Source organism: Phaseolus vulgaris, chromosome 2 (genome assembly GCF_000499845.2).
Source record: "Phaseolus vulgaris cultivar G19833 chromosome 2, P. vulgaris v2.0, whole genome shotgun sequence".
Classification (NCBI taxonomy): Eukaryota; Viridiplantae; Streptophyta; class Magnoliopsida; order Fabales; family Fabaceae; genus Phaseolus; species Phaseolus vulgaris.
Window position 1 is genome coordinate 35,430,565 of NC_023758.2, and position 106,968 is coordinate 35,537,532.

The following is a 106,968-nucleotide window of genomic DNA, read 5'->3' on the forward strand; positions in this document are numbered from 1 at the left end:
AATACTGGGTTTGCTGCTATATGTAATGCCGCTTGATTGTCACAGAAAAGTTGAGCTGACAAGTTACATGGCACCTTTAAATCCTGCAACAGATATCGCAACCAAACTATCTCCAAACAAGTATTGGTCATTGCGCGGTATTCTGCTTCCGCTGATGATCTTGATACGTTTGTCTGTTTTTTTACTTCCATGAGATAATAGAGGAACCAAGAAAAATGCAATATCCAGATACTGATCTCCGAGTTGTCTGACAACCTCCCCAGTCTGAGTCGCAATAAGTCAGATTGTTTTCAGATGGCAATAGCAATCCTTGTCCTGATCCTTTGATGTACTTTAGGACTCGAATTGCGGCATCCCAATGAGGTTTCCGTGGATCCTGTATATATTGACTTAGGGTCCGAACCGAAAATGCTATGTCAGGTCGAGTAACCGTGAGGTATATCAGTCGTCCCATGAGTCGCCTGTATTGACTGGATCCTTTAATAACTCTCCATCGTCTGGTGTGAGTTTTAGGTATTGTTCCATTGGAAATTTGTCTGGACGAGCACCTGTGAGTCCCGTATCCTGCAAAATATCAAGCGCATATTTTCTTTGGGACATGTAAATACCAGCTTTGGAACGGGAAAATTCAATCCCTAGAAAATATTTTAGGTCTCCAAGATCTTTAATGCGAAATTGTTGTAATAAACAATCTTTAACATGCTGAATTTCTGTCAAATCATTTCCTGTCAAAAGAATATCATCCACATAAATCAAAAGGGCAGTAAATGATGAGTTATTCTGTCTTGTGAATAGAGAGTAATCTGTCTTGGACTGTTGAAATCCTACAGATTTAATCACATGAGAAAATGTTGAAAACCATGTTCGAGATGCTTGTTTGAGACCATAAAGGGATTTGTTGAGTCGACATACAATGTTCTCCCCCTGTCGATGATGCCCGGGTGGCAAGTCCATGTAAATAATTTCATGCAATGTGCCATGTAAGAAGACATTTTGCACATCTAGGTGGTGAGTAAACCAATTTCTGGCCGCTGCAATGGTGAGGAGACACCTCAAAGTTGTTAATTTTGCTGTTGGTGAAAAAGTTTCAGAATAGTCGACACCTTCAATCTGAGTGTACCCCTTTGCGACAAGGCGCGCCTTATATCTGTCGACGCTACCATCTGAGTTGTACTTTATTTTATAGACCCATTTGCATCCGATGGGTTTCTGCCCAGTGGGTAACGGTGTCAAGGTCCACGTTTGATTTAGCTGCAAGGCGGAAAGCTCTTCGTCCATTGCTTTTTGCCAATTTGGATCAAGGATAGCTTGAGCATAAGTGTGAGGTTCTTTGGTGGCTGTGATGTTAGCAAGATATGCACTATGTGTAGAAGAAAATCGTGAATTAGAAAGAAAATGATGCATAGGATACCTGGTTCCATTTGGTCGGTCTTGGGCAGTGGTCGAATGATTGGCTTGGGATCCCGTTACGTAGTCTTGAAGCCAGGAAGGTTGGGTTGATGTGCGACTGGATCGTCGAACAGGAAGGTCGGTTGGAGAAGGTTTGGTAATGGGTGCTAAACTTCTTGGCATGGGAGAAGAAGGTTGGTCTACTGGAGGTTCAGGTGTATTATGACGAGTAGGAGAAGAAGGTTGGTTTGATAGAGGTTCATGTGCATTGTGACGAGTAGGAGAAGAGGGTTGGTTTGATGGAGGTTCAGGTGTATTGTGACGAGTAGGAGAAGAAGGTTGATCGAGTGAATGTTGGACAGGAGTGGGTAAGTCAATGTCAATAGTGGGCAAAATACCTTGTAATGGAGGTGAGGATTGTGTCTGTGACTGTTGGCAGAATGGGAAAACACTTTCATGGAAGATGACATCCTGACTTGTAAAAAAAGTGCCTGCATCTATATCAAATAATTTGTATGCTTTTTTACTGTGAGGATAACCAATGAAGATGCATTGTCGGGCGCGCGGATCAAATTTTTGCTTAAGTGAAACAACAGTTGCGTAATAGAGGCAACCAAAAAGTTTTTAGGTGAGAAAGTGAAGGTGGTTGATTATATAGTAGCTCAAAAGGTGATTTATTTTTTAGTAAAGGTGATGGCAAGCGATTAATGATATATGTGGCGGTTAAAACGCATCCTCCCCAAAATTCTAATGGTAAATTGGACTGAAATAGGAGGGCTCGTGCTGTGTTTAAAACATGTCTATGTTTGCGTTCTACTACTCCATTTTGTTGAGGAGTGTAAACGCAAGTGCGTTGACATTCAATACCTTTTTTGAGAAAAAAAATCATACATTGAAATAAATTCCAGTCCGTTGTCAACGCGGATGGTTTTAATAGATGCCTGAAATTGATTTTGTGCAAATGTAATGAATGACTCTAAGAGATGTTGGGTTTCAGATTTGTGATTCATAAGAAATAGCCAAGTACATCTAGTATAGTCATCGACTATAGTGAGAAAAAAACGTTTTCCAAAATGAGTTGGGGTTTTATGAAGACCCGAAATGTCACAATGCAATAGATTAAATGGAGAATGAGATTTTATTGTGCTTAAAGGAAAGGGTAGTCTTGTCTGTTTAGCTTTGGGACAAATACTACAATGATTATGAATGGGAATGAGATTTTTACTGATAGGAATAGGTAGTAAGGAAGATACAAGTTGTAGACACGCCGGAGAAGGATGTCCAAGGCGCTTGTGCCATAAATCAGGATCGGTCGATATTTGGGATGCGTGGGCTTGGTTTGGAAGAGGGGACATGTAGTATAAGCCTGCGTGTTGTTTACCCGAGCCAATCATCCTCCCTGTAGCCAAGTCCTGTAAAACGCAACCATGTGGAGTAAAAACGACACAACAATTTAGTAAGCTGGTTATCTTACTAATGGACATTAGATTTAAATTAAAAGAAGGAACACAAAGAACATCTTTGAGAGTGATTTTGTCATTGAATTTAATTGTGCCAGTAGATGAGATGGGCGCAGTTGAGCCTGTGGGCAGATTAACATTGGAAATAAATGATGATGAAGTGTGTGTGAAAAATTGTGAATCGGATGCAATGTGATGGGTTGCTCCGCTATCCAAAATCCATGGTTTCGTAAAAGCAGCATTAGAAGAGGAGTTATGGGCAAGCAGACCTGCAGAGCTAACAAACGTGTCACTTTTACCGTTATTGTCGAGCGAGTAAATAGCCCTTGCCAATTGTTGAATTTTCTCGGCACTGAAGCGTTGTACGAGGTTTCTATCGGTCGACTCGTTACTGGTGCCTTCTTTGCCAGACATGATTTTTTATTTAGGGGATAAAAATGGAGAGGCTGTCAGGGCACCAAGATCGGTGCTCTGATACCATATAAGAAAATGATAAAAAATGGGGTAAGAAGAAGAGATGTTTCTTATTCTCTTATGTATATTACATCACTTCTTCATGTATAGGAAAATATATAGGGAGTTTCTCTCTCCCAAATTACAATCTAATTAGGTAGGATACTAATCATGAGATTCTATAATTATTAAATTAATTGCATATAATTGGGTACAATATCGTCAAATATTGCATACAATAATTACATATAATTTGATAATTATTATTTCCTTAATAGCTGTGATTTCAATTGTGTCCATGTCATACTCCGGTTGGAGCTTCTCAATTTTCTTTCACTATATCGTCTTTTTTATTCAGTCTTTCTATAAAAGACATGTACTCACGTTGCAAAACCATTTCTTTACTCAAAATCATATCTTTGTGGTTTTCAGCAGTTATTTTATAAAGTTTGATACTAAAGAAATAATAATGATAAAATTATACGTAATTATTATATGTAATTATTGTACTTTATTGTACGCAATTATATGCAATTATTTTAATAATGATAGAATCACATGATTAATGGATCATACAGAATTAGCTTGTAATTTGGAAAGATAAAGTCTTCATACACTTGTATATATATTCTTGTATATATTTGATAGAATCGAGTTACCTTCTTCTTATTTAGATCAACCTCGTCAATTCTCAGTTTCATCAACTTCTTATTTGTTTCCTTTATTGTTGTTACAGATTTTTTATATTTACAAATTCTATAAATATTTGTGAATATTTTTTAAAATTTTATCAATGAAATTATTTAAAATAATTTTTAAATATAAACGTAATAAAATTCCGCTATTAAAATATAATTTAAATAAAATTATATAATAAAATATTACATAAATAAATTTCGTCTTTTAAAAACATAAATTACACCATAAAATATAAATTTTAAAACTTAATACTTTTGAAAATAAATTTAATTTCATAAATTTAAATAAAAAATAAATATATAAAACCAATAAAAAATAAATATAGAAAACCAAATTCAAATTTCAATAATCTTCCATGGTTAAAAAAATATCTAAATAAAAAGGACTAACCATCACTAAAAAGTATCTGCCTATTAAATATTATTATATACTTATATAATTAAAATACTCATTAATTTTTTTTCTTCCCTAATTGGAATGTCATGTTAAAATTAAACAAACCATGGAAATTAAGCTACGTGTCATCATGAGAGAACCATAAAAGTTGAGACTTTCGTTAAAAGTCAGAGATTTTGAAGTGTTTTTATGGCCAAATTTTAATCAAATTCCATGTGGACGGTGTTGGACATTTCTTTCAGGCCAACGTGCTTTTCTTTGGAGCAAGCGTTTGTAATTATATTTTCTTTCTTATTATAAATTATAAATAACAATTTAACAAAGTCTTTTAAAAACTTATTGCTGTGTGTTTTTTAAACAAAATCACAGAATTAACTTCATAATTTATTTAACAAAAATTCATTTTAAATGTATATTAAAATAAAATAATAATATCTAGATTCAGGTGTAAACAATTAAAATTATGTAAAAAATCAACGTCTTTTTTCGAAAGCAAATATAAAAATCTGAAATATGAAGTTGAGCAGAAGAGAGACGAATCAAACGTTAGAAAAACGCCACGTATGAGTTTGGTGAACCATAGCCACTCCTTCTAAAACCACACAATAACAGCTTCCATCATCACCTTCCTCTGCACCACCAACACCTTCTAATTCTCTACTCTCACTTCTCATCCCTCACTTTCTCTATCACATTTTACTTTTAAGGTATGTGCTTCTTTCTGTTCAATTTTTTTTTTGGGATTTTTTCTGTGCCTCTTTTCTCTGCTATCTTAAAGCTTACTTGGCTGTTCATGTCTTTAATTTTGTGCTAACTGCCTTCAACTTTGTCAGTTCCTTTTAAAGCCTCATTTTTGTATCTTCCCATTAATTGAACTGGGATTTCCTTGCTCTTTCCAATTAAACAAATTGCTGGGTTGTTGCTTTTTCATTCTAGAAACTTCTGAACATTTAGAGTGTGTTTTGTTTGTTGGTTCACGTAATAAGAAATTGTTTTACAATCATAATTATAGTATTTAAGAGCCCTTGTTTTGGATTGGATGGTATTGTTGATATAGATGGCAGCATCATCTGCATGCCTTGTTGGGAATGGTTTATCTACACGGGGTAATAGAGTGGCTCTTAAGAAGGACTTCAATGGAAGATATCTCTACTCATCTTGGAGACTTTCGTCATTGAATAATAACAAGGCGTCAAAAGCATTTTCCATAAGGGCATCCTTGGAGGAAAGGCAACAAGAAGGGAGAAGGGGGTTTCTGAAATTATTGCTTGGAAATGCTGGAGTTGGTGTGCCTGCATTGTTGGGAAGTGGCAAAGCTTATGCTGATGAACAAGGGGCTTCCTCCTCCAGAATGTCTTACTCCAGGTTTCTAGAGTATTTGGACAAGGACAGAGTAAAAAAAGTGGATCTTTATGAAAACGGAACCATTGCTGTTGTTGAGGCTGTTTCTCCTGAATTGGGGAATAGGGTGCAGCGTGTTAAAGTTCAACTCCCTGGACTTAATCAGGAGCTCCTTCAGAAATTCAGGGAAAAGAATATTGACTTTGCAGCTCATAGTGCCCAAGAAGAGTCAGGTTCTCTTTTAGCTAATCTGATTGGGAATCTGGCCTTCCCTTTGCTCTTGATTGGAGGTTTGTTCCTTCTCTCGAGACGATCAGGAGGGATGGGAGGTCCTGGTGGGCCTGGATTTCCTCTTGCTTTTGGTCAATCTAAAGCCAAGTTTCAAATGGAACCAAACACTGGAGTGACATTTGATGATGTTGCTGGGGTGGATGAAGCCAAGCAGGACTTTATGGAGGTGGTGGAGTTTCTAAAGAAGCCTGAGAGGTTCACTGCTGTTGGGGCTCGCATACCTAAAGGAGTTCTTCTTGTTGGTCCTCCAGGAACTGGAAAGACCCTGTTAGCCAAGGCTATTGCTGGTGAAGCTGGTGTTCCCTTTTTTTCAATATCTGGTTCTGAGTTTGTTGAGATGTTTGTTGGTGTTGGTGCTTCTCGAGTTCGTGATTTGTTCAAGAAGGCCAAAGAGAATGCCCCTTGCATTGTCTTTGTTGATGAAATTGATGCTGTTGGAAGACAAAGAGGAACTGGAATTGGTGGAGGGAATGATGAAAGAGAGCAGACCCTGAACCAACTTTTGACAGAAATGGATGGTTTTGAGGGTAATACTGGTATCATTGTCATTGCAGCAACTAACAGGGCAGATATTCTTGACTCTGCCTTATTGAGACCAGGACGATTTGATAGACAGGTATGATTATATTATGAAATGCCTAATGCTTTTGTTAATGAGTAAATTACTGAACATCAAGGCTTCTGCAGGTAACAGTTGATGTTCCAGATATAAGGGGAAGGACTGAAATCCTAAAGGTTCATGGTAGCAATAAAAAGTTTGATGGTGATGTTTCTCTTGATGTGATTGCCATGAGAACGCCTGGTTTTAGTGGAGCTGATCTTGCAAATCTCCTGAATGAGGCTGCCATATTAGCCGGTCGACGTGGAAAGACAGCAATTTCCTCTAAAGAGATTGATGATTCTATTGATAGGATTGTTGCTGGAATGGAGGGAACAGTGATGACAGATGGGAAGAGCAAAAGTTTAGTAGCATATCATGAAGTTGGTCATGCAATTTGTGGGTGAGAATTTTGACTTTCGTTTTTGTCTTTTAAGTAAATGTTTCAAGATTGCAATCGAAGCACCGTATTTTGTCTTCATGACTTTCTATCTAACACTTAATATATTAGCTTAAGCAAGCAAAACTACCACTGTTATGCGTTAAGTGGCAACATTTAAAAACTGTTTCAGTAAAACACGGTTGTGCTTGTTTGCAGAACTTTGACTCCTGGTCATGATGCTGTGCAAAAGGTAACACTAGTTCCTCGTGGTCAAGCTCGGGGTCTTACATGGTTCATTCCTTCCGACGATCCAACTCTGATCTCCAGACAACAACTCTTCGCAAGAATTGTTGGTGGACTTGGTGGTAGGGCTGCAGAAGAAATTATTTTTGGTGAGCCTGAGGTCACAACTGGAGCTGCTGGTGATTTGCAGCAAATCACCGGTTTGGCAAAACAGGTACTTGCCAATCATATGCTCTAGTGTCGCACTATATCTCTTTTATCTTTTATATTTTATGGGTGGAAGATGCTAATATTTTATAACCCCGAATTTATTTAGAATCCTTTTTTTGATCCTTAGAAAGGAATCAAACTCGGGTACTAGGAGGATTACAACAACTCATACACTGCTCATCTAATGAACTATGACTCCTTAGTTTATTTAGTATCTGGTTTCATTTTGGCAATGTTTTGCCAGAACAATAGGAGTTATATTGTTAGCTACAATTAATTGGTGAAACCACCAATAAGATCACGTCATATGATTTCTTGAATGCCTGCAATGCAACAAAGAAACTTTTGCTTTAATTGAAAGAATGGTGATGTTCACTCTGAAGGATGAACTTTTTATTTTTCTTCTAGAAAAGTCTTTTTTTCTTCTTTTATTTACCTCTTAATTAAACCTTAAATGATACTCTTGCAGATGGTAACTACATTTGGAATGTCTGATATTGGTCCTTGGTCACTGATGGAACCATCAGCACAAAGTGGGGATATTATCATGAGGATGATGGCAAGGAACTCAATGTCAGAGAGGCTTGCAGAAGACATCGATGCTGCCATCAAGAGGATCTCAGATGAAGCATATGAAATTGCCTTAGAACATATAAGGAACAACCGTGAGGCCATTGACAAGATTGTGGAAGTCCTTCTGGAGAAGGAGACATTGAGTGGAGATGAATTCCGTGCTATACTGTCTGAATTTGCTGAAATTCCAGCTGAAAACCGGGTCCCTCCTTCAACTCCAGTACCAGCCACTGTTTAAATACCTTATATGCAACATCATTAATATGTATTATCTTTTAGAATACGGAATTCCCTCTACAGCCTGCTCCAAATTTGTGAATGATTAACGATTCTACCTTACTTTTTCATTTTTGTAGTGTTGATAAATGACAACAGAGTATATATATACATATACATATATATAATGTTAAGTGTAAAATAAGTGGTCTATACGTCTATAATACGGTGTAACTTTTGTCAACAGCAACAAAACTTTAATTTCAAGTAGAGTTGTAACTGCAATGTTTAAGTGCAAATGCAAATTCACAGTATTTGTGAGCTAGGTTGTGTTATTTTTTTCTTTGTATAATAAAACACTGTCAAGTTTTTAACCAAAGAATTTGTGCAAACTGTCTAACCTTTCACCATTAGATTAGATTGATGCTAGTGGATTTGAGTTTGGTTTAGTTTGACAAAAGAGTGTAGGTAACATGTTTGTTACTCTTATACTTTGTTTGGTTGGTGAGAAAAGTAATCTGTCAATATATAATCGATGATTATTTTTGTAAGGATACCTGTTCCTGCATTATAAATTTCTTATGATAACCTGGTGAAAGAATTGGAGGCTTGAATATGCTTGACCTTGTCTGCTGCAACCATTATCAGCCTTGGAATGAATACTGTCAAAGGCATTTCACTGTCAACCCAGGTAGTTTCTAGCCAGTGACTGTGTAATTTATTTTAAAAATTATGAATAATGAATTCTAATATCATAAATATATGAATCTATACATTTTTATATCATGAGTATGTGAGTTGGATAAATAAATAAATTTAAGAGGCATTCTTAGGAGTGGTAAATAGCATTCAGAAAGTAAAAATATACAGAGACTGATGTAATGACTCAAATTTGATTGATTTTTTTAATATTATTTTTATCTTTAAAATTCTCTTAAGTTAGTAATATATAATTGTAAATATCAAAATGTTGAGATAAAAAAATAATGTATCAACAAAGAAAATATTTTATCATTTATTTTAAGTGAGGAATGTCACAAGATCAAATAACTGATTACATATTCAAATAAAAGTTATCAATAAAGATTGATATTATTCATTAAGATAGAAGTTCGAAACTTAAGTCTCTCATCCAAATAGAAGTTATCTTGAACATGAGAGTAAATTTCATGTCCAAAATAAGAAATGACTTAGGATCTATTCTTCGATCCAATGACAAATGTGTAACCAAACATATTGTAAAAAAATTTGCTTCTACAGGTGTAAACAATTTTTTTTCACAATTTTTGATAATTCACAATTTTTTATAATCTTTTAATATCTCAAATATTATAAAAAATATTTCTTTTTAATTTTTTAATTATAATATTTAATAATTACTATTTTCTATTTAAAAAATACGAGAAGCATGCGTGTTTTTTTCTAGTATAAAGTATAAAAATTTACTTACATTTCTAAAATTTAAATTTGAATTTTTTAACATACTTTCTTGACTTCAGTCGAGTCATAAAAAAGAACATCATTAATTAGATAATTGATGAAGGGAGGTCATCCAACTATTACCTTTCCTTTCTATCGTCATGATCTCAAATTAGAATATTCAATGTTTTTGTATGAGAGTTCAATGTTACACTATTTTTTTAGTATTGGTTATCTTTGAGAAGACATCAACACGATTATTCATTGCTCTTGGTATGTGAGTAATGCAAAATTTGTATTCTTTTTGTTACGGGAGAGGGGGGACTTTAAAGAAAACAACCAAACAATTAAACATAAACATCCCTTAGCCCATGTTTCATGCATGGGCATGTTTGGTCTTTCTCGTAGAAGCTTCTTTCGTGTGTGTGTCTCTGTGCCCACCGTTGTTCAAATTGTGCTTCTCCACAAACCCACTTGCAAAATGACCACTTTTCGGATAGCAAAAGAACAATTTGCAACCTTGTGTTCAAAAGGGCACGTAAGAGAAGCTTTTGAAAGCTTTGTGTCTGAGATATGGGAAGAACCCCATTTGTTCTCAAACCTCCTCCAAGCATGCGTTCGATTAAAGTCTGTTTCTTTGGGCAAACAGATTCACTCTTTGATATTAACTTCTGGCTGTTCCTCAGACAAATTCATTTCCAACCATCTCCTCAACCTCTACTCGAAATTTGGGGAACTTAGAGCCTCTGTTGCTTTGTTTGATCGAATGCCGAGGAAGAACATCATGTCATGTAACATCATGATTAAGGCCTATCTAGAAATGGGCAACATCGAGAGCGCCAGGAACCTGTTTGATGCAATGCCTGAGAGAAATATTGCCACGTGGAACGCGATGGTAACGGGTTTGGCCAAGTTTGAAATGAATGAAGAGTCTTTAATCATATTTTCGAGAATGAATGAGTTGGGGTTAGTGCCAGATGAGTACTCGTTGGGTAGCGTGCTCAGAGGATGTGCTCATCTAGGAGCTTTGTTTGCTGGCCAACAGGTTCATGCCTATGTTATGAAATGTGGGTTTGAGTTTAATTTGGTTGTTGGATGCTCTTTAGCTCATATGTATATGAAAGCTAGAAGCATGGACGATGGGGAAAGAGTTATCAATTGCATGCCAGCTTACAATTTGGTTGCTTGGAATACACTAATGGCTGGAAAAGCTCAAAAAGGGTCCTTTGAGGGAGTTCTGGATCAATACTGTAAGATGAAAAAGGCAGGTTTTAGACCAGACAAGATTACTTTTGTGAGTGTGATCAGCTCGTGTTCGGAGTTAGCTATCCTTGGTCAAGGGAAGCAAATTCATGCTGAAGCAATAAAAGCAGGAGCTAGTTATGAAGTTTCTGTAGTTAGTTCATTGGTTAGTATGTACTCTAGATGTGGATGTTTGCAAGAGTCTTTCAAATCTTTTCTGGAATGCAAAGAGCGAGATGTTGTGTTATGGAGTTCAATGATTGCTGCTTATGGGTTTCATGGTCAAGGAGAAGAAGCCATCAAACTTTTCAATCAGATGGAACAAGAAAATCAGCCAGTAAATGAGGTCACTTTCCTGAGCTTGCTTTATGCTTGTAGTCATTGTGGATTGAAGGATAAAGGACTTGATTTCTTTGATATGATGGTGAAAAAGTATGGACTCGGGGCTAGATTAAAGCATTATACTTGTGTGGTTGACCTACTAGGCAGGTCTGGCTGTTTGGAGGAGGCAGAGGCCATGATACGATCCATGCCTGTAAAAGCAGACGCAATTATATGGAAGACATTATTATCTGCGTGTAAACTCCACAAGAATGCTGAAATTGGACGAAGAGTTGCTGCAGAAGTTCTTACGATTGATCCTCAAGATTCAGCTTCATATGTTCTACTTGCCAATATTTATTCTTCAGCTAAGAGATGGCACAATGTTTCTGAGGTAAGGACAGCCATGAAAGACAAGATGGTGAAGAAAGAACCAGGTGTAAGTTGGGTAGAAGTGAAGAATCAGGTTCACCAGTTTCATATGGGTGGTGAATGCCACCCAAAACTTGTGGAGATTAATCAGTATCTGGAACAATTAACTTCAGAAATGAAGAAGCGGGGCTATGTACCTGATACTAACTCTGTTTTGCATGACATGGACAATGAGGAAAAAGAACAGAACTTGAGGCACCATAGTGAGAAATTGGCAATTTCTTTTGCTTTAATGAGCACCCCAGTGGGAGTGCCAATAAGGGTGATGAAAAACTTGCGGGTTTGCAGTGATTGTCATGTTGCCATCAAGTACATATCAGAGATAAAAAATGTAGAAATTATTGTGCGTGATTCTAGCAGGTTTCACCACTTCAAAAATGGTACATGCTCTTGTGGAGATTATTGGTAATAGTTACCCTTGATTTCCGTTTCAGATTATTGTTCATGATGTTGCATAGCTTAAAGGTAAGAGGGAGTAAGTTCTTGGTCGCTGCTACAGCACTGGTCTTCAATTTGATTTTCATCTATCACATCACAACCTTACTGCAATGCTTGGTTAAGGCTTTGGTATCATAATTTCCATATTCATAAGTGAAACTTCAAATTAAAAGGGATTCTTTATGGTCAAATTTGAATAAAGAATACTGATTAGTGGTTGCTTCTGACCTCGGATGTTAGTTATTGTTGGTTATCAAGTGCAATTAAAAGCCAATCCTTCCGTCGACGACGTGTCTTCCGCCGCTGCCAATGAGCTCCCATTCCACCACTGCAACCGCTGTGATCCTTCATTACGTGGATCATCATCAAAGAGGTAACATTTATTAAATAATTGTTTATTATTCTTTATTAGTTACTTTTGAAGACCAACTGTCTCAGTACGGAGGAGAGAAGGGGGACCGAGCAATCTGAGCGATAAGATTAATAATACTTTGTTTAAAATAGGAGTGAATTTGAGATGGTTTACGAAAATTTTGAAGAGAATGAAGTTGTTTCTATTAAAGTAAATAGGTGGGAAGTTTGTGAATGATTTGCTAAATATAATAAATATTAAAAAAAATTATGAAATAATTTAATATAATTTTTTATAAATATAAATTAGAATAAAAAAATTAATAAAGAATACTAATAATTAAAACTTAAATTATTATTTATTTTATTATAAATGTAAATATATATATATATATTAATAATTAATAAATAAAGTATAAATGTTATATATGTATGTATATATATGTATGTATATATATGTATATATATATATGTATATATATTAAAATATAATTTTTACGTATAATTAATATGTAATTTATTAATTTTATAAAAAAATAACGTATAATTAAATTTTCTTTACAAAATTTATTTATTGCTTCACTTATAGCTAATTCAACTTGAATGTCAAATTTTCTTTGTTGACACAATCATGTGTATGTTGTAACGTCTATTGTGAACAAGATTATCAAACTTAAGAGTCTACGTAGACTTCTGGAAGTTCTGTTTACACGACTAGGAGACTTGTAAAAGTTTACTTTGTATAACAAAAGTATTTTAATTATATAATTAATTAAAAGGTACTTAAAATAAATTTCACAATATTAATAAAATAATTACATTTAGTAGTGAATGAGAATTATATAAGTTAAAAGTACCTCAAATAAATAAGTTCATACAATACAAATATTATAAACCATTATGCAGTTGGGTTGGGTTATGGATAAACATTATATCCTACAAAATTTTTACTTATTTTTAATAAATGGGGTTGTTATTGGGTTGTCCGTAGTTGAATTTGATCTACTACCAAACATATCTTAAAAAGTAAAATTTTTTGAAATTAAAATTAAAATTCAATTGAAGAAAAACCCAACGGTTTTTAATTAAAAAAAATGAGTTTGCAAGTATACTCCCAATGTTCTCTCCAGCGTAACCTTTAAAAAAACTTCGTCGTAGAGGCAAAAAAAAAATTAATATTCTCTTGGTCAAACAAACCCTAAACCCAAACTGAACAAACCCACCAAATGATCACGACCGCAACGAACGAAGCGATGCACCACCACGATCATAATATAAACTACGACAATCAAAACAGAGATGCAAGAAGAGGCAACCACGAAAGAGTGAACACGACCACCAACACCAACACGAATAGACATTACACCACGATCAAAATAGAGACACGCCACCAAAAGAACACGAGCGAACCCTAATGTTGGCAATGTGAGTTTGTCTAATTTTGGGTTCAAAAACGGGTTGTTTTGGATTTAAAGAAAAACCCTTTAAAATCGTCAACTCAATTGCAAACTAAAAGTTCAACCGAGTTCACCGAGTTCTGTGCAAGTTTATTGAGTTTACTCTAAAAACAAGTTTGTTTATGAATTAACTCATCCAATGAGTGACAATGTAAACTCAAACGAGTTAATTCGCGAGTTTGATAACCATGATTGTAAAGATAAAATAAGTAAATAAAATATTTGAATTCTTGTCATAACTTTAGGTCAAAATCTATCTATCAAACAAAGGTAAATCATATACTAACTTAGTTTATATTTAATACCATTATTCAACCAAAACCTATCAGCCTCAAATTCAAAACTTTCTTATTCTTTCTCAATAAGTTAGTCAAAAAGTTCTTAAGATATTTGTTTATAAATCCATGATTCATGCTTATTCGTGTGATAAATACTTTAGATCGAAAGTTGATGAATTTCATTTATCAATAAAAAAGAACTAGTCTCTCAAAATCTTTTTCACCTTCCAAACATCATATTTGTCTCGATTTCACCTTCCAAACAATATTTGAAATCCTTATTTTTCTTATTCTAAGAATCTCATTCATAAAATACATATTTATACTTATATACATATTTAATAAGATTCATAACCATGAACATAATTTACATATAAGTATTTACAAAATTCTACGTTGTAATTACATCATGTTTAAGAGATTTGATCTGCTAGTATATTATAAAATGGATTGAGATGCATTGTGGTTGTTGGAACAGTGAAAATGATAGTAAGTAGTCCTATAATAGAGATGTTTATGGTTCCATATGGAAGCTTTAATAAGGTTGGTTCATGTCTTTTAAATGTTATTATATTATTTTGCTCGTTTATGATGAATTCACTACAAGAAAATCATGAGATAGAAACTAATTTGTAGAAACCAAAATAATTAGTTACAATAGTAACTAAATTAGAGACCATTTTAGAAACTAAAAAGAAATTTAGTTTCTAAATTAGTTTCTATTATTTTCTATTATTGTTAAATAGTTTCTAAATTGGTATCTAATTAGCAACCAAGGTTTTTGCTACCAAATTTAGAAACTAAATAATTGGTAGTTAAAACCTTAGTTGCTAATTAGATACCAATTTAGAAACTATTTAAAAATAATAGAAACTAATTTAGAAATCAAATTTCTTTTTAGTTTCTAAAATGGTCTCTAATTTAGTTACTATTGCGACTAATTATTTTGGTTTCTACAAATTGGTTTCTATTTCATGATTTTCTTGTAGTGATTTTAGTTTTGGGAACAGAGCATTTATTATTGGAGAGAATAGCCTAACAAACGGATGCCATGCATACATATTCAAAATCTATCTAGCATTTATCATTAAGAAAAAGAGACAGTAAACATTAAAAAGAAAAGGATGTGAGAACAATTTGTATAACACTAATGTGCAATATATGTACAATCAAACTCGTTATTTGATTGGTTGTGCATCAATATACATTATCAATGTAGTAACTAGTTAGGATAAATGAACTTTAATGTAAATTACCATCTAATATGATTCAAATATCACTCTTTTAAATTTTAAAGTCAAACCTCTAGGTACATTTAATTTAAATTTCCCTCTTCTCAAAATAGTGTTAGATATAAAGTGAAACCAATAACACTTTATTCAGACCAAACAATACCAATTAGAGCATAATAATGAGGTTAAAGACACCTCACTTGACAAAAATATAGAATTAATAATACACATGCAAAATGATAAATGCCTCATTCCTTTGAATATTTTGAAGATTGAGTTGTTGATTCTGTGATATTTTCTTTCTTCTTTGAGTTTGTTGTTCTTTTTTCAAGAGTGTGTGTACACATCTTATTGTAAAATTCTTATTTATATGTAATTTGTAATGATTATATTTCTCTTAATTTGAACTCTAATTCTATAATTTGGTTCCAATTGGATTAAGATTTTAATGGTTTGTTTGTAAGAGATAATAACAAAAGGATAGATCCATGAGGTAATTGTAAAAACATAATTCAGTAAATGACACCTAAAAGGTTTCTAACGGAGAAGAAGAAGAAAATTTGATTAAGCTTGTCCACTGCATTAAATTCGTCGTGTCATAAACAATGACTAAAGAATCTTTTTATTCTTATCCGAGTAAATAATTCCATAAGAAAGAATATAAGTTTATAGTCTTTCCATTGCCTTGGTTAAGACTTTAATTAATTATATGATAATTAATTCTTGTCAAATGAGACTTTGGATGGTCTTATTACTTTTGAATATTTGGATTAAATAAACTTACTTTGTTCAAACAATTATATTTTATGTAAGTTTCATGCAAGTTTCTTTTCTTTGACGTAGATCGTTTGTCCTTGTCATAAATTTGTCATCCCAAAGTTATTTTCTCACATCCAGCTTGTCTCTCCCAAATGTTTCTCTAGATCATGTTAGATGATACCCTTTGTTGTAAAATTTGTCGGGCTTAGAGTGTGGAATGAAGTCCTAGATTTTGTTGGTTTTTTAGCATTTCATGAAATGAGAGATGAGGGTGAAAACCTCATGTTCATATGTTCCACATCTTTCATTTGATGAAGACTCAATGGACTTTTCATTAGTTGCTAATGTATCGTTATATGGATGACCTACCAATATATTGACTTAATTGTGATTATGATATAAAAATTTCACAATCTATCATTCAACATTGCTCATTGATTTTACTCATAGTTTAAAGGGATAATCACATTTTTTTCATTACAATAATAATTAGTTGTTTGTAAATATTTTTGTATTACCTATTTTTCACCTTCGTAATAACCTAACAACTCATATATGTTCTCTGTTAACTATTTGTTGTATTTGACTTCCCTATAACTAACCAAAGTAAACCATAAAGACAAACCTTGAGATTCATTCATGTAAGTGATCTAAACACCTACTAAAATACTTTTCAATACAATAATATATAACATTTTCACTTTTTGAAAAACAATTAAAAATACATGATTTTTGGTGAAGACATAATTATAATTCTCTTTAATTATTTCATCCATATTTGAATAAAAATATGGTTCTCTCCTCATCTATTGCAAAAAATATTGAACTATAATAAAAAAAAATATAACATAATGAAAACGTTTATTATATTAAAAGTGGCAAGTCTTTAAGCAATTGAAAATATTTAATATATAATGGATTTTAATTAGTATATTTAGAATACTTGCCATTAATTAAACGTTGATTCATTGGTGTATTTTCTTTCTTCACGGAAGAAGGATTTCTCATGAAATGAAATCCTCTGTCTTAAATAATAATAATAAGAAGAAGAAGATGCATGCTTATTTAATATCTGTGTTCAGAAGAAGAAAAAATAAAAATATACACAGGAGATAATCTAATTCCTTTTGACAAATTTCTTGCAATTTTAGTCAATCTAAGATGCAACTTTAATTGCAGCACCATATGCATGCCAATTATTTGAATAAACCCCACGCACCATGTCCACCAATCATATTATATTATATTATATTATATTATATTATATTATATTATATTATATTATATTATATATATATATATATATATTATTTCCTTCTCAATTATTTGACTTTTTTTTGTGCTGCTTTCTGTGCACTCTTTCTTCTTCTTCTTTTTCCCCACTAATTAAGCATTTCTCACTGCATGAAATTGGAAAATTTTTATTTCCTCTTTAGTCATAATATGTGTTCAGCACATTTAAATTAATTGTAGACAAGTCTTTATCATGAGGCACTTACGTCAATTTTAAATTGCAAGTTTTAAATTTAGAAAAGATAGATAGAGTAGCAGACACCCTATATCTTCTATGATTGCATTATGTATTGATTCCTTAATTAGAAAATAAATATATAATAAGAAGTTGACTTCCCTCTTCACGCCCTTCTTAGAAATTTGTACATTTAATGCAAAACTAATTTATTATTATTTTTTATTAATGTATCATAGACATCTCATATCCTTCATTTTTTTTTTAAATATTGTGCCCTCATATGCATTGGTGTCATTTTCATTAGAGATGAGAGTCTGGGATGGGCAATGTGGATTGATTCTCAGTTCGTTATCAAAAGGAGTAAGATGAGCTCACTAATTTAGCCCACTGATCCGCTTTGGCTCATTCTGTATAATTTGCAATCTGTGCGGGACAATAGTGGAGCGAGGCAGGTATGCCCATTGACCTGCATAAATAAAAAATAATTAATTTTTTTTGTTTAAAAAAATCATACCTCATTTATTCATTATTGCAGTATGACCTTTATTTTATTTTATTTTAAAAAAATTGAATCTAACGTACTAAAAAAATGAATGTTTTATTTTAATCCTCTAAAGAAGTTAGTATTAAGAGTGATAATGAATTTAGTTTTAAGTAAAGTCTTATATTTAAAATTTATTAATAAAAAATAATATAAAGAAGAGATTTCAATAGGATAGTTAAAAAATTAGTCATCTTCATTCAAATATTTTGTAGCAAAACTTTGATAAGATCCTCTTATACATTTACATACATATATAGGAAAAAATATATGTAAAACAAAATTTTAACTATTTTTAATCCAGCCTTCTAACAATCCACCCTCATTTATATTTTTATCTTAATTGAATGAATTAAAACACATATAAAATTTTAATTTTTTCAATAGTAAGAATAATTTTTTTTTATAATTGATAAAATTTTAATTTTTGAAAAAAACATATTTTTCTTATGCGTGACGGGTAGTGAAATGAACATACACTTCTTGTACGAGACGGACCAACCCAACTCGTATTTTGTGGGTTAAAAATAAAACGGACAAATACGAATTATCACCCCTATTTTCCATGTCCTGTATGGGCTTGATAGGGTTAGAACATAGAAAGTACTAGGTTAATGAAATGGTTTGAAGCTAATAGGATCCGATTGGAAGGTGTGGAAGTAGAATTGATAATATATAATTCTAGTATAAGGTTTACGATGCCTTTAAAAGAATAACATATATTATTCATTAACAACACTACTTATCTCAATAAATAATAACATAATAATTGTGTGGTCATAATTAAATTCATTTATTTCAATAAATAATAACATAATTGTGTCATTATTATTAAATTAATTTATAACGACGGTCTATATCATCGTTGATCTGTTAAACTTATAAAGACGTTTTCATTAATGATAAATTCAAAACTGTTCTTAAAAATAACTTCCAATCATTCTTAGAAGTTCTTTGTACAATAGTAACGAATGAGAGTTATTTTTGAATTTGAGTTATTTATATTTTTAAAAACTTAACACCGTGTTTAAATAGAGAATTTTTAATTGATAATTTATCTATACCTATATATATGAGATTTTTTTTAAATGTTATTTTGGTATACACATTTATTTTTCAATTTTATTTTTATATTAATATTTATTTTATTATGTGATTTTAAACATTTCAATTATTTTATTATTTTTCTAACGAGTTACTAAATAACCAGCCGTTTTATGATTGACCTATTTCGTTTTGGAAACTGTTTTTCTTCTTTGCTTTTAAAACTAATATTTCTTCTTTGTTTTTAAACTATTGTGAATTTTCTTTTACACATCATGTTCTTGGTTCTTTTGCTAGGTCTTCTTCTCTTTCAGTGGGTCTTTTTCTCTTTCAGTGGTGTTGTTTCATGCTCTCCGTCACCACTTTCTATATTTCGATACATAAAACAGGTATTTTTTCTTAATTCTGCACTGCATTACAATTCCAGCCTTAAATTTTATTTTATTTTTGCTATGTACTAAATTTATCAAAAATATCAAAAGTAATGAGATCACATATATGTAGCACAGACACTCACACGAATACTGATACAACGAGCACTGACACGGAAATATGTATAATATCTAAAATGTAGAGCACGGGAACACATATCCATATATTATATAATTATAAATTATATAAATTGATAATAAAGATTTATGTGCACAAATATGTTTCAAATTATTATTTGGAGCAGAAATATGTTTTTCATGATTGGTTTAAAAAAAATTGTTTAGTATTTTTATAGTTATAATAAAAATTTATACAATAAATTTTAATTTTTAAAAAATTAATATATTCTTTTTTTAAATTGTGTAAAAACCATACTAAAATGTTAGAAATCTAACAAAATAATACTTTTTGAATTAGACACGGATACGTGTTCTATAAGTGTCATATCGGTGTTCGATATAAATATCTATAAATATCCGACACGTCATTTAAGAGAACTTTCTTTATGACATTCTAAAAAAAATATGCAGATATGCGTAAAAGCGCTTTTTAAATGTTACTAAATGAAATATATTGATTAGATAAATAATTTTATAAAAAATTGAAATTTTAGAGTAATTTGTTTACTATAAATTAAACTATTTTAAATTATAATAAAAGCTCACATAAGTATCATTACGAGACTTTGACATTCCAAAGAGGCTTCTGTTCAAAGACTCAATAACCTATGACATCACATGAAATACCATAAAAAAAAGAGAGAAGAAAAGGTAGAAAGAGCACATGAGAGCATACCAAAGCCATGTAAAAATGAAAACCTAAAAAAGAGAAGAAGGTTACCCACAATTGAAAGTTTGGGAAAAACATGAAGACCTAATAAAAAATTGCATTGATAAGATTGAGTAATGATAAAAGAGACTTTACCTCTGCTATGATCTGCATATGGTCCTTCCCTGCTTTTAGTTGCAGCCTGACATTGCACATGATTCGATACCTTATTTTTATTTTTTCATTACCACTTACAAAAATTCCTATTCCTTCTATTCATGACATCTTTTAAGGTTCAAATATATCAATGGACTCTTCACCAACAACATTTTCAGACCAACAACAAAAATTAAACTTACATTCTTATATTATTAAATGCTCACAAACTAAAGTATTTTTCGTTGAGTACTATATTCACAATTACTTTTTTTAACTTTAGAGAAACTTGATTCTAAGTGTGAGAGTTACCAATTATAATTTTAATTCAATTAACACATGGTTCTTTTAGGTTGTGTTTGAATTTGAAGAGAATTTGGAGGGAAGAGATAAAGTGAATTTGTAAAAACTTGAGAAAAAATATGAGGATGTGTGATATTGTTTAGATTGAGTGATATTAAAATAAATTTGTGAGGATGATTTATTGAAGTTTGTTGAGGTGAAGGTTGAGAGAGGATATAATTTTTTTTTAAAGTGTAAAATGTAAGTTTATAAATTTATCCTAGTTATTAAAAAACATTTGAATAATGAATTATGATTTTTTTTTTAATTTAAGTTAATTAAATTATTGTAAATTATTTTCGATATCATTAAATAATTTTTTTCATAAAAAGTATGAGTTACCTAACAAAGTTAGGATTAAAAATTGGAAATTTTTACATAAAAATAAATAATTGAATATTCAAAATTCTAAATAAATATCATTCTTAAATATTTTATGTCTTATTTAAATAAAAATCTGAAATATATAAAATTCTTAATCAATTATAAGCATTTCAAACTTAATAAAAAAAATAACAAAAAAATTCATTTCAACACAAACAAAATAAGGAGAGAATCGATCCTCCCTTGAATTCAATCTGAAAATTGATTTTAACCCCCCACAGACAAGAGAATCAACTTGTTTGTGTGTAATCACATGAGAATCAATCTTGGTTTACCAACAAAGACACAAAATTGATTATGTGAAGAATACAACAATAATGAGAATGATTCTCTCTTTCAGCACAACCTAGGTCAAAATCGATTCTCGATTCATTACAACATAATAAAGAATCGATTCTCACTACATGTAACAAAGTGCAAAATCAATTCTCATTTCATTACAACGTGAATGAAAATCGATTTTGCTCAAAAACAGAATAGAGAAAATCGATTTTCCTTCTTAAAACACTGCATTCAAAATCGATTTGAGTCACATTGGGTCAATGTCTCATAGGAGATAACTATACCATCAATTTAAGGAAAATATGTGTACAATCTCTTCATATTAAGGAAGATCCAAAATAAAACTCTCTCTCTCCCATCTACGCTAATTCCTCCAAATTACTAGAACCAAACATCATTATCACTATAACCAAACACATCATTAATAACATAAAAAAAATTCTTTCCTTTTTTTTTAGCTAAAGTTGTTGTTCAATATATACAAATATTTATTGTTTATCCTGTATAGTATTGTAGCACTATCCTTTGTCTTTACCATATATACACTTTCTTTAAGAAGGTTAAAGGGATACGAGAAAGTAATACACATCAAAGTGGAAATTCATTAAAATACAGTATCCACATTAATTAAATTCTTTAAGATAAGTTATACTAAAATAACATAAAAAGTTAATGTTTTTGTTTATTAATAAATTATTTAGCATGACAGCACATAAAGTATTAACTCAGATTGTTCCTTTCTACCATTAATATAATTATTTGCAAAAATAATAGCAAACTAGTGATACAAAACAATTTGAATACTTTTATTTATTTATTTTACAATAAATGATGAGTAGTTGACGCCGTCAACCGTCATATAATTGTTCTGAGAATTGTGACACTTCCCCAAAATAATTAGTTCAAACTTTAATTAAGACCTATGTTGCAGGCAGAACATTAGAATTCACTAGCTTTAAGGACTTTTATATCTTTTACAAAATTATTATTGTCCAATTACCCATAATTAATTTCAGCAATATATGTTTTTTTCCTCTTAAAAATAATCTTTAGGCAAATAAAAAATCTCATAAAATTCAATGAAAGTATACTGTTGCGTTACAACGATTAAAAATAAACTTAATTTACTATATATTATTCTAATCGAGATTTAAATCTATATATTGTTCACTATTATATATTAGGAATAAAATAAAATAAACTTAAACTCATTTTTTATATATATTATAAATATTTTAATTTAAATAAAAATTATTTTCGTAAGGTGTAATTGTGATTCCGAAGAAAAGTAGAAGAAAAATATGACCGAAGCACCTCACCAAACCATCATTCAAAAGCCCACCTACCATAAGTAAAACAAATAATCTTAATTTGAGTTAAAAAACAATTCTTTGTAATTTTAAAAATAAAATGAACGATTAAAATTTTCTTAAAAGCAGCACCGTAGTGCATTTGATTGAAAACTGTATTCTTTGAAGTATGTAATTAACATAGGACGATCAAAGTCATATGAATAAAAAAGATGAAGTAAAGAATTTAATCTCTTAAATAATTATTCAAACTCTTGACCAATTATACATTATCCACGCAAAAGATTACTCAGAAACCTTTTGATCCAACTTGGCCAATTCTAGAACCTTTTTTTTATTTTATTTTCAATGTGCACCTGAAATCTGATTAGTATTTTGGTATTTAATAACAGCACGAATGGTAAAAAGTATAAAAATATAAAATAAAATAATAATAATAATAATACAATAACAATAAATGGAAAAAAAAAAAGTTACTCTTTGGGTCCCACATCCACGTCTCTCCCTCTCTCTCTCATCTCCCAGTTCTACATACTTTCACTCTCCCTGTATATTTTAGTTCTTCTGGGTTTCTCTCTCTCTCTCTGTGACTCTGAGGTTTTTTGTCTGCTAGCTTCCAAGAGAAAATAGTGCTCACTTACCGTATAAAGCCAATACAAGCTCAGCGGAAGGACACACTGTTTGTGTTCTGTTACAATCTTTGTTTCCCGTGAAAAACCTTGCATGTCTTTGCTCATCTCTTAATTTTCAAGAATCAGTCTGGAGAATTGAAAATTGAAATGGGTTCTTAGTTTTCAAGACCTGGAGGGAACAAAAGAAACTTTTTTCAGACAATTCACTTTGGAAATTTCAGTACCAAATAACAGATTATGCTACAACAGGTGAGGCTTGGATCAGATAACACCTGCAAACAAGAAGTTTTCCTGTTTTTCATCAAAAGGGTATGGTTGCATGGACCAAATTTTAGTTTTTTTTATTAGGGTATTTGGCTGCTCAAGATAGTTTACAATCTTAATTTGTATTCTACCATGCATATGTATGTAGGTTTGGAAAAAATTTATACTTTTTTATCCTAGTTTCTGATTAAGTTTTTGGTAGTCTGAGCCTGGATCAATATAAGGGTATAGATTTGTGTGTTGATTTTCGTTATTGGGTTGGCATTTTTTGTATCGTCTTTTTTTTCATAGATGCTATGGACCTCTCAGTGAATTATTCAATTTTTCTTTCTTTTGCAGATTTTTTGGGGTGGTTTGGATCCGTGGTTGCTATTGGCATGGATTTCAAGTGACTTCAAATTTAAGGCCTGAAGGTTTCTGTGTCAACCTTTTCGGTTTAATTTTCTTAAGGGGTGGAGGGACTCTTGAAAAAGGAGAATATTTAGAAACCTACAAGTAACTGAGCTGAAAATGAGTTCAAGAGTAGATACTGATGAAGATAGTGATAATAACAAAGGTAGTATGTGGGATTTGGATCAGAAGCTTGACCAGCCTATGGATGAAGAGGCAGGAAGGCTTAAAAATATGTACAGAGAAAAAGTATGATGCCTCATTGCAACTTGGTTTTACCTTCTTTCTCTTACTGAATTTGTCTTGTCATTAATGTTAACTCTTTGGGGGAGGGGGGGTTGGGGAATGCAATTCATTATAACTATAGTTCTTAACTTGTATAAAAATTAATAATTGCGACGATGAATTGTCAATCCAACATTAAAAATTTAACTAATATAGCTATCCTCACTGAGGCAGCCCTGACACAACCGTATTGTTATGCCCTGGTGACTGGTTGGTCATGGTTATTAGGAAGCATTCTCTTTGCAGCATAGAGTAACCCTCTCCCTATACCTTCGCATAGGTTAATATAGGTATCATCAAATGTTACTCACTATTTGAAAGGATTCTTGAACTTTAAGTTATGGAATCTAGAATTTTGTTTGTCCGTTCTTATTATTAATTTCAGTCTACTTAAATTGTACTCTAAGTTGCTGTTGTCAAGGACTTCATTAGAACACAAATTTAACAAAAACTAGTGTTTTCCTTAGAATCAAGAAATATTCTCCGCTTTTGAATGCACTGCAGAGGATATATTTGAAATGGTTCAGATCTTGAAACCGGTCAGCAACTGCAATTTTGGTTGCAAAGTCAAGGTTTTTGAACTCGCTCAACTGCAATTGGAGCTGCATCAGTCACATTTGTCAACAATTTCCTACAACATCAAGAATTGTGATGAATTTGAAACCGTATTTGTCTAGTTCAATAGACACTTAAAGCAATTGTAGTTGGGGCTGCATCACCTGCTTTAATCTGCAATTTTTCCACAACATCAAGGAACACAATTGAATTGTGACTATGGCCACAACTTTAACAACAGTTTGAAACCTTATTTAAATTGCAAATACTTAAAGCAACTTGAGTTCATAATGTCAATTTGACTTGAAATCCAGTTATTCTGGTGTTATGCAGATTCATTAATAAGCTATTATGTAAGCTAAGAGATTTGGTATGTAATTCCTTGTTAACACAGTTTATTTGTTCAGAAATTTTCCGCACTTTTGCTCCTGCGTCTTTCATTTCAGAGTCTTGGCGTGGTTTATGGAGACTTGGGCACTTCACCCTTGTATGTTTTCTACAATACATTTCCTAATGGAGTGAAAGATCAGGAGGATGTAATTGGAGCTCTTTCTTTGATTATTTACTCTCTTACATTGGTGCCACTCCTCAAATATGTTTTTGTAGTATTAAGAGCAAATGACAATGGCCAAGGTATGAATTGTTTTGTTCATTTTTGGCCTTTATGTTTAAGATAATACTTAGTAGTACAAAATTGTAACTTCTTGAATCTGGTTTTAATGATATTTTCTGTAAAGAAGATTCCCACAACATACACTCTGTGTAGTAAATATTTGCATCCCATATGATAGTGAGACAACAATCTGAAATTGGAGGGATATCTTAATACCAGTAATTTTTCCCCTTGCTTTATGCCTTTCCTTGGATATCTGCTGTGTTTTATTATTCATAGTTAAAATTCCTTATATGTATATCAGATTCACAGTTTAGTGAAGAATGACGATGTTTGATTTTTCACTGGCAAGTGTCTTGTTAATTGATAAACTATCCAGTTTCTTTTCATAATTTTAGTTAAAATTCACTAGTTTTTTTATATAGGTTGCATTAGATAGATATGTTACTTCAGACTGCTGAGCTTCAATGAGAGTTTTATCAAACTGACATTTGTGGAACAGGTGGAACATTTGCACTTTATTCCTTGCTTTGCCGACATGCAAAGATAAAAACCATTCCCAACCAGCATCGAACTGATGAAGAGCTAACGACATATAGTCGGTCTACCTTCCATGAAAGGTCCTTTGCTTCAAAAACGAAAAGATGGTTAGAGGAACAAGAATCTGCAAGGAGTGTCATTCTTATTCTTGTTCTTGTTGGTACCTGCATGGTTATTGGAGATGGGATTCTTACCCCAGCTATATCTGGTATGCCTTCTTTCTGAAGCTGATCTTATTCCCATTTTATTAAGAATATTTCAATAATTTCAACTTGTTTACTGTTTACCAAAGATATCTATCAATGCATGTGTGCAATTGCTTGCTGATTTACCAAACTGTGGAAGGTAATTACAAATTCATTATTTAGGCTGACAAAAAAGCACAATGATGTGAATATAAATTATTGGTAAAATGACCTTGTATGCTACTTGTACTAATAGAGTAGGCAACAAAGATGTATTTAAAACTGAATCTTGAGAGGGATAAGGAATTTATGATATTAGTACACTACTTAGAAAACCTGTGTTCTTTGTACTTGGTTCATTACTTCTTAAGAGTATGACTTTCTTTTCATTAGATATGTTAGAATATGTTTAGAATAGTCTAAGTAAGCGTTATTCAAAAGCTGTTTTTTGGGTAGTACCTATCTGTATCTAGGATTACTTGTCTTTTACTTTTTCCTTTCGCATCATTGTATCACAGATCTATTGTATATAAATATGAGCACCTAAGGGAGACCTTTTCAAGCTCTCAAAATATATTGTTCTCTCTTTCTTTATTTTCTCAAGTAGATGTATTACTAATTGTCACATGCCTAGTTTCAGTTTTCATGTAAATTACAACTTCTCTAATATTCGCCCCCGTATATAGGTATGTGCAAAATACTCTGTTCTATTCATCACTTATCTGTTATCTGATTCTCACACCATATGTATACTTCAGAAAGTTTCCGAGAAAACACTGTGCTGTAAGGATACAATTCATGTGAAACCTGTAAGGATGTAGTATTTTTTTTTTTCTTGAAATACTATGCTGTACAGCAGATTAGTCGGCCACTGTTGACATTCCTCTTTTGGTAAATTTAAGGCTGGATTTGGTAGAGGGAATTTTTGAGCTTAAATATCATTATAAATTTTAAATTTTTATCTGGCATATCTTCTTCGTTTGAAGTGTTCAGATGAGTTTGAGTTTATTTTAGTCTAAGGTTTGATCAAATGAGTCAGAAATTAAACAAAAGGGAGAAATTAAAGCTAGGTGTTAACTAACAGATCTTTGAAAATATTGTTTTCACCATTTGATATACAAATCTTTGAAGATAATAAACATAATGAAGATAAAGTGACATGTTTGTAGTATGATACGGAAAATAAACACTTTTTTTTCTGAAATCAAACAAGCCTCTAATTCTTTCTTGAAGAAAAAATTCCATTTATTTTTGATTATGTTGTATTGAAAATTTGCAAAGGGATCCTTACTAAATATTATTATTGCTAATAGGTTTTTGTTTTCTTGAGTATCATCTTTAACAAATCTCCAGTTATTTCAAGAAGAGATTCATAACCATATCTTCTGTTGTAGTTTTATCAGCTGTTGGTGGCATCAAAGTAAACCAGCCTAGGATGAGTAGTGGTATGTTCCTTTCCTACAACTATAATAAGACATTTTTTTAATTGCTACTTCTATGTGTGCAAGTGTTTATTGCTTGAATTCATTTTAAGTTTCTTTCTGTCTGAAATACAGGTGTAGTAGTGCTGGTTGCTGTGGTAATATTAGTTGGGTTCTTCAGCATGCAACATTATGGGACGGATAAAGTTAGTTGGCTCTTTGCTCCAATTGTGCTTCTTTGGTTTCTCCTAATTGGAAGTATAGGTATATTTAACATCTGGAAGTACGGAAGCAGTGTTCTAAAAGCTTTTTCTCCAGTATATATATATCGCTATTTTAGAAAAGGAGGAAAAGAAGGCTGGACTTCCCTCGGTGGGATCATGCTCAGCATAACAGGTATGATTCAATTTTATTGTTATTGTTTTCCTTCTCATATTTCAGAATTATTAATAAATGAAGTGACTATTTATAATTTTGTACCGTACAAATTGTTTTGTGATGACTTATATCAGGGACAGAAGCTCTTTTTGCGGACCTAGCCCATTTTCCAGTCTCAGCTGTACAGCTTGCATTTACTCTAGTTGTATTTCCTTGTCTTCTTTTAGCCTATTCTGGGCAAGCTGCTTATCTTATGAGTAACTTGAGTCATTCTCAAGATGCCTTTTACCGTTCAATTCCAGGTTAGTCATTTTTCACTCTATTGAAATTTTTGTCTGTGAATTGTGGTTTTCCTGTAGTATTTTGGAATTGTTACTCCCAGAATCATGGTATTAAACTGATTTCAGAATTATGTGGCTAGTATTTGTGGATATGTTACTATTAGAATATTTGTTTTTTATTTGTATTTTAGGTAGTCATCTGTTTACTGGCCAAAGTTTTGGAGTTTATTCTCTGTTTAGTTTCTATTTTCTAGCTTGACAGCTAGCTCTTCTGTGTGTACATATTTTGATTATCAATCAATGATGAAATAAGGGCGTGAGAGAAAATTATCCCAAAAAACCTGTTTCTGGAATATATTCTGATAATCAAGTATATTGCTACATTAAGAATTGAAAACTTAATGGATGCTTCTCTCCTTTTCCCCCTCCTATTTTCAAATATATGTTAATTAATTTATTATAATTTTCTTTCTATACTTTACAATGAAATCATCCTTGCATATGCCAGGCTGTGTAATAAATTTAACTTGTCCTTAGCAACTGAAATGAATTGGAATAGATAATATACATCTCAAAAGGACAAGGTTAAGCCTTAATTATTAGATTGAGTATAATTGAGAGTTATAATGATGTTTTGTCCCTTTTGGTTAAGTTAGACGTTAGATATAGGGGCTAGTTCTGTGTGTATGTGAGAGAGAGTGAGTGCATGTGTATGAGTACTGAAGCCTAACCTGTGTGTTGGTTGTTCCTTTCAATATCTTCTCTTTTTCTATATTAGATAACTAGAATGTCTTGCCTCAGAGCATCCCCTCACTTTTCTAATGCAGAATTTAGCTGATCAGGTTTATCATTTTTGTTGAATAATGTGCCGTTACAATTTTTTAATGGAGATTGAATGCTTATCGAAGATGTATTAAGAAGATTATTTAGTAGTATTTATGTGACTCTTTATAGTTGTAATGTTAGATCACTGTTATAGAATTCTAAGAGTTATTTTTTAGTCTGTAAAATGGCTGTGAATGTACTTCAGAATGGTCAATTCAAATATTAGATGTAATGGTCACAATAATTGTTGGATTTCCACTACCAAACTTTTCTTGTGTCTTTTCTCATTGCTTGCTTATATATTTTGAACTGCGATGGTATCTGTTTCCTTATGTTAAAGCTTGCATCCAGTCTGTTCAAATACTCTTATTTTGACATGTTTTCCTTACTGAGTAATATTACACACTTTATAAACCTATTACAAGAATTGTCTACTTTTTCTGTTTGATGATGCAGATTTGTTCATTTATTAATTGTTTTGTTTATATATTAGATGTTGATTATCCATAATATTGCAGATAGAATATACTGGCCAGTATTTATTGTTGCAACATTGGCAGCCATAGTTGCAAGCCAGGCCACAATAACTGCAACTTTTTCAATTATTAAGCAAGCTCTTGCCCTTGGATGTTTCCCTAGAGTAAAAGTTGTATATACATCAAAGAAATTCCTTGGCCAGATTTATGTTCCAGATATTAATTGGATCCTTATGGTTCTTTGTATTGCTGTTACCGCTGGGTTTGAAAATCAAAACCAGATTGGAAATGCATATGGTAAGTCTTCCCCTTGCTTCATGTTAAGATGAATATGCTGTTGTTTTTAGCATGCACATGATGTAAATTTTTCAATTTTAGTCTTGATAAGAAGACAATTGAGAAACAAAATGATCTTAATCCTTAAAAAAGAAAATATAAGAAAAAAGAAAAACGAAATAAGCTTCTACATAAGTCAAAAAATTAACTTTTGGAGAAGCTAATATGAAAAAGCTTCTACAAAATTAGCTTAGAAGAGTCTGTTTGGACAAACTTCTCTATAGACTTCTACAAGAGAAAATAAGAAGAAAAAGTGAAATGAACTTCTCCACAAGTTAAAATTAACTCATGCACAAGTAAAAAATAAAAGTTTAGAGAAATTATATTAGAAAGCTTCTATGAATTACATTATGCAGAAGTTAATTTTAACATACAGAGGAGCTTGTCTCATTTTTTCATCTTTTTTCTCATAGAAGTCCTTATGGAAAAGTTTGTTTAATAAGCCATTATACATAAACTAATTTTAGCTTATAGAGAAATCAATTTCATTTTTTCTTCTTTTTTTTATAAGTTCTCAGTTTTCTTTTTATTTGGTGAAGTATTAGTAAGTAATTTCATTTAGTAGCTTGCATCAACTAATGAGCACTACTCCTTAACCTTAAGATTATATCGTACAACCTTTATGCAGTTTGTACATCCCATTTAGACATATTGATCTTGTCCGACAAGTTTATGTATATTCATACACAAACGCTAGCATACTGCTTATGCTACGTGCTTCCCATTTGAATATCTTGTTGTTTTTGGTCCTATATGAATTACATTTAAATATGCAAGATGGATAATGAGGGTGGGCCTTGGAGCAACAGAAAGGTTGCTGCATTGTGACCTGGAGCTCACAGGTTCAAGTCCTGGAAACAATCCTGCTTTGTGGGGGGTTAAGGCTGCGTACATTTACCCTCCACATACTAGGTGAGAGCCTTGTGCACTGGACCACCCTTTATATTTGTTTGCAAATGTTAAAATGCACAACAAACATTATGTTAGAGAAACAATCGTAAGAGAGAGAACTGTGAAATGGGATTGACTAACAAACTTCATTGGCCTCCTTGTACATGCAAGTATTAGGGTGTTTACAAGTGTAGTACATACACTGACAAACCTAGCCTATACTAAGATAAGGTCAAACCCACTGGTTATCCTGTTTATAAACTCCCTTACCGCAGGATCTTTGTAACACCTTTCTTAAGACGATTTCCACTTTGTATGGCCAAAACCATCACAGAAACAAGCTTGATGTGTGCTCCCTATACGGGCTACTGTTTGGATCATACAAATTACTAACAGCTATCAAGAAATAGAGCCAATTGATATGAACGGGATATTCAACTCAGTTTTTCAAGTTTGTTTTGCAGTAAAGGGATTATCAAAGTAGAAATCTAGGTCTTCCACATGGTGTTAGATCAAGATCTCATACCATGTTGGAGGGCATCACTAGAGATGGAGAATTATAAATTGAATTCAATATCACGCATTGTCTGTGTGTAGTTTGTATTGTATATGCATGGATTAGGATACATACTAGTACTTGAACCAGTCCAACTATACACTTGAGGATGAATATCCTTGGAGGGAAGATAAAAAAAATATAAGGTGAATTATTCACGTCTCTCATGAGGGAAATAGTATAAGGTGCATATAGTGGGAATTAAAGGTAACACTAGTGGGAGTTAATTACTAGTGAATATTAAAGATTACTTACTGGGAATTAATGTGGAATTTAGAGGGTTTTACCTAATTTAACCTATAAAAGGATGTACTTGTAATATAATGAGGGAGCTATATGAATTTTATTTGAAGAAAATTGAGTTTTCTCTTTGTGAGAACTTTATGGATCAAATTTGATTTGATCAGGTAACCTGTAGTGATCAATCCCTTGACTTGTTACTCACATTTCATCTTTCTTAAATGTGGCGTTCAATATCCTTTTCCAAGCTAAATAACAGAACAGTCCCCCTTCCGTTTTTTCATCAGAACGGATAAAAATAACAAACATGTAGCAAAATTTCTCAATCTCCATTAACTTAAAATAATTACACACACATATAGAGAGAAAGAAGAGCAAGAGGTATATGAATATGGGAACTAAATCTTCACCATAAGATCTAACCATGAATGTGTAAGATTAAAATTAAAAGGTGTTTATCGGGATGGTGGTAGCCTTATTTCAATGTCAAGAGAGTATAAACAACCAAATATTTTCAAATGTTTGAGTAAATTTTTCAAAATAGCCCTATAACGTTCTTTCCCTACCTTTTGCACTTTTGTGTTTCAAAACAACACGGTTTAGGAAACTTTGTAATGCTCTTGGACATGTTTAATGCTTCTGTTTTACAATGTCATTACAGCCTTTCTTCCAGTATGCTAGTTAAACTTCGAAATTGTAGGAACTCAATTGTATATTTATTGTTTTTGTAACAGGTACTGCAGTTGTGATAGTCATGCTAGTTACTACATTCCTTATGATTTTAATCATGATACTAGTGTGGCGTTGCCACTGGATTCTCGTCCTCATCTTCACTAGTTTATCATTGATTGTGGAATGCACATACTTCTCCTCAGTCCTCTTCAAAGTTGATCAGGGTGGGTGGGTTCCACTTGCAATTGCTGGAGCATTTCTGATTATTATGTCTGTTTGGCATTACGGTACTGTGAAACGCTATGAGTTTGAAATGCATAGTAAGGTCTCAATGGCATGGATTCTGGGTCTTGGCCCAAGTTTAGGACTTGTTCGCGTTCCCGGAATTGGATTGGTCTACACAGAACTTGCAAGTGGAGTGCCCCACATTTTTTCTCATTTCATTACCAACCTACCAGCCATTCATTCCGTTGTTGTTTTTGTATGTGTGAAGTACCTTCCTGTCTACACAGTCCCGGAAGAAGAGAGGTTCCTTGTCAAGAGAATTGGACCTAAGAATTTCCACATCTTTCGATGTGTGGCACGGTATGGCTATAAAGACCTGCATAAGAAAGATGATGATTTTGAGAGAAAACTCTTCGAGAATCTGTTCACATTCGTTCGACTGGAGTCTATGATGGAAGGATGTTCAGATTCAGATGAATACAGTTTATATGGACAGCAAATAGAGCATCCAAGAGATGGCCTTATGCATAACAATGGAAGTACAGTTTCTTCCAATATGGATTTAACAATGTCCTCAATAGATTCAATAGTACCAGTTAGATCACCACATCACATGAATATTACTGTCAGGTCTTCTGGTCAAACAAGCAGCCAGACAGAAGTAGACGAACTTGAATTTTTGAATAGCTGCAGGGATGCTGGGGTGGTTCACATTCTAGGAAACACAGTTGTGAGGGCAAGGAGGGAATCAAGGTTCTACAAGAAAATAGCTGTTGATTATATATATGCATTTCTTAGGAAGATATGCAGGGAAAATAGTGTGATCTTCAATGTTCCTCATGAGAGTCTCTTAAACGTTGGTCAAATTTTCTATGTATAGCAGCATATAGCCCCTGTCCTTCTGTGATTGCCATTTTTTTTGCGAAGTTGAGCTAAGTGTAGCATAAGAACAACAACACTTTGCTTATGGTAATCAATTTTTCAATTCGGAGGAATTGACTTAGAAGAATTTTTTTGGCATTATCTCTTAAAAATTGAAACTATTGGTCCCAGATGGCTACATTGATTTTCAACTCATTTTTCTGTTAAAACTAGGTTGTTTTAACTCTTCTCCATTTCATGCTGCCTAGCTACTTAATATCATTTGAAATTTTGATTATTTTCTCTACTAGTGATACCTTGTGGATTTAGTGAAAATTTCCCAAATTAAAGGTTAGGTAAGGTGAACAAACTGCAAATTATGGGAAAGTTTGGTAGAGTTTGCAGAACTTTTCTAAACATATGGGGTAAAAGTACGTGTGTGGGGATACATTGGTGATGACTCTTTTAAAGTAAGGGGGACACAAGTTGAACAAACTCAAAGTTATAGGTGAGTTAGGCGCAACTAAGCTTTATATTTTTGTTGGGTGGAATCTAAATTGCTTCATGTGGAATCTAAGCTTTATATTCTCTACTTCTGTTTTCTTATTTAGTTTTTTTTTTCATAGCTATTATTGTCACAGAATGCCAAAAGTGATAACAAAGGTGCTGGCGTAGTATGGTTTCTGCAGATCAAATATCATTTTATCATCTCAGAAGTCAACCCTAGGAGCAAAGGATCCTACATAGAGATGTTTGGATGAATTCTGTAGAGAAAAAATCATTTGATAGTTTTATTTAAATTTTAAATTCAATCTAAATGGCTTTGAGTTTAATCTGTTTCTATTAGTCTATATAGTTTATCTATGGAGGAAGCAGTAAATAAATAATTATATATAATAAATATGACAAAAAATAATAATAAATATTAAATATCTCATCTGAGTTATTAGTCTTCTTTACTCAGGGGTGAGTTTGTTTAAACTTATTTAATTAAAAAAAAATCATCCCAATGTGAGGATTCGGAAGGAGTTGCATAGCTCAATGTGACCTATCTCTTGATCTCTCACATAGTACATTGCAGTTCTTCACTCTCACTGCAACAGTCCTTCATTTCCTATGCAGTGCAATGTTACTTCACTTTTAGTCCAACATTTTTTTAATCAGAAGGACTCATTTTTAACTCTTTTTTTCTGTGGGTAGTTTCTTCCTCTACCTCCATAGCTTCTCCTCACACCCCATGTTAGAAATATTTTTTGAATTCCACTATTTTTTTTATTTACACATCTCAAATTGTAGAATCAGAAAAATGTTTATGGATCTGCAAATATTTTTAGATTATGCAATTTTTTTTCTTAAAAAATATGCATTACAGATTCTAATATTAAATGTATGATTATAATCTATAATGTATTTCCCCATAAATTTTTTTTCGAATTCTATAATCTAAAATGAATATATATTTTTTAATTTACACATCTTAGATAGTAAGTATTTTCAGATTCCAAAATATCTTTTGGATTTTATAATCTAAAATATTTATAAAAAAAAATACATTATGGATTATAGAATCGGAAAGTTTAGAAATACTTTGAAGATTTTATAATCCATAACGTATGTTTTTAAAGAAACACATTTTGTTTATAGAATTCAAATGATATTTTTATCTAGAAATACCTTACGAATTCTATAATTATGAGTTTTTACTTATATTGATAAAAAATATTAATAAAATAAAGAGTATTTTTGGTATTTTAAAAACTATGGATATGTTGATTTCATTCTAGGTTTAGATGTGTTTTTTATTCTTTTAGGATCCACTTTGTATGTTTTCACTCTCCATGTGTGTTAATTTTGAATAGAATCTCTAATTTGCTATTGTATAGTAATTTGGAGGTTCTTGTTCTGTTAAGATTTTAATCCAATTTTGTAAAAGTTATTGGTTAATTTAGATCTTTTTGTTGTACCCAAATAGAAACAACACATAATATTGTTTTTATTTTCGAGCTATCACGATCCTTAATTCAAACAAATGAAAATTAGTTAAATTAAAATAATCATTTTAACCTCAAATATCATGTTTGTTTTTAATATTTGTAACAGTAATAAGATCTTCATTTTTTCTTGTAATCATACTTTTGCTCCTTTTTTTAACTTGTTCTTTCAATAGGTAGTGCGAATGTAGAGATTAATTTATTGTGAAGATACGGTATATGTTTTTTACTTATATTACAATTATAATATAAATACTTTTTTTTATATCTTTTGTTGGAACATTTTTTTTTTAGTTTTTCACGTATAAATTGTTTCTTTTGATTGACTCCAGAGGATCGTAATAGTTTTATAGTTTTAACATTTTACTTATGAGATCAATTTCTTTATTAAAAGAAGGAAGAACATTTAAAATTATGATTTATTATTTAATTTTTAATTTAATATATAATTTTCTTTTAATGGTTTACTTTTTACAAGAAAGTCTGAGTTATATGAAAATACAGAAATATCTATATGGTTGGAACTTGTTGAAAGTGGGTTTCCTAGAATTTTACAATACTGTATCTTGTTTGCTAAAACTAAATAGAAATGCTTCATCTTATATTGGCATATATATAATCAATATCTTAATTCACCAAATTTTAAAATAATTGTACATCAATTACATGTAGTTATTTCATAATATACATTAATTTTTATAATTTTAAACAATAGAATGTCACCTAAAAAAAACTTGGCAACTACGAGTTTCATTTGATTTACTAGTAAATCATGAAATATAAACTAATTTTAGAGACAAAAAATAATTAGTTGCTTTTATAACTAAATTAGAGACTATTTTAGAGACTAAATTAATTTTCGATTTCTAAATTAACTTCTATTATTATTAAATATTTTTTAAATTGGTATTTAATTAGTAATTAAGATTTTTTCTACCAAATTTAAAATCTAAATAATTGGTAGTTAAAACATTGATAGCTAATTAAATATCAATTTAAAAACTTTTTCATAATAATAAAAATTAATTTAAAAACTATTTCTTTTTAATTTTTAAAATGGTCTCTAATTTATTTACTATTACAATTAATTATTTTGATATCTAAATATTGATTTTTATTTGATGATTTTATTGTAATGTAAATAAAAAATTCACAATTAATACTTTTTAGATTTACATAACTTTTAATATTGTTTTTTATGTAAAACAAGTTGCTTAAAAAGAATTTGTACTATTTATTCTTAATAATAGTGTTGAAATCTGTGATTTAATATAATGTATATATGTGGGTTATTTAGCATTTCAATAAAAGTACGATGAAATCATTAACATCATTTAATTTAACTTTTTGGGTGCACATGATCATAAAAGAGTGGTGTTGTCAAAGCTTAACCCTCCGATTAACAAAATAAAACGTAAATAAATTAATTAATGCCACCAAAACTGAATCTAAGTAAGACTCAAAAGCCACTGTAATAATAGTTTTGTATGGAAAAGCTTGAAGGTGAAAAGCAGATTCTTTCTGCTAAATTTTTGGTATGTTCTAAAATATATTGATTTTGATAACTTAATTACTCAAAATTTTCAACTCATTTTAACAATAATTATTTTGTATTCATCTTTATATGTAGAAAATATAATTTTTAAGAAATATAAATAATTTTATGAAGATAAAAATTGAGGAATTATATGATTAATTTTTATTAAGGGTTTATGTAGTTATATTTTAGTTAGATAAATTGTGTACTTTTATTTTCAATGAAATGTAGAACTATTCAATTAAAGATGATATAAAAATAGATATAATATTGTATCCCATTATATAAAGATAAATGATGGAAATGATAAGAGTATTGGATTCCTTAATACTGATACATCCGTTAATTCGTTCTATATTAAAAAATAAAAATACATTATATATTTAATGTAATTTAAAAGATTGAACTAATATAATGCTAAGTTGCAAAACTAAATGATACTTATCCCAAAAGTAAATTACTATCTTGATAGAAAACTTGTTAACAGAAATTTCAAATCTATATTTTGTTCCCATGATTTTGTCAATGTAATTTTTTATTCTTATAAACATTTAAGTTAATTCCTTAGTCTTCTAATTTTTTTGATTTTAATGTTAATGTATTTTTTGATTTATGATTGAAAATATATTGAAGTGTGAATCAATTATAATAATGTTTGATACAAATTAATAAAAGTGTTTTTTTTAAACAATAAAGAATAAATAAATTAGATGTATTTAAGGGATGCTCCAATTCTATGTAAAAAAAGTTATATGATATAGTCTCTATAATTCACAAAAATAACATTTCAGCCATTACATACCCTGCTCCCTAATCTCAATCATACAAAAGTGACTCACTACATAAAAACCATAAGATGATGTGGATCTCATATATCTCTATAAGCCCCTACATTCCTATTTCAAATGAATTTATTAAGAAATATTTGTGCTTTCATTAGCTGAACATGACAACATTTGTTAGATTTGCACCAAGTTTGATTTGCATCAAGTCTCCTACATTTGACATTTATACAAACTTTCAAACAATGATTGCTATATAGAACAACAAAAGAAAAGTGGTCAAGAGCTAGAAAAACAAATGCATCCTTTTAGTCTCCTCCACCTTAGCATTCTCCTGTTGATTTGCAATATAAGAGTATTGTGATGTGTCATGGCTATTTATGCACAATTAACTATTCATTCTAACCAAGATTATCCTCTCACCCACTTGCTTCATCTATTTACTTGCATAAAACTTCAATCCTAGGTTTTGCAAACTTGAGTCATGTTATCCACAAAACATATAGTTCCATCCAAGACTATCATGTTATCCATAAAACATATAGTTACATCCAATACAAAATGATAGTTACATTAAATCCTAATTTTACACCTAATGCATAACTACATTTCTTCCTATTCTCCCCGAAGGTTTCAAAATTTCAGAACTCATAAATATATCTTACCCCTTTTTGTATATTGTACATATCATTTGGACGCATACTAATGAGCACAAATACTAGTTAGAGTAAGAAAATACTGCTTTCACTACAAAAAAAAGTGTATATTGTGGCGGTTATTTTCGTATAAACTGGCGTTTATAACCGCCACAATATACGCTTGTGACGGTTTTCCAAACCGCCATAGAACTGGCCGCCACAAAGTTTAATGTGGCGGTTTTACTCTACCCGCCGCAACACCCGCCACTTTAAACATAGTGTAAGTAGTGACAGTTTTTATATGTAAGTAGTGTCAGTTATAACTGTCGCAATTTACATCCATTGAAGAAGATTCTGGCGCCATAATATACGTAAGTAGTGGCGTTTTTAACTGACGTAATTTTAATTTTGAATAAATAAAATTTAACCACCAGTTTTTTATAATCTGTTTTATACAATTATAAAATTTAACCACCACTTTTTTATAATCTGTTTTATACCATTATAAAATTTAACCACCACTTTTTCATAATAAAATAAAATAATGTATAAAGTTATAATCATCCATTCATTTCATTGAAAATTAAAGCACACGTAATAATGTTCAAAAGTTTATATGTAATTGAAAATTTAAACATATAAAAAGTTCATACATCCCTAATCAAGTTTAAAATTACAACACATAATTATTCAAAAGTTCATACATCCCTAATCAAGTTTAAAATTAAAACACACATCCCTAATCAGTTTTGCTTGCAACACTTGATCCTATTACTTGATTAGGTGATGGAGCACCACTTCCATAATCTGATGCCTGAAATAAATAATTTTAAGTTAATGAATTTGTATGTTTATAATTATAAAATAAAAGACACCAATAAATATTTAAATATATTAATACCTCATTGGGGGATGTATGAACATTTCGGGGGTCTGGAACAGCTCCATCAAACCTGCCAAAGGACAAAATCTCCATAAATCCAAGAAATGCATATCAAAAACAAAATTTTGAGTAAGAAACATTTCTTACATTAAAATAAAAAAGTAATAAATGAATAGCGTAATTTTGAAAAGAAATCTGCTGACATACAACAATGACAACCAAAGTGGTTAAGGTATCTCCCACTTAGGTGGGATAAATATCTACTAAGAAATATTATATCCATTTTATTAGGAAAAAGAACCTAAAATTTTGATACATACTTCTTTCTTTCCATTTGATTCCTTGACATTCTTTTGATGATCATTCTCAAGATTTGCCATACTCGTGTACTTGAATATAAAGTCGTTTGTAATTGCAACCTACCATTTAAATATAGCACAAGAAAAATTATTAGAGAAAAAAGAAATGGCCTGATATCAAATTGAGGAACCATTACAAACCTAGATGAAATTTTAACTCAAGCATGTGAATACGAGGAGTGATAGAACAAAAAGTAATAACAAACCTGTTGTTCTAATCTCTCATCTTTTGAGAACCATGCTTAAGTAGTAAGATACTCTATTTGATCTCTTGCACAAATCTGTTAAAGGAAAAGCAGTGCAGGAAAGGAAAATAATAATTAACAGTAAAGGAAGGTAAACTACAATATGCAAGAGTATATAGATGAAGCAAACTATTTTTGGTGTACGCACACGTTAGAAGGATTAAGAAAGCAAAAGTTCATTATGTACCCATAGAAAATCATAACGATGGAATGTAAGAGAATAAATGGAATTAGGACTAGATGTGACTGGTATATCACTCTATGTTTCATGAAATGATAGATCCTTCAAAGTTCAAGACGACAGAGTACTAAATAGATTTCTAGCACCCATAAACAAAATTCGAGCATCCTCTCTAGAAATGTTAGATATAGTTTAAAGGGGAAAAACAAGACAATTACCCTTTGTATAGGTATGTCCTTAGCCTTTTGAATCTTCATATCTACCACAAAATTACTGAAATCAGCCAAGACCCCTTTAATTTCAGGATCTTTGGGAAAACTTCCCTTGTATCTTCCAGATAAAATCAGTGGACCATCTGAAGAAAGATCTAGAATATGGAAGGGGCACGCCTATCACAAGATATATTGCAAATAATGCCATTAGAGTGAACCAAAAGTTCAGGGGAAGTTAGATTAAAATAGAACATATAATAACATATGCTACAAAAAAGTAATATCCATACTTGACAGGACATTAATTAATGACATCTCAATTGATATACCAAGTTGCAGAATTTTATGCCGGTGTCAATATCTTTGATAGCAAAGATACCAGTAAACCAACTATATGAGAGGCTACACAATCATACAATCCTTGAAAGATGATTTTAAAATTTTGGAAATCTGAAGTCGATTCATTCTTATCTATGCACTGCTATCATCCCCTTCTTTACAACCATAGCAGAAAGCAGCCAACAGTTTTGGACCTTGAATGTAGTTTTGGACATTGAATGCGTGAAAATAAAAGTTCAACAATCACATATAAAAAGTTAGTTTCCTATCCAGATTCTTTTATTCTATAATTCCTAACTTCTTAATGTTTTATACTTTTCTTCCTCCCTATTTCAGTTTTGCATAGGATGAACACATATAAGAAAAAAGATTCAGTCATTTGAATTGTAAGAAATTACTTCCAACACACTAGAACTCCAATTCAATTCTAAACTGCAACTCTCACTCTATCGCAACCAAATCCACACGCTTAATTAAACTTTCAAGAAGTTCACAGAGCTAAAAAATGCAGACTGACAGACACATATATGTACATAAATATATATATATATATAGAGAGAAGCAAAAACTTCAGACTTTGTTGCTGAACCACGAGATCGTGTAGTGTGTTACTGGCCTCGCTACCGAAGACGCACTTCACAGCGGAGAAAGAGTTTCGCCTACGGAGGAAGCTCAAGTTGGAGCTTCTTCCGATAAACCTGAGCCTCGATTTTGCGAAGGATCTCGCAGAGACGGTTAAGAGCACGGCGAGGGAGTTACGGCGGGGAAGCACCTGAGCACCGATGGAAGTAGCGGAGAACCACATTGGGGTGGAAGCCATTGCGAATCGCAAATCGCAATCTCTCTTCTCCTGAGATCAATAATCGTAGAGAGAGAGAGAGGTTTATTTGTTTCTTTTCTTGCTCACGAGCTTGGTAGTATGAATTTGTAACTGAGGGTGTTGTGTGACTATAATGAAGATGGAGGTGTTACAACTCTGTTGGCGCTCTATCAAAGTGCCAGTAGTTACTTTCCCTTCCGCCTTAACCTTCCCACCTTGTCGTCACCAAAATTTTCGATTCCAATTTTATAAATATAAAATATTAAAAATAATCAACCTTGTATAATATTTCATATAAATAAGGGTAAGAGGTTAATTCTTATTATTATTATTATTATTATTACTATAATCATTATTATTATATTATTATTATTATTATTATCATTATTATATTTTCAAAAATAATTGGGAATAATGAGGGAAGTAAAACTTGTTTTTATTCTGAAGGATAATTGTGACAGTTGAAAATGACATATTTTAAAAGATAATTGTGACAGTTAGTCAAATGACGTATTATACTGAAATTTGTGACGGTTATTAATAACCACCATATTAAAACTGTCACTTTTTACACGATTTTTTGTAGTGTTTACTAAACATAAAATGTAACCAAGCCCACAATTTTAGTTGCACCTTGTTGAATGTCTCTTCTATATCTAACCTTGCATTTTTAAAGATAATTGTGATTTTGTGCTCCTAGATACAAAAGATTACACCTGCCCACATCCCTTTCTAGATTATATTCCCCACCTCACATAAGGTTGAGGTACTAAAATGCTAGAAATAAGACTTAGGTTGGTGATGTTGGACTGTACTAACCCCTATCCATGTGTTACACTTATTCCACACTCTACCAGCCACATTGCATGTGATAAAAAGATGGTCACTCATTTTATTGCTCCTTCTGCACATTACACACAACTTGTTTTGAGCATGTACACCTCTATTGCTTAGATTTTCCACTATTGGGATTCTACTTACGATTACTTTCCAAGTTATGTGGTGTGTAGATGGTTGAGCCTTTGTCCTCCAAAATAATTTAAAAAGTTCATTATTCTCCCCAATATAAACTCTCTCTAACTTTTTGTATGTTGATTTTACTGTGTATTCATCCACCTCCTCATCCTTCCATACCCAGTCATCCCCTCCTTCCTTGTGAATCCCGAGTTTTTATGTCTTGGGCAAACTCCATGTATTGTGTTTTTTTTTTCCCATTTAAATCAAGTTCTTCTCAATTGTATGCTTCATTCCCATTTATTCCTTGTCCATCTCCCAACCTCCTTAATTGTTACACTCTTAGCAACTACATTCCCATATGTTCTAGGATATTTATGCATAAAGAAGAACTCTCCACACCACCTATGCTTCCAAAAAAATATTTTATCTCTTTGTCCTACCTTCCATGTTGTACTTTAATCAAACCATTCCCCATGCCCTTGTTCACACACCTCTCAAGTCTTTCTTCCACCATCACGACTCATGGACGTTTTTTTCCACTCTCATTCAGATTTCTCCACGAGCCATATTTTGATTATAGAATACTTTTCTAAAGTCTCTTATGTTGCATACTCTATGTTGTCCCATGTTTCATATACCTTGTCTATGGATACAAAATTTGTTACCTTGCGAAAATAGTCTGCGTTCCATAAGGACAGGGGTAGGCCAGTGATCCTCACCCATTACATCCTATTACCAAACATTACCTTTTTTCGACCATGGTACAATAGTTGAGAACAAGCTTTCGAACCATTCTTTATTTTGCTCAATGATTTCCCGTAAGTGTTAGCAAAACTAAGTTATCCCCCATGTACCTTACTTGAAACATGTTCATACTCCCTTTTACAAACTCATTAGAAATCATATTAAGTGACAAATAGTAGTCTTGCATGTAACCTATAAAGCTTTGCTTGAGCCACAAGGTATCTTCTGTAATGGTTTGTATGATATGTCCATTCCATTGGGTATGTGAAATCGAACCTTTTGCAGTTTTTGCAAAAGTTGGTTTCTTTCTCTTTTCTCTCTAAACCAATTAGTGTTGTTGTTTATTTATGTCAGATTTGACAGTATTCCTTAAAGGTTGAGAGTTATTTGTCCGTTTCTTCTATATTTGGAGATTTTGACATTGTCAATATGAATGTTGTCCAGTTCCTTGTTTCATCTATCGTGCATTCCTTACGTCATAGAATCTCACGAACTCAAACCAGTTTCCTTGAACACCTATTCACCCATTCCCATCTCTGAAAATTTTTAAGCATATCATACTCTCTATAACCATTAGAAAGGTTGGAGAAGAAGAATGTTGTATAGTTCTAACCACTAAATCCAAGAGGATATAGCTATTCCTTCCTTGTTCTCATCACATCCCATAATGTTAAATCATCATCTCTATTAATAAAAGTGTTTAATTATAAAATTTAACATTTGTTGTTAATAATAAATACTATATTAGATTACTTAATTTGCAAAATTTAAAGAATCAAATATGCTATTAAATTTTTATGAAGACCAAAAATTACACATTGTTGAAAAATCACGTGGACCAACAATGATTTAAACCTAAAATAAATTTTATTTTTGAAATCACATCTAAAACATTGTCTGACACGCTAAACTAAAAATGAAAATGATGAGGCTTTGGGTGTGAAAGTAAACAAAATAACAATGATTGAAGAAAATTTGTAGAGCCTATTCTCTGAAGTGATAATCCAAGCTCTACACACACAACTTCCATATTTGATCTTCAATTCAAAAAGTACTTATAGATTAAAAAAAGTAAAAAGAAAAAGATATGGTAACTGGAAAAAAACAAAAGAAAAGCACTGCTTTTGCTCTGCCATCAGTCCATCACCTCGCCCCATTATCATTCGTCATCAAATCAGATGTAATCATTTTTCTTATACAAAATCAAAGACTACATTTTCATGTATTCATAGCTAAGTCTATTCAAATTATAGTAATCACGTGGCTGATGTATCTTGCAGTGAACCAACTTATACATATTCTTCTGATTCTTGCCTTTACAACTTTTCTTTATTCTCAACTATTCAAAGATTTGCATTAATATATATTATATATACACATAACAGAATTTCATTTTTTAAATACCTCTTACTGTCACACCAATTATATAATATATGGGTCATGTGATAACACTGTGCATGTTCAGCTTAAAATATATGCAAGTTCTTCCAACAGTCAAACAATGCTCCTATAAGAGAATAATATACGATTTCATATTCCACAATCCACATTACTCTCACTCACTCACTCACTCACTATATCATCATCAACAACATTGAACATTCATATATTCCTTTCCAGAAGTTGCATGACACAAGAAATGTGGCCTTTAAGCTCTCAAAAGAACTGCAGCAGCAACAGCATGAAGATGCAAAATGAATCTGCCACGTCCACAAGCACCACCACTGCCACTACTGTGGCAACCAAATCCATGGTGTCAACATGCTACTGTTGTTGTTTGGTGACAAAACTGATGAGGAGACTCAAGAGACGTGGCTGCAAAGTGCGAGCAAAAAGTGGCACTCGACAAGGTTCGTTCCAGTGCCGCTATGATCCGTTGAGCTATTCCTTGAACTTTGATTCCACTGGATGTGGCACCTTAATGGATGAAGATTACTATAAGTTCTACGCTTTTTCTTCAAGGTTTGTGGCAAATCCAACAACTTCATGCCCCGTTCTTCAACTACCATCAGAAAACTCCCATTAACCACCACAATCAACCTCTTCTTCTTCCTTTTTCTTATCAATCTCTTCTTTTCACAGAAATATTTCCAATGTAGGGATCTAATGTCTTGCGTAACATATATATTGAATCACATCAGTTATCTTTTCGTTAATTTCGTTTACTTCTATTAGCTCGGCTAACTTCAACCATGTTCACTGCTAATCTCTTCAGAACTCTCATTTCAACATGCCACGTTATTACAAATTCATTTAGATTTCATACGAATAAATTAACGAATCTCTCTATTTAAATTTTTATTCCTGTCTGGAATTGGAACAGTGTGGTCAAAGAGAAAGAACTATAAAGATTAATTGAAAAACACAAAGCCTAGAAGCTTTCGCCACACGATTATTTTATGCAGGATAAAAATTGTTTAATAGCATATGGATTTATTCTTTGGAATAAAGTCAAACGATGTTATTAAGTTAATGATTATTGGATGCTGAAATATTCCCCGTGTATATTCACATCACAACCTACCTTTTTCTTCTATATTGAGTTTTTTGAAGGAGAATATATGTGAGATGTTAAAGAGTTAATTATATTATGAACAACAAAAAATGGTGTTTTATTGATTGAGTTGTAGTGAAATGAAATAGTGATATTATTTGCAGAATGGAAAAATGAGTGAGAAAGGAAGTGATAAGAGTTGAAGAGAGAGAGTGTTTGTTCTTGAAATATGGGCAGCAGCCATGTGCAGTTGAGCTAGTCTCTGGAAGCAAGCATAGGTTATTTGAGAAGTTATGAGACAAAATTCCGCAAATAATGGTCAACAAAATTAGAACCAACACACATGCATGCTCACAGTTGTTAACTTCCACTGTTTTCTTTTTCTCTTATGGAAACATAAATGAGGAAATTATTTAATTATATACTGTTCAAAAAATCGAGTAATTTTTCCAAAAAAAAAACACTAACAGAAACAAATAATATTGAATAGTATAACAGAAAAAAAAAAGCATAATACCAATAGAGCGCGAAAAAATAAAAAAAAAATAAAAAGAAAAAACACATAAAAAATTGTTAATGGAGTTCGACCAGTTTAACCTAATCTCCCAACACAGCTGAAACAGTCCGTTTTTATTATTATGGGAGAATATATTACAAATTAAAATATTAACAATGAATTTATAACCCTTAAACTTCCTCCTAAAATAATTCTCAGAAGAGACTTGAGATTAAACCAAAATCAACTTATACTTCATTGTTTTTTTCAATTTTCTATCTTATTAACTTTTTTAATTATTTATAAGATAGTATACCTATGAGAAGAGTTAGAATGATGTATTCAATAAATATATATTACGATTTGTGCAATAACAGTTAATAATGATTTTTTTTACAACAGAGGAAAAATAGGTTAAGAAGAGAATAATAGAGGGTAAAATAAATTATATAGTGGAAATAGATAAACGGAAAAATAAATTGTAAAATTATATTGCAAATATAGCATTATTGTGCATATATTTTTTTTTATGAGTAACGGTCAACAAATTCAGCATCAACACCCATGATTTAAACTATAGTAGTTAATTATATAAGTTTGTATGTCTGTTTGGTTTCTGATATCTTATGATTCCATGCACAAAGATACAGGTGACAGCAAAATCCATAACTACCCAAATACTTTAAAAATATTCTGAAGATACCTATTCAAGTTTACTCAGTCCAAGTAATTATTTTTTTCCTACTAGATTCTCAAGTTATGAAACAGTTTTTAGACTTTACAAATAGGAGGTAATTGATATAATTTTGAGCTAATAAGATTCTAATTTATAAATTCTAAAATAATAAATTATAGCTTATTAGATTAAAAATATTTATTAAAATTAGTGAGTAAGTTAGTTGATAAATTGTAAACTAATATAAAAAAAATATAACTAATTAGCTTTATCATATAAATAAAACTTATTTTTTTAAAAAGTATATTATTATATAATTATAATTTTAGATCTTATAAAATGATTAAATTCTTATTAAATTTTTTAGTTTATTTTTTTTAAATTTATATAAATTAATTTTATTTAAATATTTTTACTTATCAGATCAAACTGGTGTCATATTATTATTATTTTTACAATTTTCATATACATAATAGAATATTAGTTACTTTAACTTATAATGCTATTTTTTTTTCAATTCAAACTATGTAAAAAAAATTAAAAAATAACTCAACCAATATTAAAAATAATGTAATAATTAAAATAATTTTTAAATACATTTTTCTTTAACCCAAAATAATAAAGAAAGACAATCTTATAATATAGGCAACAATTGAAAATAGATAATAATATAAAAATTAAGAATAATAGAAAAATATATTAAAATATGAAATATTTTAATGAAAGAAGATTAAATAAGATATCATCTAAAATATAGTTAAAAACTAGAGTATCTTACTAAATACTCTTAGTCAAATATATTAGATTTTTTAATCTGATTATTTTGTTGAATTCTCCTTAATCTAATGTCTTCACGTGATTCCCACAAAGTAGAGAGATTATTAGAAGTAGCACTAGACCACTTGTATTATATTTTTTAATCAAAGATTAAAGATGGTTTATTGTTAGTGATGTCTGAAACTACAATAATAAATTTCTGACAATGAGCTCTTCTCCACATTATTTCTCTTCAAGTGCTCAAAACTCAAATCATATCACATGCTAGCTTTTCACTCACTTTCATATAATTGTCTTTCTTTATAAAAGTTAAATCTATTGTTTTCTTAATCAATAAAAGTTAGTTGATGTATGTAATAATATACAATACAATATGTTTTACTAGTTTCTATTTCTTTAATTATATGAAGATCATTTCATTGAATCAGTGCAATGCATAGTTATACAGGTACATTTCCTTTTTTTTAATTGTGATAATTAATCTCTAAATATGTAATTACAAACTCTTGTATTTTTTAAGTAAAGAAATTAAATAATTTTTAACAATAAAATGCAATAAGAAAAACATGTAATGTATGAATTGGGTATATATTTTATTCAATTGTATCATTTCTAAACATTTTTATTTAAATCATATTAATTAAATTTTAATAATATAAAATTAATTATTTGTGTTTCGTTGCATTATATCCTCTTTCTGCTGAATGTTATCCCAGTAAGTACTTAAGAGAACAGAACTATGTACTTATATACATGGATGCTGGGGGTCCTTATCTTCTTGTAAATATTCTTAATACTAAAGTGAAAACTAATTGTAATTAATATCTTAAAAATGTAACATTATTTGTTATATTTACTAATAATTAGGAAATTTTATATAACATTATTTATTGTATTTACTAATAATTAGGAAAATTTATAGAAAAACAATTGAGTGGATATAAGATTAAAAAATCGGTGATTAAGGATTAAGAAGATGTTTGTTGGCTAGTTTCACATGCTTTTTTTAATTAGGACCTGACTTGATTATAATTAAGTATATTAATTATTTAAGAAAAAACGCATAATTTAAATGGTTCATATCATATAATTTAATTCCCAAAACAGGATTAAAATAACTTAAAATTAAATTATCAACCAATTAAAAATCACTTTAGATATAAATTTTAAATAATTATTAAAAGTTTATAATTGAGATGTGATTTAATGATAATGTAAAAAAATTATTTTAATTAAATTATTAAATAAAAATTTAAAATTTTGAGAGAATAATTTCCATTTACGCCTAAAACATATCAATTTAAGTTAAAACTCTTTTATAACTTATCATTTACTTTATTTCAAATAGAATATAAAGCTTCAAAATATTACGTAATGTTCACCCATTTAAGATTGAAAATGTTTGACGAAGTCGTTAAAATACTTTTTAGTAAATAAATTAATTACTTAATACGTCTGTTAAATATTATATATATATTTTCACGTTTCATTACTTTTACTTTATTAAAATAAATTATAACAATAAAATATGATTTTTTTAATAGAAATTAAAGAATGTTAAGGCATCACTAAGTTTATTTTATCTCAATTCACCACAAACAACATTAATCAAAGAAAGAAAGAAGAAATAAAAATAGTGGAGGAACAACCTGCCCTGTTTTATCAAATCTATGAGAAAACCACATATAATACTAGATGAAAATTATTAAATAACAATTAAACTTGAAAAAAAAATAATTAGTTACTATATTGATTAAATTAGATATTATTTTAGAGTCTAAAAAATTATTAGCATCTTAAATAATTTCTAAATTGATATATAAATTAACTACTATAAGGTTTTAACTACTAATATTTTAGATTCTAAATTAGTCTCTAAAAAACTAATAAAAATTATTTTAGAATATAAAGTAGTTAGAAACTAAAACCTTGTACTTAATGATTAAATTTAATTGTACTAAATAATAAATTTGACATTGAAGAATTAAATATAAAAATCTTGAAAAGTTTAAATAGGCCATGGTAAACAATATCTAAATCAATAGACTTAGAAACCATGCACATGACAACACTCTTGAAAAGCTAAGAGAACAATACTCAAAGGGGAAGAGGAAAAAAAGAGTAAATAGATGAGCATTGCCTTGAGAGTGGACTCAAAAAAAACTCTAGATGTAGATTTAGATAGTGAGAATCTGAATTTGATGGTCAAGAAGTTTTAAACCTCTTAAGAAACAAGAACAAAAGCAAAACCCAACAACTAAGCAAGACAAACAAGAAGAGTGATCAACCCTCTAGCATAATATGTTATGAGTGTGGTAAGCCTAGACAATCAAACCTAAATGTCCTTTATTAGAAACTAATCTTGTTGATGATTAAGAAATATAAGAAAATATTTAAAATGAAGAAAGCTTATGTTGTTTGGGAGGATAATGCCTCATCTTTTTCAAGTGTGTCTAACAACAACGAAGAAGAAGCAAACCCATATTTGTTGGTTGATAAATTTTCAGAAACCAATAGTGTAAGTAACACTTATTCTTCTAAAAATAAAAATGTGAAAAATAGGGAAATCATAAGAAAGGATGATTGAATTATGATTGAATTAATTTCTAAAAAATTTCACAAACATAGTCTCACTATAAGTCTAGTAAAATTTCTAGTTGAGATGCTAGATGATAAATATTTCGTTGATGAACTCATACAAATGTAAATTTAAACTAAGTTGACTTGTTGAAGCAGACTGACTTAACGAAGTATGATTTTATAAGTAGTTTTCAAAGTGGTACATCTGATGAAATACGAATTATGTTACTTCAACACTTCATCATATATTTATTCAAACAGACATATTTGAAATCTTATTTTAAATGAATCTCTTTTGTCTAAAAGGTCACAATAGATGCAACTTTTGAAACTTAAATGAATCACTTGATTGATGTATTTTCACATTTAAATTAACTTGTGATCATATCATAGTTCTTGCATCTAACCAAGAACTTATTTAAAATCTTAATTTTGAAAATACTATGATAAATACTTGTGACAATGCAACCTATGTTCTCTTTTCTTCTTCTTGATTGAAGAATTTACATAGGTGCTGGAAGAAGATAATCGTTGAGAGTTAGTTCCTGTCTATTGAGTAACTTCAGTTCTTCTTATGTCCTTTTTCGTCATCAAACTTGAATATAGTTGTTTCATTAAATGCACTTCATCTTTACACAAATATCCTTGATCGTTGACAATACTCGTCTCCATAGGTACATACCATTTTACACCAATTCATAGTAAAAGTGCACATTGTACAAGGCATATAGCTGGATCAGAGTTGACAATACTTTTTATGTTAGGAGGTTGGTGAAGAAAGTAGCTCTAGCTTTTTTCCAAAAAAGATAATTTTATGTTGAATTTGGCTCGCATCTTTAACATATCTCTTTGGTAGATGAACACTCCCTACAACATAAAATAAGCATCTAGATTTAGTTTGAAGTTTGAGGTTAGTTTAGTCTCTGTATGTATAATCTGAATTTTTATCCACGTTTCATCTGGTCTTGTATATGTCTTATCATACTTAAGAGAGGAGATCACAATGTTGTACCATTTATCAAATGAAACATTTACGTCTTACATGATCTATTGTTTTCATAAAGTTATCATCTTACAAACGAAACATGATCATGTTTTATACTTAACTATTTTTAGCACTCAAAAAAATTCTAGAGTATTGGACTTTTGCCTTAACAATAGAAAATGGTCAACTTCTTGATGCTTTCAATGAAATGTATGAATAAGTTAAAAGACTATCTTTTTAAAAACAATATATTAAAGGGAGATAATAGATGGTTAGAAAATAAAGTGAAGCAATTAGATGAGGAAAACTACAATTTGAAAACTAATGTGGAAAGTCTAGAAATGATTTATAATTCCTATTGTAGTTGTGAAGCTAATTTCAAAGTTAAATTTTATGAATGGGAATCTTGCAAGATTTTAGAAGGAAAAGTAAAATTTCATGAAGGTGAAGTTGCAAGATTAAAAATTGGAAAGTATAACTTGAATGTCATCTTTAATTCTCAAAGAGATGTAAATGAAAAATTTGGTCTTGGACTTAAACCAAATATAAAAATAATATTTTTTAGGGACCTAGTTAGATTTTTGATTTAGTTGTTTTTTCAAGGTGGAGCAAACGAAGTTTGAAATCTAGATATTCCTACAAAATATTCAGGTGAAAATGTTCCTTAATGTGAAATCTTTCTGTTTGAATCATTCGATACTCTTGGATGTTTAAGGTTTGTAGTTAAATTAATAATATACCTAGATGTATTAAATGTGTTTTTTTGAAAATGCTTTTAATACAGTATAATCTGTTCTTTTGCAATTTAAGTGATTTATTTATGATTTTAGAACACATTTTTCAAAATAGGCTAATATTTTTCAAAATAAAATTTTTAGAATGCATAAACACGCTTTCAAATATGGGTTTAGGGTCCAGAGAGTTTCAAAAATCCAACTCCACACGTTCTAAAGGCTTTTGCTTCCTGCACCCCTATTTTCCAACATGTATCCTCACAATTGGATGAAATGATTGAAAGCGTCTGCGCTACCATTGCAGCCACTATTGCACCATCACCACTGCAGAAAAAGAAGAGAAGGAGAACGTTACAGAGGAAGAAGAGAAAAAAAAACTCGTTCCAAAACACATGTCATGTGTTCCAAAAAGTTTGTTTTAGAAAACTCATTATATACACTAAGGAGAGTTTGTTTCACAAATTTTGCTCCAAAATGTATTTCATAGTTCTACATATTTTATTCCAAAATTCTTGTTCCATTGGAACATTCTCTTTCCCTATCATCTCATGGTCACCTTTCTCAATGGTTGACATAATATAGAAGAGGACATGGGATGGAGGAATGCTCTCCAAAAAAAAATGAAGCAAAAGAGACATAATGCAATTCTATAGAGGGGTGTAGGAAGAAAAATATATTGTATTTCAGATTTTTCAAATAAAATACAAAATCGGAGTATATATATTATATTTTATTACATATTACACAATTCAAAATACAAATTTTGTATTTTAAATTAAACAATTTAGAATACAAAAAAATCACAAATATTAAGTATTCCGAAGTCTTCGGATTTTACAAACCAGAACTAAAAAAAGTCAATAAAATATAGAATAATTTTGGTATTTTAAGAAGTATGAGTTAGATGAAGTGAATATGTAAATGCCGGAAGAAATTGCCGGTCAACATTTTGCGATTTGTCTAGGAAACAAAATTCAGAAAGTTTCTTAGTGACCCATTCAGTTCAATCACAAATAACAATTTTTATAAAAGTAAATTGTATAATGCTTCAGAGTCCATTCTTATAAAAGTAAATGAAGTACTGTGCAGTGTAATAATGAATTATTGTATTTATATGTGGCTCCAATTTAAAAAAGAAAATTCCATGCTAGACAAAGGGCAAGACACAATATCCAGCAAGCAACACTATATTTCATTTCACTTGGAGAAAAAACTTTACATGTTCTCAACAATCCTATATTTGCTAGTTCACTCACTGTCATACCTACAAAAATTCTAGCGCATTGGTGAAAAGGCTTCAGCAGCAAGAAAGAATTGGTTTCATTTTTTTTTATCCAAAATACTACAGTTATGTTTCCTGATCTCTCACAGCATGGTCTGAGACAGTTCCCTCAGATGATACCTCCACTTCTTCGGGCCGTTCAACCCGAGAGGGATCTGACTGAGTCTTGCTGGAATCTCCACTGTCAAGGTCATGTACTTCTTGCTCTTGAGGTGGACACCAAATTTTTGGTGAAACCTGCCTAGGATTCTTATTTCTAAAGGCACCTTCTGAGTCTTTGAATTTGGCTCTTCCAACGGGCCTTGGCAATGGAAGCTTGCTGTCAAGAAAGTTCGAAGCACCGGTAGTGATCGATGGAAGATGGGGGCCAGAAGCAACACAGGCTGCAACCAACTGAAGCACTTCGGGAGATGGAGACATCCCTGAAATTGCTTTTTTTGAAGAGTGTGACGAGTTTGCCACTTTCAAGTTTAGAGGAGGCAAGTTAAGGTCAGATTCAATCTGCTGAGGTCCTAGAGGTCCTGTCTGAGAAAGTAGAGGCAATGGCGGGCCCGAAGGAATGGAGCTTGAGGCACCATTATCAACATGGTGGCTGCTGTGCAAGTCCCTGCTGTTTCCAGCAAAATCTGGAAGACCCCGATTGAACTTATGTGATCTTCTCTTCTTTTTCTTTTTTACACTACACCTGGGGTCCTTTGGTAGGGAAGGAGGTGGTCCAGGAATCACAAATGGAGGAATTGTAGGCTTATCTTCCCCATACAACAGACGAACTGATTGAGCAATGGCTGATACTGTGGGTGGCAATTCAGGATCGGGAAGTTTGGCAGGGGAGCTAACAGCTTCTCGTAACCAGTGGGGAAGCTTGTCTTTTGAAGTACTGCTTCCACCCACTTCCTCTACTTTTGAGTGCAAACGATCAGATCTAATTGGATTAGATAACAATCCAGAACTAGTAGATTCACCATTACCTACATTAACATGATTATCACGCATATCATGTTGTGATCCATCTAGAAGTATGGGCAACTTTCCACGCTTGGTGTTTCCTTGGTCATCCTCCTTCTGCTGTGCATCAATGCTGCCTGAGCAATTCAAACCTAAAGAGCCCAAGGTACTGGTTCCAAAAGAATTGAGCAGAAATGGTCTTTCAGTCAGTACACTGGAAGAAGTACCTGGTCTATCAGATGTTTCAGCAGAAGCACCTTCAGGAAATTTAGATCTGTTTTTATCATAACTCCAAGATGGAAGGGATACATAGTGTTCATTTTGCATACTAGGTCGGTCCAATGCACTAAAATGTGACAGACTAGATGCAGAATCACCTATCCCCAATTTCATGTCAGTCAGATGGTTATGAAATTTTGGTGGCAAGAAAAATTTGCTCCCATGCAAGGCCCTTTCCATCATGCCATCAGAGATGGGAAAATGTGCTGATTTGGTAGACTTTGTCATCTTGGAGGATCTTTGAGTAGGAAAAGGTGGCCCCTGAAAGACCTTTACCTGTTCCTCTTCCCACCTCACTGATAAATCCTCAGATGTTTTATACTTTGAAAACTTTAACTTGGGATCTCGGAGCATAGCATCCCAATTACCTCTCCCATGCCTACGAACACCAATCCATAGGGAATCAAGCTCATCTTCAGACCACCCATCGGATTTTGACTTCTTTTTCAATAAATTACTTGATCCAGATCCGGTTCTCATCATTATGTTTTCAAGCACCTTCCTATGGTTTTCAGGGAAAGATGAGAACGTGGTTGACCTTTGTCCCAAACCCAAAGTAGGGGGTACATCCCTGTCTTGCTGATTATATCTGAACAAATCTTCAGGGGGTATTTTGAAATTAGGCAATGCTGGCATTGTCGGAAGGTCTTGAATAGATCCATTCAAAGATTCAAGTCTTCCTCCTATAGACAAATTAGGCAAAAGGTCCAGATGTGAATTTGGTATGCTCTTGGTTGTAAGTGGAAACCTTGTCAGCAACCTTTCATCAAATGGCAGGTTTGGCAATGCCATCTTCTCCTGAAAATGAGAGAATCTAGCACCTGAATTCTCAAATGCATCAGATTCCTTTCCATGCACAGAGGGTGGAAACTGCAAAATAAAAACAAAAAGAAGGAAAGGATACAAATCATAAAGACAGATCCGTAATGCCAACTACAATTGACAACGAAATCCAGACATGTATTAAGAGAGCATACGGGAACAAATGGGAGACTGTTATCAGGGATGCTATTTTTGAAACTTGGGTGTAAATTTTCTGTGGATGCATCTGCCAGCTTGGTATTTGCTGTCACTTCCTTACTTCTCGCCTCAGCATCCATTGTTGTCCCAGAGCAAGGGGCAAGACTGAATGGAAACTCTTGTCTGGATCCATGTCTATTTTGTCTCCAATTTAACTTTGAAGTATTGCTTTCTGATGACTCTATTTGTTTTGCATTGGGAGCACAAAGCCCTAGTACGGGCAACAAATTGTTGGTGGATATATTGTTTGTCATGCTCAGCCCCCCCTTAGGATGACTTGGAAGAAAAATATCAGGGAGAGAACGGCCTAGGTTACTGACAGAAGCATCGAAGTGACTGCTCATTTTATGTTTGGAAAGCTTGTCAATCCTTGATAAGGAGTCAGCGTTGCCATTCTGAGCTTCTGAAAGTTGTGTGTATTTGCTGTCCTCTAAGTTTATAGAAGGCAACTCTTGAACCGAGTGTGTTGGTCCAGCCCCTAGATCCCCACCCTTGGCAATGACTGATGAATGTGAGAGTAACTCGTTACCTAGAAGACCCTCAGGATTTGCTTCTTTAATCGCCTTCCTTCGGGCAAGTAGTTCTTTTTGCCGGGCTCGGAGTTTAACACTGTAAAAAATAGCAAGTGAAAATATTCAGCCTCCGAAGCTCATTTAATCATAAAAGCATACTATTGGTATACAGAATCTACCACTGCCAGAGGAAATGATATCTTGTTCCGCTAGTATGAAATTACTGATTAAAATACTTGAACCACAATTAAATAATCACATCAGTAGAATTAGTTCTGATGAGGGAACACCAGCATACTATAAATTGTTAAGAGGAAATTAAAGCATGGATGTTCATATTACCATAAACAATTTATCAACAGCATGTAGGACTTGCTAAGAGCTTTAGGTATATCATTTCCAGAAGTTAAAATTAAGGTATTGGAGGCTTATATTTACATGCATTAAACAACTCCATAAAAAAAGAGAGGAAAACAAACAAGGAACTCCTTGACAATTTACTAAAGCACTCAGAAAAACAAACTTCTTAATAGAATAATGCATTGCAATCGACGACATACTGTCAAAAGAAACACACCCTTGAAGATGAACATGTATGGATTTCCCTTAACATTATTCAATAACTGTGAAGTAATTCAGAAAGTTAAAAAAACAAGTCATACTATTTTGTCTTATGGGCCATACTGTCAAAAGAAACACACCCTTGAAGATGAACATGTATGGATTTCCCTTAACATTATTCAATAACTGTGAAGTAATTCAGAAAGTTAAAAAGACAAGTCATACTATTTGGTCTTATGGGCCCGTCCTGCTGGTGTATATTCACGCTCAGGCTCTGGTTCTGGCTCTTTTTCCTCTTCACCACCACTCTGGTTGAACAAGCACACCAATAGGAAACATTAAGAAAAGACCAACAGAGTTTCTAAAAGAGTTAAACTGAACGTACTGGAGCTAAAGTAATAAAACTGATTAACAGAAGAAAATTTCAACAGTTAAAAAATAAGCAAGTGGCCTTAATTGTAAATATGAGCCTATTTACAGCCTTCCACTCAAACCATAACTAAACTAATACTGAGCTGGAAATAAATTTGGACAGAAATAGCACGACACAAATAAACTCAGTCCCATTTTACAAGAATAAAATATCCATGTTAAATGCAGCACAAACATTCAATGATAATTGTATGGAGTAACTTGATTAAACTGAAGAAACCAATTCTATCACCCCCCTAGTAAACACTCAAAGTGCCAAAAATGCTAAAGAAAGTTGCAACACAACTGAAGCTTTTTAAATTGGAAGCCATAAATATAGAAAAATGTCATTGGTACACAACTAATAGCTGATTAAAAAATTGTACAAAGACCAAAATAACTTTTCAAAATAGTTTTGGTAGATCTATCACAACAACCAGGGTACAAAAAACAGAGTCGTCATCATAGTTCAACAGCATGGCAAAACCCTAATAGCAGACTTGGACCTAGATAAGGATTTGATATCACTTCTGCATAGGAAAAGTACTAACACCTAATATGTAAAATAAAATGGTTTTTCCCTCGTTTTCATTAAGTTATTTAGAAAGAAAAACATCTTTTTATTTGCATTTCATTATTTTAAAAAAAAAACTTGAGACTTTCTACTTCTTTTTATCTTAGTTTAATCCTTCATTATTGATTTTCAGGGAACAAAGCTGAAAGTCCAAAACCAAACTTAACCAACATTTAAGATTTATTAGCTTATATATCTGATGAAACACATGGGAGGATATTTTAAGTATGAGAAACAAAACTTCATCTCCCACCACTGATATTCAGAACCAAATACATAATTAAAAAATATTTATCTTGAAAACTTGTATGTTTTAGTGGTGAGTAGAATCAAACAAATCACCTCACTCATTGTTTCACTTGGATGTGGAGCATATACTTCCCTATACGAAACAGCTTTCCTTTGCCGCTTCCCTCGACCAAGAGCTGCTTCCTCTTCATTTTGATATTTCTCCCACCTACAAACCAAGTTAAGACAAAAATTTAAGGTAAAACATGTTAGTCACACCACTTGATAGCTATCTATGCTGACAAATGCATGACCATATGAATTTTTAAAAAAAAGTGTACTATCATCACTTGTATAGATAAAAATTAAAATAGTTGAATTTTAAAAAAAGTGGCTTCTAATAAGCATAGCTCCTTTACTATCATATGCTCAAAAGAATTCATTGTCTGCTGCTTTAGTTCTTATAAATAAATAATTATACTACTATGTTAGAATCGTAGTTAGGATTTACATGTGTACCCAAATCTTTTAGTTTATAATCATCTGCATTTTTTGTGAGTATTGTGCCACTTCACATAACCAAGACCTGAGTGTACCCACCTTGTGAGACTAAGGACCAGTTTTTTAGAGATTTTAAAATGTTATTAAGAAAGGCTATCAATTAGACCAATTTCTTTTCAATTCAGAAATTCCTCCAAATTTTAATATTGTGGTAAATGAGTTTTCCCAAAAGCCTCCAATAATTTTTTGGATCTTACAAAATTTCACCTTGGTCCACCATCAACTTTTAATTTGGATCCATGGGACTATCAACAGGCTTGCAATTTGCCAACCCGGTCTCCTCTAGAATGTTGAGAGCATATGTTCTCAGTGAAAACAACACCTTCCTCTAATTGAGTCACTTCAATACCTAGGAAGTATTTTAGATAACAAAAATCTTTACTCTGAAAATGGTTGCAAAGTGTTCCTTTAGTCAAGAGAGATCCCAGTGGCATTGTTCCTTGTAACAACATAGACCATTAAATATACACACTTCCAAAGAGAAGCATAACAAAAGAAAACTGAATGACCCCTCTCACTTCATTTCCATCCAAAAGCCTGAATAGTATGATTGAGTTTATAAAACCTAGCTACGGGTGATTGCTTCATATAAATTTCCTCCCCGAGAGCAACAAATCCAAGAGGTTGCTCCATATAAATTTCCTCCCCAAGATCACCAAGAAGGAAAACACTTTTAATGTTAAGTTGGGGAATTGGCCAATGATGGATAGCTGCCATTGCAAGAAAAAGTCTAACAATGCATATACTTTGGCCCCTCCCCATTATCACAATAGCCAAGTCCATAAATTTGTGTATATTCTTTGGCCACAAACCGAGCTTTAAGGCAATCAAACTTCACCACTAAGCCCACCTTTAGTAGCATAGACCCATCATCTACAATCAATCGACTTCTTTCCAAAGGGAAGAGGACAAGCTCCTATGTGCCATTGTTGCAAGGGCGTGTTGTGGTCTATGATGATCAAGTGCCTCATGAATAGTTCTGGGAACAATGGTACAAACAAAGAAAGAAATAATAGGATAACTTAAAATAATCAAAATAGGATATGGATTACGAGTAGAATGAATACTTTTCCTAAAAGCAAAAGGCCAATCTGAATTGAAGTCATGTGAAAGAGATGACGGGGAAGGATACATGACATAGGAAGTTGTTGGAGTATGATCTAAATCATGAGAAACTTTAGGAAGATTAGGAGTTCTTTGTGTCTTATGTTGGTATGTAAAGAGAGGTGGTGGAAAAATACCAGACTAGTTTTCATTTGGGTTGGAGTTAGAAGAACCTGGAATCATCAAAGAACCAAAGGTTGGATCAGGGAGGACATTTTGAATGGACAATGGAGTTACCACAGAGGATGAGAAAAATGGTGTCCTAAAAAAAAGGTAAGATCAACTAACATATAGTATCTTTTGGTAGTTGGAGAATAGCATTGGATCCTTTTTGAAGGCGAGAATATTCCAAAAGAACACATTTAAAAGCCTTTGCAAAGAGTTTGTCTAAACCTGGAGAGACATCGAAGAAACATGAAATAAAGGATAATTTGGAAAAATAATGAAGTGGGGAATTTGATTTTCAAAAGAGGAAAAAGGCGTTCTATTGATTAAAAACTAGCAATGAGCATGGTTATCACTCACCCTGGGTTATCACTCGCGAGTTTACATTCCCACTCACCCAAGGCGAGTTAACTCGAAAGCAAACTCGTTTTTGGAGCAAACCTATCATGTTTTCCTAGTACTTGGTACCTAAATATCTGAATGAATGGTAGAGAATTACACTTGGTACTCCGCATTTAAAAAACTTGGACTCCTTTTTCAGATTTAGACACATGGGCTGCCTTGTTTGGAAAACCATGCAAGGAGTAGCAACTTTCTAGGGCATCACCTATTCTTTTGCAGTATGTGCATTGAGGAGATCCATTCCAACCACCGCATCGTCTTCAATTGCTACGACCTCCTCCTTTTCCTCATGGTGCTACCATTGTTGATGTATCAATAACTTCAGCTGAATTTTTATCTTTTAACAAGGTGACCCAAAGAAGTCTAGTGACTAAGTTGTCTATTTAAGGAATCTAATCACCCTAAAATTGTATCATACGATCAAAATCTAAGTGTAGACTTCTCAAAATTAGGACTATGTATAACTTAACAAGTTTTTTGTTCATATCCTCAGATGAATTAACCACAAGAAATCTTTGTAGTTCTTCTATTGTAGCCCGAGCCTTTCTAAGAGGGGCAACTCTTTCAGTCGCACCAAAGAGATATTGACTGTCATTAGCAAAAGTATTTTGTATCTTCTTCAGAAAAGAAGAGCATAACTTAAAGGATCTGAGTATTTCTAAGACATCTTGTTCAACTGACTACCATAAAACAACGTAGTTGGAAGTCCAGTTTCTACCACTAAGATTTACCTTTAGTTACTACACCACTGACTTCCTTTTCCAAATAGTCATGGTATCCTCGACAAAGGAAACATAACACAACAGGCATACCACGATAAGTAGTTCTTCCTGTTGAGTTTGGCCATGGTAATAGAGCCATAAACATGTTTGAGTGGGAAAAACCCTAAGTTGTGATGAGAGAGGCTTGACCAACTATCCACTTACATCAAAACAGGAAGACAAGCTCTGCCCAAGAGTCACTGACGAGACCAACAACAGTGGTTTGGTGTCATTCTGACACCACGAAGGCAGCACATGGGACACACAAGCCTAGTGACGAGTTGGCAAAGATCAGCACATGATGGTCTATCATGAAGCTTTTGGTCGTGCAACCACCGAGGGTTGGGTCATGCTCCTCAAGGCGCACTTAATCTTTACTAGGCAAAACAATGGTGGATGGCAGCCAAAAACAGCAAACAATGGTGGTCTAACTACAAGAGAAGATAAATAGGGCTCTTGATACCAACTTGAATTAGGATATGATAAAAATCAGCTGAGTATCTTGCTCAACTGATGTATATTTTATATATGCAAAAAAGAAGAATACAATACAAAGAAAAGGTATATCCTGTAACACTCTACCCTTAGGCTAGGTACATATACCCAAAAAGAAGCTTTATAGAAGTTGTACATTACAATAACAATCATGATTTTAACAAAGACAATAAAGCTAATTACCTCACACGCAGTAGTTTGTCCCATTCATTTTCTTCATTGACATTCACTGTGTTATCCTCTCTCTTCTCAGAATTTTGTGGACATATATCATCAGTCCCATCAGGAGGAGATTCACCCACTACATGCTCTTCAGTTGGTTCATCATTCCACTCGAGGGCCTAAGTAAGAGATTTTCAGTCACAAATGGGGCAGAGCTTAATCATTCAATTATATATAACCATAAGAGCACAGTGACACAATTTAAGAAAAAACAAAAGGGAGGGAGAAATTAATCATTTAATTAACATGATAGAATCAAAATTTGAGAGGAAAAACTTGTAGAAAAAGGGCAACACAGTGCATGAGGCTCCCAACTAGTGCAGTTTGGGGGGTGTAGCGTAAACAGCCTTACTCACACAAGTGGATAGACTGTTTATAGGATTTCAATACATGACAACCAGGTCACAAGGCTTGGCCTTAGACACATGTATCATATTAAAAATAAATGGAATGGATTTCCATAGAATTAAGCACAAGGGGGACAGAAGCATCAACAAATTCTTAGTTTAGGTTGTTTACATGTTAATCCTATAGACAACTTCAAAAACTACATATAGGGTCAAGTATAACCACTAATGACAACAGGAAAACTTAAATAATCATATAAGCACACAAACTACAAAGAAACTTTTACAAGGCAAAGGTACCTAACCTAAGAAAGGAAAAGAATAAAAAGCCAAGAGAAAGAAAAACAAGGGACAAGGGTGCATGTCCATGTCTAAAAACACAAACAAGCAAAACAGGATTCGTGAGTCAAAAAACCTGCCATGTGACTGAGTTTATTGCCCTATTGGTAATATTCTAGCTTCAAGTGAAAGTCCAAAGAAACAATACTTTATCAACTAGAGTTAGTCAATTATCTCACCTTCACTGAACCCAGCATATCATTCTCAGAATCCCCTTCAGCATTATCAGTTGAACCATCTTGAAGGTTTGAACGATCAAGCAATTTTAAAATAGCAATTTCATCCCACAGAATCGTGCTGCTGCTATCAGTACACTTATCCTTGTATACATCTCCCAGACCACCAGTCCTCTTTCGATGCTTATGTTCTACATCTGCTACAGGCTCATCTTTGCTACTATTGTTATTTTCATTCATGTCTTTCCCATTCAGTCCTGGAGAATCGTTGAAGAGTTCCTCAGTTCCCCACTTTAAAATATCTTCTACTTCCTTTTGTGAACCAGACTTATTTACAAAAAGCTGATCAAGCATCAATTTCTTCTTAGCAAGCTGCAAGATGCGCTCTTCAACACTAGCACGAACCACTAGCCGGTATACCAAAAGTCTATTTGATTGTCCAATTCTGTGAGCTCGATTCATTGCTTGGATATCTGCATGGGGGTTGAAATCAGAATCATAGATGATGACAGTGTCAGCAGTAGCCAAATTTATTCCAAGTCCACAAGAGCGAGTGGATAACAAGAAAACAAATCGACTTTTGTCTTGGTTAAAGCGAGAAATTGCTGTCTGGCGATCAGCTACAGAAACAGATCCATCTACTCTCTCATATGTTTTAGGCCCAAATTCTATAGTCAAATAATCCTCCAGGATGTCAAGAAGCTTGGTCATTTGTGAGAAAATAAGAACTCTGTGACCTTCCCTATGTAAAATCTTTAGCATAGAATGTAGAAGAGTCAACTTAGCTGAAGCCTTTATTCTCATTTCATGAAGGAACTCGACAGAACCTGATTCAGGCTCAGTTCCTGGTATGAGGTATGGATGATTACAGACCTTCCTCAATTGCATCACAATATTCAGCATAGACTGTTGGGCGACCCCTTTCCCAATATTCCGCAATATTTGATAATTCTTTGTAAGCATTGCCCGATAATATTCAGCTTGGATGGATGACAACTCAACAGGAACCATTCTTTCTGTCTTGGGAGGGATATTTTGCATGGCTTCCTTTTTAAGTCTACGAAGCATGTGAGGAGCAACAAGTTTTTTCAATTCATCAACTTTCTCAGCAGTCGTAAGATCATTAAATTTCTCCTCAAATAAAGTCAGAGAAGGAAATGAAGCTGGCTGCAGGAAGTTAAGCAAGTTGTACATCTCACCAAGGTTGTTCTGGAGAGGGGTACCTGTCAACAGTACACGGTGTTGAAAGGAGAAGGTATTTAGCAAACTGAAAAGCTTACTTCCAGAATTCTTCAGTCGATGGCCCTCATCAACAACAAGAACTTCCCAAGAAACTCCTCGTAAATGGGAATAATCAGCAAGAACCATTTCATAAGTAGTTAAAAGAACATTAAATTTATAGGCTTCAGTTTTCTTACTCAATCCACTTGGATCATTAGCATGCCATTCATACTGGCGAATCATGGCTCTAGCCTTGGCACAGCCATGATATTCAACAACATTCACATCTGGAGCCCACAGTGCAAATTCAGCAAGCCAATTAGGCATTGTAGAAAGTGGTACCAAGACCAAGCAAGGAAGTGAAACATTGAATTCAAAATACAATGATGAAAGAAAAGCACAAGCAGATACTGTTTTCCCAAGTCCCATCTCATCAGCAAGTATCACATTTTTGGACTTATACCAGCATCTGCGCAACCAGTTCAGTGCCTCAAGCTGATGAGGAAACAAAGAACCACCTTTCAAATCCTTAGGTTGCTCTGTGAGATTGACAATATCATTTTGATGGTCGTTGTTTCTCCTAGTTGAATTTTCCTTTGATGAATCCCTTTCCAACGTGAGAGTTTCAAGCTTATTAAAAAGGGTAACCAAATGAGAAGAATTTTGAAGCACTGGTTCATCTAAACTTTCCCAAGTGCATTCATCATAAGGCAGTCCACTCCACTTTACAAATGCTTCAGATGTTCCATATTTGGAAGTTTGAAGGGCCAGCACCCGCTGAGGCTGCTTCCAACGCTCCTCACAAATATTAATTATTGTCATCCCATACTTTGCCTTATAATTTTCTAGTTTTCTCTTTGCAAGAACTTTTAACTGGGATTCAGAAATCCAACTATTATGAATATGAGACTTTCCTACCCATTTAACTAAAAATTCATAGAAAACCTCCTCTCCATTTGGACCAGCACAATCAATTGCATTAGCATCCTGAGCATTATCATCAATATTGCCACTCATCCCCTTCTCCACATTCATTTCTTTTTGTTCTGTTTCAAGAGAGACATGTCTTTCACAATTTTTTGGAAGCTCACTGTTATCTTTGCTTCTTAAAGCAACATTAATGCTGTCTTCTGTCTCCAGCTTGTCATTTGGTTTTTTCAACTGCTCAGCAGATACAGCAGAATCATCCTGATCTATACCATCCCTGGCACATGAACCTAGATCCTCAGTGGCTTTACTCAATGAATCAACAGGATTTCCTTTTTTACTTTCTTTTGTTACTGATCTTCTGTATACATGAATTTTTTCCACTCTATTAGGGTTGGTCAATATGGCTTCTTCATCAGAACTCTTGACGACATTTTGATGATCATCAACATGATTTTCAGTTGATTCCGCATCCAAATCATTAGCACAAGCAGAATTATTCTCTAGAAGCCTGGTCTGATTTTCTGATATGACCAGATCACCAGAAGGTGAGCCACCCTCAACATTCAAAGACAAGTTATGTAAGGAATTTGTATTCTCACCATGAATTCTACACCCTAGAACTCGATCAACCTGTGAGATGGATATTCAAGTAGAGTGAGTTATGTTGATCAGATAAAAGATGCCAGGTGAGGCATTTTTTTAAACAAAAAAATGCAAATCATCAGACACAAGGTCTTTTTAGATGGCTACCTGCAGAGACTCAATAACAGCACTGTCTTCGTGCATCAAAGTTTCATCTACAAGATTTTGTGTTTTATCCAGTTCATTTGATGTGTCTTTCATTACCCGAGAAAACTTCTGCATCCCAGAGAAAACAAATCATGCTTACAGTGTAATAAAAATGTGATAGAATAATACTAAACATATTTTAGACAGTATATTTAATATAAATCAAGGATGAGATTGTAGAATTAATACATTCAAATAGCAGACTAAATATATTTTACCACATCAAGCTGCTCTGACATCCTAAATCCAACCCAATGTAGCAAAACCTTGCAGGTTTTGAGAAACATTTACACCTCATTTTTCTTAATTTTGTGCAGTGTAATACACCTAAATTTTGCTCACAGAACTAGAGTCTAAACACAACAATATTTAAATTCTCTCCTAATAAAGGACAACGTATTTACACAAATTGTCTCATTCAATAGTTCTTTATCAAATCCTAGTATTTGGCATCAGTTACATCACTGTCAGCCTGCACCATTATTCCTTATTTTTGTATTCGCTTTTTTTTACTCTTCCTAACTGAGCTTACAGAGGCCTAGGAGATTTGGACAATACATAGAAATGAAATGTTGGCTAGAATTAGCAAATGAAATTAAATTTTAGAGTTAAAGGTGAGTTATGCCCAGTAAGGACATTACAGGTGAAAAATGCCACACATAAAAACCTCTTCAATAGCCCATCTGAGTCACCATAATTTAAGACTACAATAATTAGATCCTTTATCATTTAGACATTATACATGTACCTGTAATTAATTTCCTCGAGATTTATAAACTATAGACTGCCACTAAACCACTATGATAATTTAAAATAGTCATGCTTTAACAACAGCACTATTTAATGTAGTATACCATGGTCCAGATATGATGTCAGCAGAGACAAAAAAAAAATGCTCAAACTCAATATTTTTTGAGATAAAGTGTAAATACGAAATATAATATAAATCAGATCAATTATGTTAAGTTGGTAATAAATATACAAACATTTTGACTCCATAAATAAAAAGTCAATAATATCATGACAGGATTCAGTCACTGTCCATATTACTAAATGATATCCAGATTTAAACTAACAAGTAAATAGAAGTATTTATTAGGGAATACAATAACTACTTATCCAAACGTAGCAAAATAAAGAAGAAATGTTCTGATAGTTATTAAAAGTAAAAAATCCAACAAGATATTAGAGGAGGAACAAGTACCTCATCTTTCTGCTGGGCTTGAGAATTCTTGTTTCCAACATCCTCTTTAGGTACAGATGAGGAAATGCTATGGGTTATAGACTTCTGCTTCTTGTGTACTTTACTATTCCCAGACTTGGACTTCGTAGAAGAAGGATTGACAACTTTTTTGCCCTTTTCAGTCTTTTGCTTTTTTTGACTAGTATTATCATTAACAACTTTATTCTTCCTTTTTCTCACATCCTCTCCACTAGCAGCAATAGCAAGAACAAGTGTTTTCCTTAAAGGAATCTTATTGCAAGATGAATCAGTCTTACCCTCCAGTTGTTCATCATTTGCTTCTAAATCAGTAATTTTAGAGAGCGGTAAAACTACCTTCGTTGGTGAAGTTGACTTCCTATCTACAGGGGAGTCTATTGGGGACAAGCTTGATTTCTTTTCATCAGCATCCACACATGAAGTTCCTTCCATAGTACTCCCAAGAGATGGGTCAACAGGTTTGTCGTTACAAGTTTCATCAACTGAGGAAGACAACAATTTCTTTCCAAAGAATTTGACTCCCACAGTTGAAATAGATTTCCCTTTGCTTGAGGACCTTTTCTTTGAAATAAGTTTACTTCCAAAAAGTCCAGATACTTTTTCAAGGTTAAGTGAGTTAACTTGACCTTTTGATTTTGCAGGGACAGTCTTTGTCCTTGCTCGTTTTGAAATTGGATCCAGGTGGTTCATGGGCTTTAGTTGATCCTTTCCTTCAAAGCAAGTTGGACATTGCCACTTCCCATTAGGGATGCGCTTCAAGAGATAAAATCACAAATGGTTGAAAGAAATCAGATTAAAAAATCCCAAGAATCAAGACTCTGTAGTCGAAAGAAAGCACAGCATGAAACCAGGTTTGGACATACCTTAAGAGGGGGATCAAGACATTGTAAATGGTAGGTGCGAGGACAGCTATCACAGCACAATAAGTTACCACCAACATCACAGATCACGCATTCATAGTAATACTGGATCATAAGTTTCATTATATTAAGTTAGAGCAACCAGGTGGAAATAATAAAAAAAAATCGAGACTGGAAGCATCCCAAAATATTCTTCATATAATAAATAAAATATTATTAAAGAAAAAGAAGTATGAAAATTGGAGACTGAGGATAAGACATGCAGCTAGAAAATAAAATAAAAGCATATTATTGAGATGACAATGACATCCAAATCCAATCCCATTGCATATATCCCAAAGATATTTTACTAGAAGAGATTTTGTGAGGATAACAGTACAAAGACGGAAAGGAAAATACATCCTCTAAAAGGTAACAAGAAAGACTAGACAAACAAAATAACATCAGGAAAGCTTTTGGAAAGCACACTGTGGCACAATGGGCCTATCTGCTTAAACTTCTCCATAAGCTAAAACTAACTTAGCATAAGTGAAATAGGATTTTGGAATAGCTAATATGGGAGAGCTTCTACAAGTTATCTTATGCATAAACTAATTGCATCTTATGAAGAGACTTATTTAAATTTCTCCTTCATCCTTTCTTTTCCTACAAGTGTCTATGGAGAAATTCGTCAATACAGGCCCTGTATATAATTAGAGAAAGAAACCTTTGGAGAACCCATAAGCTCAATTCCAAAAGACAAGGACAGCTTTCCCAGATAAGAGGAAGCAGAATACACTTCTGCTACAAATATTTTTCCATGTCATTCATTCCTAATCAATATCAAATAAATGCATACATTGTACATTGAAACATACATCTTAACCAAATCTGCCAAGCTACCAGACAACGCAAAAAGTAGTGGCTAATTGTATAAGGATATAAGAGCAACATAATACAATCCTATACAAATTGAAGAATATGCCGAATTCTGCATATCCCGGTAGCACATTGATCTCATTTACAATCAATCAAGCAGCTGATTAGGATCTATTCAATAATTAATTGACAGCAATGATTGTAACTAAAGGTGACCATAGCTCTCAAAAGGACAGCATGAATGAAAAAAACTAGCATAATACCATAATATCCTCAATTAAAATAAATAGCCTAAAATCATGTGTTGTAATATAGCCTAAATTTAGCATTATACATTAAGAGAAACCCACAATCAATTTCCTTCAAATATTATCTTCAGATTATTCTAGGTCAGAAATCATTTTCATTTAAACTACATTGATAATACAAAATATTTGTCTTAATAAAGTCCCCAACATGGTTTTGAAAAAGTCTCTAGTCTTACTAAATGAGTTTTATCTCATGCACCATTTCAGGTATATCAACATCGTTTAGACCTATTGATATTCTAATATAAGATCCATCTTCGACAAATAATGATATAGTGGAGGTCATGCCTCATCCTCCTCGAAGCCATCTCCCACACCGAATTTGGTCCCATCTGAAAATGATTGGCTTATTGCTATATGAAAAGGTACGTTCTACTTATAATCCTTCTTCCCACTATACAAACCTTAGGTATCATAGGTTTCCCCATAAAAACCTTACTTGTTTGTCTCTATTCATGTTCCTAAGTCTCCAGGTGTGGCTTTATCTCACGCGGAGTGGTGATAAGCAATGATTGATGAAACGTGTGCGCTTAAAAGTAATGGTACTTGGGAATTGGTTCCTCTTCCAACTGGCAAATCAATTGTCGGGTATCTATGGTTGTATATTCTTAAAACAGGAGCGCAGCATTGATCACTATAAAGCTTGAATGGTTGCCAAAGGATACACAAAAATCTATGGCTAAGATTACACAAACACTTTCTCTCCTTATTGCCAAAATGACATTTATTTGACTTCTCTTTTCCATTGCAGTTACTTACCACTATATTCTATTTCAGCTTGACATTAAAAATGCATTTCTACACGCTGACCTTGATGAAGACGTCTATATGGAGCAACCTCCTGGACTTGTTACTCAAGGGGAGTCATCTAATATGGTATCTCGCCTAAGGAGGTCCCTATATGGCCTCAAGCAATCACCCCATATATGGTTTGGTTGTTTTTGGACTGTCATCTAGCAGTTTGGAATAATACAAAGTGATGTTGATCATTCTTTGTTCTATCATCATTCTCCCCAAGGATGTATCTATATCATTGTATATGTGGACGACATTATTATCACAGGTAGTTATAAGGAGGGTATCATACAACTAAAAGAATATATTGCTCAAAAGTTCCAGACAGAAGTTCTTGGACACCTAAGGCATTTCCTTGGTATAGAAGTGGCACAATCCAAGGATTGTTTGGTCATATATCAAAGAAAACATGCTCTCAAACATTCTAAAAGAAACAGGGATAATAAATGCTTAACCATGCAAACACGCCAACAGATCCAAGTGGCAAACTTGTACCTAACTTAGGAGAACCTTATTGTGATCCTGGGAAATATAGAAAGTTGGTTGGTAAGGTAAATAAAGTTTTGCTTCCAACCGGATGAGTCATCGGTTTCATCCTAATTCATAACCGAGTTAATGACATCATTACAAACCACATGCATTCCCAATCTGATATTCTCAAATTTAGAAGAAATAATATTCTACTTTATTGTTTCAATTATGAGGTCATTGGACCTATAAATACATGAACCTGCTAGTTAGTTTAGGAAATATGGGCAGCTAATTCTAAGGAGACAAATCCCTGTGATTATGGGATTGTTTCTAAACACATAAACCTAGTATTAATAGTGTGATACGGCTTTGATAAAGGATAAAATTACCAGAAGGATAAAATGTAAAACTTCCTAAAATATACAATGAGCACCTCCATTTTAACAGATATAATGACCAGACCACCTACAAGTCCAGTTTCCAGTTAAACCAGTCAGACCAGCCACTCCAGTCCAATTGTCTACATAGATGTCAGGTATTTCTTACATCTATAGTTCTATATTTTGTTCTTCTGCTTTCCTTTTCAAGGATGTGTTTCCTGACTGTTGCAATCATCCATTCTCATCAATAAAATTCCTATTCTATCTAAAAACAATAAAGACATTACTATTTCACATAAATTATCATAAGTTACATATGTGTTTCCTGACTGTTGCAATCATCCATTCACATCAATAAAATTCCTATTCTATCTAAAAACAATAAAGGCATTACTATTTCACACAAATTATCATAAGTTACATCGGCCACAAGCCATGTACTTAATGACAATTCTAAAGACCATTTTACTCTTCATAAGTTGGGTTTCCAACATCCTCTCTTTTTATTCAAGAGCTAAGTAAGTTTGCCTAATGTAATAAAATGGACTCAAAAAGGTAACTCACCCCATCATTTCCTTTCTTCTTAGATGAAATTTGATCGGTAGGTACTTCAGTCTTTAGCGCACGTTTAGCTGAAGCATTTCTAGAAGATTCAGATGTTAGTGAATTTTCTTCTTTACTATTGGATTGCTCTTTGCCTGAGGACTGATCTAGTCCAAAAGGAAGCTTTCTGCGCTTACGCTTTAAAACCCAGTTCCTGTTAAGCATTTTAGGCGCTGATGATTTGTTTTCCTTCATTGTTCAAAGATGCATCCTGCATAAACACTTTGACCATCAGCACATCATGAGAAAAATAAAATTCAAAAGCATTATAGCTTATAAAACAGCATTAAACATGTCTGCTCATTAACAGAGCACAGAAAATAGTTTTGAGCAAAAATTAAAAATTAAATTAGCCCTGGTAATCAACAGTGTTTGTCATAATAATTGTAAGCAAAGTTCAACCATTAGCAAGAAAAAAGATTCCAGATGTGTTCCCAGCTAGAGAAACATTCTTTTGATATATTCAAAGTATAAACCATCGTTGTACTTTATCTAGATAAACAAAGAGTTTATTAAGAAATAAAGGAGATATAAATGCAAGTGGATAAGAAATCCTCATAAGCTGAAAACTACACCAAGAGAGAAAGAAAAAAACATGAGACTAAGAACATGAAACATGTAGCAAAGCATAACATGCCTCTCTAATGATCTTTCAAAGATGTCCCCTTAAAAAGAACATTGACATAACACTACAAATAACTAACATGCATTCAACTTTTAAAAAATATTTATATAGTCCTCCTTTACTATTCATCATATCATAGACACTATTCATGATCATGTAATATCACTCAACATGGGAGCAAAAAGGATTCAAGAAAGAATATGACACCACATTTCGTAATCACTCAGCAGGATATCATGTTTTCATTTCAATTTATTCTTCTTTCTCCCAACTGCAATCACCAAAAACTGTCTCTGGTTAAGTATCAATCAGCTGGTTGAACAAAGTTCGTCCTCTTTGAAAACCAAACCAGCATTAAAATAATATTTTTCCTCAAAAGGAAAGGTTTGATGGTAGCTAAGGGGAATCAGTCTAAAAAGTTAGTCTCGAGTTGAAGCTTCAGAACTCATGTTCGAGACATTAGCTAAGATAGATGGGCTTTGATTATAGTCAATGCAGTCTTATCCAAGGTTTGCCAACATTACGAGAAATTATAAGCAAAGTTCGTTCAACTGGGGTGTGACTTATTCAAGGTTAGCAAATTTGGAAAATCTAGCTTACTTAAATCTTGAGACAGGCCTTAGGTAAAACTGAAACCCGGGTAGTTGAAGTGAATAACATGATTGCTGCTGATAGAAAAGTGATTTCTAACCTGCCGCTTGCTAAGGCAACGAGTCCAGTCAATGCAAAATTGATTGCCTCGGTCAAAATACTGCGAGCATGTGGTTGGAAATCATGTTAACATCAGGTAGCAATGTGTATCAAAGAATGTAGCAACTAAAAAGACCAAACAGCGCACATGATGTAAAATGCCAAATCAAAGCAAAAGAGATATTTCGCATAAGAATGATAATTTACAGAATCACAAAACCAATCAAGCCTTTTACACTTAGGAATGAACATTTCAGAACCAAACAAATAAACTCGCTCCCCTATTCCCCGAGAAAAATATCAAACAAAAGCCATTTTTTTATCATTTATCACTGAGAAATATTTGGTACAGAACACTTATTTAAATCAATCCCATACGCCAATCCTGTCACAAATGTTAGCATTCGGTGGTCCCCAATGCGCAACCACATTCATAAGAAGCAAAAAAGACATCCAAGAATAAAACATGTCATTGCCCCAAAAAATGTATACAAAGACTACACAATGATATATTTCCTCAGCTTTTGTAGATACGCAACATAATTGATATCTACATTCATTCCTCAATCAAAACAAGATCAGATTATTCAATCAGCACAGACAGACTACTTCACGTAAAAAATATTAATCATGCTGAATCGGAAGATCATAAACAATCTCCATCAAAAGTAAAACAAGCAGCAGCATACACAATGAACAAGAAGTCAGAGTATGTCCCAGCACACCACAAACACGAAACACAACAAAAGCCACCAATCCACACCCAACAAACGGTGAAGCATTCCGCACATTCAACTCACACAAAAACCCTCAAGTCCCTAGGAGGAACAAGTGGAGTCAGAAAGCAGCAAAAAATCCAAGTAACAACCCTGCTCATTGAACCAACAAAAATCTGCAAGCCAGAAACCCAATCACCGGCCAAGTAGCTTGAAAATCAAGGAACTCAACAACACAAAAACAAAAGACCCAACTGAAATTGAACAAGAACAAGAGGCAAACACAAAACCCCAGAAGCCAAATTCGAGCCAAAACCACAAATGAAGAGCAAAAAAGGGAAATTGAGAAGCATACCAGTTGGGGCTACGGATCAAATAGCAGCAAGGGGAAGGATTGCATGAGAAGGAAAAGGGGAAAGTGGAGAATAGGGAGAGAGGGTATTAGGGCATGGATGCAAGGAGATGAGAGATACGAGGAGAGAGAGAGAAAGAGAGAAAGAGGGCAGACAAATGAATAAATAGAGAGAGAAAAAGAGTTAGCTGTTGTTGTTGTTTGTTGATGTTGTCATGTAGAGAGAGAAAGACACACAAATACGGATTCGCCGGGGTCATAGGACGGGGTTACTCTCTGACATGGCAGGAGAGAGAGAGAGAGAGTTGTTGTGCTCTCTCTTGCTCTTTGTTGAAACCCCAAACCACTCTTCCACTCTAACCATGCCACGTGGCACCACCACGAGCCTTTGCCTTTCTTCTTGCATTCTCCTTCTTCCCTCAAAACTCAATCTCTTTCTGCTTCTTCTCCTCTTCACATCCCCATCTCTTGCTTCCTAACTCTTATTTCCACCATTATTAATTTCCCTCCTTCATTATACTCATCTTTTCTCCTTCACAAAACATGAACTCAGGTACCCAACCAAGGATCACTTCAAACTTGCTTCAAAGTTTCCATTTTGAAGATCCTCACAAAAATATCAGTAAAATAATTTTATCTTATATCAGATAAACAGAATTATCTCTAATATAAGATATCTCTCTCAACTTAATATTCGAATCTTAAATTAGAAACTACTGGTTAGTTGATCAAAAGTAACTGTTTTTTTGTTTCGTTTATGTTCATCAGTTGTTTGGGGTGTTCATTTATAATGTCGCTGTCTTATTAATTTTTTAGGAAAATCTATTTTCAGTAAATTAATACCTAAGTTAACCAGCATTCAACACTTTGATTGAGTTTCTGAATCCAACAACTATTTCGTGTTTGTGTTTGTGTTTTCAACCCCATTTTTGTCTCTGTAACTGTAAATATCACAAGGCTTTCACTAATTACAAAAATATAATCATCTAATTAACACGTATTTAACGTTTAATTTAATTACAAACTATGTTTATATTAGTAGAACCTTATCTCAAGCAGTGAACTATTGGCAAAATAATGCAATCATTTTTTCAAAAAACATGGATCACTGTGAAAAATATGTCATGTTTTAACTAAATGTATTAGGATTTAATCTATTGGAAATATGTTAAATACTACAAAGTTTACAATATATATATCCTGATAGATATATTTTCTTCCTAAAAAGATAAATCTAATCATTTACAAAATTAAATATTCCTTAAAGAATGAATAGTCTTGAAAATAAAAATTTAAAAGTGGCAAAAAGATTAAATTCACGTATTATCTTTATTTTCTTTCTAAATAATTTAAATATTATCAATCGATGATAAGAAATTAAATTAATGCATAATTAAATTTTTCATCTAATATTTAATTCAATACAAAAGACAATTAGGGAAAAGGTAAAAAATTAATAAAATCATTAAATTGTATATTTTCAACTTGTATTTAGTATGTTATTTATGGTAATGCCAAAAAAGAAAAAGAAACATTGTAAACGGCATAGAATGCAAACAAAAATAGAAATATCTTTTATATCCTTCCAAAGTTCTATTCTTCTCCTAAAAATATTAATCTGATAATTCTCAAAATATTTTTTAAAGGACGAAATAATCTTGAATACTATAACTAATAAAATTGATAGTTGACTAGTGGAATCCACGTAGGTATGTGTTTTATGATTATAAGACATAAAAATATAATTAAAATTAATTTAAAATATTATTAAAATTATAAAAATAATTTTTAAAACTTTATATAGGAAAATTTGTAAATTTTCATGGAAATCAAAAGAAAATATAACAAAATACGTATAAAAAATGGTTATAAAATATTTTAATTGTTTTTTGAAATTTATGATTATAATTATACGATAAAAATATTTTCATTTTTATGGATAGGTTTCTTCTAGATAATGGAAATTACAAAGTTGGTGAATGAATATAAAAATACCAAGGATAAAAGAGATCAAAAAAATGTGCACCAATAAATGGTTATAAGATTTAATTCCATTATTAGAGGTTATATAAATTATGTTTTTTTTAATTGAATTTTTATCATGCAGAAGTAAACCAAAAAGAAGGTAAAAGCAACACGTTAAATTGTCTATTCATGTTTTGTTCCATGTTTTCTAAATAAGGATCATTACTAAATTGCATGCATGTAGAATTCACAGCATATTTTTACAATATGTTAAATCCTTAAAAAATCTCTTAAAATATTAAACAGCATTTGTTTGTTATATAGATATCCTATTTTATTTTATTTCATTGGTGAAGTATATTTTTTGTTATATCATAAAATATTTGTGTAGAAAGTAGTTTGAAAAACTACTTAATTTTATTCATTTAATTTAAGATAATATTATTGTAGTTAGAATTATTATTATTATCATTATCTTCACTGTAAAAATAACCGTTTTAATATCATTAAAACTTTTATCATCGTTGTTAATATTTAAACATTATCATTATTATTACTTTAATTATTATTTATTATTTATTGTTTTTAGTATTATTTACTTACCGTTTTTTTCATCATTATTTTAAAATATAATATCATTTTTATTATAATCATTATCATTATTCTTATTATGATTATTTTATTTTCAATACCATTATCACAAAAACCATTATAAGTGGTAAATATTATTTGGAGTAGAGAAGCACTATACTCTCCCTAAATTTTTAATGAGTATTTAAACAGATAATTTATTTATTTATTTTTATTCATAACTATTGTGGTTTTAAAAAGAAAAACAAAGTGAGAATAGCAAATAATATCTTGTAGTCGTGATACTTTATCTTTTGTTTTCTATGCATTACAACAATCGATCTAGTCTTAATGCTTGCATGTTTCAGTTTTGTGTTAAGGCTATGTTTATTTATTTCCTAGTTATTAATGATATTTAGTCATTGAATGAACATAAATCAAAACTTTAATTAGTATTATTATTTGTATTAAATTAACTATTATTTTTTATAACTTATTTATGACTAAGTTTAAACATTAATGTTAACTTTCATACATTAAATATTTCATTAATTAATTTTTTTTCTTCCTTAAAACTGTTGTTTTAATAATTTTTATATTTTTTCTAGGAAAGTTTACATGACACATGCATACTCAAAGTTTAAGAGACATAAATAACATCCTGTGTTATTAGAATAAAAAAATAATTTTACTCTTGAAAACATCAACAACCAAAAATAAGAAAAATTAAACATTAATTAGAGTATAAATTTTATATGAACCTTCTATTGGAGTAAAATTTTCAAGAGGTCTTAAAATGATGTGGCATGATAGGATCCACACAAAAAAAATTAAACTATTATATAAGAATGAATATCATGATATATATCTTTATTAGAGAGGTGATACATGGTCTTAAGTTTAAGAATATTTAGGTATGATAAAATATCCTTATTGGAGTATCGGCAAATTTTTCCATACTTCTCATTTATTTAATAAGGATGATCTTCTTTCTTTTATTAAGAGTAATGGTAGTTCTTTGGTTAAATTGATTAAGCTTGTTGTGATAACTTTTTCTATTTGGATATTATGGTGTATGAGGAATTATGATTGTTTTCAGGATAAGATTGGGGTTTCTAGGGTTATTTCAGTTATTAAATATTTAACTTGTCTAGTGGGAAAGTTCTCTAAAGCTTCAATGAAAAATGATATGATGGATTTCAGTGTGATTAAGTTTTTTGGTATTAATACTCGTACTGGTAAAGTTCTTCGTCCTCTTCCGGTTAGATGGAAGTTTCCTTCACCAGGCTGGGTTAAAATTAACACTGATGGGGCTGCTAGGGGTTGTCCAGGTCTTGCCACTTGTGGAGGTATTTTCCGTGGGAGTATGAAAGAGTTTATTGGAGCTTTCTCTGCGTTTCTTGACGTTCAGACTGCTTTGGTTGCTGAATTTTATGGAGTTATGTATGCTTTGGAGGAAACTCAAAAGTTGGGACTTACTAATGTCTAGCTGGAATGTGACTCTGCCTTGGTTTGTGCTGCGTTTACTGTTAGGACAAATGTTCCTTGGATGCTTCGTAATCGATGGAATACTTGTCTTAATTACTGTGGAAAAATCAGGTTTATGGTTACTCATATTTTTCGTGAAGGGAATGCGTGTGCTAATAAGTTGGCTAATTTAGGATTTATTCATAGAGAATCATTTCATTGGTATAATAGGCTTCCATGTAGTCTGTTCTTAAAATTCTTTATTAATAGGTATAGTCTACCTATGTATCGTTTTTGTTAACATATGGGTTTTGGTTTAATCCCCCATATTTTTGTATTTTTTTTTTATTAATAATAATTTTTTCATGTGATGACAAATGATTGTTGTTACTTGAGGTGTCAGCCTAGTTGAGATGTCAAGTAGCATAGTGATGCTTAACACGAAAGCTTTTTATAAAAATAAATAAAGAATGATTAATAAAATTAATACTTAAATGCATTCTAACTTAATTTTCATTATCAACTCAAAGGAAATTTAGGGGAGAAGGAAAGGATAAAATAGCAATTGAATTATACCTTTTAAGCTTCTATGTTCAATCATAACCACAATAAATTACAAAACTTAGCACAGTCCCACAAAATATTTAAACAATTTCTAAAAACATCCAACGCATATATCTTCAATAAATATTTTAAAATTTTATAAATCTACGTAAAAACATATTTTAAAGTATTCACACGACCAATTAATATGTAAGAGCAAGGACTATGCTCATAAAATATATACAATGTAGATTCTCAAAGGAGGATTTCATCTTAAACTCAATTCAATTACTTTGCATACAAAGAACAAGAATCAAACTTATCATGAAACTAAAATTAATAATCAAATAATAGATCTAACCGGAGAATTTTCATGAATGAAAAAAATGAAAGATATGAATAAGATTTCTTACTCTTGAAGATATGAAAGTTGAAACTTGGAGTTTGAGAATTTATGAAAAATTTAAGCTTTTGGAACTACTGAATCTGAAAATTAAACCAACCATATATTTAGAACATTCATATGCCACACATTTATTATTCAAGATCAAAAACATATTTTTATGTTTAGGAATTAAATAGAACTTAAAGTTTCTAACTTTTAAGAGGTTTTCAACATAAACTCAAATTCCCACTATTTTCAAACCAAGAACATAAAAACCAAGATACAACTTATTAGTAAACCAAAATAAGCCATTTAAAGAGGATTTTGAATTATAGAAAAACTGAAGGATACAAAAAGTTCTTGTACAGATCTAAAAGTTGAAAGTGCTTAAGGTAAAAAATTGTGAAAAAAAAATAAAACTTTTGGCTTAGCTTTTATTAATTTTGAATATGGTCTCAACCAATCTTATATGAAAACTTTCACACAACCACTTTTCATTGTAAACTTATTCCAACATCATTTTTGAACCAATAACAAGAAACAAATTTATTAAGAAACCAAATTAATTTATAAAATGAGTATATCTTACATTTTTAAAGGATTTTAATGCACGAAAAATGAAGGATGTGATACATTCTTATGCGTGAAGATTTAAAAGTTAGAAATGTTGGAGATGTTGAAAATGAAAGGTAAGGTTAGTTCTAGAAATGAAAGGTGTGAATAAGGTTTACAAATTTTTTCCCTAAAATAACCGGAAATCGTTCAAAATCTTTAGCAAGATATGTTAAAATAGATGGCCAAGAATAAATGTAAATATAATAAATAATAGCATTAAATACACAATTTTATACTAAAGCATGTCAAACTTCGACTATATTCACTTTTCCTAGCAAATTGTTAAAGGTTCCACTAATCAATATAAATTAAAAAACATTATTATTGTCACTTCTAGCTTATAATGAATACATAAAATCATTTATGTCTATTCGAGTACACAACACATCTCAAAGCTAAGTACACAAAGTATTACTAAGTTCTATGTTAAACTTCCCTGAGTTTAAGGACTTAGTATACAATGTCTCTTCAGCCCAAGTACCTAAGGTTTCTAATGGTTATACACTAAACAAGTTGTTAATTATAAGGTTCATTCTATACTAATAGGATACGAAATATGCATTCTTCACTATATAGATATAACTTCACAATGTTGATCAAGTTGATAGAGACATTGAAAAATGAATTTCTCTAGTTTGTGTTTCGGTGGTGTAACAACAACATTGTATAGTAATAATCTAATAGCTCAAATTTTATTCAGAACATCATTTATAAAATAATCAATTATATTTCATACTATTGATTATCTCATAAAAATCTTGAAGAATGAAATTTTGTTTAGCTTGTGTTTTGAAGATGTAACAAGATTATTTGTAGGTTTCATGTGCTTGAATATGTGAGGAACATACGTATAAAAAGTTGTATCTTAAAATAAGAAGCATGAACATCATTAACATTGATTTTTTGTTAATTGTTTTTTAAAATGTTTAAAAATTATTAAAAAACATTTTAATTGATTATTATTTAAAATAATTTGTAACATAATAATTATCTTTAATAATAATTAATTGACTAAAAGTTTATTCAAAACATCATTTTATGTGAAATATTCTCAATTATCTCATGAAGATCTTGAAAAACTATCTCATTTCGTAAATATTATCGATATTACATTGTTTTTGCATTTCTCTTTCCAATTTTCTCAAAATAAAATGAAGTTCCTCATCTAATTAGGAGGAATGTTTAAAAACTTTAATTTCACAAATTTTATTTTCAAATAATTTGATTTTAAGGTTCTATGCTCATTTTATCAGTTTATAGGACTATTATTTATGTTATGACGATCAATTAGTACATAATTCTTACTTTCAAAAACATAATGTGTGAACCTTAGGATATGATAGGATCTTGGTTAACTCAAGAAGGTGTAGAGAATTCAAACCCAAGGAAAAGCAAGGAAGAATGAAGAAAGCATGTGATTCCATGGCTAACTTAATTCGACACTTCAAAAATATAAATGGAGGGGAACTCGTCACCTTTGTGATGAATCCCAAAGGATAAGCCTTGGAAGATTGGTCACTTGAGAAATCTTCTCAAGATAAAAACCAAGACAAGAGTAGAGAACTCTTAAGACTTTTAAAGTGAACTCTCAAGGAGAATTTCACTTAATATTCGAAAGTGATTTTACAAAAGGGATTGACTCTCTTTTATAAGGAGCATGCCACAATTTTAAAGAGGAAAAAAATACCTCTCAAGTGTTTAGAAACATTAGGAAATACAAATGTAAACATAAGAGTACGTAAGCTAAAGTTAACTCAACTAATCTTATATTTAAAACTTAATTAACTCTTATTTAATCCTAGCACATGAGTTGTTCCTTGAAATTAAGGAAAGGCACATAGTAGCTCCTAAAATTAAGCAAAAGCTCATCATTACAACTCAATCTCGTTTACTTTCTTGCATGGTTATTTTTTCAACCTATAAAATTAAGAGACAATTGATTATAATTTTGATAAGATGACTTTATTAACAATAAACTTTTAAAATATGATGAATCTTTTATAAACAAACTTTCACTTTTCTTTTCCACATCTTTTACTTTATCTCTTTTTGTTTTCATTTTTATTTGGTCATTATTCACCTTTTTAGGAGATAGATGTTTAAGTATGAACTTATTTCCAATGTAATTAAAAGAAAGTTTGTTGGTAAGGTCATCATGTAACATTTTCTTATCAAATTTTCAAAGTCTTCCCGAAATTATATGAGTATTTTCATTGGAACAACATCACAACAAATTTCATCTCCATACTCACCAATGGTGAAGATAATGAGAACTTGATTATTTAATTTTCTTTCTTTATCCTTACTCAACAATTTTAATTTATAAGGCTTGATATGAAATATAGTAGATAATCCAAGATTATGCATTACTCATGTACTAGCTATATTTACAAAACTACCACTATTTATTATCTTTCAATATAATTTGTTGTTTATAAGATATCTTATGTGTAAAATATTTTCCCTTTTTGAGAATTGTCAAAGTCTTTTTTGGCTTGACTAAGCATTCTTCTTACCATTAACAAATCACTTTTATATGGAAGAACACATTAATCACCATTAGATGAAGATGATGATTGAGAATAATCATTTTCAAAATTAATCGGAGTATTATGTTCACTACTAATTGTCCCTTCCTAAATCAACATAACTCTCTTGATAAGTCAGTTAGATGTTATATCCCAAACTCCAAACACCTAAAACATATTATTTGACTTATATTTTGAGGTGTTGTAGAAGAAAAAGGTATAGAGGTTTTAACTTAAAATAATTACTTTTGGAATTGTACTCTTTAGATAAATTGGAAGAATGTTTATCATTTTTTAGTTTATTTTTATCCTTTCATTAAGAATGGTGGAAACCATCATTATGATTATTTTTTTAATAAAAATATTTTATTTGAATTTGTGATTCAACATTGGTGGCTAGGTAAATCATTTTTTCCAAAGAAGTGTACACATACAATTCTATAATATCTTGTATTTATCTATTAAGACCACTTACAATCTATTAAATTTGGCCTTACTAGATTCATCATTAAAATTAGTCTTAACCAAATTAATTAATAAGTCCTTGTAGTACTCATCTATACTCTTAGTTCCTTCTTGAAGTCATCGGAGCATCAAAAAGATTTCTTTCCTATAATATACATGTTCCTACTAGGGAGATGGGACCTAGAGAACTATTGAAGTCTTCTTCTCCTCCCTTCGTTCAGTCAGGTGATTGGGTGGTGAGTGGGATTCTTCTCGTCCTCCTGCTTCTCCTTCGGCACTCGGCCTCGGCTGAACACCAGATGGTGGGGGTACCTGCGAAGGCACTCTGACGCTCAAGTCAGTAAAGCGGGTGGTCAGCTCTCAGGTAAGTGTACAGTAATAAAGGACATACCTTACTCCTTGGGATGCGTGCTATTTATATTATTCTAATGGACCTACCTTGTTGGGCCCATTTGTCGAGGTGTATACCGCTTAGGGTCGCATTACCTAATTCCTAATGATAGATTAACTTCACTGATATTGCTTTGAGCGTTAACTGTAATGGGGGTCGATCGTCGGCCAAATCATCACGATATGGGTCGGCCATCGACCATATTCAAGTGGTCTTGATTGTCTCGGCCAAGCCTTCTAAGGTCTCGGCCTCTCGGCCAAGTCTTCTGAGGTCTCGGCCAGGTTCCCTTGGTCTCGGTCAAGTGGACCCGGCCTCGCCCATACCGGTACACTTGCCCCCCAGGCTCGAGGGCAGATGTGTCAGATATGTCCGATGAGTCTTTAATAATGGGAGTCAGTCTGCCTCCCTTGGGTGTGCGGTCGTTTCATTTCTCGAGGTGTGACTTGAATAGGCGGCGTGACATGACTTCAGACGGCGCGATGTGATGTGCATTGATGAGGGTTTTTTTGGGCGGGGGAATTTGTGGACCGTTAGATCTAAGAGATCCAACGGTTAGGATTAATCTGACGTTTCGAATTCCGAGGCCCATGGGCCCTATAAGTAGTGGTCCACCACAGTGTCGCACCCTTGTGTTTCCTATTTGAGCGAACTGATAGCCGAGTGACCTCTCGCCCTTAGCTCTGATAACCGAGTGAACTCTCACTCACACTCCTTTTCCTAGAAAAAAGGTTAGTTATGTCGAGCCGGTCTCGGCCTACATCATCTTCGTCCGGTTGAACATCCTCTCCTTCCGCCCATCCTATGTGTCCTGTTAGTCGTCTGATTTCCCCTATCGGGCGGTCGTCCTCTTCCTCTTCTTCCTCTTCTTCTTCTTCTTCTTCTTCTACCACCGGCTCCCAGTCGGTTGGGTTGGCCGAGGGGTCGTCCCCGGTAGAAGTTGTGAGGGAGGATGACCCAGCGGTTGCGTGCGACCGGTCGGACTCTCCTCCCTCGGCCATACCTCTTATGGACTTTAGTTGGGTGGATTCCAACATGGTTGAGAAGTCCTCCAGCTATAGCACTCCGGAGTGCGTGGCCGAATTCTTTGTCAAGAACCCAGCATTAAAGTCGGGCGATCGCTTTAGTTATTTCGACGTTGTGCCTTGTGGGCCAACCGAGAGAGTGTGTATGGGACGACCGGGCGACGGTCCCCCTTTCTTTTATATGTATACTTGCTTTTTTTCCGACCTCCACGTGTCCTTGCCTTTTGACACGTTCACGATGGGTGTTCTTCGGGCGCTCAACGTGGCGCCCACCCAGGTTCATCCGAACACCTGGGCATCCCTTCAGGCCTTTCGCTTGTTGTGTGACGTGATGCGCCTCCATCCTTCTCCCTTTTGCTTTCTTTGTTATTATGCCTCTCACCCCGCCAAGAAGGCCTCGTGGCACTCGTTGGTTGAGCAGACGGGTAGTGTATTGTTCGACCTCTTAGTCGGCTCTTACAAAAGCTTTAAGGAGTGATATGTTAAAGTCATCATTCGGCCGGAGGCGACGGCCATTTTTTTTGACGAGTCCGGTGGATCGAGGTTCCCCCTCTATTGAACTCGCAAGCTTTGTGGCTTCAAAGAATGGACGAGGCCGACAGAGGGTGCCGATGAGGTGGAAATTCTATCGCTCTTTGACGCCCTCTCGAGGAGGCTTCCATGTCGGACGCTGATCGGGGCTTACGCTAAGTCTGGGCGTTGGGCGGCCGTTCGGGGTATGGGTTTTTACTTTGCGTTTAGTCGGTCGGTCGGTCGTCGTCTTCTTTGCTTCGCCTTTTCTAACTTGTGTTTTCTCTTGCAGAGATCATGGTGAACGAGCGACCAAGTGCTGTTGGCGTGCTTGATAAGCACCCACAGAAAGCGGCCGAGCGCAAGGGTCGCCGCAGCTTGGAGGTGATGCCTCCGGCCGACGAGGTGGCGGCCAAGTCCAGGGAGCAGGCCGGTCCTTCCTAGAAGTCCAAGAAACGGCCGCGGGAGGGTAGCAATATTGCCACTACCACTCGGTCGTCCGGCTCGATGCCGACGCCTCCTCCTCCTCGTTGAGAAGTGGCCGAGGTGGCGCAGCCCTCTCCCCGCTCTCGCCCGGGTTCATCCGATGCCGTGGCGAGGTCTGCGCCGACTCCCTTCGATCTCTTGGGGCGCGACCATCAATTCACACGAAGAGTTCGTGTGGCGCTCCCCGACAAGTCTTGGGAGTCGCTTCGAGATGTTTCCCCTACAGACCTCCTCAGGAGCGGCCTCGAGCTCATGTGCTGCTCGGTTGTCCTCGTACAACACGGTCTTTAGGGGCAGGACCGACACGTGGAGACCGTGTCTCATTTGGAGCATCAGCTCTCGGAGGCCACCCAGTCCTTGAAGCAGTCTTTGGCCGCTAATGCCAACCTAACTACCAAGATTGCCAAGTAGTCGACCGAGAGGGAGTTGACTCAAAATGAAGCCGTCGAGGCGAGGCGACAGCTTGAGGCTGAGAAGAGGAGGGCGGCCGCTGAGATCGCCCAGCTGAAGAAGTGGGCCGACGAGAAGCTCGCTGAGTCGGTCGCTGAGGTGCTTGCCCTTCAAACTACCAAGGCCCAAGTCGAAGCTGAACTCGACGAGAATTATGACGAGGCCGAGGAGTTATTGAAGCAGTGCTTTGAACGAGCCGTGCGTCAAGCGCACGTGCTATATGGAGGGCCGCCGGCTACTGGGGAGTTCGACCTTGACTGTGAGGTCTATCAGGGTCGGATAATGTCGAGTGCCGAGGTGGCGGCCTTGACTGCTCAGGGGGCTGAATCGGTCGGGACCGAAGGAGGGGAGGTCGAGGTTCAGGGTAAGGAGGCCGAGGGTGAGTGTGTTGAAGTGCAGGATTAGGCTTATACCTTTGGCCGGGTTGTGGCTTTTTCCTTCTTTTGGCATCCTCCGAGGCCGGGGTGTGGCCTTCTTATCTAGTTTTTTGATGTATCGCCCAGTCTTTTATGTTTATTAATATATCGTCCAGCTTTCCTTTTATTAGTTTGGCATAAAATTTGACAAGTTAAACAATCGGTCTCCCATTGATTCGGGCAGTCGGCCACAACTGCGAACGTCAAAATTTGAGCGAGTAAAACGTGGGCGATCGGTCATTAACTGCGAGCGTTAGATTCGAGCAAGTAAAATATGGGCGATCGGCCATTAACTGCGAGCGTTAAATTCGAGCAAGTAAAACACAGGCGATCGGCCATTTAATTGCGAACGTTTGAATTCGAGCAAGTGAGATATGGGCGATCGGCCATTTAATTGCGAACGTTTAAATTCGAGCAAGTAAAGTATGGGCGATCGGCTATTAACCGCGAACGTTAAATTCGAGCGAGTAAACCATGGGCGATCGACCGTTAATTTGCGATAAATATAATTCGGGCGTTCGGCCTTAATTTGCGATTGTTAAATCAAGCGAGCTTGGTGATGTTAATCGAGCGAGTCTGGCGGGCGGTGGACCAGTACTTGCGATGTTAATCGAGCAAGTGGGCGATCGGTCAATACTTGCGATGTTAATCGAGCAAGTTTAGTGAGCGGTCAGTCGGCACTTGCGATATTAATCGAGCAAGTGGGCGGTCGGCCAATACTTGCGATGTTAATCGAGCAAGTTTGGTGAGCGGTCGACCGACACTTGCGATGTCAATCGAGCAAGTGGGCGGTCAGCCAGTACTTGCGATGTTAATCGAGCAAGTTTGGTGAGCGGTCGGCTGGTACTTGCGATGTTTATCGAGCAAGTGGGCGGTCGGCCAATACTTGCGATGTTAATCGAGCAAGTTTGGTGAGCGGTCGACTGACACTTGCGATGTCAATCGAGCAAGTGGGCAGTCGGCCAGTACTTGCGATGTTAATCGAGCAAGTGTGGTTGGCGGTCGGTCATTGCTTGTAGCCGAGAGGTTGTAGCAGAGTATTTCCAACACTTTGATGAAAACGCCTCGTTAAAACCTCCCTGGTTAGGTGAGGAAAGAGTGCGTGGTTTTATTGACTTTAGCTGTAATAGAACTTGAGGTGCGTGGCATTCCACGTCCTCGGTACAATTTTTCCTGAAAGCCATTCTAAATGATAAGCTCCTCCTTGCGCGACTTCTCGGACTCGGAAAGGCCCCTCCCAGTTGGATGAGAACTTCCCTTCGTTTTTTCTCGCGTCGCTGCGCATTCTCCAGACGAGGTCGCCCTTCTGAAAACTTCTCGGCCGGACCTTTGTGTTGTATCGCCTGGACGCCCGGACTTTGCAGGCGACCTCCCGAATCTTGCTTTTGTCACGAAACTCACTTACTAGGTCGAGGTTAACCGCTAGGCTTTCCTCGTTCAGGGTGAGATCGAACATCTGTCGTCGTATAGTGGGTTCGGCCACCTCAACCGGGATCATGGCCTCGGTCCCGTATGTCAGGATGTAGAGTGTCTCCTGTGTGGTAGTTTGGGGGGTGCACCTGTATGCCCAAAGTACCTCGATCAGTTCCTCGGTCCATCGGCCCTTTGCTTTGCCCAGCTGCTTCTTCAGCTCGTTGAGTATGACCTTGTTGGCGGCCTCGGCCTGCCCATTGGTTTGCGGGTGTTCGACCGAGGCCGTGATGGACTTGATGCCCGGGTCGTCATAGAAGGACTGTAGGCCTCGGTCAATGAACTGTCGGCCATTGTCAGTTATTATCGTGTGCGGGACACCGAATCGGCAGACAATGCTTTTCCACACGAAGTTCTGCACATTTTTTGCCGAGATGGAGGCAAGGGGTTCGGCCTTGATCCATTTGGTGAAGTAGTCGACTCCCACCAACAGGAACTTGGTCTGCCCTTTCCCCGGGGAGAAGGGGCCGATGATGTCCATCCCCAAAATGGCGAACGGCCAAGGGGAGATGATGTTGTGCAGTTCTTCCGGCCTGGTGTGGTGGAGGGGACCGAACTCTTGGCACTTGACACATTTTTTCACATACTCAGCACAGTCGCCCTGTATGGTCGGCCAGTAGTAGCCGGCCCTCAGAACCTTGGCGGCCATCATCCTCGCCCCGGCGTGGTTCCCGCAGACCCCCTCATGGATCTCGGTCAGAATGTATTCGGCCCATGTTTAGTAGGAACAATACAGGAACAACATGTTTGTGCATATGCTTTCAAGTCCTCCCTGGAGACCACATTTGACCTCTTGTTTAACCCAATGCCCATTATAGTTTTATGCCACCATTGCATGAAATATTGCTCAAACTTTAAGGAAGCTAACTTTACATGTTTCTTAGGATATGTATCTTACACAATAAAAATTTGCTCCACTTTAGTTTCTCATTCTAAGTATACATTAGGATTGTAAATTCCATCAAAGGTTGGCAATTTCAAGTGATAACTATGTGGTTTTGGGCTTGAATATTGGTGTCTTCCTCTATAATATTGTAATCTCCACTCTTGTTCTTATTTTTCTTCTTGGTAGCCATAATTAAAATTATATATTACATTTCTTTTAGGCTCTCATATTCTTTCATTCTAATCTTTTTTTTTTTTTTTGAATCTTCTAATTTTTGTAATATTTTCATCATAATCCTTAAATTTTCATCTTTTTCAATTTCTCTCCTTTTATAGGCTTCTAATTTCATCACAATTTATGCTCTTTTTGGAAAGATTGGAGATGATGATGTTCTTGACAATTTTTTAACCTATAAAGAAAACAATTAATAACAAGGTAAAAGAAACAAAGTTAGTAAAACAATTAAATTTCATTCTCTAAGAGTATTCCCTCGACTTATTTATTGAAGGTAGAAAAGTGTGTCATCTTTCACTCAATCTTTGTAACAACTAAAGTTAAATTTTCAGTAATCTACGTCTTCAATCTAAGTATTAAGTGAAAGAGGACCAACTCACTACACACTTAAGAAACAAATGATACAAACTTTTAATGGACAAAACTTAAGAATTTTAAAAGACAATCAATAAATTACAAAATTAGAAAGAAGTTAAACCAAGACAGTACATATGTGACAAAACAAAGAATATGACAAAGAGAAAAAAAACTTTAGAACATAATAGTAACCCAATAATGTATTAGACTTAGTATGAGAAATTATTCAAAACAAACTAATTATATCCTTCAATATCACTTTAAAGAATTAAAGAAAGAAGATTAAGACAACACAATATCATCATCAATTTTCTAAACCAAAATTATACAACAATGCATACTTTACCTAAGTTTAGAACAAACTATATCACTCAATTATTTTTCAATTCATTTTTTTTTTTGCCTTTTTTTATATCTTTGTTCATAATATTTACACTCTTGCTTCAATCTTTATGTGTTCTTGGAGTTCTAAACTTACACACAATACTAATATATGATTCAAGTAAAAATTTAACACTTAATCAGTATGTTTGAAGTCAATTAATCAATTCAAACTCAAAGTAACATTAAACTCACATATTCACTAGAAAATTTGTTATTTATAATTTTTATTTTTTCAAAAAATGTTTGAATAACTAGAATAGAAGAAAATTAAAACTACTAAAAGCATAATATAACATATGGCTCAAACAAAGTACAACTATAATAGAGAAAAATTGAAATCAATGAACAACATTACTACAAAATATACTTGTTATAAAAAAATAAACTCATTAATTTAACAAGAATTTACTAAGATTCATATAAAAAATGGATTAGCAACAAACTACTCGTTACAAAATCTTTGTGATGGAAATATGAAAATTCACTAAATCAAGATAAAACTTAAAATCAACTCATTCTTCATACATTTATGGATTAAGCCTTGCTCTGATGACCAAATAAAATGAGTTTAACTTGTATTAGTACTTTAAAGGTTAAGAAACTTGAATTTGTTTGATCTTTTAAGATTTAGAACACAAAAACATGAAACTCGTATATGTTTACCTCTAGACACAAATTTAATCCATAAGGATTATATAAAAGTGTGAAATTATTCATTTAAGAGTGAAATAAGATCATTGAGACATGTATAAAACAATAATAACACAAGAAAGAATATAGAACAAGAATTCTTATAAGTTTGTCACTAAACACGAGTTTAATCAATAAGATTGTTCAAGTGTGAAGCTCGATTTTAAGAGAATAAAATAAACATGCAAAGAAAACAAAACTTAATCAAAATGAGAAGGAGAAAGAACAAACATAATTCGACACAAAGAAGGAAATAATGAAAATAATGGTAGAGAGAAACCAATGGTGGAGGATTCCATGCCAGTTGGACAAACTCCAAGATAAGTTTTGATAGAGTGTCACTTGATCCAATGATTCAAGATAAAACTCAAGCAAGAAGAAAACTCTCTCTCTTTTAAAGTACTATATAAATCATTTTTTCATTTAATATCTTCAAAATTTCCTTTACAAAGAATGAGAATGCTATTTATAGGTTTGACATGCGAAATATTGGTAAAAAGTTTTGGGGTTGAACCTTATATTTGATAAATCCAATCCTCTTGTAGATTGAAGACCTTATTTCTTTAAGGAGATGACTTAAGAGTGTATTAATGTATTGTGGTATGTATGTCTCTAATTATCAAGCTAAATAATCCACGAGAATCCAAGATTAATGTTTTTAAATTGTTGTTTAACTGTGTAGAACTTATTGTTGGTATTAAGGAAATTTTAATGGATTGAAATTTTGTTTTAATATGTTAAAATTACTTAAAACCTCAAAAATTTATGTGGAGATGCTTAATCTATTAAAACCTTTTATTTAACATATTCAAATCTCTTAGTTTTTAGGATATTGTTATCTATTATGTTTTTAACAAATTGAATACTCAAATTAATTCATTGTTTTCATTTTAAGTGAAATCAATCGGTTGAATAGAGTTTTTAATCCATTAAAATTAACATAACCATTTATGAGGTTTATAAAAATATCTTTTGAAACCTTTAAAGATGAAAACTTTTAACATTTTCAGAAAAAAAAGCTTAGCGATTTTTTTAAAGAACATTTTACTTTGAGCGATTTTTTTTATTCTTGGAGAATTCTTATATAGTATTTTTGGATCACTTATCTTGATTGAAATAGTTTTCATTGAATTTCAAGAACCTGACTATTTTTTCAGTAATTCAAAGTGTAGTTGTTCCTTGACTCTCTCTCTTTATATTTCTGTATTCATATCTCGAAGTGATTCTCGTGTTTTCAAATTTTTTACTGATTAATAGTCTAACTTGATAAAATTTAGTTGGTTAATTTTTCTAATTTCTACTTGTTAATAGAATTTTCAATTTGTTGTTTTATGTTTTAATCCGTTGATTTTTCTTAAGAACTTCATTCTAAAATAGATTACAAAGAAATTTTTAAAAGAAAATCAAATCATCCCCTCTTAAACTTAACCTATTTTTTAACAAAAAAGGAGAATCCAATTTCTATTTTTACCAAATTCGATCCTAAAAGAAAGTTCATGCAATGTTTAGATTTGTTGAATGTTGATTGCTAGTAGAAATTGTTTGACAACGCTGATCTTAAATTATTTTTAAGAAAAGACTCAGGTCAATGTGGAGTTTGTTGAATAGGATTTTCATTTACTTTCAGGTTGTTTAAGCAGTTTGATAGGTTTTCGATATATATGGTCTAGCTTAGAGCGTCTTATAAAGTCATCTATTTATAGTGTCTATCTTCTGTAGCTTAAAGTGTTTATTTATGAAATGTTATTATACGATTACTTAGTTAAAACTTTTTGTTATTTTATTATGGAGTTAGTTATTCCATAACTAGCCTATATATAGTGAGGTCTTATTAACACTTTGTGTATAGTTTATATGTGTTTCTACTTTATGGTGATCCTTTCCTATAATTTGCTTTTTCAGATTAAGTGTTTATTTTTGTAAATTTTATACTTATCACATTCATTTCTTGTATTTGTTCATTAAGAATTTATTAATACATACACTGTCATTTTTTGTCACATCATGAGCTTGTCTTTCCTTACGATTTTTTGTATTTTAAATATACATTAATAATCTAATGTTATATGAAAATAGATAAAAAATAAATAAAAGAAGAGATTACTGAATTGTGTTTTAAGGTTTTCAAAAACCTTTTCGCAAATATTCACTTGCATAAACACAAACAAACAAAATTTAAAGTTGTTTTCTCTTAGAAAGACATTTGACGAAGCTTGTCAGACAAAATTTCAACATGACAAACAAACTGTTAAAACTTCTTTTTCTTTTTTGAAGAAAATGTTATCACAATACTCTTCTCCTTAAATTGGTTGCAGATTAATAACATGCAAGCTAAAGGACATAAATATTTACGTAAAGTATTTTTATTCTAGTTTGTTTGAAACACATAAACTACATCTAGTTTTTTTATCAACCTAATCAAGTTTCACTAAGGTAGACTATCACTCCAAGATAAAAGTATTATTTGGACCCAACCACTTTTGGCTAAACTACATGTATTCTTTGCACCCATCCACTTTTAGCTAAGTTACACTCGTGGCTAAGACTTGAAATTTCTTTGGAACGCAACTCTTTCTAGCTAAGACTTTGATTACAAAGTGTGTGATCTACAAGATAACATGTTTAACTCATTAAAAGAGATTAACATCCTTAAATGGGTTATGAACACTCTTTTAAATGGCTATGAAACAATGTTCTTGCTCACACATAAAAGCTTAGGATTTCTTTGAGAACTTAAAGGTATATCACTTCTTCTTCAAAGAGAACTTCTTTATAAAGAGTTGAGAATAAAAATAGTTACAAATCCCTTTTGAGTCATGGTGAGTTTTACGAGCATTTCATCTTCATCGGTTATGATTTAACCATGTTTAAGCATGTAGACACATTGAATGCTCTCCATGCAACACTAAATCCATGTGACTTCTTTGCACGACTTCTCTTATAAATGACACAAGCTATCAAGCTTAAGCGGGTGCTTACTTCCTCTTTAAAAAAAACACAAGGCCTGACACAACTAGCTAAATACCCAACACAAATATTCTGCCTTTTCAAAAAACTCATTTTGTGTGGATCAACTTTAAACACACTCTTCAAAAGAACTTGATGTAAATATATAATTACGGGATCCACTTGAGAGAAACATTGAGTTTTGACACCACTACAAGTACAAATATTCTACACGTTTCTAGGCAAACTAGTCATAATCTCCCTCTAAGATCAAGATCTCTCAAAGATCTGAGAAAACACCCTTGAAAAAGATAATAATGAAAGCTCTCAGGGTATGCTTCACAAAGTGAAGGATTTACAATGTTGGCTCACTACCCTCTTTTGTAAATTTTTTCTTCTCCTTCTGGGTCTTTATACAACTCTTAGAAATGTGACCATTGAAGTTTTGTGTATTTCCTTTTCTTCAATTATCCATTAGACAATCCATATAGAAACTTTTAATCTGAATCATCCTTTGTGTCTCTTGAACGTGTAATCCAATTTGAAATGTTTCCTTCTTTGCTCAAATGTGTACATTGAAGCCTGAAATCTTTTTGACTCAAATATCTGTTAAAATTTGCATAGTTGATGTTCCTTGTGTAGTAGGCCCTCAATAAAGAAACATTGGCTATGATGTAATCTTCACGTCTTAATCACATATTTGATCTTTCAAATTATTTCTTCATTTGTAGTAATATGAATATTAAGGTTTTGTCCTATCTATACTTGAATCTTCTCTTTGTTGTACTATTCATTTTCTTCTTTGTACTAGATGCTCAAAAAGTAATGTTTTGATATTGAACTTTTAATGTGCCTTGATCACTCGTTGCACTTTAAACCCTTTCTCTATTTGTATGTCTTCGTTATTAAAGACTTGATATTGCTCAAATCATCACTCATGCAAATCTCATACTGTAGCATCATCTTTTTCCCACGAGATGCTTAATAAGGAAAAATAATATTTGATAAATTATTCGCTTCTTAACCAAATAATATGTAGTATCATATTTTTCCCACGAGATGCTTAATAAGGAAAAATCATATTTGATGAATTATTCGCTTCTTAACCAAATAATATCACATAATTTTGACTTTGAATTCTTTCCATATTCATAGATAATGTTAAAGCTTTACACGACAACTCTTTGGGATTGCATAAATCTCATTCTGCACTTCATCTTTCTGTTGTTAGATGCTCATATAGGAAACTTTAGATTTGATCTCCATACACGTCTTTAAATGCTGAAAATATTTTATGGAATTATTTTGAACATTGGTATCAATAATAATCATCATATAAATGCATGGGTATCATTGAAATATAATTTTTGATATTTTGAATTATCTAAACCTCACATTCCAAAATTTTATTATAAATATAATTTCAAATACATTAACGCAATGTCAGAATAAAAAATCTAAGATAATAGAAGTCAAGTATTGGCAGTCCTTGATACGTTAGACTGTTTAATGCATAGAAAACGAATTGACCATCTATCATGTATAATTTTCAGTGAATGTGTAACGTGTTCATTAACACTGTTATATTTGAATTTTCTTGTGCTATAGAGTTGTCTGACTTGTTATATCCTTAAAGATGGTCTAATGAGACTGTTTAACACATCCTTGTACTATGAGACCATCTAGCGGATCTATGCACAATTGGACTGTATAATGAATCAATATTTAGTGTTTTGACTGTTCTTTTATTAACACAAAAAACACTCAAAGATCGTCTAATGAGTTTGAAACCGAGAGATCATCTAATAGGTTTACATCTTAATAGACCTTCTAACATGTCTTTACGTTATTCTGCACATGAATGAGCTTTGTTAAAATTCTTAACACATCTTATATTGTTTGTTATCATCAAAAGTCATAAACTTTCTTATCACGAGATTGCCTAATTGGTGATAGATCGTCTAGTGGGTACTAGATTGTCTTGCGTCTTAACAAGCAACACCACTAGTGCCACGAAACTTTATTATGCGAAACAAGTACAATTTATGCTTAAAGCTTATGATTCTTGTCAATTCAAAAGGTTGGTTATGGAAACTTTCTTAATTGATAAGATGCAAACTATGGTACTTCAAATTTTTGGTGCAAAGTAATCCACATAAATCTACCACCATAACCGACCCTACCACTCCTTCTACGGGTAAACCTCCTACCTACACACAAGTTCCTCAACAAGAACACCCTTCAACCTCACCAATGCAAACCCCTAACATACACAAATAGACCAACTACCACCATTTTATTTTCCATGCAATACCCCTCTTTTGTCATGACAAAAAGGGTAGAAAATTCATAGTCATGTAAAAATACACTATTTTCTTTATGTTGCTTAAGTTTTGATATTCTTTGTATAATGACATCTTTTAGACTAGTTGTATTTTTTTATGTATACATTTGCATTAGGCTTATAAGAGTCACTTTATAAATGTATACACGTCTTATAGTTTGATTTCATCTTATTCTCTAATTATCTTGCTTTTAGTGCTTATAATGCTCAAATTACCTATGTTTTAATATTGCTTTTATTTATGTTATAATGTTGTTTATGTTATATGATCTTATCTTATTCTTTTTTATCTCATATATTTCTCTTATACATATTGTTTTCAAATGACTAAAATAGTTTAACATGCCTAAAACATACAAGCATGCTTTTATTAAGATTGTAAAAATGACCTTACTTTATACAAACATTGTTTTATAAACTCTGAAAAAAAAACTCTTAAATAAATGTAATTTTATGCTATAAAAGAATACAATTTTTTTTTTATGATATGAAGTTTTCACTCCTTTTTTTCTCTAATCAACACATTTTTACTTGTATGTTTTTTTTTAGCTTTGATCAAAAGCACATTTACTCAATTTTCATATATCTAATACCTTTTTCAAAAACCAAGTAATATAAACAACTAGTTAGATAAACACAAAACTTTCTACTTTCCCTAAAAAAAAACTTATATTATTTATCATAATGGGAGATTCTTAAGGTATAATAAGACACAATTTCTAATTTTAAAGTTATGGCCCCACACACCCATATTTTGATAATAACATATAATAATAATATGTTTTTATTTGTTTTATAATTTACCTAGTGTCAAACAGGTATTAAACAAAGTATAATATAATAAAAATAGTTTATATATATACAAATTTAAACAAAGTTTTTAAAGATTAGACAAAACATTAGATGCATATCAAAGACAAAAAAAATAATATCATAACAAAACACATACAAAATAGTTTGCATGGTCCTTTGAAGTTTTAGAAGAAGATGTAAGACAAGTACTTTAGACATAGGCTACAAGTGCTTAACATTGGACACATTATTGTGATGTAAGAACATCAATGAGTTATGAAGTTGACCAAGAACAAATCCCAAGGATTATTCTAGCACAATGAACCAACCATTGGAGTTTGTATGCTCAATATGGTGCAACCAAAATAGTTGAGAAAAAGATTACCATTTATACAACACTTTGAGTGCAATAACTATAGATGTTTGCATAAAGTTAAACATAATTATGAAAAGGCTTTAGCTATAACATGCAAGCTACATGGTCCAATTTAGGACTTCTATAGAAGAAAGTGTTTCCTTGTAGAAATGAATGTATGAAATGAAATACACGCAACTTATGTGAATGTTACATGAAAAAAGAGAATCAAAGCTTCAAATGCTCATAATATTAGTGCATCTAATAAATGACCTAAAGAGAGTTAGTATGTAAACACTTATTTGTATATCCTCTCATATAGAGTTTTTCCTTGTAAACCAACAACTATATGTTGTATAGACATGAATGGATTTGTGTACTTAGTTAGAAGGGGCGTTGCGTACTTAGACTCAATCTCCTGGAGAGATTAGCTAGTAATCAAAAGTGATTTGGTATACTTGGTGTAAGTCATAAGTGATAGTGATAATACTTATAATCAAGTTTTGATTAATAAAATCCTTTTAGTTGGCAAGAGAGAATTGGATGAAATGTTCATTGGTGTTCTCTATTACTCAATTCTTTTACTTTGGGTTGTCTCCTTAAGATGTTTGTGAAATCATTGTGAAATTATTTTAAAATCATCAAACAACTAACCCCTATCAATGTGTGATAAACTTATTTGTGAAATTTTTTTTAAGTTTTTTAAGCTTTATTCAAACTCACCTCCCCTTTTAAATTCAACATTTTTTTCACTCATAAGAAGGTAAAAAAAATCTTAAATGCATTATGAAAAACAATTTAAGGAGAATTTTTTTATTTTACTTAAATACAAAGATCATTCGATAAGAGAGGTAAACCCAATTCCACTATATAGAATACATTCCTATACATTTAAGTATTGGTGTATTTTTTCAAGTACCATCATTTGTCACAAAAGGAAGGAAGATTAACCACCGTGAGAAGGACATGTTGAACTTCTTTAAGGTATAATTATATTAGGTGTTCTTTCTTAATAAGAAAAAATTGAATTTTGGTATATGTTTAATATGAATTAATTTTAGGCTTAATATTTTACTTCATTCCATTATTATTCAAGTTTTTGTCATTCGCTCCATATATTAAAAAATTTTAATTTGTTCTCACCTTTTTAAAAACAACAAGTCAATTTAGATTCTCTAATATAATTGATAGAAATTTTGTTAATAGAGTGGAAACATGTGCAAATGTGGTAAGAGTGTTGATGAGGTGTTGGTTAAGGGAGATGACATTGAAACTTGATGGAGTTTTGGGTGAAGTTATCTTTATCCTTTAAACTATCAGAGTTCTTTGCCTTTTCAAAAATTTCTCATTTTAGGGTTTCCATTGACGTTGGTGTGAGAATATTTTTTACTTTCAATCATCTGCTTGTAGCCACCATCAAAATTTGGGAATCAGTAGTGGCACAAGATTGAATTCATATATTGCTTCTGTTGAATCTAGAACCATATTATTTAATGAATCCAACAATTCTACATGTTCGATTAAAGAAATTTGATGATCTCTTGAAGACCCATGATTCATTAAGATGTAGATAATTCTTGTATGGTCTGTAATATGTAGGATGAATGTTGTAAGTTTTTGTTCCTTGACTTGATCTAGTGTTGCAAGAAAGCTCATCCAAATCATGAAGAACTTTTCTTGACAATTGGGTAACAATTTAATTGATTGAAATATGTTTTAATCCATTATTCAATCAATTAAAATGTTCCTGGTTAGCTTGGTAATTAAATATTTTAATCAATTAAACTAACGAATTAATCAATTAAAATTACTTGAAAACTTAGCAATTATGATCTTTTCATTTTAATCAATTAAACCGATATTTTAATTGAATAAAATCATTTAATGCTTAACCTGTGTTTTTGATCTTCTTAGTTTAATCGATTAAATTGAGCTTTTAATTAATTAAAATAATTTATTCTTTGAAGGATTCATTTGTTTTTTTGAATTGTTCCTTTTTAATTAATTAAAACGACAAATTAATCAATTAAAATCACTTACAAGTAATTTTAACATATTAAAATAAACTTTAATCTATTAAACTTTTAGTGATTCCTTTGAAATTTTATTTTAATCAATTAAAGAGGTTTTCATTGAATAAAATAATTAGACTATGATTTTATAGACTTCTCTCTTATAAAATCCAAAAATGTGGAAATAACATTCTCTTGAAGTTTTCTTTTTAAGTAAAAAATTATCAATATCTTGGTTAAAGAAGAAAATTCAGTTTTTCACCTAGTGTATTTTACTATTGTTGTTCTTATCTTTGTCTAAGTGATATTATTCTTATTTATGCTATGATTTTATGTGTTTATATAGTGATTTGGATAAGGTTTTCAAGTTGATTTTGTAATAGAGTGTTACAAGGTGTAAAATCAAGTCTTGTAGACTGAGGTTATTGTGTGATTTTCTTCCATTATTTTGTTGAGTGTTTGTAAAACTTGAAAATCTATATACATTACAAGAAAAAATTAGTTTTAGTAACAAAAGATTAATGATAAATATAAGATTTGTCACTATTTATATATTATTTGTGACTATTTTTTTATTGTCACTAATATTGTTTATAATAGTGACAAAACTAAAAAATATCACAATAAGTATATTAAAATTAGTGATAAAGATCAAATTTGTCACTATTTATCTATTATTTGTGACTACTCATTTTATTTGTCACAAATGTTATTTATAATAGTGACAAAATTAAGAAATATCACAATAACTATATTAAAAGGTTAAGAACACATCATAAATAATTACTAAAAAATATTTAATATTTTTTATAATAAGAATATAATTAATATAAATTTATTAAATATTTATAAATTAATAGTTATTTTTATCAATGATAAATTATTAATTATTAGTATGTTATAATATGTCTAACATTATTTTCATTTTATGGTAATATAATTACCAGTGATAAGTATAAAAATTATGACTATTTTTTTAATTTGTCACAAAAAGTTAAAAAATAATTGTTCTACTTTAGATTTGAACTCAAAATCCTTTAATGAAAAAAAAATCAATATTTCCATTATACCACTTCAGAATTATCACAAAGTTTGTATCAATAATAATATGTCATAAATTTATTACCAAAAAAATATTAAATTTATGTTATTTTATATTTAAATGTATGATCTTATTTTTCATAAGTCAATATTATTTTTATTTTGTGATAATGCAATTAATAGTGTTATATATAAAATTTGTTACTATTTATATATTAGTTGTGACTATATTTTAAGTTGTCATTATTTGTGTATTAGTTGTGACTATATTTTAAGTTGTCACTATTTGTATATTAGTTGTGACTATATTTTAAGTTGTCACTATTTATATATTAGTTGTTACTATATTTTAAGTTGTCACTATTTGCATATTACTTGTGACTATATTTAAAGTTGTCACTATTTGTATATTACTTGTGACTATTTTTAAGTTGTCACTAAATTTTTATTAAAAATAAAAAATATACATGTTATAAATAATTATTTATTAATATAAAATACCATATGATAAATTTATTTTTCTTTCAATAAAAATATAATTAATAAAAAAATTATTGAATTTTTATAAATTAATAATGATTATTTAATATAAAATATCATATAATACTGACTTCATTATTATTATATCACTAGTAATTGTGAAAAAATATTAAATTTTGTCTATTTTAAATTTGAACCCATAATCTTTTATTAAAGAGACAATTTTATTTTCATTGTGTCACTTTAGAATTACAATACTTATTTTGACACGGTCGGTCACTAAGATCTATTAACAATTTAAAAAATTATACAACTAATTTGTTAAAGTAAAAAAGAAAAAATATAATCAGAATTCATTAAATTATAGAATAAATAATTAAAAATACATAATTCGTCGGTCAACAATTTTTTTTTTATCTTTTCTTTTCAATTTAACACTATTTTTATTTGACTATGTTCTTCTTTTTTCTTCATACTTTATAAATGATATAGACTTGTACTATTTATTAAATTTTATCTCTTTCTAGAAATAAATATAATTATAAAATATAAATGATTAAGTACAAAGTTTGTTATTATGTATAAATGCATAAATATAGAGGATAATGAATCAATCTCTATTTGTAGGCTTTTAGTTATAATTGGTTAAAATATTCAAAAATAAGTTTGAAACTTATAATTTAGTCACTTATAACTAAATCGGTTATCATGTATTATTCTCCGCATATGTTGAAAGAAGGTATATCTTCAAATATCTCAGAGTTAAGATACGAATAAGAGATTAGTATTTAAGCTTATTGTGAGAAAAATACAATTATTCTCTTTGAAATTAAGTTTATCAATATTGTCAATGTTGTCTTACAAAAATATGCAGTGAAGTTTGTCATTAACATCATAATATATAATATAAAATTATTTAATTGTAATTATTATTTTAGTGTAGACCTTATAATATATTTAAATAATAAAATATAAATATAATTATATTTAAGTTAATATATAATCAACGCTTATTGTTAAATAAAATAAGACAATTAAGTATTACTTTATTAAAAATATATAAAAATGTAACCTCATTTATTAAAATAAGAAATTATAAATTTATTTAAAAAATTAAAAATATATAATTTTATTAAAAGATTATGAAAAATAAATATTTTTTAAGAATATTTTACATGTTTGAGTAACATGTAAAATGATTTATAATGAGATAATTATATTTTTTAAATTAAATTATAAAAAAGACATGTTTTTTAAAGTAAACTTGAAGATAAACTATTGTTACTTTGTACTTCTTATATGGATTCATCACATATGTAATCCTAGGATTACACCTCTCCTCAACATTACTCAAAAACTCATGTTTGTATGTTTGTGAATATCTAAAACTGAACCAGTTGTTTTTGTAAGATGTCTAATTTGAATAATAATAATAATATTAATAAAATTAATAATATAAATAATATTAAATATATGAATATTATTAATAATTTTTATATTCTTAATTATATTAATATTGATAATCATATTAATAAGTATAACAATAATTATAACATAACAACAAAACTTCACGAGGATACCACAACAAAGGAACAACTATCCCATTCAAAGATGATAATTAACATTTCACACAAATCTATAATGAAAGCCACATAAACATAATATTTAAACTTTATAATATTTAAATAACTAACCAATGAAATCATTTCATTAATATCCACCTGAACAAACATTGGCACATCATTACTACATTGCTACATTGCCTTCTTCCGTTAAGCAATTTAACAACATACACGGAAATGACTACACTCATGTTTTTTTTTTAAATACCCAAAACTAAGAATATTAAAAATAGTGGAGTAAAATTTTAAAAATAATAAAATAATATAAACTTTTTGTACCGATCGGTACCGGACAAGCCATGTTACTCGATCTCGGTGACCGACCGACCGCATTAATATATATTAAAGATACTCAATAAATGACCGCAATGATAATTATGAAAACTTCTTACGAATTATGATTATGTCCTACCAAATCCAAGTCACGTCAATATACCAATATACCTCCATATGAATCAATTAACAACTTATATTTGACTCATCACAACAATGATCCATGACTAAACACTAAATAAACCCTAAGGTATGCTTTAATTAACTTTCACTATACACTCTTTATACATAGTACTTATTTGATCTCGTCGGAGTATCGTTTTCAAGTCAACCCCGATCGAACACCAACAATTAAAGGAGGAGACTGAAGAGAGGAGCGAGGGGACGACTAGTACCTCAACAATTGTACAATCAGATTAAAGTATTATATAGACTTACTTCATCTATACATATATAATTTCAAATAACAATTTTTTTAGTCAAAATACTTTTTTTTGAAAACAAGTGAATACGGTATTCACTTAAATGCACAACTTAAGGAATAAAAGTTACCTTCTTTCTCAATTGCATATTCTCAAAACTTTCCTTTCTCTCCTTTGTTTTCCACACTATTCTCGTGACTAACCAATATTTTTCTTAATTATCGTAAATTATAATCATTATTATTTTGTTCTATCCTCTTAATCATTTTAACTCTTTCTTTGAATTAAATTCAATAGTTTTTTAAAATTTATTGAGAATGAAAAATAATCTTAAAAAATCATTTTGATAAATTAATTACAGCTTAACTGATTAATTTAACTTTATATTTTAAGGAAGTCAAACAATTATTTATCTCATATAATGCATAAACTAATATAGGAAGAAAGAATAAAACCACTTTATTCCTCACTTGGGTTTTACGTTTTAAGTTACTTTTGTCCATTCAGATTCCGCTGCTATATGATTCTACTACTATGAAACAAAAAAAAATCATTTTATTTATTATCCAATTTGAATCATATTCACAATTTAACTTTAGTTTCATGTTTTAGCTATGTAAAACTAAAACTAACAATACCAGTATAATTCGGAAAGTTTAGATTTTTTTGGGTATTTTTTAAAAAGCCATTGAAATGAATAATTTTTTTAATTTTTTTAAATAGAGATAAATTGTGTTTTAAAAATAACTTTAATTAAGAAGTTATATTTCAAAAATATAAATTTAATACAAAATCTATTAAATAAGAGTTTTTTAAATAATAGAAAGAATGTTTTGAAACACAACTACAATCAAAAGAAAATAAATTAAACTAAAATTACTTTTGAAGTGAGCTTCTAAAAAAGTCATGACTTTTGTTTTTTAAATTAAATATTAAAAATAAAAATTATGTTTTAAAACATGATTTTATTTTATTATTAAAAATTGTATTTTAAAATTGTTTCGATACGACTAATTAAACAATCACAATTGTCAATTCATCGGTGAAACTCTCAAACGGTTTAAGATTCACAGATTCACACACTCACTTGGCTTAGTTAGTCTAATTCCTTCTTGATTGTCATTTCTTGTTCCAATTAATGATCCTATTAAATTTTCATGTATCACACTCTCAACCACATTGAATATGGATTCAACACATTTTCTTTTCCAACCCAGGTCTAATTCACTTCACTGTTTTAATCTTTAAACACAAAGTCTGATTAATATTTTTTCCGCAATTCATATTAATAATGCAGTTTTTATAATTATTATTTAAGAAAAAGATAAAAAGAAAAAAAAAACAACTCAACAATTAAATTAAAACTGAGAATAACTTAAAAATAAAAATCCTAAGCAAATTAAACAACGGAAAGGAAATAACTAAAAATAAGCAAACTAAACAATTGAAAAATATAAGCAATTTAAAACACTGAAAATAAATAACTAGAAAGATAAAATCATGTTTTTGTTTTGTTTTATGCTCAGTCTTCTCTTCTTAGAAATTCATCCAACTCTGTATTAAATTCCTCATCTACAGTTGTAGATGGTCATGCTTCATCTATTGGACCTACCCCTTGAAAAAATTAGTACCTACCCCCAAGTCATGCTACCTAAACTCCAAAATGATCTGAAGACATACCGTGGTTGGGTTGCCCTTAATTACGTAATTTTGGAACGCTCAACTCGCTTAGGCAAGATGTCTCACACCCAAGCGAGACTGACATGGCATGTGTATAAGTGAAATCTCGCCAAGCAAGATTTGCCTTGCTTGAGCGAGATTGCTCCAAAGAGAACCTTTTTTCAAATACTTAACTCAATTAGGAGAGCTATATCTCGTCCAAGCGAGTTTCCCTACACAAAAATTTATAAATTTATGCAAAAATCATAAATTTTATCAACTATTATCAAAAGAAAAATTAAAATAAAAAAATTTAATAGTAAGTTAATAAAATATATATTGGGGCATGACCACTTAGATATTATCTTTCCAGGAAAAGTATCAATCTGTAATTAAATAACAACACAGATTGGCCAATATGAAAATTTCTTTCCAAAATCTTCTTGTCATGATATTTCTTTGTGCGTTCCTTATAAATTTTCAAGGAACTATATGCATTTAATCTCATCTCCTCAAGTTTTTGAATTTGAAGTTTTCTCCTCCCCAACAACTTTAGCATCTAAATCTAACATTTTCAATTCCCAATATGTCTTATGTTCCAATTTCACTAGAAGATGACATGCTTTCCCATAGATCAACTGAAATGGAGAAAAAGCAAAAGGGGTTTTATATGCAGTCTTATAAGCCCACAGGGCTTTATCAAGCTTGATTGACCAATCTTTTTTGGATGAAGCCACTGTTTTCTCTAAAATTTTCTTTATTCTCTAATTTTTATATTGGTTTGTCTAATAACACATACTACGTTCAATTCTCAATCAGCTTATTGAGTTTCATTATGTTGACTAACGCTACAAGTTACAATACAAGTATTCTTTCAAAACATAGTACTCCTTGCTAACCCGTTGAGTATATCTTTGGAGCGTAGTCACTCTTGAATAAATCATCAAGTATTTTTTCAGAACATAGTCACTCCTGGATAACCTGTCAAGTATTGTTTAAACACTTAGTCACTCCTAGCTAAAAACCTAAGTATTCTTTTTAAACGTAGTCATACTTAGCTAACCTACTTAGTATTCTTTTAACAAATAATCACTCCTAGTTAAGACAAGTTTTGTCTCAAGAGTTATCTAAAAGATCACTAAAGTTGCTCACTAGAGAGGGCAATATCTTTCGAGATGTACAAAGTTTATGCCATTTACTACTTTGCTAATGAACACAACAATTTTTTTACAAAGCTTTTAGAACACACAAAATATTAGCATCAATTTGGAACTTTGCAAATTATGGCTCATATTATTTGTTATTTGCTTTGAAGAAAAGGACTGTTTTGAATCATTTTCTAGTAGTTGAGCAACTTCATCTCATATGATAGTTGCATATGAGCAATTTGAATGTAGATGATGCATTAAATTCACTTCATACATGCATTAAATCCTTTTCTCCTTTTAAAGAAATATCCTTATTTTTCTTTGGTCAGAGTGTCTTTACTTCAAATTGTGTGAATCACAAAATCTTACAAGTTAGACAGTATTTTCCAGAGTTGACAAAGTAAGCATTAGGGAGTTGTTGGAGCATAGCGTCTTTAGGTCATTTTTCAAAAGATCATTGATGTGACATATGCTTTTATGGATCTTCTTGAAACACGAAGGAAACAAACTTTCCTAGCAACATAGAATAAGCATAAAAAGATTTTCATAAAGTACAACATTAGTTTAAGACTATGTGTATATCATCTTAGTTTTGTCTTCTAGACGAAGCATAATCATATTGTATACTTTGTTGTTTAACAATACTTAATCAGCATATGAATGGTTGAATTTTTCTCTAACAATAAACACTGACATGTCGAAAGAATAAATATCAAAATAAGAAAGTTAAATTAAATCCAAAATACCAATTTTCTTCTAATAACCACCATAAGATTTTTTTTCCACCATATTTTTTTTTTCAATCGTGCCATTTAGTTGGTTATTTTACTAGTTGAACCAATTGTGCAAAGTTTGGGTGATATTATTACGAAGTGGACTTTAAGCCTAACTCAACCCCATAAAACCGGCTCATAGGGTTGAGGTCTGCACCCATTTATATATTATGAAATGTCCTTATCTCTAGTCGATGTGGGATCTCCAACACACCCCCCTCACGCCGAGAGTGATAGATAGAAGTTCGTGCGTGGGACTATATATTTTGGGTGGTCCGATAGCGGGTGGCCTGATAAGCCCAACAAATACTCGCTAGGATAGGCTCGAAAATGGCTCTGATACCATATTAAGAAGTGGACTTTAAGCCTAACTCAACCCCATAAAACCGGCTCATGAAGTTGAGGTTTGCACCCACTTATATACAATGAAAGGCTCTAATCCCTACACCCCCCTCACGCCGAGACTGTCAACTCGTGCGTGGGACTATATATTTTGGGTGGTCCGATAGCGGCCCGATAGCGGGTGGCACAATAGGCCCAACACAAACACTCGCTAGGATAGGCTCGAAATGACTTTGATACCATATTACGAAGTGGACTTTAAGCCTAACTCAACCCCATAAAACCGGCTCATAGGGTTGAGATCTGCACCCATTTATATATTATGAAATGTCCTTATCTCTAGTCGATGTGGGATCTCCAACAGATATGTCAAAAAAAAACTTTCTATCTTTTAAATTATGGATTAGGTTATTCTTCTTTAAAAGTAAAGGAGAATGACTCGATGACCTTATGGAACCTAATAAAGTATATTGTTTGTCTAATGAAGAGGAACATTAATATTTGGATTTCCTATATTTTCTTTGTTGCATCTTCCAAGCTTTAAAATTGGCCCAAACTTAGTACCACTAAAATATAAGATATTTGTTTTGAGGATTAGAGGAGGAGAACAATTCCATGAAGATGAAGAAGCATTCTTACTAGATGAAGGTTGGTTGGTTGATTGTTTGGTGGATGTAGAAAGAGTTACCATGATAAAGGTGAAAACTTAAGGAGAATGAAGAAAAAAATTGTAGAGTAAGAAGGAGATGAAGGTTTGAGAAAGGTGAAAGTAAAAAATGGGATAGAAAGAAGGTTTATAAGTTGATAAACTTTAAAAAAAAAATACGTGAAAATTTTTTTGGGTAATTCATTATCACACAATAAATGGTTAAAAAAATCATTTTTATTTATGGCAAAATTTTAGAGAAATAAGAAAACTAATTTTGTATATTTTCCATATATTGTCAGAAATGGTACAATAATGATTATGGATTCAATGCATGATTTGATTGAGTGAAACAAAGAAACATCAAGTAATTGAAATGGATGAAACAGTAAAAAGGACTTTTAAATATGTCTATAATGGGAAGTTAATAAATATGGTTGAGAAAAGGTGATAATTTTCTCTAGAAGTTCAAAAATTATATTCTTTTAGGGATATTTGAATAGAGAAGTTAAGAATTAGGAATATATAGAAAGAGGAGTTATACAAACACTAATTGATAAACTCGTAAAAGTTTTCCATTTATAGTTTTATAGTCTTTTTTCCCTTCTGCAATTCCATCTTTCTTATAATGTTCTATTTAAAAAGCATTTGAAAACTTATTTTAATCGTATTAAAACATCTACACGAAATCAATTTTATATACAACAAGTATTCAAAGATTTTTCACTTTTTATAAAAGCAATGAACAAAATGTACGTTTCATAGTTATAAACAAAATCAAACATGTTTATTCAATTTGGTTTTAGAAATTGATTGGGTTGATTAAATATGTTTAGTTTATGTGATTTTAGTGAATGTATAAGAATTTTAAAATATTCAAAATGAAAATGAAAATTATAATATTGTTAACCTAAGTAAAAGAACCTTATAATGTTTATTTGTTTTGATCCTTGAAAATTCACATTCATCCGTATAACAAATTTAATAGAAAATAAAATTCAATATTTGGGATGAAGAACAATAATGAACAAATTATGTTTTGTAGCATTTGATTTAACTTTGAAAAATATTATGAGAGATCAAAATAAATTTAATAATGAAAAATCTCT

The 106,968-nt window shown here is 31.9% G+C and overlaps 4 protein-coding genes and 1 long non-coding RNA gene across 10 annotated transcripts; 3 read left to right on the forward strand and 2 right to left on the reverse strand.

Moving 5' to 3' along the window:
* The first annotated feature begins 4,895 nt into the window (after positions 1-4,895).
* LOC137811708 (ATP-dependent zinc metalloprotease FTSH 2, chloroplastic) lies at positions 4,896-8,382 on the forward strand. Of its 2 annotated transcripts, XM_068613539.1 has the most exons (5): positions 4,896-5,104; positions 5,455-6,645; positions 6,717-7,030; positions 7,226-7,466; positions 7,932-8,382. In XM_068613539.1, the coding sequence occupies exons 2-5, from the start codon at positions 5,455-5,457 to the stop codon at positions 8,271-8,273; spliced, it is 2,088 nt and encodes a 695-aa protein (XP_068469640.1). In that variant the 5' UTR covers positions 4,896-5,104; the 3' UTR covers positions 8,274-8,382. The 2 variants fall into 2 exon arrangements, with proteins under 2 accessions (XP_068469640.1, XP_068469639.1); XM_068613538.1 differs by lacking the exon at positions 4,896-5,104 and having other exon boundaries at positions 5,440-6,645.
* A 1,441-nt stretch (positions 8,383-9,823) lies between these two features.
* LOC137811709 (pentatricopeptide repeat-containing protein At2g41080) lies at positions 9,824-12,689 on the forward strand. The gene has a single exon (XM_068613540.1). The coding sequence runs from the start codon at positions 10,053-10,055 to the stop codon at positions 12,072-12,074; it is 2,022 nt and encodes a 673-aa protein (XP_068469641.1). The 5' UTR covers positions 9,824-10,052; the 3' UTR covers positions 12,075-12,689.
* Positions 12,690-23,392: 10,703 nt separating this feature from the next.
* LOC137811710 (potassium transporter 10-like) lies at positions 23,393-33,684 on the forward strand. 3 transcript variants are annotated; one of them, XM_068613541.1, is made up of 9 exons: positions 23,393-23,851; positions 24,146-24,445; positions 25,444-25,669; positions 26,152-26,397; positions 27,769-27,819; positions 27,931-28,191; positions 28,308-28,475; positions 29,798-30,052; positions 32,513-33,684. In XM_068613541.1, exons 2-9 carry the CDS (start codon positions 24,317-24,319, stop codon positions 33,553-33,555), a joined length of 2,379 nt encoding a protein of 792 aa, XP_068469642.1. In that variant the 5' UTR covers positions 23,393-23,851; positions 24,146-24,316; the 3' UTR covers positions 33,556-33,684. The 3 variants fall into 3 exon arrangements, with proteins under 3 accessions (XP_068469642.1, XP_068469643.1, XP_068469644.1); XM_068613542.1 differs by having other exon boundaries at positions 23,453-23,791; XM_068613543.1 differs by lacking the exons at positions 23,393-23,851; positions 24,146-24,445; positions 25,444-25,669; positions 26,152-26,397 and adding an exon at positions 27,138-27,183.
* Positions 33,685-39,104: 5,420 nt separating this feature from the next.
* On the reverse strand, positions 39,105-39,768 carry LOC137809728 (uncharacterized). The gene is made up of 3 exons (XR_011080802.1): positions 39,688-39,768; positions 39,386-39,437; positions 39,105-39,298 (listed from the first exon to the last, which is right to left on the reverse strand). It is a non-coding gene; the product is annotated as an uncharacterized lncRNA (long non-coding RNA).
* A 13,367-nt stretch (positions 39,769-53,135) lies between these two features.
* LOC137811712 (protein CHROMATIN REMODELING 4) lies at positions 53,136-73,896 on the reverse strand. Of its 3 annotated transcripts, XM_068613544.1 has the most exons (12): positions 73,174-73,896; positions 72,104-72,163; positions 70,749-70,998; positions 67,376-67,477; positions 66,495-67,265; positions 65,252-65,359; positions 62,354-65,131; positions 61,450-61,607; positions 57,893-58,007; positions 56,791-56,873; positions 55,450-56,101; positions 53,136-55,342 (listed from the first exon to the last, which is right to left on the reverse strand). In XM_068613544.1, the coding sequence occupies exons 3-12, from the start codon at positions 70,980-70,982 to the stop codon at positions 53,315-53,317; spliced, it is 7,029 nt and encodes a 2,342-aa protein (XP_068469645.1). In that variant the 5' UTR covers positions 70,983-70,998; positions 72,104-72,163; positions 73,174-73,896; the 3' UTR covers positions 53,136-53,314. The 3 variants fall into 3 exon arrangements, with proteins under 3 accessions (XP_068469645.1, XP_068469646.1, XP_068469647.1); XM_068613545.1 differs by lacking the exon at positions 72,104-72,163 and having other exon boundaries at positions 73,174-73,499; XM_068613546.1 differs by lacking the exon at positions 73,174-73,896 and having other exon boundaries at positions 72,013-72,125.
* Between the last annotated feature and the right edge of the window lie 33,072 nt (positions 73,897-106,968).

Coding starts and splice junctions, on each gene's coding strand:
- LOC137811709 (XM_068613540.1), top strand. CDS start 10,053: ATGGGCATGTTTGGTCTTTCTCGTAGAAGCTTCTTTCGTGTGTGTGTC.
- LOC137811712 (XM_068613544.1), bottom strand. CDS start 70,982: ATGAAGGAAAACAAATCATCAGCGCCTAAAATGCTTAACAGGAACTGG. Junction 56,102..56,790: donor CGGGCCCATAAGACCAAATA/GTATGACTTGTC, acceptor TATTTTTTACAG/TGTTAAACTCCGAGCCCGGC. Junction 55,343..55,449: donor ACAGTCTCCCATTTGTTCCC/GTATGCTCTCTT, acceptor TTTATTTTGCAG/TTTCCACCCTCTGTGCATGG.
- LOC137811708 (XM_068613539.1), top strand. CDS start 5,455: ATGGCAGCATCATCTGCATGCCTTGTTGGGAATGGTTTATCTACACGG. Junction 6,646..6,716: donor CAGGACGATTTGATAGACAG/GTATGATTATAT, acceptor AGGCTTCTGCAG/GTAACAGTTGATGTTCCAGA. Junction 7,467..7,931: donor TCACCGGTTTGGCAAAACAG/GTACTTGCCAAT, acceptor ATACTCTTGCAG/ATGGTAACTACATTTGGAAT.
- LOC137811710 (XM_068613541.1), top strand. CDS start 24,317: ATGAGTTCAAGAGTAGATACTGATGAAGATAGTGATAATAACAAAGGT. Junction 27,820..27,930: donor CCAGCCTAGGATGAGTAGTG/GTATGTTCCTTT, acceptor TCTGAAATACAG/GTGTAGTAGTGCTGGTTGCT. Junction 28,192..28,307: donor GATCATGCTCAGCATAACAG/GTATGATTCAAT, acceptor GACTTATATCAG/GGACAGAAGCTCTTTTTGCG.